At 39.9% G+C, this 144,179-nt stretch overlaps 3 protein-coding genes across 14 annotated transcripts; 2 read left to right on the top strand and 1 right to left on the bottom strand.

The window, feature by feature from the left end:
* The first annotated feature begins 67,082 nt into the window (after positions 1-67,082).
* LOC114317463 (Tetratricopeptide repeat (TPR)-like superfamily protein) lies at positions 67,083-86,045 on the top strand. 11 transcript variants are annotated; one of them, XM_082893602.1, is made up of 7 exons: positions 67,175-68,929; positions 69,738-69,817; positions 70,366-70,493; positions 70,615-70,689; positions 71,048-71,131; positions 73,225-73,316; positions 85,554-86,045. In XM_082893602.1, exon 1 carries the CDS (start codon positions 67,495-67,497, stop codon positions 68,710-68,712), a length of 1,218 nt encoding a protein of 405 aa, XP_082749728.1. In that variant the 5' UTR covers positions 67,175-67,494; the 3' UTR covers positions 68,713-68,929; positions 69,738-69,817; positions 70,366-70,493; positions 70,615-70,689; positions 71,048-71,131; positions 73,225-73,316; positions 85,554-86,045. The 11 variants fall into 11 exon arrangements, 9 of the variants coding, with proteins under 9 accessions (XP_082749730.1, XP_028119994.2, XP_028119992.2 ...); XR_014343578.1 differs by lacking the exon at positions 73,225-73,316 and having other exon boundaries at positions 67,198-67,816; positions 67,926-68,929; XR_014343579.1 differs by lacking the exon at positions 73,225-73,316 and having other exon boundaries at positions 67,201-67,816; positions 67,926-68,929; positions 70,374-70,493.
* A 735-nt stretch (positions 86,046-86,780) lies between these two features.
* EMB2458 (FtsH extracellular protease family) lies at positions 86,781-121,080 on the bottom strand. Of its 2 annotated transcripts, none has more exons than XM_028264190.2 (19): positions 119,856-121,080; positions 116,831-117,302; positions 115,176-115,376; positions 114,797-115,090; positions 114,365-114,637; positions 112,588-112,677; positions 112,358-112,489; positions 102,448-102,621; positions 101,614-101,735; positions 98,611-98,812; positions 98,196-98,324; positions 96,310-96,492; positions 92,511-92,630; positions 90,858-91,043; positions 90,666-90,740; positions 89,831-89,890; positions 89,338-89,445; positions 88,523-88,600; positions 86,781-87,574 (listed from the first exon to the last, which is right to left on the bottom strand). In XM_028264190.2, the coding sequence occupies exons 1-19, from the start codon at positions 120,824-120,826 to the stop codon at positions 87,506-87,508; spliced, it is 3,939 nt and encodes a 1,312-aa protein (XP_028119991.2). In that variant the 5' UTR covers positions 120,827-121,080; the 3' UTR covers positions 86,781-87,505. The 2 variants fall into 2 exon arrangements, with proteins under 2 accessions (XP_028119991.2, XP_028119989.2); XM_028264188.2 differs by having other exon boundaries at positions 86,800-87,574; positions 88,523-88,603.
* Positions 121,081-141,030: 19,950 nt separating this feature from the next.
* LOC114301927 (uncharacterized) lies at positions 141,031-143,123 on the top strand. Its single transcript, XM_082894821.1, has 3 exons — positions 141,031-141,563; positions 141,643-142,861; positions 142,947-143,123. Exons 1-3 carry the CDS (start codon positions 141,031-141,033, stop codon positions 143,121-143,123), a joined length of 1,929 nt encoding a protein of 642 aa, XP_082750947.1.
* Positions 143,124-144,179: the final 1,056 nt, after the last annotated feature.

Raw genomic sequence — 144,179 nt, 5'->3', positions numbered from 1 at the left:
CCATCTTTTCTGGCAAGCCGGCCATTTCCTTTTTCAAAAACTAGCCGGTGATCTCCCCTCATCAATAAATCTGGTCGGCCGGCTCCCAAAAGTAGCCGGCCATGCTCCAATGTGTGTCTTTAGCCCTGTTTTATCCTCTAAGAGAAAGTTTCAAGCATTTTCATGCAACGGGAGTGTTGAAGGCCATCATTTCCCCCTGTTTTGGATGCGTTCTATTGCCCAGATCGTCCGGAGTACACTTTGTGTTGTTGAGTTTTGTTTATCAAGTTGTTGTTTTGTTTATCGAGTTGTCGTTTTGCTTATCGAGTTGTTTGTCGAGCTGTCGTGTTTCGTGTTATTGCTCTCTGTTTAAGCAATTTTTGTTTAAGTCTTGTTTATTTGAGTTGTCAACACTATTGTATTTTTGCTTATCGAGTTGTAAACTTGCTAAGGTTTTGTTATATCTTAGGAAGTTAGGTTGTTGCGTCGGTTCACTACCTGACTGGGCAAAATGCACAATGCACATTTCCATTCAATCTCATTTTGGTGCAAAATGATGCGATGATGCTAAAAGTTTAAAATACAACACTTTTTTCAAAAGCTGTTTCACTCCATCATGCCTCGTTTGTTACAACATTTTACAGACTAAGGCACAAGTTTTACAAAAATAAAACTGCCCGATAATGTACAAATGTGCTACAACTACTAGCAAAAAGATAAATAAAACAGGAAACAGCTGCATCTGTGCTGTCAAGAGCAGTAATAAGAGGCCCTCTTCGTCCTCTTCTGCGGAATAGACTCTCCGCCACCATCGCCATCGCCATCATCTGAATCGGAGCCGTCATCCTCAGGATCCCCCTCAGCCTCGCCTCCACTCCCGGAACCAAGGCCGGAGCCGTTCTCTCCATTAGCAGATGTCTCTGACTGACGATCTGCAGCCTCCTCCTCCTCATCCTCATCGGGCTCCTCCTCTATAATGTGTGCCCTGCGCCTACGAGACGGCCTCCCTCCAGCTCCTCGAAAAGGCCTGGATGGCCCAGCTCCCCGAGAAGGCCCAGGTGGCCTGGCCTGCGGCTGAGCATATACCAGGGGCATCTGAAAATGAAGAGTTCAATTCAAATACATCAGTCCAAATATGTACATCAGATGCAAATACAAGCAAAAACTACATGAAATGGGTGCATGTAAACACAGTGTACGAGTGGGGTGTGTGTCAGATGTGCTTTACACAAGTAGCCTATCAATGCAGTAGAAATCAGCATGTCATCAGAAGTATGATAAATGCCAGAAAACTAAAGGGTACCTGGAAGCCCATGATAGACAACTGTGCCTCCCTCGGCAGGACCATCCCCTCAAGAGAGGCCACCAATCCGATCACCCCCTCTATGTACTCTCTGGGTGGCTACAAATACGAGCTCATAATCATCAGTGAATAAAGGAATGTCTAAGTGTTTGAATGATAGATGAAAAACAGTGGGGCATACCGGCGGTGAGTCGGGATCAATGACGTATCGATGACCGGGCATCGGAGGCTCTATCGGGATCGGAATTGGAGAGGTAGTCCCATACTGCCACCCCATCAGCTCAGTCAGCATGTCCGGCCACCCAGGATGAGGAAAAGTCGGAGGAATCGGGGGAACCGATCCACCCCCACCTCTAGATGTACCAGCCCTGCTGGTGGAAGGGGCGTCTGCAGCTCGAGCCCGGGCCTGGCTCGAAGATGGCATACCAGCAGACCTCATCATCGGAGTGCGAACTCCCGTCAATGGAGGCATCAGATATGTGTGACGGTAAGTGGCGTAGTCCCCCTCCTCAAGATATAGCAAAGCATCAGTACCCAGCATAGCATTAACAACATCTCGGGAAATGAGCACATCAGCAATCCACATATCGACTGGGGGTGCTGAGGGAGGGTCCTGAGAAGTGTACCCCCAGACCTGACGCAAGAAACGCTCCCCCAAAAAAAAGGCCCTACCAACCGGCCCTTCGAACAGGAGCCTGTACCGGGAGGCACCCCATCCTCCGGCAAATTGGAATCGGAGACCCTCGCCTAAGGGCGCCCAGGGCTGCCATGTAATCTGCAGATAACAGGTGCATAAACCAAACAGAAATCGAAGATGTACAGGACAAATCAAAGATGAAAACAGAAAGAACTGCGAGTTCTGAAGTACCTCCGATGAGCGCACCGTGTCGAAATACTGTCGCAGGAAAAGGAGAGACTCCCGGGGTCTTGGCCGATGCCTGCCCTCAAACACAAGTGAGTACGGGGTCATGAAAGGTCCCGCTACCATCAACTCCGGGGCCAATGTCGGGAAATATACATAGACCCACAACTGTAGAAAACAAAGCAGAATGTGAAATGCTGAGGGCAAAATGCATGATACAGAATATAAAGTGCACCGTGTGTGCAATGTACAAGTAATGAGGAGTGGAAATGTAAATCAAGAGGGCAGAAAATACCTCCCAGGCTCTCCAGTAGCCGCCAAGTAAGTCCCCCCGTCCGCGGGAAGTCGCACTCATATAGCAATAAAGGGTGGCCAAGCCGGCACCACCCCAGTCATACCGCCTGACCTATGACAGGTCCACCAAGGCACTCAGCAGATAAAGCCCAACGGTGTTCCCTCTATCAGCAAACAGAGTGGTCCCGAAGAGGAACATCAGGAAGCCGCGGGCATACTGTGCCGCCTCATCAGGAGTCCCGGGCTCCATCTCTGCTCGCCGGAAGTGGGAAGAGAACCAGGTATATCGGACTCTCCCCGAAGCTCTGTCAACAGGCGGGCGAGTCCCCAACAGATATATCCAAGCGGCCTCCCACTCGCCCATGTCCTCATCATATGGGATCACCCAGCCTCCCACATCAAGGCCGGTCAATACAGCGAAGTCAAAAGGGGTCATAGTCATGTCCCCAGTGGCAGAGAAATGGAAAGAGTTGGTGGTGTCCCACCATCTCTCCACCAGGGCGGCCATCAGCGTCCTTCTGGCAGGACAACGAGATAGCCCAGCACAGAAGGGCCCAAACCCCGTCAAGTCGACCAAGTCCCGAACGGCCTCTGGGAGCTCAGCATACCAGTCTCTGGCCGCAGTAGAGCCATACCCCCGCACATTGCGGGAAGTCACCTGCATTCAGGATGAATAGGTGTTTCAGAATTAAGAATAAGTTGTGTGCAAATGAAATGTGTGAGCTGTGTGTTCAAAGTGTGATGTATAAGCTGCGTGCAAATGAAATGAATAAGCCGCGTGCAAATAAAATGAATAGGCTGCGTGCAAAGTAAAATAAGTGGGCTGCGTGTTCACCTTCAATTTGGGTTGTGTGCTCAGAAAATCAGTGTGGGCTGCGTGTTCACCTTCAATTTGGACTGTGTGTTCAATAAATCAGTGTTTGGGTTGTGTGCTCTAAAGATCAGTGTTTGGGCTGCGTGTTCAACTCTGAAAATTAGTGTGTGGGCTGCGTGTTCACCTTCAATTTGGACTGTGTGTTCAGAAAATTAGTGTTTGGACTGCGTGTTCAACTCTCAATCAGTGTGGGCTGCGTGTTCACCTTCAATTTGGGCTGTGTGCTCTGAAAATCAGTGTTTGGACTGTGTGTTCAACTCTCAATTAGTGTGGGCTGCATGTTCACCTTCAATTTGGACTGTGTGTTCAGAAAATCAGTGTTTGGACTGCGTGTTCAACTCTCAATCAGTATGGGCTGCGTGTTCACCTTCAATTTGGGTTGTGTGCTCTAAAAATCAGTGTTTGGACTGCGTGTTCAACTCTCAATCAGTGTGGGCTGCGTGTTCACCTTCAATTTGGACTGTGTGTTCAGTAAATCAGTGTTTGGGCTGTGTGCTCTAAAGATCAGTGTTTGGGCTGCGTGTTCAACTCTGAAAATCAGTGTGTGGGCTGCGTGTTCACCTTCAATTTGGACTGTGTGTTCAGAAAATCAGTGTTTGGACTGCGTGTTCAACTCTCAATCAGTGTGGGCTGCGTGTTCACCTTCAATTTGGGCTGTGTGCTCTGAAAATCAGTGTTTGGACTGCGTGTTCAACTCTCAATCAGTGTGGGCTGCGTGTTCACCTTCAATTTGGACTGTGTGTTCAGAAAATCAGTGTTTGGACTGCGTGTTCAACTCTCAATCAGTATGGGCTGCGTGTTCACCTTCAATTTGGGCTGTGTGCTCTGAAAATCAGTGTTTGGACTGCGTGTTCAACTCTCAATCAGTGTGGGCTGCGTGTTCACCTTTAATTTGGACTGTGTGTTCAGTAAATCAGTGTTTGGGCTGTGTGCTCTAAAGATCAGTGTTTGGGCTGCGTGTTCAACTCTGAAAATCAGTGTGTGGGCTGCGTGCTCACCTTCAATTTGGACTGTGTGTTCAGAAAATCAGTGTTTGGACTGCGTGTTCAACTCTCAATCAGTGTGGGCTGCGTGTTCACCTTCAATTTGGGCTGTGTGCTCTGAAAATCAGTGTTTGGACTGCGTGTTCAACTCTCAATCAGTGTGGGCTGCGTGTTCACCTTCAATTTGGATTGTGTGTTCAGAAAATCAGTGTTTGGACTGCGTGTTCAACTCTCAATCAGTGTGGGTTGCGTGTTCACCTTCAATTTGGACTGTGTGTTCAGAAAATCAGTGTTTGGACTGCGTGTTCAACTCTCAATCAGTGTGGGCTGCGTGTTCACCTTCAATTTGGACTGTGTGTTCAGTAGTTCAGTGTTTGGGCTGCGTGTTCAACTCTGAAAATCAGTGTGTGGGCTGCGTGTTCACCTTCAATTCGGACTGTGTGTTCAGAAAATCAGTGTGTGAGCTGCGTGTTCAACCCTCAACCGGTGTGTGCTGTGTGTTCACAATCAATTTATGGGCTGAGTGTTTAGAAATTCAAGTGATTGAACTGTGTGTTCAGAGTGCAAACAGGATACAAGAAAAAATTCATAATACGTTACAGAAAAGGTAAAAACGAAGTAAATACCTCTCGTGCCTCATGGGAGAGATGATACTCAGGCTCCCGCAGGAGGAGATCTTCGGGTGCTCGCTCATCGAACTCGGTGAAATGATGAAAAACAGCCCGCAGGAGAACGTGTACTGGTGGGTCATACCTCTCGGGTATGAAGGGACGAACCCTCGGAGGCAGAGACATGATGTTAGGCTCGCCTTCGGCACCTAGAGAACCTCCGCCATGGGAAAATTGACCCGCCATTTCGAGAAATCTGCAAAAAGGGGCAAAAATGAGCGAAAATGAGCCAAAATTGGAAAAAGTCAACAAAAGTCAACTCTCGGGAAATGAAAAAGTCAACAAAAGTCAACTCCTGAGAAAATCTTCCAAATATTGAGACAAACTCACCTCAAGTGGCGAAAATGAGAAAAGAAGCCCCGAAACCAAAATTTAATCGGTTCAAAGTGCTTGAAACTGAAAGATTTCGCGAAAACAACTTGCGTAGGACGTTGGAAAACGCGTATAGGGCACAGATCTGAGGGAGAAAATGGTTTGGGAAGCTAGGGAGGAAGATTTCGGAACTACACTTATGAGCCCGAAGTGTTTGGGTGGATGTATTTAAAGAAAAGAGGCCGAAAAGACAAAACTGCCCCCGGATTAGGCAAAGTGGCCGGCCGGCCACTTTTTCTGGCTGGCCGGCCATTTACTTTTCAAGAACTAGCCGGCCACCTCCCTCTCCCCATAAAACTGGCCGGTGGTGTTCCCCACATGCCCCCCAAGGTCCCTGCAAATTTTGAGGAGGATTGGAGTCCCCGAGACCTGAAAAAGTACAAGAGAAGTTTACTTCCTGTCGCGAAATCGCTCCGCCGGGACCTCAGCTTCAACTTCCGATGTGTGTCTCATCATTACTCATCAGAATTGAGATGTATCCTTTTTGAACATGTTGTAACCTCTCCGGGAGGTGAACCGGAGGCCGCGATCGAGTCGCCCTCGCCGAAATGCGCATTTCCTTGCCCATTGTTTTGTGACGAACATGCATCCTGGTTTACGCTTGTTCTGCATTACCATGCGCATAACTTGAATTCTCATGCATATACTTGCATTGTTATGCACGCCTCTTTGACATCACCGAGCCTCCGTGCTTGAACCCGCGTTGTCACGCGAGTTTCTTCCCGCATTGCGATGCACTTTTCCATCGACACCGCGATTGTCTGCATTCGATGTCACATTGAACATGTGTTGTTAGATATGTTGTGCTTGTTGAGTTTCTTTATTTTGTAGGCACGATATTGTATGTACGGTTCATTTGAAGCTGGTGTGACCAGAAGAATCGCGCAGGTATCGTATCTTCTCCGTGTGAGACGCGATGAGAATTGAATAATTCTCTGCATTCTTAACTGCATGAAATGTAGTTGTTGCTTTGCATTCTTCCTTAAAACTGTTGCATCTATTTGCGAAATACTTGCTTCATTACAGCTTGCTGCATTTGCATGACCATTAAGTTACCTTCGGCTTCTTGCATTTTCGGTTGCATTTTGCCCCTGCCTGCGGGCATGCCTGCGGGCACATCTGTGATATTTTGTATGTTTGTCTAAGTCTTCGGCCTTGTCAAAAATGGGTCGTCTCTGGGCTTTGACATTCACTCCCGTTACTTATGACTTCCGAGTTCTGTCAAAGAGGGGCAACTGTAGACACCCCATTTTTGACCGACCTTGAGACTCAGACGTCACCAGTTGAGCACTCGATGATATTGCATATTGTGCTTGCTCAGAAGTTTCAGAGTCTTGGCTGCGAGCCTTGCCTTCGGACTTTCGGGCTCTTTTGCGCTTTGCCTCGATTTGCGAACCAAGCTCTGTTTTCTCTGTTTTCTCTTACCAAAGGGAAGGAGATGTCTCGTAGATCATCTCTCAGTGGCCGTAGGCTACGTTTCGTGGTCGTAGGCCATTTTGCCCGTTTGGAGCCCGGTTTCCCATTTTTTGGAGCCGTTGGCCGTATGCCTCGGTTCGGGACCGCTTAACCATCTCCGTTTGCTCCGGTTTCTGGCATACATCCTATTTGCTCCCTTTTGAGGGACACTGTGGTCCGAGAGACCAACTTCGTGGTCGAACACCACTCCCGGTGCCTGACGGTCAGTTTTTAGGGCCTCGAACTGCGCGTTTCGGCCCCCGAACCTTCATTTTGCATCGGTTTTGGTTCATTTTTGGCAGGGACCTCTGTTTCATTGCTAGGAAGGCCGTAGAAGGGTGGGAGGCCAGTAATTGTTCTGTCAGCCAACTTTATCCCTTCATCGCCCTCCGTCGCCCGTTTTTCCTCACTTCAAAGCCAATGTTGACCACCCTTGGGCCATTTTCTTGAACCCTAAACCCCATATTTGTGATGTACACATCTGGGAGGCCACCAATATTTGGTGGCCGGCTAGTAATTGTTGTTGAACCTTTTGAAACCCTTTGAAAAGTGGGTTGTTCTCTCTCCTGGTTCACTTTTTCCAGTTTTTAACTACAGGGTTGTGTTGTGCACACATCAGAGGCTCTCTTTCTGTGGTGGCTGGCCAGTAATTCTCATTGACCCTTTTGACCCCTAGCCGGCCGGCCATAGGAGGTAGCTGGCCGGCCACCTACAACCTAGATAACTGGCCGGCCAGAATCCTTACATCAGCTACAGTGTAGATACAACCTCTTTTTCTCCCTAGCTTCTGTATCCGGGGGGCTGCATTTTGGAGGGAAACTTGGTTGGTTTTCCCTCCATTTTTCCCCCCATTTTTGCCTATATAACAGAAGCTCCAGCTCTGATATTAGGGTTGGAAAATTCCCCCTCAAGCCCTTTGCATGATATCTCTCTCCCTCTCTATTCAAAGCACAAAAACTCCCAAGTCCTACACCCCTTTCTTCATCAACCCATAGCCCCACCCTTCCATCCTCCATTCCAGCAGTTTGAGGGTGTTCTCCAGAGCCTAAGAGTGCTGCAACTCAAGCCAAAGGGGTGCCAAAGATTGGTCTACAAGGGTAAGCTCCATTTCCCCCTTTTTGCTCCATATTTTGCATGCTATTCTAGCTCCTTATGCTTGTTGTTTTGGGCTCCAACCCTAACTGGAGTTAGGATTATTTTGAGCTTATTTTCACTTTTGTTTAAGGGCTTCTCACTGTTTGAGGCCTCCTTGTTGCACTTGCTTCATTACCCCTCTTGTATGCCATTTTCTTGTGTAGTATTTTTGGCCTATGTATAAATTGTTTTGAGGCATGTCATAAACTGTAAAAGGGCTTATTTGGAGTCCTTCTTCAACATTTTTGAAGGGCTCATTGCTGTTTGAGGCTTCTATCTCCCACTTGCCTTTATATCCCTTTTTGGGCTCCATTTTTGCATGATTTATTAGCCTCTTGTGATTCTGTTTTTGGACTCTGTTCCGAACTTGAAATGGTCTTATTTTGACCCCCTATTCATGTTTAATTAAGGGTATTTCATTGTTTGAGGCATCCTTTTTATACTTTGTGTTATAACTCTCTTTTTGGCCTTACTTTGCATAGCATTTTGAGCATTCTTGTGCACTGTTTTTGGCTCGGCCATAAACTGTAAAAGGTCATATTTTGGGCTCTTCTTCAACATTGTTGAAGGGCTCCTTTGTTTTTAAGGCCAGAAACCACCACTTGCTTCTTTGTCCCTCTTTTGGCCCATTTCTTGCATGAGAGCTTAGCCATACCTGTGTTGGTTTTTGTGGTTTGTTGTAAATTGTAAAAGGTCATATTTTGGGCCCCTCTTCAACATTGGTGAAGGGTCCTCAGCTGTTTGGGGCCAGAAGCTGTGACTTGCTTCATTATCTCACATTTAGGGCCATTTTTGCATGCTAGTTTAGCCTCATTTATGTTTGCTGTTTGGCCATGCTTAAAACTGGAAACATGCTTTTTTTGGGGCTTCCTTGAATCTGTCTTCACATGTCATGATCAAATAATGCATGCTTGATGTAGCTACAAGTCATTTCATGTGCTTAATCTTGCATTTCGGGACCATTTCATGCATCGAGTGCTATGTTGTCATGATTCGCGGCTGTTTCGGGTCATATTTTAGCGCTGAAATTTTCATGTTTGCATATCATATTTCATGCCTTGCCATGTCTCGTTAGAGTGGCATTCGGTGCCTTAGGGTCGGTCCTCGGTTTGCGTGCATGCGTGCACGTACTTTAAGAGTCTCATTTTCATCTGATGGCCTCTTATGTGAGTGTGGCTGAGGTCCACTCATGTTGGTGTAAGTCCATTATGCATTGTGTATGCCATTTCATTCCATAGCATTGCGTATGCTAGGTTGTATGTTAGCGCATTGTGTATGCCATGTTACCTTATGCATTGTGTATGCCATTTCATTCCATAGCATTGCGTATGCTAGGTTGTATGTTAGCGCATTGTGTATGCCATGTTACCTTATGCATTGTGTATGCCATTTCATTCCATAGCATTGCGTATGCTAGGTTGTATGTTAGCGCATTGTGTATGCCATGTTACCTTATGCATTGTGTATGCCATTTCATTCCATAGCATTGCGTATGCTAGGTTGTATGTTAGCGCATTGTGCATGCCATGTTACATTATGCATTGTGTATGCCATTTCATTCCATAGCATTGCGTATGCTAGGTTGTATGTTAGCGCATTGTGTATGCCATGTTACCTTATGCATTGTGTATGCCATTTCATTCCATAGCATTGCATATGCTAGGTTGTATGTTAGCGCATTGTGTATGCCATGTTACATTATGTATTGTGTATGCCATTTCATTCCATAGCATTGCGTATGCTAGGTTGTATGTTAGCGCATTGTGTATGCCATGTTACCTTATACATTGTGTATGCCATTTCATTCCATAGCATTGCGTATGCTAGGTTGTATGTTAGCGCATTGTGTATGCCATGTTACCTTATGCATTGTGTATACCATTTCATTCCATAGCATTGCGTATGCTAGGTTGTATGTTAGCGCATTATGTATGCCATGTTACATTATGCATTGTGTATGCCATTTCATTCCATAGCATTGCGTATGCTAGGTTGTATGTTAGCGCATTGTGTATGCCATGTTACCTTATGCATTGTGTATGCCATTTCATTCCATAGCATTGCGTATGCTAGGTTGTATGTTAGCGCATTGTGTATGCCATTTTACCTTATGCATTGTGTATGCCATTTCATTCCATAGCATTGCGTATGCTAGGTTGTATGTTAGCGCATTGTGTATGCCATGTTACCTTATGCATTGTGTATGCCATTTCATTCCATAGCATTGCGTATGCTAGGTTGTATGTTAGCGCATTGTGTATGCCATGTTACCTCGTGCATCATGTATGCCATTTCATAGCATTGTGTATGTTAGGTTGTAACTTAGTTGCATTTCATGCATATCATGCATATTGCATCATGCTTGGGATAGGAGTTAGCCCGAGCACGGGAAACGAGGTACGTTTCGTACTGCGAGTGACAAAACGTGTCTCAATTCCCTATCACCGATACTCCGGATTACCCATGATGGAGTCTAGGTTTTGTTGTGTTTTCATTTGCATTCATTCTATATTGAGTTGCACAATTCGACTCCTCGGCCATCATGCATCGAGATGCGTGATATGTGGCACGAGGATCGAGGCGTGCATACATCTGTGAAAATACATTGCTATGCCCCTTTCCTGCTCTCTGTTGCAGCAAATTAAGAATCGGCGGTCTTCCGGAGCTTGGCGCGCTTTCCAAGAATAATTGTAAAACATAGGCTAATTGGGGCATCCCAGTGGATTTCCGTGCAAGGCAGCCCAAACATACATCATTCATCAGAGTCAAGGCAGTCCCTGGCTTGCATGCCAGTTTATAGCTTTCCTAGATTAATTTGTAAATTAATTAGGATTTTAGTATTTATTCGGGACTGTAATTATTTATTTGGGACTGTATAGTTATTCGGACCCTCTGTGCGAGGGCATAATTGTAATAAGTGTGCGTGTGTGTGATGTATGTCTTCCAACCCCACGTCTTTCTCCCTTTTATTTACCCGCTTATGATGGTTAGATTAGGGCATGTTTCAATTAGCATACAGTAAGACAGCATGTTTGCATCATTCATCTGTTTTGCATGCACCGGGCTCGGCGCATCATACTAACTGCATTTGTATTTCAATTTCAAAATTGAATATTTGTTAGCTGTTGCATCTCATATGCCATGTTTAGAATAGCCGAGCCTGCCCTAGTTGCATTTTTGCATGTGTTGCATTAGGCATTTCTGTATAATTAGGATCATGCATGAATTTCTAATTAGCTTCTGTTTTGGCTTGGAGTACTCGGTGAGTTTTATGATTTAGCATCCTTGCATGTGTGTGAGTGACTGCCATGATAGCATGCTTACCATGAGGCTATTTGCTTATGTGATATAACTGCCTGAATGCCTGTGGGTGAAGGTTGGGTTATTTGGATTGGAACAAATCATCAACTGTGAGTTTTAAGCCCACTAGATAGTGGCAAAACCATCTTTTCTAAGCCCACCCGAGGGTGGCAAAATCTGCATTTTAAGCCTACTTGCGGGTAGCACCATCAAACCATTTTCAAACAAACAAACATAAAATGTTTTGTTCCAATTCAGGCGATCCAGTCTATACTTGTATGCTGTGCGCATCACATAGTAATCTAGGCTAATAACCGGAATAAGAACGCATAATGTTTTTAAAAATAGATATCATGGTTAGTAGAGGCCGATCTTTGATCGGGCGAGCGGGGTGCTCACGAAGTGACCTTCCCCAATCGTACCCAAGTTCCCGAGCCGAGGCAACTTTGGTGATGACGGACACGTGGCCTTAGGCAACGAGTCGGGGTTTCGTAAATTTCCCAGAATAAAATATTTAGGTGGCGACTCTGTATCTGGCAAAGCAGTCCATGTTTGGCACTTCTTTCAAAAATCTATTTTCTCAAAACGATTTTCCGGATTTCGACTCTTTGGTTCAGATTTAGAACCGTAACAATTTGAGAGTCCTGAGCTGTAGTGACCCCAAATGAACAGAACGGGACTCACCCTCCCGGGGCGTTCGAGGACGTCTACAGGCTCCAAATGGGAAAAATGGCCTACGACCACGAAACGTAGCCTACGGCCATTGAGAGATGATCTACGGGACCTCTCCCTCCATTCGGGAAGAGAAAACAGAGAAAATAGGACCTGGTTCGCAAACCGAGGCAAAGCACAAAAGAGCCCCGAAGTCCGGAGGCAAGGCTCGCTGCCGAGACTCTGAGACCTCAGAACGAGCACAAAATGCAACATCACCGAGCGCTCAACTGGTGACGTCTGAGTCTTAAGGTCGGTCAAAAATGGGGTGTCTACAGGTATATTCACAAAATATTTTTGAACAAAACATAAAATTAAATATTCCAACTCCTGCAAATTAGTCTATACTTGTGTGTATCGCATAGTAAAAATAGCTAATAAAGCCGGAACAAGAGCATAAAATGTAAATAAGAATCACATCATGATTAGTAGAGGCCGATCTTTGATCGGGCAAGTGGGGTTTTTGTAGACGTGCCCGAACGTCCCGGGAAAATCCCATTTTGTTCATTAGCATACTACAGTTCAGACTCAAATGTCACGGTTCTGAATCTAATCCCGCAAAGTGCAATGCAAGACTGATAAATCACCAAAGAGTCCAAATCCGGAAAATCGTTTTGGAAAACTGATTTTTGTAAAGAAATGCCAAACATGGACTGCTTTGCCAGATACAGAATCACCACCTAAATATTTTATTTTGGAGAAATTTAGAAAACCCTGACTCATGTCTAAGGCCATGTGTCTGTCATCACCAAAGTTGCCTCGGCTCAAGAACTTGGGTACGAGAGGGGAAGGTCATGCAATGAGCACCCCCGCTCACCCGATCAAAGATCGGCCTGTACTAAGCATGATATCTTTTTTTTGAAAACACATGTGTTCTCATTCCGGTTTATTAGCTAGAATTACTATGTGATGCGCACAGCATACAAGTATAGACTAGATCGCCTAAGTTAGAACAAAACATCTCATGTTTGTTTGTTTGAAAATGGTTTGAAGGTGCTACTCGCAAGCAGGCTAAGACGTGGATTTGTCACCCCCAAGTGGGCTTTAAAACTCACATTTCAATGAATTGTTCCAATTCAAGTAATCCAACCTTCACCCACAGGCATTTAGGCAGTTATATCAGTTAAGCAAATAGCCTCATGGCAAGCATGCTATCATGGCAACACTCACACTCATGCAAGATGCTAAAGCGTAAAAGCTTACCTAGTACTCCGAGCCAAAACAATAGCTAGTTAGTAATCAATGCATGATCCTAGCTATGTTAAGATGGCTAATGCAACACATGCAAAATACAATTAGAAATAGGCTCGGCTATTCTAAAATGGCATATGAGATGCAACTTGATAACATGTATTTGTAGACACCCCATTTTTGACCGACCTTAAGACTCAGACGTCACCGATTGAGCGCTTGGTGATGTTGCATAATGTACTCGTTCAGAAGTTTCAGAGTCGCGGCCGTGAGCCCTGCCTCCAGACTTCCGAACCCTCTTTTGTGCCTTGCCTCGGTTTGCGAACCAGACTCGGTTTTCTCTGTTTCTTTTCCTGAGGGGAGGGAGAGGTCCCGTAGACCATCTCTCAGTGGCCGTGGGCTACATTTTGTGGCTGTAGGCCATTTTGCCCATTTCGGAGCCCGGTTTCCGGTTTTTTCGGGACCGTTGGCCGTGTGCCTCGGTTCGGGACCGCCTAACCATCTCCGTTTGCTCTGATTTTTGGCATACTTCTTATTTACTCCCTTTTGAGGGACACTGAGGTCTGAGAGACCCACTTTGTGGTCGAATGCCACTTTCGGTGCTTAATAGGCAGTTTTCGGGGCCCCGAACTGCGCGTTTTGGCCCCCGAGCATTCGTTTTGCATCGGTTTTCGTTCATTTTTGGTAGGTAGCTCTGTTTCATCACCAGGATGGCCATAGAAGGGTGGGAGGCCAGCAATTGTTTCAGCAACCAGTTATATTCATCCGGCGCCCGTTTTTTCTCACTTCCGAGCCAATGTTGAACAACCTTAGGCCATTTTCTTGAACTTTTAACCACATATTTGTGTTGTACACACATGGGAGGACACTAAAAGTCGGTGGCCGGCCAGTAATTCCACCTGACCCTTTTGAACCCTTCCTAAAAATGGCTTGTTTTCTCTCCTGTTTCACTGTTGCCAATTTTGAACCACAGAGTTGTGTTGAGGACATTTGGGAGGACACCTATTTGTGGTAGCCGGCCACTAAATCTTCTTGACCTTTTTGACCCTTGGCCGGCCGGCCATGGGAGGTAGCCGGCCGGCCACCTGCAGCTCCAAAACCTGGCCGGCCATAATCCTTACACTGTGTACTTTACAGCTGTTTTTCCCAAAAAATATCTGTATCCGGGGGACAGCTTTTGGGGAAAAACTTGGCTCCTTTTCCCCCACCTTTTCCCCTCCTTTTCTCCCTCTCCTTGGTCCATATAACCAGCCTCCAAGATTGGTCTTAAGGGTTAGAAGAAATTGCCTTCAAGCTTGCATCCAAATCTCCCTCTATCTCTCTCTTTCAAGCAAGAACAACCAAGTTCTACCACCTTTTCTTCATCACCACCTAGCATCACCACCACTACTCCATTTCCAGCAGCTTGGGGAGCTTTCCAGCAGCTAGGAAGCATCACTTCTCAAGCCAAGAAGCAACCAAAGACTTGTCTTCAAGGCAAATCAAGAATCAGCGGTCTTCCGAGGCTTGGCACGCATTTCAAGAACAGGTGCAAACAGAGACTAATTGGGGCATCGCCATGGATTTCCGCGCAAGGTAGCCTAAATATACATCATTCATCAGAAGCAAGGCAGTCCCTGGCTTGCACGCTAGTTTTACAGCTTTCTTAGTTAATTTGTTAATTAATTAGGAATTTGTATATTATTTGGACTGTAATATTTGGACTGTACTATTCTTTTATTCGGGACTGTAATTATTTACCCGGGACTGTATATTTATTCAGACCCTCTGCGCGAGGGCATAACTGTAATAAGTGTACGTGTGTGTGTTGTATGTCTTCCAACCCCACGTCTCTCTCCCTTTTATTTATCCGCTTTTGATGGTTAGATTAGGGCATATTTCAATTAGCATACAGTATGACAGCATGTTTTGCATCATTCATCTGTTTTGCATGCACCGGGCTCGGCGCACCATACTAACTGCATTGTATTTTCAATTCCAAATTGAATACATGTTAGTTGTTGCATTCCATATGCCATGTTTAGAATAGCCGAGCCTACTATAGTTCGCATTTTTGCGTGTGTTGCATTAGGCATTCCTGTATACTTAAGATCATGCATGATTTCTAAAGTAGTTTCTGTTTTGGCTTGGAGTACCCGGTGAGTTTTATGCTTTAGCATCCTTGCATGCGTGTGAGTGCTGCCATGAATAGCATGCTTACCATGAGGCTATTTGCTTATGTGATATAATTGCCTGAATGCCTGTGGGTGAAGGTTGGGTTATTTGAATTGGAACAATTCATTAATTGTGAGTTTTAAGCCCACCCGAGGGTGGCAAAATCTGCATTTTAAGCCTACTTGCGAGTAGCAAACCATTTTCAAATAAACAAATATGAAATGTTTTGTTCCAATTCAGGCGATCTAGTTTATACTTGTATGCTGTGCACATCACATAGTAACCTAGGCTAATAACCGGAATGAGAACACACAATGTTTTCAAAAATAGATATCATGGTTAGTAGAGGCCGATCTTTGATCGGGCGAGCGGGGGTGCTCACGAAGTGACCTTCCCCAATCGTACCCAAGTTCCCGAGCCAAAGCAACTTTGGTGATGACGGACACGTGGCCTTAGGCAACGAGTCAGGGTTTCCTAAATTTCCCAAAATAAAATATTTAGGTGGCGACTCTGTATCTGGAAAAGCAGTCCATGTTTGGCACTTCTTTCAAAAATCTGTTTTCTCAAAACGATTTGCTGGATTTGGACTATTTGGTTCAGATTTAGAACTGTGACAAATTTGAGAGTCCTGAGCTGTAGTGACCCCAAATGAACGGAACGGGAGCTCACCCTCCCGGGAGCGTTCGGGGACGTCTACAGTATTCAATTTGGAATTGAAACACAATACAGTTAGCCGTGACATTACCCGATAGGTTCAGGATGCCGTAAATTGACCGCTTTGACGGGTCCGGGGACCCTATGGTTCATCTTCGGCTATTCTCAAACATCCTCCGGCCAATGGGCCTAACTAGACCTCAGAAGCTTTCACTATTTGGCCGAACCCTGTCAGGTGTGGCCGCCACCTGGTATGCAAAATTGGAGGATGATATTAAACGGAGCTGGGATGAAATGGCTGAGGCCTTTGTCGCACAATATTCGTACAACACTCAGATTGAGATTACAACTCGTGATCTCGAGACGACAAGGCAGGAGCCCAAGGAAACTTTCTCAGATTTTGTAACCCGGTGGAGGGCAAAGGCGTCGATGATGACCTTGAGGCCCACCGATAAAGATCAAATCCGGATGATTGTGCGCAATCTCCAACCAAAGTTGATGCAGAGAATGATTGTACGCCCCTTTCCCACTTTCTCAAATTTACACGAGATGGGGGTGCAAATTGAGGATGCAATAAAACAAGGTCTGATTGACCAAGACCGGGAGCAACCCCGGAGAACATTCAACCGTAACAACAATGCAGGCCCGAGTGGCGCTGCGACTGCAAGAGCTTCAGAGGTGAGCATGGTCACCACCATTCCCCCTCCCCTTCCAAGGCCCATGGCGGCCACACCTTTCTCTGGCGCGTCCGGAAGCAACACACAAACCACCAGATTCCAACCTCGAGGCCAAAGAACCTTCACACCCTTATACATGCCCCTATCCAAAGCTCTGGGGGTATTGATTAGGAAAAAGCATTTGAAACCCCTGGAGCCGAAGCCACTACCGAATCCACTCCCTCCCTCTCATGACCCAGCAAAATACTGCGCGTATCACCAACAACACGGTCACGACACCGACCGTTGTTACAGATTGCGTCACGAGATCCAGGATCTTATTGACAAGCAGGTGATTGCGCCTCCCGACAAACCCAATGTCACAACCAATCCTCTCCCACCGCACAACCAAGCTCCCCCTCCCAATAGAATCAACTTTATCCAAACTGGGGTCGCATCTTACGATCCTAGTATCTATATCACCCCATCCCACCTACCCAAGCCGAAGGTGCTCCTTCCCGACTGCACCGACTTCTTATGCATGTTGGGCATCTCCACGACCCAACCAGAGCCAACGGTGGTGACCATCAAAGATGGGGCGGGGCAGACTTCAGGAGAGAATGGGATTGTTGAGGCCAAGATTGAACAGAGTTTTGCTGGGGGAGCCTACAATCCAAGCGAATACATCTTGTCAACAAGCCAGATTGGGCTGGGTATAGAATTGCCAGAGACGGGAGAGCTGTGTGTAATCCAGGGAGATGGATTCAGGAAAGGGGCAGATGATTTGACAGCTATAGAGGAAGACTTTGCCAACCTGCAATTTTTCGATGACCAGGAACCGGGGGATTCAGCAATCAACTGGTTTGACTATGAGGAATCAGCAGAGGCCACTGGATGGCTCGAGGATCAACCAGATGTAGTGGGGGAATCCCAACCAGAACAGGGCCCGGCAGGGGCAGGAGTATCAGCTGTGGCCGAAAGGGCCGGAAGTCAAGTTATATCGCCGGAGAGCGCCGGTGCTAAGAATTTCGCTCGAGACTTGGGCATTTTGAATACGGGAATTGTTGAACAACCAACTGTACTGATGCAGCTGGAACGAGAAAGGTTTGAGGCTGCCGAGAGAATTAGGAAAGCTAAGGGCCCTGAGGGGACTGAGAGTGCTGTGTGCACGAAGATAGAGAATGCTGCGAGCATGTGGACGGAGAGTACTGCGAGTGCAACTGAACCGGAGCCAGACAGGTGTCTGTTGGCTGCCGATGGAATGTGGTGGGAAGACGACGACTTATGTCTTGCCCACACGGACGAAGACTGGGGAAGTAACCAACCGGATGACACTTGGTATCTTGATGAGGTGGATCACATGACGAGAAGTGGGCGGTACTTCAAGCCCCCACACCTAGACCAACCCGAGGCATCCGGGAAGGATAAAGAAGCGGAGAAGCAGAAAGAGAAACAGATTGAGGAGGAAGCTGTGCTGAGACAGCTAAAGAAGATACAAGCAGACATCTCCATCTGGGGATTGCTTATGGCTTCGCGAGTACATAGGCAAGCTGTCCTATCTGCAATGGACAAGTCCAAACTCTCCATCGATACTACACCAGAGCAGCTGGTTGGGGTGGTTTTCCCGGGAGGAGGTTCCCCGGCATTGACCTTTTTAGACAAGGAACTACCGCCTGAGGGCATAAATCACAACAAACCCCTCTACATTTCCGTGGAATGTAGAGACAAGTGGATACCGGTGGTACTTGTTGATACCGGGTCTGCCATTAATGTCTGCCCAGCCAGAACAGCATATGCAATCGGGTTGAAACCCGCGGACATTGTGCCAACTACGCAGGTAATCAGAGCCTACGACAACACTAGCAGGGAAGTGATGGGGACTGTCAAAATCCAGACCCAGGTTGGTCCAGGACAACACAACATCGAATTTCATGTCTTGGACGTTCCCGCAACCTTTAACCTACTCTTGGGGGGACCGTGGTTGCACCAGGTCAAGGCAGTCTCTTCCACTTTGCATCAGATGCTGAAGTACCCTCACGGGAAGGGGGTAGCAATTGTTTTTGGGAACTCATCAATCCATCCACCACCGGAAGTGTCCACACCAGTATTAGAAATCGAGCACGGCACTGAGGATGTGTTCTTATCCGGGTTCACTTTGGCTGAGGCTCGAGTGGTGCAAAATATTATGGCTGTGAATGAGGGGATGTACGTCAGTGCTCAATCCGTCTACCTCATGAACAAGCTATAACACATCCCCGGAATGGGATTGGGAAGGAGCGGCCGGAAGGGCGTCTCAGCGTTGGCCGAAGTGCCACACAACCCTCACACCTTTGGACTGGGTTATCTGCCCACCAAAGAGGACTGGGTGAGGAAAGGAAAAGAAATGGCCGAAAGAGCCAGAGCAAAACAGGCTGGGAAGCCTTTTGAATTAATGCATAGGTCCATCTGGGGTACCCTGAATGGACGCTTCGTTCGGGAAAGGGAAGACTTTCCATTTTGCGGCTTCCCAGAACCATGGCTGAACGCGGAGAGGAAGCGCGTGCCTGGTTTCGAGATTTTCTTCGATCTGCAACTACCCGGGATGATGTTGCCGAAGAGCAGACAGACCCATCAGCTGAGTTTGAACAGAGCAAGAAAGTGCAGTCTGAGGGCACCGAACTTGAAATGGGGGTAGCGCTGGCAAGTCTACTCTCAGATCCTTCGATCGACCAAATGTGCTTGGGGGATAACTCCTCGGTTTCCATGATTGGGGACGAAACGGCTGCGGGCCTTCCAGCGACTATTTTGGATGCATCTATCGCACCCTCTCTCACTTGGCATTACGAAGAGGGATTCTTATCCAGCAACACCGGGTCAGGTAGTGAGCCGGAATCCGATTCTACCGAGTCCTGTGAGTCGGAATCAGGTTCCAACTCGACTGAGTCTGAGTCTGGTAATCCTGGGGATGATAACCCGGATACCACAGTTATGTCCAGGTCGTCTTTCTCTTTTTCATTTGAGTCTAATGTAACCAAAATTCCAAACGATTTGGATGAGCTTAATGAGAATCAATTGACTGTGGTTTCTGAGTACTTCTCTGTGCCCTTAATTTATTGCATAAACTCAGACTTTCAAAATTTTGATAAAAACGACGAGGAAGAAATTCCTCCGGTTTTGCAACGCTTAATTGAGCAGGAGCAGGAGAGGTTTGTTAAACCCTTAACTGATGAAATCATTACCATGAACATTGGTACTGAGCAGGACCCGCGGCTGGTCCAGATCGGGTCCACGCTGTCTTCGGAGGAACGCGAGCGCTTAGTCGCTTTACTAAAAGATTTCAAAGATGTTTTCGCGTGGTCCTACGAAGACATGCCTGGGATCGATCCTGAGATTGTACAGCACCGGATCCCCCTTGACCCCGAAGCCCGACCTGTTAAGCAAAAACTCAGAAGGATCCGCCCTGACTGGGCTCTCAAGATTAAGGAAGAGGTCACCAAGCAGATCGACGCAGGCTTCCTGCAGGTATCCGAATACCCGACTTGGTTGGCCAACATCGTTCCAGTGCCGAAGAAGGATGGCAGGATCCGGGTATGCGTGGATTTCAGGGATTGGAACAGAGCTAGTCCGAAGGACGACTTTCCCTTACCGCATATTGATGAGTTAGTGGATTTTACGGCAGGGCATGCTTTACTTTCATTCATGGATGGCTTCTTAGGGTACAATCAGATAGTGATGGCACCAGAAGACAGAGAAAAGACTGCATTCACCACCCCGTGGGGAACATACTGCTACAGGGTAATGCCGTTTGGGTTGAAGAATGCCGGAGCTACTTATCAACGGGCCGCGACCACAATATTGCACGACATGATCCACAAAGAGGTTGAGGTGTACGTGGACGACATGATTGTCAAGTCCAAGGAAAGAGAGGGCCACTACACCGCCTTACAAAAGTTTTTCCAAAGGATCAGAGAATTTCGGTTGCGGCTAAATCCTCAGAAATGTACTTTCGGTGTCACAGCAGGAAAAATGCTGGGGTTTCTGATTACGCAAAGGGGCGTCGAGGTCGACCCTTCAAAGATTAAGGCCATCTTAGAAATGCCACCACCAAGGACTGAAAAGGAGGTGCGAGGCTTTCTGGGTAAAGTGCAATTCATAAGTCGGTTTATCTCAAAATTAACCTTGACTTGTGAACCACTTTTTGGTCTCTTGAAGAAAGGCAAGAAATTCCAATGGGACGGCCGATGCCAAGCTGCTTTTGAACAGATCAAAGAATACTTGCAGAATCCGCCTGTGTTGTCGCCGCCAGAGCCGGGGAAACCGTTGATATTTTACCTCTCAGTGACTGAGACCACAATGGGCTGCATGCTCGCACAAGAATCGGAGGATAAGGTGGAGAGGGCCATCTACTATCTGAGCAAGAAGATGATGGATTATGAGACTCGTTACACTCTGCTTGAGAAGGCTTGCTTAGCTTTGGTATGGGCTACCAGGAAGCTGCGACACTACCTGTTAGCTCACTCCGTAATGTTGGTTTCGCGACTAGATCCCATCAAATACCTTTTCGAGAAACCAGTACTTACGGGTAGGCTAGCTCGTTGGCTGCTGTTGCTCTCCGAATTTGATCTGAAATATGTGACACGCAAGTTAGTTAAAGGAAGAGCAGTGGCAGAGTTCTTGGCCGACCATCCAGTGGAAGGAGGTGAAGCAGTCGAGTATTCATTCCCAGATGAAGCCATTTTGCATATCGATGACGAATATTGGAAGATGTACTTTGATGGAGCGTCAAATCAGTACGGGTATGGGATATGGGTGTTGCTGATAGCACCCGACAATTCCCGTATCCCTCTAGCCTTCAAACTCCGGTTCAAAATCTCGAACAACGAAGCTGAATATGAGGCATGTATTGCCAGTCTAGAAGCAGCCTTGGAACTAAGGGCAAGACGGTTGGATGTCATCGGGGATTTGAACCTTGTTGTGTCTCAAGCAAACGGAGACTGGAAAGTCAAGGAAGAAAAGATGATGATGTACCACCAGACCTTGGATTTGCTAATCCCTCGGTTTGAGAAGCTAAACTTCGCTCATCTTCCAAGAGAGAACAACAGGTTCGCAGATTCTTTAGCAACTCTATCTTCCATGATAGACATCCCATTTGGAATCCGGATGCGTCCAGTCGTCATTGACCAGAAATTTGCGCCAGCCTATGAGTCGATCGCCGCTATAGATGAGGTTCAGGACGAAAACCCCTGGTATTATGACATTTGGAATTTCTTGGAAAAGAAAGTATACCCACCAGGGGTAAATGCCAAGGATAAAAGGGCAATTAGAAGAATGGCCGTTCAGTTCATCATCTGTGAGGGTAAGCTGTATAAGAGAGGCCATCTGGGAATGCACAAGCTGTGTGTTGAAGCTGAAGAATCGAAGCGCCTAATGGAGGCCATCCATGGAGGAGAATGTGGTGCACACATGAATGGGGTAATGCTGGCACGGAAGATCCTCAAACAGGGTTACTACTGGTCCACCATGGAGGAGGATTGTATTAGTTTTGTTCGGCGATGCCACAAGTGTCAGATTCATGCAAACCGCATGAACATCCCGCCGTCGAAGCTGTACAACATGACTTCGCCATGGCCATTTTCAGTTTGGGGAATCGATGTGATCGGGGCTATTACCCCGAAGGGGTCAAATGAGCATGAGTTTATCCTCGTTGCGATAGATATTTCACGAAGTGGGTCGAGGCCCAATCATATGCGGTGTTTAAAGCGTCACACATCGCAAAGTTTATCAGAAACAACATCATCTGTCGCTACGGGGTCCCAAACGAGGTCATCTCAGACAATGGTTCCCACTTCAAAAAGGAAGTGATAGACTTGTTAGAGAAATACAACGTGGCTTTTCATAAGTCATCTACATACCGGCCGCAGACCAATGGAGCGGTCGAGGCCGCCAACAAGAATATCAAACACATACTGCAGAAGATGGCGGAAACCTACCGGGATTGGCCAGATAAGCTGCCATTTGCTCTGTGGGGCTACAGGACTTCAATCAGAACTTCTACCGGAGCGACTCCGTATTCATTGGTTTATGGGATGGAGGCCGTTCTACCTATCGAGATTGAGGTTCCATCGTTACGAGTATTGGCTGAGTGCCAAATAGCCGAAGCAGATTGGCAGCAAAGCAGATTTGAGAAACTCATGCTCTTTGATGAAAGAAGACTGAAAGCACTGTACCATGTTCAAGGCTATCAGCGCAGAAGTGCCCGGGCTTTCAACAAGAAAGTTAAGTCCAAGAATCTAAAGGAAGGAGACCTAGTGCTCAAGGACAACCGAGCTCCCATCCACGACCCAAGGGGCAAGTTCAAACCCAATTGGACTGGTCCCTACATCATCAAAGCTATCTGGTCGGGTGGAGCTGTGGTTCTGATGGATCTAGATGGCTTGGAGTTCTCACAACCGATCAATATGGACAAGTTGAAGAAATATTACCCTTGAGAGGCTCGCTAGGCCGAAAACCCGAAAGGGCGACCTAAGCAAAAGTTAGAGCACAAAAAATTGGAAAATATAAAAACTGAGCTCGTAAGGTTGAAAACCCGCAAAGGGCGACCTTAGCAAAAGTTAGAGCGTAAAAGGAGAGTGAAAATACCCGAGTGAACCTAAGCCTGAACTACGTAAGGCTTGATTCCCATCTTTGGGATACGTAGGCAACTTCATCCTGAAGTTCAGCCATAAACTCTTCCCCGATCAACTTTGTCCATTTTGACCGTCTCAGTCATCTTTATCCATCAGCATTTATCGCTATCTCCGGTACAGTGCTATTCAGACTAGGGGCAACTTTCCGTTTCCATGCAGTGTCGCGGCACTCTTCAAACTAGGGGCAACTTTCTAGTTGCAGGGATCTGGGGTTGTGCATCTCAGTGACAGATCTTAGGCGTGTCCGGTTCTGATCCATATCGAAAATGGTTTTGAAAAGTTTTAGTAAAAGTTGACTTTGTTCAAATTAATCTCTTTACAACTAAGACCATTTTTGGACCAAAAGCGGAAAATTTTCAGTACCATAACCTTCAATTTCATTGATTTCAAAACAGAGTTCTCCTGCTCTTGCATATAATCGAAGCTGCTTTTTTATTACATTCATAAAGAAAACTTGAAAGTACTAGTAAAGCAATAAATCTGGGGCATAGTCGAGTCAAGTATCCCTGCGCCCCCTCCCAGAGCTGGTCGAAGCCTGTGACGCCAAGCTAGGCCCAACCTGTGCCTCCTCGTTGAGCCAATCCAAGCACTCGTCAGACAAAGTGCAACTGAAAGATGGAGCAGGGGCCAGGAGCTCTCTAGTCCTCCATGCTGTGGCATATCGGGCAAGCTGTGCACCTCGGACCGGGAAAGCAGCCGGGTACTCAATCCCCTCTGGTGGGCAAATCTGATCATGACCGAACTGGCGCAGGAACCGGAACGGGAAGTAGAATACATAGTGGGTGAGACCAACCAACTGGATCCCGATCAGCCGGGACATGCTATAGCTCATTGCCGGGAGATTAAGCCAAGGACAACGCCAAGCAATGCGATCTGCAGACAAATTGCACATCCAGTCAAACCACCACCTTTCATCAAGGGCATTGACTAGGTGCTGTCGAAAGAAATAGCCTCTAGCTGAGTAGGCCGGGCAAGAGTCCACGACCTGTAATTTGTCCATTAACCATACCTGGGGAAGGATGAAAAATGAGAGAATAAAGAACAGAGAGATGTACGATGAGAGAAAAGTAAGACAAGGGCTTTGTGAGAAAAATCGAGCCTGAGGGCCGAGTGGTGTGAGCGAATACATATGTAAGACGGGGTGGGAAACATTACCTGCAGCAGCAGTGGACTCCCAGCAAATCTAGTCGTCTCCCGACGATGAAAAGCATCCAAGCCCATCAAAGTCTCGGCCAGGGTCATGGCAATGCAACTCTTCCCTTCCCTCAAGCCTTGGGTAACTTCGACCAGGCGAATGCTAGCTCCGCCGAAGCTCGAGGAAAGCAGAAAGTGAGACAACAAGCATAAGCAAAGAGCGTGTTGCCGGAAACCTTGCCAATAATGCGGTCACCAGCGTCAGAAAAGCGATGGATCAAACCAAGGACATCCAGCTCCCCATTACAGATCAGAGATCGAGCATCATGAGCGGTGAGTCCACACATCTGCCCCAAGACCTGGGCGTGACCGAAGCGAAACTGGGGCAAGATCTCTTCTTGGCTTTCAGATTCCATCAAAACTTGAAAATCTTCAAGAGTCGGACATACCTCTTGCCCGCCAAAGCTGAAGACATGCGTCATCGGGTTCCAAAACCTCGCCGCGGCATGGAGGAAAAGAAGGTGCAACGGAGTGCGACTCAGCGTGAACAGTGCATTCAAGCCGAAACCCCAGAAGTTCAGCTTTTCGGAGCCATCTAGAGAAGCGATCCAAGCCGTGAGGTTTTCAACAAGAAATGCCTCCATTTCTGATGCAAAACTGAGGTGAATTGAATGAACCATGGAGCTGGGGCTTTTAAAGGGGGAGAAACACTATTCAGGAGGACACGTGTCAAAAATTGGGCGGCTGTAGGGATAAGTGGCCGGCCGGCCACCTTTTCTGGCAGGCCGGCCATTTCTTTTTTACAAAACTGGCCGGCCACCTCCCCCTCTCAATGAAACTGGCCGGCCGGCTCCCAAAGGTGGCCGGCCATGCTCCAATGTATGTCCTTGGCCCTGTTTTACCCTCCGAGGGAAAGTTTCAAGCATTTCCATGCAACGAGATGTCAAAAGCCTTCATTTCCCTCTGTTTCGGATGCGTTCCGTTGCCCAGATCGTCTGGAGTACACTTTGTGTTGTTCAATTTTGTTTATCGAGTTGTTTTTTTGATTATCGAGTTGTCGTTTTGCTTATCGAGTTGTTTGTCGAGCTGTCGTGTGTCGTGTTTTGAGTCGTTGCTCTCTGTTTAAGCAATCTTTGTTTAAGTCTTGTTTATTTGCATTGTCTACGCTATTGTATTTTGCTTATTGAGTTGTAAACTTGCTAAGGTTCCATTATATCTTAGAAAGTTAGGTTGTTGCGTCGGTTCACTACCTGACTGGACAAAATGCACAATACACACTTCCATTCAATCTCATTTTGGTGCAAAATGATGCGATATGATGCTAAGTGTTTAAAATACAATACTTTTTTCAAAAGCTGTTTCATCCCATCATGCCTCGCTTGTTACAACATTTTACAGACTAAGGCACAAGTTTTACAGAAAATAAACTGCCTGATAATGTACAAATGTGCTACAACTACTAGCAAAAAGATAAATAAAACAGGAAACAGCTGCGTCTGTGCTCTCAGGAGCGGGAATAAGAGGCCCTCCTCGTCCTCTTCTGCGGGACAACCTCTGCATCACCATCATCATCCGGGTCGGAGCTGTCGTCCTCAGGATCCCCCTCAGCCTCGCCTCCACTCCCGGAACCAAGACCGGAGTCCCCCTCCTCAGCAGATGTCTCTGACTGACGGTCTGTAACCTCCTCATCCTCCTCCTCATTGGGCTCCGCCTCTATAACATGTGCCCTACGTCTGCGGGAGGACCCTCCTCGAGCTCCTCGGAAAGGCCTGGACGGCCCAGCTCCCTAGAAAGGCCTGGATGGCCCAGCTCCCTAAAAAGGCCTGGATGGCCCAGCTCCGTGAAAGGGCCCAGATGGCCTAGCTCCCCAAGGAGGCCCAGGTGGCCTGGCCTGCGGCTGAGCGTATACCGGGGCATCTGAAAATAAGGAGTTCAATTCAAATACATCAGTCCAAATATGTACATCAGATCCAGATACAAGCAAAAATTACATGAAATGAGTGCATGTAAACACAGTGCACAAGTGGGGTGTGTGTCAGATGTGCTCTACACAAGTAGCCTATCAATGCAGTAGAAATCAGCATGTCATCAGAAGTATGATAAATGCCAGAAAACTAAAGGGTACCTAGAAGCCCATGATAAACAACTGTGCCTCCCTCCGCAGGACCATCCCCTCAAGCGAGGCCACCAATCCGACCACCTCCTCCACGTACTCTCGGGGTGGCTGCAAATACGAGCTCATAATCATCAGTGAATAAAGGAATGTCTAAATGTTTGAATGATAGATGAAAAACAATGGGGCATACCAGTGGTGAGTCAGGATCAATGGCGTATCGATCATCGGGCATCGGAGGCTCTAGCAGGATCGGAGTCGGAGAGGTAGTCCCATACTGCCACCCCATCAGCTCAGTCGGCATATCCGGCCATCCAGGATGAGGATAAGTCGGGGGAATCGGAGGAACCGATCTATCTCCACCTCCAGATGTACCAGCCCTGCTGGTAGAAGGGGCGTCTGCAGCCCGAGCCCGGGCCTGGCTCGAGGATGGCGTACCAGCAGACCTCGTCATCGGGGTGCGAACTCCCGTCAATGGAGGTATCAGATATGTATGACGGTAAGTGGCGTAATCCCCCTCCTCGAGATGTAGCAAAGCATCACTACCCAGCATAGCATCGACTACATCCTGGGAAGAGAGCCTATCAGCAGTCCGCATACTGGCTGGGGGTGCTGCGGGAGGGTCCTGAGAAGTGTACCCCCATATCTGACGCAGAAAGCGCTCCCCCAGAAACCATGCTCTACCAACCGGTCCTTCGAGCAGGACCCTGTACTGGGAGGTGCCCGATCCTCCGGCATACTAAAATCGGAGACCATCACCCAAGGGCGCCCAGGGCTACCATGTAATCTGCGGATAACAAGTCCATAAACCAATCAGAAATTGGGAATATGCGGGGCAAATCAAAGATGAAAATGGAAGGGACCGAGAGTTTTGAAATACCTCTGACGGTCGCACAGAGTCGAAATACTGCCGTAGATAAAAAAGAGTCTCTCGGGGTCTCGGCCGGTGCTAGCCCTCGAACACCAGTGAGTACGGGGTCATGAGGGGCCCTACCACCTCCAACTCTGGGGCTAACGTCGGGAAATATACGTAGACCCATAACTGAGAAAAGCAGTGCAGAATGTAAGTACAAAGTACTGAGGGCAAAATACAGACTGTAAAGTGCGCTGTGTGTGCAATGTACAAGTAATGAGGAGCAGACATGTAAATCAAGAGGACAGAAAGTACCTCCCAGGCTCTCCAATAACCGCCAAGTAAGTCTCCCTGCCCGCGGGAGGTCGCGCTCATGTAACAGTAAAGGGTAGCCAGGCCGGCGCCACCCCAGTCGTACCGACTGACCTGTGATAGGTCAACCAGAGCGCTCAATAGATATAGCCCAACCGTGTTCCCTCTATCGGCGAACAGAGTAGTCCCGAAGAGGAACATAAGAAAACCACGGGCATACTGCTCTGTCTCCTCAGGAGTCCCGGGCTCCATCTCCGCCCGCCGGAAGTGGGAAGAGAACCAAGTGTATCGAACTCTCCCGGAGGCTCTGTCAACAGGCGGGCGGGCCCCCAGCAGATGTATCCAAGCGGCCTCCCATTCGCCCATGTCCTCGTCATAAGGAATGGACCAACCTCCTATGTCCAGGCCGGTCAACACAGCAAAATCCAGAGGGGTCATAGTCATGTCCCCAGTGGCAGAGAAATGAAAGGAGTTGGTGGTGTCCCACAATCTCTCCACCAAAGCCGCCATCAGTGTCCTCTTGGCAGGACAACGCGATAACCCCATGCAGAAGGCCCCGAACCCTGCCAGATCTACTAAATCCCGAACAGCCTCCGGGAGCTCAACATACCAATCCCTCGCGGCGGTGGAGCCATATCCCCGTACACCGCGAGAACCAACCTGCATTCAGAATGAATACATGTTTCAGTATAAAAATGAACGAGCTGTGTGCCAATAAAATGAATGAGCTGTGCGCTAGTGAAATGAATAAGCTGTGTGCAAGTAAATAGGCTGCGTGCAGATGAAATTAACAAGCTGCGTGTTCTGAAGAGAAATGTGTGGGCTGCGTGTTTACAATCAAGTTTGGGCTGCGTGTTCAACTTTCAATCAATGTGGGCTGCGTGTTCACAATCAAATTTGGGCTGCGTGTTCAGATTTCAGAAAATTAAAGTTTGGGCTGCGTGTTCAACTTTCAATCAATGTGGGCTGCGTGTTCACAATCAAATTTAGGCTGCGTGTTCAGATTTCAGAAGATTAAAGTTTGGGCTGCGTGTTTAACTTTCAATCAGTGTGGCTGCGTGTTCACCTTCAAATTTGGGCTGCGTGTTCAGATTTCAGAAAATTAGAGTTTGGGCTGCGTGTTCAACTCTCAATCAGTGTGGGCTGCGTGTTCACCTTCAAATTTGGGCTGCGTGTTCAGATTTCAGAAAATTAAAGTTTGGGCTGCGTGTTCAACTTTCAATCAATGTGGGCTGCGTGTTCACAATCAAATTTGGGCTGCGTGTTCAGATTTCAGAAAATTAAAGTTTGGGCTGCATGTTCAACTTTCAATCAGTGTGGGCTGCGTGTTCACCTTCAAATTTGGGTTGCGTGTTCAGATTTCAGAAAATTAAAGTTTGGGCTGCGTGTTCAACTTTCAATCAATGTGGGCTGCGTGTTCACCTTCAAATTTGGCTGCGTGTTCAGATTTCAGAAAATTAGAGTTTGGGCTGCGTGTTCAACTCTCAATCAGTGTGGGCTGCGTGTTCAGATTTCAGAAAATTAAAGTTTGGGCTGCGTGTTCAACTTTCAATCAGTGTGGGCTGCGTGTTCACCTTCAAATTTGGGCTGCGTGTTCAGATTCAGAAAATTAAAGTTTGGGCTGCGTGTTCAACTTTCAATCAATGTGGGATGCGTGTTCACAATCAAACTTGGACTGCGTGTTCAGAAAATCGGAGTTTGGGCTGCGTGTTCTACTCCTAATCAATGTGTGCTGTGTGTTCACCTTAAAATTCGGGCTGTGTGTTCGATAAATCAGTGTTTGAGCCGTGTGTCCACTTCTTAACTAATGTGTGTCGTGCGTTCGCAATCAATTAATGAGCCGAGTGTTCAGAAATTCAAGTGTTTAAGCTACATGTTCAGGATGCAAACAAAGTACTATGTCATAAGCTAAACTGTGTGTTCAAGCGTGGCAAAGGCACGAAATAGACGAAAAATGCAGAAAATGAAGTAAATACCTCTCGTGCCTCATAGGAGAGGTGATGCTCTGGCTCTCGCAGAAGTAGATCCCCAGGTGCTCGCTCATCAAAATCGATAAAATGACGAAAAATGGCCCGGGGAAGGACATGTGCTGGCGGAGCATACCTCCCGGGAATAAAGGGGCGAACTCTCGGGGGCAAAGTCATGACATCAAAATCATCCCCGGCACCCGAAAAACCTCCACCATGAGGAGAATTACCCGCCATTTTCAGAAAATCTGCAAAAGGAGCAAAAATGAGCGAAAATGAGCCAAAATTGGAAAAAGTCAACAAAAGTCAACTCTCGGGAAATGAAAAAGTCAACAAAAGTCAACTCCCGAGAAAATCTTCCAAATATTGAGACAAACTCACCTCAAGTGGCGAAAATGAGAAAAGAAGCCCCGAAACCAAAATTTAATCAGTTCAAAGTGCTTGAAACTGAATGTTTTCGCGAAAACAACTTGCGTGGGGCGTTGGAAAACGCGTATAGAGCCCGGATCTGAGGGAGAAAATGGTTTGGGAAGCAAGAGGAGAAGATTTCGTGGCTGAATTTATAGGCTCAAAGTGTTTGGGTGAGAGCATAAAGAAAAAAAGGTGAAAAGACCGAATTGCCCACGGATTTGGGCAGGTGGTCGGCCGGCCACCTTTTCTGGCTGGCCGGCCATTCTCTTTTTTGAAAACTAGCCGGCCACCTCCCCCTCTCCATAAAACTAGCCGGCCATGTTCCCCACATGTTCACCTAGCTCCCAGCAAATTTTGAGGAAGATTGGAGTTCCCGGGACCTGAAAAAGTTCAAGGAAAGTGCACTTTCTGTTGCGAAATTGATCCGCCGGAACTTCAGCTTCAAGTTCTGACATGTGTCTCATCATTATTCATCAAAATCAAAGTGTATCCTTTTTGAATATGTTGTAGCCTTTCCAGGAAGTGGATCGGAGGCCATGATCGAGTCGCCTTCACCGAAACACGCGTTTCCGTGCTCGTTATTTCGTAACAAACGGGCACCTTGATTTATGCTCTTTTTGCACTATCATGCACATAACTTGCATTCTCATGAGCATACTTGAATTATTATGCACATTTCTTGATATTGCCATACCTTTGTGCTTGAGCATGCATTGTCACACACGTTCCTTTCTCGCACCGCGATGCATCCACTCACCGGCACTGCGTGTGTCAAATTTTCGGAATCACATTGAATATATGTTTCTAGCATATTGTGCTTGTTGAATTTCTCTCTTTTGCAGGCACGATATTGTATGTACGGTTCATTTGAGGCTGGTGCGACCAGACGAATCGCGCAGGTATCGTATCTTCTCCGTGTGAGACGTGGCGAGGATTGAATAATTCTCCGCATTCTTAACTGCATGAAATGTAGTTGTTGCTTTGCATTCTTGCTTAAAAATGTTGCATCTATTTGCAAATACTTGCTTCATTACAGCTTGCTGCATTTGCATGATCATTGAGTTACTTCCGGCTCTGTGCATATCGCTTTGCATCTTGCCCCCTGCCTGCGGGCATGCCTGCGGGCACATCTCTGTTTATCTTGTACGTTTGTCTAAGTCTTCGGCCTTGTCAAAAATGGGTCATCTCTGGGCTTTGACATTCACTCCCGTCACTTATGACTTCCGAGTTCTGTCAAAGAGGGGCAACTGTAGATACCCCATTTTTGACCGACCTTAAGACTCAGACGTCACCGATTGAGCGCTTGGTGATGTTGCATAATGTGCTCGTTCAGAAGTTTCAGAGTCGCGGCCGTGAGCCCTGCCTCCAGGCTTCCGAACCCTCTTTTGTGCCTTGCCTCGGTTTGCGAACCAGACTAGATTTTCTCTATTTCTTTTCCTGAGGGGAGGGAGAGGTCCCGTAGACCATCTCTCAGTGGCCGTGGGCTACATTTTGTGGCTGTAGGCCATTTTGCCCATTTCGGAGCCCGGTTTCCGGTTTTTTCGGGACCGTTGGCCGTATGCCTCGGTTCGGGACCGCCTAACCATCTCCGTTTGCTCTGATTTTTGGCATACTTCTTATTTTACTCCCTTTTGAGGGACACTGAGGTCTGAGAGACCCACTTCGTGGTCGAATGCCACTTTCGGTGCTTAACAGGCAGTTTTCGGGGCCCCGAACTGCGCGTTTTGGCCCCCGAGCATTCGTTTTGAATCAATTTTCGTTCATTTTTGGCAGGTACCTCTGTTTCATCACTAGGAAGGCCGTAGAAGGGTGGGAGGCCAGCAATTGTTTCAGCAACCAGTTATATTCCTCCGGCGCCCTCCAACGCCCGTTTTTTCTCACTTCCGAGCCAATGTTGAACAACCTTGGGCCATTTTCTTGAACTTTTAACCACATATTTGTGTTGTACACACATGGGAGGACACTAAAAGTTGGTGGCCGGCCAGTAATTCCACCTGACCCTTTTGAACCCTTCCTAAAAATGGCTTGTTTTCTCTCCTGTTTCACTGTTGCCAATTTTGAACCACAGAGTTGTGTTGAGGACATCTGGGAGGACACCTATCTGTGGTGGCCGGCCACTAAATCTTCTTGACCTTTTTGACCCTTGGCCGGCCGGCCATGGGAGGTAGCCGGCCGGCCACCTGCAGCTCCAAAACCTGGCCGGTCATAATCCTTACACTGTGTACTTTACAGTTGTTTTCCCCCAAAAATATCTGTATCCGGGGGACAGCTTTTGGGGAAAAACTTGGCTCCTTTTCCCCCACCTTTTCCCCTCATTTTCTCCCTCTCCTTGGTCCATATAACCTGCCTCCAAGATTAGTCTTAAGGGTTAGAAGAAATTGCCTTCAAGATTGCATCCAAATCTCCCTCTATCTCTCTCTTTCAAGCAAGAACAACCAAGTTCTACCACATTTTCTTCATCACCACCTAGCATCACCACCACTACTCCATTTCCAGCAGCTTGGGGAGCTTTCCAGCAGCTAGGAAGCCTCACTTCTCAAGCCAAGAAGCAACCAAAGACTTGTCTTCAAGGCAAATCAAGAATCAGCGGTCTTCCGAGGCTTGGCACGCATTTCAAGAACAGGTGCAAACAGAGACTAATTGGGGCATTGTCATGGATTTCCGCGCAAGGCAGCCTAAATATACATCATTCATCAGAAGCAAGGCAGTCCCTGGCTTGCACGCCAGTTTTACAGCTTTCTTAGTTAATTTGTTAATTAATTAGGAATTTGTATATTATTTGGACTATAATATTTGGACTGTACTATTCTTTTATTCGGGACTGTAATTATTTACCCGGGACTGTATATTTATTCAGACCCTCTGTGCGAGGGCATAACTGTAATAAGTGTGCGTGTGTGTGTTGTATGTCTTCCAACCCCACGTCTCTCTCCTTTTTATTTATCCGCTTTTGATGGTTAGATTAGGGCATATTTCAATTAGCATACAGTATGACAGCATGTTTTGCATCATTCATCTGTTTTGCATGCACCGGGCTCGGCGCACCATACTAGCTGCATTGTATTTTCAATTCCAAATTGAATACATGTTAGTTGTTGCATTCCATATGCCATGTTTAGAATAGCCGAGCCTACTATAGTTCGCATTTTTCCGTGTGTTGCATTAGGCATTCCTGTATACTTAAGATCATGCATGATTTCTAAAGTAGTTTCTGTTTTGGCTTGGAGTACCCGGTGAGTTTTATGCTTTAGCATCCTTGCATGCGTGTGAGTGCTGCCATGAATAGCATGCTTACCATGAGGCTATTTGCTTATGTGATATAATTGCCTGAATGCCTGTGGGTGAAGGTTGGGTTATTTGAATTGGAACAATTCATTAATTGTGAGTTTTAAGCCCACCCGAGGGTGGCAAAATCTGCATTTTAAGCCTACTTGCGAGTAGCAAACCATTTTCAAATAAATAAATATGAAATGTTTTGTTCCAATTCAGGCGATCCAGTCTATACTTGTATGCTGTGCACATCACATAGTAACCTAGGCTAATAACCGGAATGAGAACACACAATGTTTTCAAAAATAGATATCATGGTTAGTAGAGGCCGATCTTTGATCGGGCGAGCGGGGGTGCTCACGAAGTGACCTTCCCCAATCGTACCCAAGTTCCCGAGCCAAGACAACTTTGGTGATGACGGACACGTGGCCTTAGGCAACGAGTCAGGGTTTCCTAAATTTCCCAAAATAAAATATTTAGGTGGCGACTCTGTATCTGGCAAAGCAGTCCATGTTTGGCACTTCTTTCAAAAATGTGTTTTCTCAAAACGATTTGCCGGATTTGGACTCTTTGGTTCAGATTTAGAACCGTGACAAATTTGAGAGTCTTGAGCTGTAGTGACCCCAAATGAACGGAACGGGAGCTCACCCTCCCAGGAGCGTTCGGGGACGTCTACAGTATTCAATTTGGAATTGAAACACAATACAGTTAGTATGATGCGCCGAGCCCGGTGTATGCAAGACAAATGAATAAATGCAAACATGCATAACATAAGGATGCTAATTGAAATATGTCCTAAAACTAAACACTGAAAGCAGATAAGTAAAAGGGAGAAAGATGTGAGGTTGGAAGACATTCACACACTCACGCACACTTATTACAAAATTCGCCCTCTCGACGGAGGGTCCGAATAAATAATACAGGCCAAATAATTAATTAACTACCTGTAGACGTCCCCGAACGCCCCCGGGAGGAACGAGTCCCCCGTTCCGTTCGATATTGGGCTCCCTACAGTTCGGGACTCTAAAATTGTCATGGTTCTAAGTCTGAACCAAAGAGTCCAAATCCGGCAAAATCGTTTTGAGAAAACACATTTTTGAAAGAAGTGCCAAACATGGACTGCTTTGCCAGATACAGAGTCGCCACCTAAATATTTTATTTTGGGGAAATTTAGGAAACCCTGACTCGTTTGCCTAAGGCCACGTGTCCGTCATTACCAAAGTTACCTCGGCTCGGGAACTTGGGTAGGATTGGGGAAGGTCACTTCGTGAGCACCCCCGCTCGCCCGATCAAAGATCGGCCTCTACTAACCATGATATCTATTTTTGAAAACATTATGTGTTCTTATTCCGGTTATTAGCTTAGATTTACTATGTGATGCTCACAGCATACAAGTATAGACTGGATCGCCTGAATTGGAACAAAACATTTCATGTTTGTTTCTTTGAAAATGGTTTGATGGTGCTACTCGCAAGTAGGCTAAGACGTGGATTTGCCACCCTCGGGTGGGCTTTAGAAAACATGATTTTGCCACTATCTAGTGGGCTTAAAACTCGCATTTAATGAATTATTCCAATCCAAATAACCCAACCTTCACCCACAGGCATTCAGGCAGTTATATCACATAAGCATATAGCCTCATGGTAAGCATGCTATTCATGGCAGTTACTCACACACATGCAAGGATGCTAAAGCATAAAACTTACCGAGTACTCCAAGCCAAAACAGAAGCTTATTAGAAATCCATGCATGATCCTAACTATACAGAAATGCCTAATGCAACACATGCAAAATGCAACACATGCAAAATGCAACTAAGATAGGCTCAGCTATTTTAAACATGGCATATGAAATGCTACAGCTAACATGTATTCAACTTGAAATTGAAAATACAATGCAGTTAGTATGATGCGCCGAGCCCGGTGCATGCAAAACAGATGAATGAATACAAACATGCTATCATACTGTATGCTAATTGAAACATGCCCTAATCTAACCATCATAAGCGGGTAAATAAAAGGGAGAAAGACGTGGGGTTGGAAGACATACATCACACACACGCACACTTATTACAGTTGTGCCCTCGCTCGGAGGGTCCGAATAAATAATATACAGTCCCGAATGAATATTACAATCCAAATATGTACAAAACCCTAATTAATTAACAAATTAAATTAGGAAAGCAATAAATTGGCATGCAAGCCAGGGACTGCCTCAACTCTGCTCCGGATGATGGATGATGCATGCTTGAGTTGCCTTGTGCGGAAATCCACTGCGATGCCCTAATTAGCCTCTGTTTGCAATTATTCTCGGGATGCGTGCCAAGCTTCGGAAGGCTGCTGATTTCTGATTTGCTGCAACAGAGAGCAACAAAGGGGCATGGCAAAGTATTTTCACATATGTATGCATGACTACTCTTCAGGGAGTGTAGTCCTCGATCCTCGTGCCACCAATCACGCATCTCGATGCATGATGGCCGAGGAGTCGATTTGCACGACTCAATATGAAATGAATGCACATATGGACACAACAAGGCCTAGTCTCCATCATGGATAATCCGGAGTGCCAACGACCAGGAATTGAGACACGTTCCGTCACTCGGAGTATGAAACGTACCTCATTTCCCGTGCTTGGGCTAATTCCTATCCCAAGCACAATGCAATATGCATGACATGCATGAATGCAACTAATATACAACCTAGCATGCACAATGCTATGAAATGGCATACACAATGCACGATGTAACATGACATACACGATGCTCTAACATACAACCTAGCATACGCAATGCTATGAATTAAAATGGCATACACAATGCACAATGGACTTACACCAACATGAGTGGACCTCAGCCACACTCACATCGGTAGCCATTAGATGAAAATGAGACACTCGAGATGCGTGTACGCATGCACGCAAACCGAGGACCGATCCTAAGGCACAAATGCTACTCTAACAAGGCATGGCAGGGCATGGAACATGGTATGCAAACATGCAAATTCCAGCACTAAAATATGATGCTAAACAGTCCTGAAACATGGCAATATGGCACCCGATGCACGAGATGAAACCCGAAACTCTAAACTAGGCATACGCAATGACCTATAGGCTAGCTATACAAATCATGCATTATTTGATCATGAAGCATGAATACAGATGCAAGACAGTCCCAAAACATGCATATTTCCAGTTTATAACAAGTCCCAAAAACGAATGCAAATAGGGCTAATCTATCATGCAAGGAAAGGCCTAAAATAGAGATTAAACACAAAGGGACAGCAGCTGGCTCCAAACAATGAAGAGCCCTTCAACAAAGTTGAAGAGGGGCTCAAAACAATGTATTTTACAGTTTACATCAAGCCACGAAAATAATCACAAATAAGGCCAAACTATCATGCAAGAAAAGGCCTAAAAGAGGGGTAAAGAGACAAGTAGCAGCTGCTGTTCTCAAACAGAGGAGAACCCTTCAACAAAGTTGAAGAGGGGCTTAAAACAAGACATTTCACAGTTTATGGAAGAGTCTAAAACATCTTAAAAATGAGCCTAAACTACCATGCAAAAATTGGCCCAAAAGAGAGATAAAGAGGCAAGTGGCAGTAGGGGACCTCAAACAGAGAAGAGCCCTTCAACAATGTTGAATAGGGGCTCAAAATAAGACTATTTATAGTTTGGCTTGGAGTCCAGAAATGATCAAAAACAAGGCTAATATATCATGCAAGATTAGGCCCTAAGAGAGAGATAAAGAAGCAAGTGGTAGTAGGAGACCTCAAACAGTAGGAGGTCCTTAATAAAACATGAAAATAGGATCAAAATATGACTATTTACAGTTAGGGTCAGAGCCAAAAGTGTAAGCAAGTATGGCTTAGATATGGAACAAAGCAAGGCAAGAAAGAGGGAAAATGGGACTCGCCCTTGTAGAACCAAGCTTCAACGAATTTTGGACCAAGTTTAGAAGCTCTTCACCTCTGGAAATCAGCTTCAAAGGTCTGGAATGGAGTATGAAGGCTTTGTGCTATGAGGTAGTGTAGAAATGGTGTAGGAAACTTGGGGTTTTGGAGCTTGGAATAGAGAGAGAGAGAGAGGGGTATAATGCAAGAGCCTTAAAGAAAATTTTGTAACCTCCCAAAACACCACTGGGGGTGCTGGTTATATAGGCAAAGGACTGGAGGAAAATGGGGGAAAATGAAATTCAAATTTCCCCCAAAAAATAGGCCTAAAAGAGAGATAAAGAGGCAAGTGGTAGCTGCCGGCTTCAAACTGAAGAGAGCCCTTCAACAAAGTTGAAGAGGGGCTCAAAACAAGACATTTTACAGTTCATGAATAAGTCCGAAACAGCTCACAAATAAGCCTAAAATACCATGCAAAAATAGGCCTAAAAGAGGGTTAAAGAGGCAAGTGATAGTAGGAGACCTCAAACAGTAAAAGGTCCTTAATCAAACATGAAAAGGAGCTCAAAATATGACTATTTATAGTTTGGATCGGAGCCCAAAAATGCTTTCAAGCAAGGCTTAGATATAGAGCAAGATAGGAACAAAAAAGAGGGAAAAGAAGCTTACCCTTGAAGACCAATGGACCAGCAGCTCCTAGTCTGAGAAATGGTGCTCCTAAGCTCTGAAAAACAGCTCCAAGTTGTTAGAATGGATGGTGGTGGGGTGTATACCAAAAAATGGAGCAAACGGAGGTGGTTAAGTGGTCCCGAACCGAGGCACACGGCCGTCGGCTCCAAAAAATCAAAAACCAGGCTCCAAACGGGAAAAATGGCCTACGACCACGAAACGTAGCCTACGGCCACTGAGAGATGATCTACAAGACCTCTCCCTCCCTTCGAGAAGAGAAAACAAAGAAAATGGAGCCTGATTCGCAAACCGAGGCAAGACATGAAAGAGCCCGGAAGTCCGGAGGCAAGGCTCGCAGTCGAGACTCTGAAACTTCTGAACGAACACAATATGCACCATCACCGAGCGCTCAATCGGTGACGTCTGAGTCTTAAGGTCGGTCAAAAATGGGGTGTCTACACTACCCTAGCTAATTAATTATTACAAAACTCTTAACTAATTAAACAAATTAATTAAGTTACAAAACAAACTAAGTATGAAATTAAAGAGGCTGCCACAGCTCCGCCTCGGAATGATTGAATGATGCATGCTCGATTGTCTCGCTTGGAAATCCGTTGACATGTCTCATGTTGCCTCTGTTTGTACACTTACACTCCTCTGAATACTATGAAAATATATGTGATGCTTCTAAACCACTTCATGGCTATGCTGAGAGGTCATCGGCCAAAATATAAGGCCATCGGCCAGAGAACAATGGCCATCGGCCAATTTTGATGATATCGACCAAAAATTTCTAGCCGATCGGCACTGAAGATAGCCGATCGGCCATCTTTTCCTGCAGATTACTCCTTTTGCTGCAGCAGAGAACAAACAAGGGCATGGCAATACATTTGTAAGAAAATGTTGTGCACCTACACCCCTTATCATGTTTGAGACTCAAAGGAGTATAGTGTTCGACCCTCAAGCCATCAATCACACATTTCGATGCATAATGGCCAAAGAGGCCGAATTGCACAAATCAATATGGAATGAATGCACAAAACACATGAATGCTCCACACTCTATCATGTTGGATCAAGAGTGTCGGTGACTGAGGATTGAGGCACGTTTCGTCACTTCAAGTACGAAACGTCCATCGGTCCTCGTGTTTGGTTTGACACTCCAAACCAAACACAATGCAATGCATGCAACATGGAGATGCGATACAATGCAACATAAGCATGCCAAATGCAATATGACTCAAGCATGCACACAAGGCTAAGGTAATAAGCATGCCAAATGCAATGCAACCTAAACATGAAAACATATAATGTAATAGGCATGCAACAACATGCAATGTGATAAGCATGCAACAACACACAAACAGCATGATCTATGGACTTATACTGAAAATGGATAGACCTCAGCCATACCAAAAACAGTGGCCAAAATGCTAAGAAATGATGGAATGAAATGCAAAATAAGCATGCATGTCAATTGGCTTATCACTTAGGCATAGGGACACAACTCTCAAACATGAGCAAGGAGTGACAAGCATGATAATGTGGCAATGAAGTAAGCTCTGAAATGATATTAGGAATGATGCCAAATCAACCAATCAATGCAAGTATAGCATGAAATAAAGTTCAAGGCTTAAGGCTAGCGAAGGGGTTAAACCATGGCCGTGCAAAGCAAGCCCCAAAGGGCACCCAAAATAGTCCCAAGGCAGGTCAATACAAGACCAAAAACATGTTCGAACCTAGCCAACACAAGCTAGAACAAAAGTCCAAAAGGCATGAGGCATACAAGGCCAAAAAAAAGAGTATTACACTACACCTATTACAACCAAAGATGACATGACTTAACCAATAAAATTAGAGTTATGGCATGTCAAAATGAGCCCAAAAACCCACTTAGATGGCATCCCAAAGACCTAAACATAGAGGCATGAACAATGATCCATTCATGAGGCATAAAACACCAACTCTTCAAAGCATTAAAGGAGTGACAAGTGCAAGTGTATGACCCCCCTATATGGACTGAAATAACATTTCAAATGATGCCAAATCATGGAGATAGTCCAAGTAATGCATGCTAATGGCTTGGACACTCAAAGCTAACAAGCAAGATTGAACCAAGGCTATACGAAGCAATGCATGCATGGCCAAAACAACATGAATCAGACCTAGAGCATGGTAAATCATGACTAAAAGTTCATTTGAGTTGAGCCAAAATATGCAAGCATGATAGTCCAAATGCATGATGCATGTTAAGGCAAATAAGAGGATTGCAAGGCAAGTGCATGACGCATGCAAGATGCTATTAAACCAACTTAAAACAGAGGCATAACATGGCCAAATAACACCAAATACTTGCTGAAATGAAGCCAAAACAAGCTAGGCAAACATGTTACCCTTGTGAGCCATATATGCAAGCAAATGAGAGACAATGAGAGAGGGTTGTCCCTCTCCTATTCAAGACTCTAAAACCACCTTTCCACCACTGAAAATCCTCTAAATTTCAGTGGTAGAAAGGTCATGCAAAGGCAAGAATAAGGGCCAAAAGAGATGGCTCAAAACAAGGTCAAACAAGGCCTAAGAGGGGGTAGACAACCCCCAACCAAAAAGTGACCTTAAACAATCATCTCAAGCACACAAAAATAGAACTTTTTACAATTTAAAGTCAAGCTTAAAACAATATGCAAATAGGTCTAAAAGCTTAAGCAAGAATGGGGGATCAAAAGGTAATTTACTCACCCTTGAAGAACACCTTCAAAAACACCACTCCAGCAACCTTTCTGAGTTCAAGCCAACCCAAGAACACCAAAACTAACTCCTAAGGACCTCAGCAACCAAAGGATGGTGTTCTACTAGGTGCTCTAGTGCTAAAGTATGAAAAAAAAATACACTCTAAGGCACAAACACACACACAAATATAGAGAGAGGGGGAGATATAGAGAGATATATATATATATATAACTTCTATATCAATTTGCTGAACCTCTGGAAAGGAAAGGGAGGCTCCCTTCTTATAGAATCTCAGTTCTCAAGCTCGTTCAACAAGCTTGAGTCTTGAAACAAATCCCTCCATACCAGCTGTCACAGCTAGCAGAAAATATCTATAAAAAGCAGATAGAAAGGTCTCGGCTCAAAAATATGGCCGATCGACCAAAAAAAGTGTCGATCAGCCACCACTTTTGGCCGATGGCAAGAAAACAAGGCCGATGGCATGATGCCTTGGCCGATGGGTTGAGGGGATGGCCAACAAGCCACCCTCTTCCCTCAGAAGCAAAACCACAAGTCCTTGGTCCACAACCAAGCACAAAATAGACAAGTTGAGAGATCCTAAGGCAAGGCGCGCAGTCGAGACCTTCGGGAGCTCAAAACGAACACAAGCATGGATGATCATCGAGTGTTCAAACGATGACGTCCAAGTCTTGAGGACGGTCAAAAATGGGGTGTCTATAGTTTTCAATTTATGACCTTCCCCTCTCGTACTTAAGTTCCCGAGCCAAGACACTTTGGTGATGATGGACTAATGGTCTTTGGTACGAGTCTTGGATTTCCTAAATTTCTCAAAAATATTTAGGTAGCGACTCTGAAATCTGTCAAAGCAATCCATTTTTAGCATTTGACAAATATTAATTTTCCAAAAGAATTGTCGGATTTGGACTCTTTTGTATTTTCACTATTTCACATTGCACTTTGTGAAATCAGATTCAAAACCACAAGCGAAGTCCGAACTGTAGGGCTATTCGCCTTCTAAAAAGAGTGCGGAAAGTCGAGCTACACCGGTTTGTGGCGGACATTGCTTGGCGTTGCCCCTGGCTTGACTTAACTGAGATGAGCTACAACATGTCCCAACAGCCGGGTTTACAGTTAATTGGCCTTATGCACTGCATGTTCTATTTTCCTTTTCGGTTCAGACGCCAATTTGGACATGATCAGACTTGTCCAGAAAAAGGGGTGGAATACCCGGCTTTATTTCCCACCCGTGGTTCACACTTGACTCGGTAGCTCATTGCTTAGAGGACGAGAGAGCTTCTGGCCCCTACCCCTAGCTTCAATTACGCCCTTTCTGGTGAGTGCTTGGCTTGGTTCGGCTCGAGGACGAAGAACAAGTTGGGCCATCTTTAGCTACAAAAGCTTCCACGAGTGCAGGCAGAAGACATAGAACTACCTGACTTAGCTATGCCCCTAGTTTTACTGCTTTGATTTTTTTTTCAAGTTTTTTTATGATGTAAAAACGACTTTGATTTAATTAGAGAGTTGGAGAATGTACTTGCGTTGAAATCAATAAAATTAAACTTGTGAGCATTAAAAACTTTCCTTTTTGGTCCCAAAATGATCTAAGGTGTAAAAGGTAAAATTTTGAGAAAATCAATTCATTAATACTTTTCAAAACAATTTTCGCGAATGATCACTGCCTGACACGCACGAAATCAGCCCTCAAGATGTACAGCCCCAAATCCACAGACCACAACTGCCCGTAATTGCATTCACCACACCGGCCCTTCTGCCAAAATGAAGATCACACAACCGAGTGAACTGATCATAGAGAAAGATTGCCTGATCAAAATAAATGAATAGGACAGTTGAGTTGGAGATAATTACGGCCGAACTTTAGGATGAAGTTGCCTACGTATCCCAAAGATGGGAATCAGGCCTTACGTAGTTCGATTCGGGTTCACTCGAGTATTAACTCTCTCCTTTTGCGCTCTAACTTTTACCAAGGTGGCCTTTTAGGGTTTTCGACCTTGCGAGCTTAGTTTTTTTTTTATTTCTAATTTTTCATGCTCTAACTTTTGCCTAGGTTGCCCTTTCAGGTTTTCAGCCTAGCAAGCCTCTCAAGGATAATATTTCTTTAACTTGTCCATATTGATCAGTTGTGAAAACTCCAGGCCATCTAAATCCATGAGAATAATCGCCCCTCCTGACCAGATTGACTTGATGATATAAGGATCAGTCCAATTGGCTTTAAACTTAACCCTAGGGTCATAGATGGGAGCTCGGTTGTCTTTCAATACCATGTCTCCTTCCTTGAGATTCTTGGACCTAACTTTCTTGTTAAAATCTTTAGCAATTCGGTGTTGGTAGCCCTAAATGTGATACAGTGCCCTCAACCTCCTCTCATCAAATAATATCAATTCTTCAAATCTATTTTGTTGCCAATCTGCCTCTGCTATCTGACACTCGGCCATAACTCGTAGCAATGGTACTTCAATTTCAATTGGCAAAATAGCTTCCATCCCGTACACCAAAGAATAAGGGGTTACCCCTGTAGATGTTCGAATCGACGTTCGATAGCCTTAGAGAGCGAACGACAATTTATTCGGCCAGCCTTTGTAAGTCTCAACCATTTTCTGCAGGATGTTGTTAACGTTCTTATTGGTGGCCTCAATAGCTCCATTGGTCTGTGGTCTATATGTTGACGACTTATGAAACACCACGTTATACTTCTCAAGCAGATCCACCACTTCTTTCTTGAAATGCGAGCCATTGTCAGAGACGATCTCGTTCGGTACCCCATACCGGCAGATGATGTTATTCTTGATGAACTTGGCCACATGCAATGCCTTCAATATAGAGTAGGACTGAGCTTCCACCCACTTCGTGAAGTAGTCGATCGCCATCAAGATGAACTCATGTCCATTTGACATCTTTGGCGAGACTGCACCGATAATGTCGATCTCCTAAACTAAGAAAGGCCATGGCAAAGTCATATTGTAAAGCGTAGACGGCGGTATGTTCATGCGACTGGCATGGATCTGGCATTTGTGGCATCGTCATACAAAACTAATACAATCCTCCTCTATAGTTGACCAATAATAGCCTTGTCTGAGGATTTTTCGGGCTAGCATCGCACCATTTATGTGTGCTCCACACTCCCCTCCGTGGATGGCCTCCATGAGGTGCTTCAATTCCTCTTCTTCAAAACACAGCTTGTGCATTCCTAGATGACCTCTCTTGTACAGCTTACCCCCACAAATGATGAATTGGACGGCCAGACGCCATATTCTCCGTTTGTCTTTGGCATTTGTCCATGGTCAGTACGTCTCTTTTTCCAGAAAATTCTAAATGTCGTAATTCTAGGGGTTCTTATCTTGAACGTCATCTATCTCGGCGATGGTCTAATAAACAGGCGTATACTTCTGTTCAATGATGATTAGACACATCTTCACTCCAAGTGGGATGTCTACCATGGAAGATAGAGTTGCTAATGCATCAGCGAACCAGTTGCTCTCTCTTAACAAATGTGTAAATGTCAATTTTTCAAACCTATGAATCAGAATTTCTAGGGCCTGATAATACATCTTCATGTTCTCTTCCTTGACCTTCCAATCCCCATTAGCTTGAGAGACAACCAAATTTGAATCCCTAATAACGTCCAACCTTATTGCCCCTAGTTCTAGGGTAGCTTCCAAACTAGCAATACATGCCTCATATTCTGTGTCGTTGTTGGACACTCTGAACTGGAGCTTGAAAGCTAAAGGTATGTGGGAATCATCGGGTGCTATGAGCAACACACCTATCCCATAACCATATTGATTAGATGCTCCGTCAAAGTATATCATCCATATTTCCTCTTCTACGTGCAGAATGTCTTTATCTGGGAATAAGTACTCTACTGTTTCATCTCCTTCTACCGGGTGGTCTGCTAGGAATTTCGCTACCGCTCTCCCTTTAACGGATTTACGAATGACATACTTGAGATCAAATTTAGAGAGGATAAGCAACCAACGAGCTAGCTTAACCGTAAGCACTAGTTTGTCGAAGAGATATTTGATGGGGTCTAATCTCGAAACCAAAATTACAGAGTGAGCTAACAAGTAGTGCCTCAACTTCCTGGTAGCGCATACCAAGGCTAAGCAAGCTTTCTCAAGGGAAGTGTAACGAGTCTCATAGTCTAGCATCTTCTTGCTCAAGTAGTAGATGGCCTTCTCCGCCTTGGATTCTGACTCTTGAGCTAGCATACACCCCATGGTCGAATTTGTCACTAACAGGTACAAGATCAACAAATTTCCCGATTCTGGCGGCGATAACACAAGTAAATTCTACAAATACCACTTGACCTGTTCAAAAGCAAACTAACAACAATCGTCCCATTAAAACTTTTTTTCTTTTTTCAGAAGACCAAATAGTGGTTCACAAGTCAAGGTTAATTTGGAAATAAATCGTTTTACGAATTACATTTTACCCAGAAAGCCATGCACCTCCTTTCAGTCTTTATTGATGGCATTTCTAGGATGGCCTTGATTTTGGACAGATCCACTTCGATTCCCCTCTGGGTGATCAGAAATCCCAACATTTTCCCCGTCGTCACCCCAAAGGTACACTTCTGTGGGTTCAACCTCAGTCTATATTCCCTGATCCATTGAAAGAATTTTTCCAGTACAGTGTAGTGGCCTTCTCGCTCCTTGGACTTAACAATCATGTCATCCACATATATCTCAACTTCTTTATGGATCATGTCGTGCAGGATCGTGGTCGCAACCCTCTAATAGGTAGCCCCTGCATTTTTTAGTCCAAAAGGCATGACTTGGTATTAGTAGGTACCCCACAGTGTAGTGAATATTGTCTTCTCTCTGTCCTCGGGTGCCATCAGAATCTGCTTGTACCCAGAAAATCCATCCATAAATGAAAGTAATGTATGGCCCATGGTGAAGTCTACCAACTCATCAATATTTGGCAAGGGGAAGTCATCCTTCAGACTAGCCTTATTCAAATCCTTGAAGTCGACACAAACTCTGATTCTGCCATCCTTCTTTGGAACCAAAACAATATTGGCCAACCACGTCAGGTACTTAGATACAACCAAGAGCCCTGCCTCAATCTATTTGGTGACCTCCTCTTTGATCTTCAAAGCCCAATCTGGGCGAACTCTACGCAACTTTTGTTTAACTAGTCAGGTCTCAAGGTCAAGAGAGATCTGGTGCTGTACAATCTCAAGGTCGATTTCAGGCATGTCATCGTAGAACCACGCAAAAACATATTTAAAATCTTTTAACAAAGTGATTAAACACTCGCGTTCCTCCGAAGACAACGCGAACCCGATGTGGACCAAGCGAGGATCTTCCTCAGTACCCACTTTAATTGATACGATTTCATCTGTATAGGTTTAACATGCCTCTCCTCCTTATGAACAACCAAATTTTTCAAAACTCGAGAAATTTCTTCCTCTTCATTTAAGTCAAAATTTTGAAAATCAAGATCATTGCAACAAACTAAAGGCAAAGAAAAGTAAGTGAAGTTTATAACGTTCTCATTCAAAAAGTCTGGATCTTCGGTTATAGTGGACTCAAAAGAAAAGTTAAAAAACAACCTGGACAGGACTTTGTCATCCGGGTTACCACTCCCGGAAGTACCAGACTCACAGGAACTAGAATCTAACTCCGACTCCACAGACTCAGTGGAATCATATTCGGACTCTCTATCCGATTCAAAACTACTGATGGTGCCCTTTTCAAACTTCCAGACCAGGGGTGGAGCCTCAGATGCATCCACAATGAAACCAGTAAAATCTATTACCTATGTATCCCTAATCATTGAGATAGTAAAACTATCTCCCAAGTTGATAGGCTCAACCCCAGCATGAGAACTTGTTAATAGATCATCCAATGCTTTCCCTAATAGCTCCTCTTCGTCAATATCTAGGCTTGTAGTCTTGCTTTGATCTGTATGGGTGCTCAGGTTCATCTGCTCATCCTCTTCTTCTAATAGCTAGTGCCTGATGAAGATCTCGAGCCCCAGGTACCTAGTCTTCATTTCCTGGTCAAACCAAGGCTCTAGAAATCCACAAAATGGGAAATCTTCCCCTTAGCGAACAAAGCGTCCATTCAGGGTTCCCCGTATTGGCTTGTAAACTAACTCATACTGCCTTCCAGTCTTCTTTTCTTTAATTCTTCCTCTCAACTCAGTCCCCTTCCGTTTTCACTCTTCAATGGTAGGTTTGTACCCCACCCCAAAAATATGGGGGTTATGACTTATCTCTTTGGCAGTTGTACCCCCATGCCTGCCACTCTTACCCAGTCTTGATCCAGGAATATGCCTTTGTTTGCTCATCATGTAGATGGACTGGACACTCACGTAGTTCTCGTCGTCCTCTGCTATAATAGATTGGACCAACCGGGCCTCCGCCAAGGAGAAGCCAGAGAGGAATACATCATCTTCCCCGTGTATGGTTTCCAACAATGGCGTGATAGTCCCCTGGGAAGGGTGAATTACAGAATTTCCATACACAGTAGTGATCCCACCATTGAAGGGGTATTTACCAGCTGGTGGACCGCTGATGGTACAGTCTTCATCTAGTGTAGCCAAGGCCTGCCCAGGAGTAGATTAAAAACTACTGGTACATCCATGACATGGAATTCCACCTCATGCTCAAACTGGCCGATGAGTATGTGGATCTTGAACATTCTAACCACATCCCGGCTAATGTTGTCATAAGCCCGAATGACCTAGGTTGTGGGTGTAAAGTCAACCGGTTGCAAACCTATAGCATAGGCGGTCCTCGTCGGACATACATTAATAGCCAAACCGATGTCTACCAGCACCACCGAAATCCACTTTTTTTGACTTTCCAAGGTTACATACAGGGATCGGTTATGGTTGGCACCCTCAAGTGGCAACTCTTTATTTGTGAAAGATATCACTGGCATAACAACTCCAGATGTGACTAACGACACCAATTGGTCAACGATGATGTCGATAGGCAGTTTGGTCCAATTCATTGCCTCTAGCAATGCTTGTCTATACTCCCGGGAAACCATTATCAGCCCCCAAATTGATATGTGTGCCTGAATCTTCCTGAGCTGTTTCAAGACTAGGTTTTCTTCAACATCCTTCTCTTTTGATTTCTTAACCTCTTTACAGGGGGATTCTGACTGATCTAAAGTCAAGGGTTTCAAATACCGACCACTGCGAGTCATGTGATTAATCTCGTCGGTATACCACGTATCATCAAGGGTATCAGCTTTCCACCCCATGTCAATGTACACATGGCTTAAATCACTATCTTCCCACCACTCCCCTACAATTATAGCTGGGCTATTCTCAGGTTCTATCTAAAGTATGTTCATATCATGCCCCCGTCATTATATCACTCCTCCTCTACCACAGTCTTGGTGTCTGCATTCCAATACTTCCTTAGCTTTCTTGGCATTCTCTTCCTATCACTAGGCTCCCACTCAAGATTTCCCATATTTTGGACATTTATCATTGTTGGCTCAGTCTCTGCTTTTCCTTTCACTCTTTCCTGCTCTAGAGTTATCTTCCTTTATATCTCTTCTATTCTCTCCCACTGGAATTGCTCTAACACCTTTTATTTCTCAATCAGAGGTGCAACCTCAGTCTTACTACTACCATCAACTTCTCATTCTTTTTCAATCTCTCCTATCTATTCCACTACATCTGACTCCTCTTCACTTGACCATTCGTTGCTTGTTTCTAGCTGGCTTGGATCCCACCACCCCAGCTATACACGGTTTGTGTCATCTTCTTAAAAAAAGTAGAGGTTGTCCAGATCCTTTTCCAGCTCGGCCAGGTCTTCTTCCAGTTAGGCCAAGTCATTAAGGCCTTGTTCAAGCCAATCATTCTGATGTTTCCCTAGCTCATCCTCCTCAATAGCATTAATGTTGAGGAAATCTGGCAGTATGACTACTGGCTTTGGTTAATCAATGGCCACGATGTACAAGCTAGGATCATACTCCTTTGCAAGTGAGGTCCCCTTCTCTATGACTTGGGTGTCAGGTAACCCCTTTTCTGGTACATTCTCCTTCTTCTCCACTTCTGCTGCCACAGGCCTTGGTTGGGTTAGTGGTGCTGTGACGATCAAGAATTTTTCCCTCTACTCAAGCAGAAGAGTGGACGCTCGAGCGAACTTGTAAGGCTCCCAGTATTTTTGAAGTCTGTCCGAGATTCTGAGAGTTGTGAATTCCCGCTCGAGCGTATGAGTGGTCGCTCGAGCGGACGGCTTTGTTGGTCTGTACGCTCGAGCGCAAGATTGGGTGCTCGAGCGGGTTACCTGGTTGAGTTTGAATTTCTAAGACTAGTGGGTTTGTTTTTGATCTTTTATTATTGTGTTTGGAGCCTCCCTATTTTATTTTGGGAGATTGATTGAGGTGGTAACATGATGGTAAAGTAAAATTGGACCAAAAACTTTAATTCGAATAATTTGCCTACGATCAGCCATCACTCTTTTGCCTTTTTCTTTTCTCACACTTTGAATTTGGGTGTGAGGCTAGAACCATTGGAAAGCTTGTTTTTTGGGGCTTCAATTTGGACACAAGAACGATCTAAAACGGAGTCTGGATGAGAAAGTTACGCCTGTTTGAAGCTTTGGAATCTGTGTGAGAAACAGGTATGCTCGAGCGTGAAAAGAGAAGCTCGAGCAGACTGCGTGAATTCAACAACTTAAAAAGTGGGTTTCCAGATCATTCTTTACACTTTCTTTTTCCCTCTTCCTTCCTCTCACCCTAGGTCCGAAAACCCTAGAGATTTCGACCCAATACCTCTAATTTCCCAAAGATTTGGCCAAGATCCCTTGCAAAAATGTGAAGAAGGTTTGAAGATCTCACTTTTCAACCGATTGGAATTCAGATTTGGGAAAGAATCTCATCAAAGCTTTGCTCCTTTGCTTGATTCTTGAGGTAGGGGTCCTAGTTCTTTTTCAATACTTCCATAAATAGATAGATTTGTGGTATTTTGATTGTATACATACAAAACCTACATTTTTGAGCATATAGTGTACATCATGAAATTTGGGGGTTTAGGATTTGAAGTGTTGGGGGTTCAATTGTTGGGTTAACATGGTGGATTATGAACCTTAGGTGTATAATCAATGGGAAAATTGGAATAAAAAGTAATGGTTTAAGAAGTTTGAATTTTTCTTGAAATTCTTGATTTTCTTAAAAACCTTAAGTTGATCCATGATGATAAATAATGATTTTGCCCAAATTGAAAGTAGAATCATGAAATTGGTAGGTTGAATTATATATGTACAAGTTTAATTGGATTTTGGAGGTGTTTGAAAATCATGTTAAAAATTAGCGATTGAACTTTTATTATGGACATTGTAAATCACGCTATAATGTGAAAGGAAGATTGGGGAAATGATTATTGATGATATGGATGATATAAAGTTGATTATGGAATGTTGAAGTGGGATTCAAGAATTTATCTTGAATTATGTGGAATTGCAAATAGTGTTGTTGAATTAAGTTGTGTTGACTTATGTTGAGTTATGAGTTAAGTTGTATTGAGTAATGTTGATTTGAATCATGTTGAACTATGATGAATTGTGTTTGAAGCAAGTTGAATTGTGTTGAGTTGAGTTGTGTTGTGTTGGGTGTGTTGAGTTTGAGTTGAGTTGAGTTGAGTTGGGTTGGGTCGTGTTGAGTTCGGGTTGAGTTATGTTGGGTGGTGTTGTGTTGGTACCCGCACGGAGAGTTGAAAAATGGTTTTTCGGTGCCCACAACCGTCCGTATGATGGCCGGTAAATGTGGGGGATGGTTTTAAAAATTGAAGAAAAAGGGTTTTTAGGGGCCCATGTCCCGCCGTATAGTAGCCGGCAAATGTGGGGGTGGTTTGAATTAAAGGTGCCCAATTGCCCTGCCTAGGCTTATCGCTAGACGAATGTAGGAAAATATTTTTGGGTGTCCACACAGTCCCATCGTATAGTAGCCGACGAAAGTGGAAAATGATTTTTGGGTGTCCACACAGTCCTGCCGTATAGTAGCCAGCAAAAGTGGAAAAACGAATGGTTTTCGAAAAATGTTTTGGGTGCCCACATCCCGCCGTATAGTAGCCGGCAAATGTGGGGGATGGTTTTTAAAGGTTGAAAAATGGTTTTTGGAACAAAATCGTTTTTGGAAGAAAATGGCATTGAGAAAATGGTTTTTGGGAGTTTACTTCCCGTCGTATAGTAGCCGGCAAAAGGTGGATTGTGTTGAGATATGTGTTGACAAGTGTGTTGAATTGATAATGTTATTTGTGACTTGTGATGAATTGGTGAAATTACAAATTGATGTGTAATTTAGTATAAAGAAGAAATGTACATAGACATTAATTGTAAAGAATGGGATTAGGGATTGATGATGGTGAACTTAATGAATTAGTTGTGGCAATGATAGTAATTTATGAGTGTTGTTCTGTAAATAAATTAGGGAACGTGAACTTGAAGTTAAGGAGTTCTAAAAAAATAATGAGTAGAAAAGAAGAATGAAAGACAAAGAGAGATATTAAAAATGGAAATTAAATAAGAAATAATTTGGGAATTGGTTAATAACTTTTAAATGATGTTGTTTATAAAATATGATTGTTTCACAAGGATTCATGATTTTCTAAAGTTAAGGGATGATTTTAATGGCTGAAAGTTTTTCTTATAAAGTGTTTAAATAGTTTTTGGAGAAAAAGGTACTTATGGTATTTTGAAATTTTAAAATGTCACCTTACTATATGGTATCACCCTGCATGCATGATCATTTCTATCTGTGTGTTAGTTATTGATTGAGAACTATGAGATTCCTACTGGGCATTAGTGCTCACCCCATTGTTGTTTTATCTTTTTACAGGAAGAAAGTTTGGATTATTTGATTGAAGATTTATGGAGTTCTTGAGTCTTTTTGTATAACTTCATAGTAAATGTAAAGGAAGTGGATTTTGTATTTGTATTTATTTATTTGTAGCACGGTAGGAGATTGGCATGTATTGTTATCATTGTAATATTCATGGAGAGAGAGAACATGTATTATTGTATTTCTATTACTCAAGTGTAGTAGATACTTGTATTTATATAATAAAAAAAATGGACCTAATTTAAAGGCTTTGGTAATGTTTCCGAGTAATTAAAATTTGGGGTGTGACAGGTGCTATGTCCATCATGCACGTATCTGTGCTTTCCGGAATAATTACCTCAGGCTTTGGTAGATGGGATGAAGTGATATATGTGCTAGGGTTAAAGGAAGGTGGTAGTGTATGGGTTTGGTTAATGTTTCTGGGTAAAGGGACTTTGTTATAAGCGGGAAGTGGGTTGGTAATTATGTTTGGTTTGGCGGGTGGAACGATGATTTTATTTAGAGCTGTTCAAAAATCTGTTCAAACTGGTAATCCGAATCGAACCAAACCAAACTGTATGGTTTGGTTCAGTTCTATTTGAAACCAGTTCGATTTCGGTTTAAGAAATATAAGAACCATAAAAACGATTCATTTAATAGATTTTATTAAAAAATCACGGTTCAAACCGAACCAAACCGAATTTTAAAAGATATATATATATAATATCAAGTTTTATTTTTTATTAATTGGTTTTTTGTAATTTTAATGATATTAGGATGATATAGATATGTAATGTTGAGTAATGCCTTAATATTATTAGTTTTTATCATGAGTTAAATGTAATTAGTTTGAATAATTATTTTGCTAATATTAACAATTTATTCTTGTAAATAGAAATTTTTGGAACCGTGAACCAAACTGAATTCGAACCGTTATTTCGATTTGGTTCTGGTCCGATTTTATAAGTGTAATGGTCTAGTCTGGTTCTTAAAATCACAAAACCATTAGGATCGGTTTGGTTCTTGGATATTCTTAGAACCGAACCAATCTAGACCGTGTACACCCCTCATTTTATTGTCAATGAGATCCTAGATCTCATGATGTAGGCGGTAGCACAGGTTTGTGGGGTGACCATCCTATTGGTGAAAGAGACAGTACTGTGTGGGGTCATGTCTAGGTGGCGGTGGGTCCGGGAGGGGTCAAGGATCGAGGGGCTTGAGATGCCCCTTTTCCATTAACAATTTGAGGGCGCAGGCTGGGCTCATATGGAGAGAGGTAAAAGTTCTTCGATTTCGGGATGGACAGGCGTTTTGCTAGGGTTGTGAGGTTGTTGCGGCAAAGAGATCGGCCATCTTGGCTGTTGTGACGATAGTACTGACATCTACAGGCTGTGGAATAGTGCTATTACTAGCATTAGTACTCCGGGAGAATGGCCTTCTGCCAGGTTCACTAGTTCTGTAGATGATGCCTTTCTTGAATGCACTCTCGATCTGGACCCCTAACTCGTGTAGGGAAGCAAATGTGGATAACGATGCCACTATCATTCTCTGCAGCATATCTGGCTCAAGGTTCTGGACCACCAGCTGGACTTGCTCTCTTTCAGATAGCCTATTTGTCATTCTTGCTGCCTTGGCCCTTCACCTGGCTACAAAGTCAATAAATGGTTCTTTGGGGGTTCTGGGTAGTAGCCTCAAACTCAATGATGGTTACCTCTATTTGGGTGTTATATAGGTACTAGTTAACAAACGCCTCAGATAGCTCCTTCTAATTCTGCTTTGTAAAAACGTCTAGTTTAGCGTACCAGATAGCCGTGACATTAGACGGAGTTCTCCTGAACAGCGATAGTTTTTGAGCCCGAGACAAGCCCATCGGTCTTAGCACATCTGAAAACAGGCAGACTTATACAATCGGATCCCTACTCCCATCGAACCTATCGATGTGGGGCATCTTAAATTTTTTTGGTAATCTAACCGAAGCCTCAGTGTACCCATCTTCAATGTTGGGAATGGAGTTGATGCCAGCGCTTTCTCTATCCTGGTAATCTTGATTAGGGCCAGATTAATCTCGTTGATGTCAAAGGGAAGAATTCCCCCAGGAGGTTGCGCTAGAGGCCCATAAGCCGAAACCAGTGGAAATATTTCCTGAGGATCTGGAACCCGGGGATTTTCCACTAGCGAAGGTGGATCAGTGTTCGGTTGAACAGTCGGGATTGGATGTATCGTTGATACGGATGCCCCAAATGTGCGTCGTAGATCAATGATGATTTCATCTTGTGCAGCCATCCTTTGGTTCATGGTATCCATGGTTCTCTGAAAAGTTGTCATCATGGCAACAAATTCTTCTGTGTTCTGTGCCATTACTGATCTAGGTAAATTAAATGCTGGTGAACTGATTGGGTGAGATTGAACAGGTGTTTGTTGAGTGCTTTGTATTGGTGGTGCTGACTGTCTGTTCCGTCTTTGTCGAACAATTAGCAGAAGTGAGACTAACACTAGCTAACCACCAACAAGGTCTTGAGTTTTACAAAGCCTACCAGAACGAGTCCACACAACTTGGGGAATATTGGGTCTTTCTGAAGCTATAATGGTAAACTACCTAGCAAAAGAGAAATAATCAATCAAAATCGGACGGCACTTTGGCCTAATTTATAACAGATAAAAAGAACATTGCTGAAGAACTGCAATCCCTACTGAACTCTATTCTCAAACTGATATTCATTTGTACCACTAATATGAACCATTACAGTGTCACTGTAAAAGCACATACCAAGTAAAAGAAGCAAAACACCTCTATGATGAGGGGAAAGTTATCCTGTCTTAGATTTTTTACATGATCTACGCTACACTGCTTCAATCAAAAGATTTCACAACATCCTGCAAATTGGTGGCATCATGTCCTAATTTGGGATAGTCGCTATGGCTTTACTATATGAAGCTAGGCCAAATGGTCAAAAGGGTATCTTCGCAAGATTACCTTATATACCTCTCACACCTAACACCGAGAAGTGAAAGGAGGATTAAACGGTACAACGATAATCTAGATCCAATGGTTGTGTTTCTAACATGGCAGAGCCTATGACAGGCCAACCTTTTGGCAAACTTTTAGGCAAGCTTCCGACAAGCCGTCCAAGAATAGTAGATGGAGAACACAGTGTCTTAGAGTAATAATGCAAATGCAATGTAAAGAACATATATACGTAGATAAAATTTCACATCATGAAGTTCAAGTCAAGTTCTCTAGGTCCCCAGTAGAGTCGCTAGAACTGTAGCTTGTTTTTTATGCTCTCTTCGGATACGAGTAGCCTTACAGTTCGGACTCCCGTGGTTCTGAATCTGATTTCACAAGTGCAAAGCAAAATAGATAAACACAAATGAGTCCAAGTCTGGCAATCTTTTGGAAAATCGATATTTGAATCAAATGCCAAAAATTGACTGTTTTGCCAGATTTCAAAGTCGCTACCTAAATATTTTGGGGAAATTTAGAAAACCCGTGACGCGTGCCAAATGCCACTTATCTGTTATCACCAAAGTGTCTTGGCTCAGGAAGTTAGGTATGAGAGAGGGAGGTCATTAATTGAACACCTCACTTACCCAATCAAAGATCGGCCTCTACTAATCATGATGTGATTTTTATTTACATCATATGCTCTTATTCCGATTATTATTTTATTTTTACTAGGTAATTGTAATAACCCCGACCTCCGATTAATGCTAAACCATGATTAGTTATGTCTAACATAATTTAGGGGGACTCTGGAATTAAATTGCAGATGTATTACATTATCTTGGTGTTTCTATCTGTTTGCCATAAAATGATCTGTTCATGTTTTATGTTTTAAACTGCAAATTGAAAGCCTTATCGGCTCCCGAGTCTGAAATTTATTAGTGTTTGAGACTAGTTAGAATATATGTGATTTTATGGTATGTTTAATTAGAATTTAGTTGGTATGATTAAATTAGATTAAATAATGTTAAATCACATTAGTTGAGTATTTACATGTTTGCCACTTAGTGGGCCACCTTTACAAACTTGTGTGGGACTTAATTTACACCCTTGAGGCATCATTTCTTCATCCATATCTCAGACCAAACTGTGAGAGTGAGAGAAGAGTAGAAGAAAATTGATTTAACAAGAATTTTGCTTGATCTTTGGAGATTTGAAGGAAACTTGGAAGATTTGAGCTTCTACACTTAGAATTCAAGACCTAAGGTAGGTATTTCACCTTCTCCTTTGTGAATTTAAGATTAATTCTTGCATGGTTCATGGAAGATTAGAGTTTAAAGTCAAGAATTGGTTGAAAATGTTGAATTGAGGCTTAAATCATGCATGCATGTTCATATCTTAGCATTTTGTAGTGTCTTCATGGAAGTTCTTGCATGCAAGCCCATATTCTAGCCTTAGTCCATGAATTCATCATGATTTTGAGCTTAATCTCACATTTGGTCATGTTTTAGAGCATTGGATTTAAAATGAACACTTGTATGTTAAACTCTAGTTATGTTCTTGAAGTTTTATTTGAAATTGTATTTAATTGACTCACCCTTGGGCTTTGATTTTACAAATTGATCTTTGAAACATCTTATACTATGAGTTTACAAGTGTTTTCCAGAAAATGGGCCCAAGAGGTCAAGTTTTGAGGTGTTGAATGCTTGGTTTGAGCTTGGAAGGCAAATTTGGAAATTCCAGAATTTGGCTTCCTCGCTCGAGCGAAGGAATGGTGGCTCGAGCGTAAATTGCAAGCTCTCAGGTTTTTGGTGCACGCAAACGCACGCTCGAGCGACGAGACCTACGCTCGAACGAAGAGCTGTGTCTCACGCTTGAGCGAGCATCGAGTGGGTATCGAGCGTAAAATTTTAACAACCAGTACTTTTGCATTTTTACAGACTGCTCGAGCGAAGGAGTCTACGCTCGAGCAACCCCTCTGGTTTGACAAGCTCGCTCGAGCGAAGAAAGCTACGCTCGAGCGAGACCCCTATTTTCAGCAAGTTTTGAAAAATATTTTCCAAGGAATCTTTGCATCCTCATTCCATCCTAGGCATTCCTAGGCCATGTTTAAGACTCTATAGTGAGGATTTAAGGTTAGAAACACACTAAGAACCAACGACGTAATTTTTGTGCAATTTGAATGTGTGTTTCAAGTGTGTGTCCGTTATGTGTTATGTAGGTCACGTGCCGCGTGTCGTGTGATCAATCTGCTCCGTCTGTCTGTTTCAACGCCAACTATGAGTAATAATTTAGTAAAGTTATGTTCAAACTGTATCTACTTTTTGTGTGATAAAACAAGATCTATTTTTCGAAATGATATGTTCTGTACAATGAATGATTGTTCAATTTCTGATATGTATTCGTGACATCCTTAGCATCATGTGATATATGTTAGCTGTTACCCGGTATCGGAGGTTCCTTTACGGAACTTATTTCTGTCTGCACTCTGTTACCCGTACCAGAGGCCTTGTCACGGGGGCTCAGCTTCTGTTATGTTCTGTTACCCGGATCTGAAGGTTCCTTTATGGAACTGGTTATTCGTAACCTCACGTGTATACGTTCTGTTCTGTTCTGTTCTGTTCTGTTTATGCTAATGGATGTATCACGTAAACTTAATCATGACTTATGATTTCTGTCTGTATATGATCTGGATAAACTATGATTTTGATATGAACTGAATTATGATTTCTGAATCTGTACGAACTCATTCATTGAAACCCTTTACTCTCTTATTATTCACTGAGCTTTCGCTCTCAGTTTATATTATGTATGTAGGTAAGCCGGCACATGACCAGGGCCAGAGTTGACGGCCTTCTATTTCGTTTTTGTCAACCAAGTGTTGTGCCTCCCGAGGAGGTTCCGAACGAAGCCTGGAGCCATGGCTGATTGTTTTTGTGTTCATGCTAGTCTTGTAAAGTCAGGTCTTGGGAAGTACATTCTGTAAATACCTTGTAAATATTGTGTATCTGGACTGGCATGTTTATATATATAAATAAGTTTTGAAATGTTCTGTCCCATGTACGTTATCACAGCTCATTAGACCTTGTCTATTTTGTATTATTGCTTCCGCAGCCCCTTATTATTTGCTAATTTGTTCAGAGGCCTTTGGTAATCTACGGATTACTGGCCGGTTACGGTGCTAAACCCATAAGGGCGGGTTTGGGTCGTGACAGTAATGCACACAAGTATAGACCAATTCGCAAAATTTAGAGCGCATTGATTTTATATTTGTTTTGGAAAAGTGTTTTGAATATATGTCACTTGGAAAAAGCGAGCTCGTATTTTACATTTAATCAATTTATTCCAACTTACGTAAAATGGCCTTCATCCACCGGCATTCAAACATGTATATCACTTAAGCACTTAGCCTCATGGAAAATATGCTTGATATGGAAACAATCACACGCATGCAATATGCTAAAGCGAGAAATACTCACTTAGTATTCCAAGGCAAGCCAAATAAAAGAAAATAATTAGAAGAAATGCATGCTCATAGACAATACAATATGAATAATGCAACACACACATTATGTAAATAATGAGTTCGACTACTAGCATGGCATATGAATCAATTCAAAGCATGCAATAGAGCATGTATTCGAGTAATGAACTTGAAATTGGCATTTGATTAGTATGATGAGCCGAACCTTATGCATGCAAAATGAGTGGATGCAAATCATGGAAAATGCTAAGTAAATATGATGTTACCATTATAAGCGGGTAAATAAAAGAGAGAAAGAAGTGGAAGTTGGAAGACATACACCATTATTACATATTTGCTCTCATGCAAGAGGGTTCGAATGAGTGTCCAAATGAGTGTCCAAATATTCGGATTTAAGCTAACTATTACAAATTTAAATGAAGGCTAATTAGCTTAATGAACTAACTACTTACTACATATTCAAATGAACCAGCTATCTAATTTTATTATAACAAGGATATTATAACAATACTAATTACAACAATGAAATTGCAACAATACTTATTTACAACAATAATAATTACAATTATAACATTAATACAAGCAACAATGAGGCACAACGATCGCATTCACAGTGTCCAGAAACTACTCTGTCTGTCCAGACTTGCTCTGTTTCACCCTCAACCACTGCTTTCTATTTCTGTCAGAATTCACTGTTCACTAAACATTGGTGGTCGGCCGACCCCAAATGAGACCCAACCGAGTCCAAAAACAGTCGGTCGTGCCCTAATTTCATGCCAAAAATATTTTTGTGCTCTGAGGTGAAAACAGTGCAGACAAAGCCTTCATATGCCCTGTTTGTCCTTTCTGCTTTTCTCTGTCATAAGAAACTCAAAGGAAGAACAAATTCGAGTCTGAAACCATCAACGATAGCAAGTTGATTGCTTGATGATTTCGAACATGTTTGAACAAAAATTGATGAATGTAATGAAAGACAACCACCCCTTCCTCCTATCATAAAGGCTCAAAGAGGGAGGTAGACACAGCTCAAGTCTCATCAAAATATCATGGATTGATAATCAACAATTCTCAAAGCTATGGACTTGGCATAACGTCTGGCCGAATCCAACTATTCTAATCCCTTTTCTTTATGTCGGTTTCATAGATTTTAAACCAATTTTATTAGTCATTTCCATTCTTTAACCAATTTGTCCAAGGTGATAATTAAGTCCACTCCATGAGAAGAAATGTCAAACAAGAAATGATCCTTGGCATGAAAGAGAGACTACACCTTGACGATGAACCTTCGTAAAGGTTAAGCCATTGAGCATAGGTCTCTTTCTCATGCCTCGAATAACCATCAATCTTTTGAAATAGCTCTCAAACAAAAGAAAAAAAAGAAAAGAGGGAGGTTGCAGAAATGATTATGTGATATTGATTATTAGAATAAGACTCCTAATATGAAAACCAAGCAAAGAAAAGTTATCAACTCGAATGACTCAGTGTCTAAGGCCTAAACAACCGAAGTTATGAGGACATACAATACAACAACCAAAGTATTCAAGGCATAAGCTACTTAAATGAATTTAAACAACCCTAAACAACCCCTAAGCATGAAAAAACAGTGGCTGAAAATTATGTAAAAGAACACAAAAAGATAGGAAACAACAAGGAATCACAAAGTTAGTAAACAAAAGCAAGAACAGGTGGCTAACCCCTCTATTTTTTAGACTTCAAACCATGTTTTTTCAGCCTTTTTAAGCTCTGAAAATCAGTTTGAAAGCCAAAAAAAAAAAGTGACAAAACAAAGGGGATGAGCTATGAAATAAGGTGCAAGAAAGGGTGTCAACCCTCTCTACCTTTGGTATCTATTCAAACCCAAGTTCTAACACTTGAAATGGTTTCAAACAATACCAAAAACACAAGAAATTGATAGAAAGAGACAGAAATGAAAGCAAAGATAAATGTGGTAGGCTTATACCCCTTGAATGGAATAAGCTCTTGTTGTCAAACAAACTCAATCCAAAGGCCCTCTCAAGTTTGAGTTATAATTCACAAGTCTCAACCAAGGCTCTAAGACTTTGCTCTAAGGTTGTATGTGGTGTATAGATATGGTGTAAGGATAATAAGCTTGCTCAAAGATAGCTTGCACAAGAAGAAAGAGCTCTCAAGGGTTATTTTGCTTCTTTGAAATTTTTCTAACCCTCTACACAGTGGGATCAGCTCATATTTATAGTATTTGAGCAAAATAGGTCAAAAATATCTTCAAAAATAGACAGTTGGCAGGCTCCCGCCCAAAACAGTGTTTATCGCCAAGGAGGCACGGCCGGCTCCTAATAAGGCACGGCCGGGCCCTAATGTGCTCCCCTGTTCCTCTGTTTCAAGCTCAGTGTAAGGTGGCACAATGTTAAAAAATAAACCTCTGAGGAAAGAATAGTGTAAAAATGAAGGGTCTGGGATTGTTTTAGAGCTTGAACTTAAATTCCTTCATTGAGAATTCAAACCACACACAACACAACTTTTATCATCGAGTGCTCAAGACAAAGCGCCCATATCTTGCGGGCGGTCAAAAATAAGGTGTCTACAAGGTGGAATAAATAGAGTTGGGTAAGGAATTTGAAAATTTTACAATTTGAACTGGTTCAATTTAATTTGGTAGGTTTGAACTAATTTTTTAAATTTGTGATTTGGTTTTGAATTGAAAAATTAGGAATCCATTCTCTGCAGATCGATTCCAGATTGGAGTTCACAGTTCCAGATTAGAATCAATTCGGACCATATGTAACTTAAACCATATAAAGAAGGGAGTAAAACTATTGCACGTGTTAAACGCAACCACTGTAAAGCTTCTTATGCTTGGATTAATGCAAATGGAACTAGTACATTGAGAAAACATATTGCAAAATGTCCTAAGTCTCCTCAAAATCAAGAGAAGAAAAAACAAAATGTTTGTTTGATAGAAGTTTTATGCTTGCTACATGTTAAACAATATATTTATGCACTAGAAGTTATGTTTGTTTACGTTAATTGTGAAATAATATGCATGTTCATATTTCGAAAAATCATGAGCAGATTAATATTGAAATGAAAATGTTATATGATTTTTCTTTGTGAATAGATTATGTGAAATCGTGATTTCAAACTGAGTTGAATTGTGTTTAAATGGTTTCATTCGGATTGGTTCAATGATTTAAATGGATTGGTTTGGTTTTAATTTTTAAGGAACCATAAATAACAAATTGGTTTTGATTTTATCCGAACCATACTTATCCCTAGGAATAAATGTGATATATTTTCTTAACCTGAGTTCTATCTAACAATTCAAACAGTGAAAAGGGAAATTAATGATATTAATCGACCTGGGGTGCTCGCGAATAGGGTTGGATTGTGTGGCCTCTCATCCGTTATCTATCTAAACTTAGTGAATTAAGAAAAATCAATCCGCATGGGTTGCGAATAGATGCAAATCAGTTTGGCTTTGGACTTTATTGTTTTGAGCCTTTTTCAAATATTTTTTTATTATTATTTTGGGCCTAAAATTTGTTATTCTTCATTTTTAATAATAAAAATAAGAGTAAAAGGTCTACCATTTGTGAAATAATTTGATGAAAAGTCCTTTTGTTTGTTTTGAAAGACATTTCGTTTCCAATTTTACCTCTTAATTTATTTGTTGACTTTGTTTTGTCTGTTGACTTTCGTTGACTATCTGTTCAAATTTTTTTCCTATCTGTTCAAATTATTTTTTATCTGTTGAAATTCTTATCTGTCAAAATTTTTATCTATTTAATTTTTGTACAAACAAAATATATCTATTGAAATTTATCTTTTTAAAAATTCTATATGTTCAAATTATCTGTTAAAATGCTATCATTTTGTTATGATTTGAACAAATTTGTTCAACAAATAATAAATTTTCTTTTTATCTGTTTAAATCCAACATCTGCCTATGAACAACAGCATCAGATAGAGAGGGATTCAGAGGGATAGACGACGACAACAACAATAACAACCAAATCATAATTTAAAAAGAGCTAGCGATAACATACAACTGGACAAAACTATTATATGTATTTAAAAAGGCCCATTGTTTCCAAAACCACCAAACACATCCTTATTCCAGAAAGTTACAACTAGACCAACAAAGAAGGAACTAGAAACTGCAATAGATTTTATTTTTTTAACTTTAAGCCTATTATTTTCATCTTTTATCTTTATAAATGCAAGTGTTCTACTATAGTGTATATAAAGGGATTGGCTTCCCTCTAGTCCATGATCGAATTGGAGGATACTGTTGGGCCCGTAGGGCCCACCACGGGTCACATTTTGATAATCTAAACCGTTCAATGTGTAGAACTCATCGAGTACTATATGCCAATAAAAAATTACATTGATCGGCTATAAATAACTACGGATCAAATCAGTTTTGTATAAAAAAAAAATGGATGGTGAAAAAATAAACAGTTGATAGAAATCTAATCCGATGAGATAGCTATCAATATTCGATCAATGTGAATTTTTACAAGCATATAGTACTCAACGATTTTTATACATTGAACGGCTCGGATTATCTAAGTGAGACCCGTAATGGGTGCCTACGAGCCCAATAGTACCCTCCAGTCCGATCACAGATTGAAGGGAAACCCAGCCCATATATAAATACTCATTTTCAATAGGTGTTCTCATAAAACAAATCATCTTCATAAAACGTGTATATATATATATATATATTAAAAGTCAAAGACATCCTCCTTTTCATTTTCAACAGTATACACATCAACAACAAACAAATCATCTTCATTTTCAACTATTTACACCTAAACAACAACCAAATCATCTTCATAAAACATATATATATACAAATCTGGAAAATCAAAAACCAAATCCACGAAACATATATATATATATATATATATAGAAAAAGAGAAGAGGAGAAGATCAGTACTCAGATCTATGAAGATCGGTGAAGATCAACGGCGAAGGGTGAAAAGAAAAAAAGAAGAAAGAGAGAGAGAGAGAGAGAGAGAGAGATGAGAGTGATTTGCTTTTCAACCGTTCACAGGTTATAAAATATATATATATATATAGATCAATGGATAGTTTGGTCATTTTGTTGGAGCTTGCTCTTATGAACAATGTATTTTAAAGTGTGGATCTTTGGGTAATAAAAATTTAAAATTGGATTTATGGACGGAGTGCTTTAAAAATAAAGGTCAAACTTTTATATTTCATAAATGGAAAATATAATTATTAAATATAAGGTCATTTTTTAACACAAAACATAAAAAACATAACATCAGTTTTTAAAGGTATTGCTAGATTAGATTAGGTCGAGTAGCCATCCATCTGCTATCCATCTTAACTTAGGCAGATTTGAAAAAATGCATCTGTATCTATTCGCTTGGACCATTGCAAATGTCTATTCTATGACATATTGGCTTGGGCCATTTGATTTTGACAGGTCGAATGGATGCTTGTCCAACTCTAATCAACCACATGTTCAAAAAAACGACTCACATCTCAACGGGTCGAATTGAGTTGGATTAGTTTAGTCTATGGGTTCTATGAGGTTATCATGGGTCTCTGATGGGCCATATAACTTGACCAACTCGGTCTGATATTTCTAAGGTTTGAAAAAATATTTAGCCCATAAAATCGAGCTAGACTGAAATTTTCAACCCATTTGATTTTTGGACTGGATTTGGGATAAAGAGTTTTAACCCAATCTAGCTATTTATAAAATATAATTTAATTTTTATATTATTTAGTTACAAAATAAACTAAAAAATAAAAAAAGATAAAAAAAATACATATATATGCTTCTTTCTAGAGTTTAAATTAAAACACTTCATAAAAGATCATATTTATTTTATAATTGAATTTTGAAATTTGTTAAGTTTTAAATTCAAATAATTATTAAAAGTGCCTAAAGAGTTTAACAACTTTTCACGACGAAAGATAATAAATAAAATTTATAGTTCATATGGTGGATTTAGGATTTAAGCATTTTTTATGACCAGGTTTGAAATGAATAGGTTAAGCCCTATGTCAAGTAGGATTGAACTTAAAATGACACATATATTATTACTGTATAATGCTGGCTCGGCCCATTCCCGACCGAGCCCAATATTTATCCACTTGAACAGCCTTAATCAATAGAAGTATGGATAATCACGAGTCGGTTTGGAGAATTTTTATAGTAATTCGTCCTCGCCCCATTACATATTGATGGCAGGAGACAAGTTAATTTTGTAAATTGAAGAATGAGATATTAATAAGAAATTATAGAAAATATAATATATTATGGATAATGATTTATATTTAATAAAAATTATAAGATATACGATAAAAAATTAATGAGTAAAAATTAATTTTATTATAATGAAAAAAACTAAAATTGTATATTAAATATATAAATATATTTTAAAAATATATTAGAGTCGGATAGAATAGCACGAAGGAAACAAAAACTGTTCCAATCCCATTTCTTCATCGAAGTGAAGAAAATTCATGCGAAGCGAGACAAGGAATATAAGAACGAAGCGTGCAAGGAAAAGGAAAAATATTAGAGACCCCAAGAACATTACCAAATTCTTGGAGCCCCTAGTATTGCTCGGGAAAAAATGACCATACCTAAATAGAAGTGAATGAGGTGGATGTGATTTGCCCATTAACCATAAAGAGGCAAAAAGTAAAATAAGGGAAATTTTAACATACACACCTTGAAAAGAGTGTACAATATGCACTCCTAATTATGTCATTTTCTTATTTAGTTAAAACATCTCAAATGATTTGCCATTAGAGCTGCCAAAGCCAAATTATAGCAGGTGCGCACAAAATTTGCTCTCCAATGATCTACTATAACTTTTGCCAAATTATAGCAATGCCATCTCTAATGCCAAATTTAACAATAGCTTTGGCAATTGCCAAACTTGTCAGCTCAACAACCAACTGATTGTGGATTTCCCACCAACAACAAACAACCAACCAACAACAAAAGAATACCAACAAAAATTTAAATTCCCTTCAAATTTCTACAACAAATTTTTACACATATTTTCAAAAATAATTGATACAACAAATATTTTTGGGGAAAAATAGATCAGAAAATGAGGGAAACTGTAGAAAAAAAAATATTGAGAATAAATAAAGAAAAAAAAATTGGAAGGATCGTCAAATACCAAGAAGTGAGAGATGCTTAGATTGTGAGAGAGAGATAGACTGATCAGTAAAGGGTTTCGTCTGATCTTAATCTTCGTTGGACTAATCTTTGTCAGAATGATAGATCCAATGAAGGGATAGAGAGCCATGGATGATTTAGGGTTTGTTTGTGCCTCATCATCTTCGTCTTCATCTTTGATTTTATGGACTTCGGGTTTCTCAAACGATTTAGGGTTTAGGATTTGAAGGGACATATAGGCATGGGTGATCAATGAAGGTGGGCTTCTCTGATTTTGTGGCTTTCAAGTTTCAATTGAATATTTAGGGTTGAGATTTGCCAAAATGACATGTGACTATTGGAGTACTATTGCTATAATTTGACAATTAGCTATTATTCATTGTCAAATTATAGCTTTGACAATGCTATTATAGCATTTGCTATTGAAGATGCTCTTATGACTATTTGTTTTTTTTTAGTTATAACTCATAAATTCTTTAATTATGTCTTATATTATATTTAAGAGTGGTATTATTAGCATCCCATCATTTCTTTAGGCCCCCACTTATAAATTTTGAAACCCTCAAAATTTCTTCCCCCCAAATAATACCAAAATTATCCTTGCGAAAACATTTCACCCATTGAATGCACACCCCCTACACTCCAAAAAAAACCACACCTCCAAAAAACCCTAACAAAACCCACCAAGAAAAAGAAGAGCCAATGTGATTGTTGTCTCTGTTGCCTTATCCACCATTGTCATAGTTAGTTTGCTCTCTCTCTCTCTCTCTTTATATATATACATAATTTCTTAATTTTGTCGTAATAATTTCTTCTTTTGCAAGAAAAAAGTTTATTATAATTGGTTTGATTGGTTTTGTTGGTAGATATTATAAAATTGTGAGTTCAGTAGAGAACTACACAACAATATTACCAAAGCTACACGATGAAAGAAGAACCTGATAATGGATTTGGGCTACTTCCGATAACTTCAGCGAGTGTTAAAATTTTTGACCATTTAATGTGTTAAGAAATTTTCATATTCAGACTAGTATTCCCGAACATTACTTATTTGTTTGGGAATACCTTCCTAAACAAATACGTAATGTTTGGGCCTATATTCCTGAACTTGGAAGCATGAAAACTTCTATAACCGTTAACAATTTTGACCGTTCAATGTGTTAAGAAATTTTCATGTTCAAACCTGTATTCCCGAACATTAAAATGTAAACTTCTGCAAGTATTAACAATTTTGACTATTCAATGTATTAAGAAATTTTCATGTTCGAACTTGTATTTCTGAACATTACTTATTTGTTCAGGAACGCCATCCAAAACAAATAAGTAATGTTCGGGCCTGTATTCCTCCAAAGGGTTGTTATTGTTACCGTCGGAATATTGCAATTGTTGGAGAAGTGTAGGTAGTCAAATGGTTGCTACTGTTATTGCGGAATATTGTCGTCAAGGAATTTTTAAGATTTTGAGGGTGGATGGGTTTTGAAAGTGGAATAGGTTTTGAAGGTGTGATTTGGAGAAGATGGATGGGTGGTAATGAAGGCGGGTGCTTTGCTTCCATAAACCTTAATTCATGATGTAGTAGTGGGGGTAATTGTAAGATGAAATGTCCCAAAATTAATAATGTCATTTTTAATAATTTTTTTTGAGATTATTATTGTAATAAAAAAAAGTTAAAAACTAATAAGTTCAAAATAATTGATGAGGGGCTCATAATAACACTCATAACACTTTTTATTTTTCTAATTATGATTTAAAAAAACATAAAACTATATCATTTTTTATAAACCAAGGTACATCTAATGCCGGGTATGTTTGGTTTGAGTTTGAGAGATGAGTTTTAGAGATAAAAAGTACGAAAAGTTGTTTGGTTTGGTTTTTTTTAACAGATGTTTTGAAAAATTATTTTGAGAGAGAGTTTTGAAAAAAGTGATTGATTTGATGTGTATGAGAGAGAGATTTGTTTGGAAAACTTGTAAACCAAACAAGTTTTGAGAAATTTTTTTGGGAAAATTTGTTTGGTTTGATTACTTTTGAAAACTTATTTGTAGAAAATTTTTTTCAAAAATTTTTGGGAAACACAAACCAAACAAGGCCTTCCCGTTAACCATTTATCTGATTGAACCGGTTAACCACAGATGGACAGTGATTACCGGTTCGGTTCTGATAACTCTCCTCTGTGAAGCCTATAACCAAACAAGCGTGACTGCCTTAACCGTTGGATCCGAAACCCTAGGGTTTATGCTCTGGGTTTTCCTGCTCTCTCTCTCTCCTCCGCATTCGAATTTCACAGCCGCGGCATTTCGATTCTTTGGCCGCCTCACAATCGCCTCGACTCTTCAACGATCCAACTTCTTCCACGACTCTCAAATCTCAACTTCTTTTGCTTCCTTTCAAACAATACCAAATCAAACTCTTATCAATCTGAAATGCTGTTGATTCTTTCATGTTTCTACAACATTGATTCGATTAGGGCTGGTGGGTAGTTTCTCAATCTTAGAGAAATCCCAGAACATGCTCGCTCTGCGCCAAATTCGCAAATTTGGTACCGCAACCCATGCTATAGCTACTTCCATTGTATCTACTGACACCACCACCAATACTATTGTTCCGAATCGTATTCAAAAGCCCATTACTTTGGATGAACCAGCACTAGTCAAGTTAAAGGCTGAGAGAAACCCAGAAAAGCTATTCCATTTGTTCCAATCCAATGCCCACAATCGTCTTGTGATCGAAAACCGGTTTGCTTTTGAGGATACGGTTTCGCGGTTAGCTGGGGCTGGCAGATTGGATTACATTGAGAAATTACTTGAGCAACAGAAGGCTCTGCCACAAGGTCGGCGCGAAGGTTTTATTGTTAGGATTATAATGTTGTATGGAAAAGCTGGAATGATTAAGCATGCTGTTGATACTTTCTATAATATGCATTTGTATGATTGTCGCAGGACGGTTAAATCTTTTAATGCTGCATTGAAGGTTTTGACACAAACCCGCGATTTAGCAGCGATTGAATCGTTTCTCATGGAGATTCCGTTAAAGTTTGGCATTGAGATAGATATATTTTCTGTTAATATTGTTATTAAGGCATTTTGTGAAATGGGTATATTGAATAAAGCTTATTTGATTATGGTAGAGATGGAAAAGTTGGGAATAAGACCTGATGTGTATACTTACACTACGCTTTTATCAGCATTTTATAAGAATGGTCAGTCTGAGATTGGCAATGGATTGTGGAATCTTATGGTGCTTAAGGGTTGTTTACCTAACCTTGCAACCTTCAATGTAAGGATTCAATTCTTGGTCAGCAGGGGTCGATCGTGGCAAGCTAACAGTTTGATGGGTATGATGAGGTATCTTAGGATAGCTCCTGATGTGGTTACATATAATTTGGTGATCAAAGGCTTTTGCCAAGCTGGATATCTTGAAATGGCCCAAAGGGTTTACTCTGCTTTACATCATGAGGGTCACAAACCCAATTTGAAAATTTACCAGACGTTGATTCATTATCTGTGTAAAGGAGGCGAGTTTGACTTGGCATACACGATGTGTAAAGATAGCATGAGAAATAATTGGTTTCCGAATGTGGATACCATCTGTAAGCTAATTGAAGGCCTGCGGAAGAATGGGGAGCTTGGAAATGCTAGATTTATCATGACATTGGCTAAAAAAAGGGTACCCCCTTTGACTGCAGACCAGTTGGGTGCCTTGAAATCTATACTGTCAAGGGGTTGAATTGGAATGGACTGAAAGGATTAAGGATTTTACAGGAGCTGGTGTTCGTCTTACTAATTCGTTTGTAGATTTGTGGAACTAATTGGATATGCATTTTTTGATGGAGAACCATCCAAATGAAGACATAAATATTTTGCTCCAATAAATTTGACTGCAGTCAGTTAACTCCTCTTCATTAGTTGAGAGTACTAAATGAACATTAGTCGTGAATGTTCTTGTAAGTTATTCTCCAGTCTCTCTCTCTACCCACCCATCGAACATACGCACGCACATGCTCTTGCACATCTGTTTTTTCATATGGATATCTATTAATTAACCTAAGTGGCATGGATGATTCTGTGGAAGAGCCATGTTTGTATCTTGTAAACACTTCTTGGACACTCTTGCACACTTTTGGCACTTTCTGATTGTGTCCATAGTAAGATGAATCCTAGATACTTTACAGACTTTGTACACTTGGCACTTTATAGAACTGTCCCAAATTCTTTGAGATAGGATAATCACACCGTAGCATGTGCAATTATGTTTATGAAAGACCAAAGACATCTGACATTAGTACATATGACCGCTCAAAATTCAAACATAGATTGAGCATTTTTCAAAAGGAAAAGAATATAATTGTCATGAAAAAAATTTGACAAGACATGAGGACAAATTTACATGATGTCATTAGCTACTGTGTCTTTTGTATTTACCGTATTATGTAGTTCCTGTTTAAATTTTTCAAAAATTAATCAAAACTATACGTGCCCTATGAACTTAGCGAAAGGATATATATACACATATGTATGTATCATATAAAAAAAACATGTTTAGATGTTGTTGTATCCTTGCCATGCCAATGCCGTGCTATTTAGAATTTAGTGTCGTTTGTGTGTAGTTGTCATGTACATGTTTTCTGTTCTTCTTTGAAACTTACTTTGCATCCTCAGACTTCTTGGACATGATTTCATATTCTGAATTTAGTTAGATGGGAATGTGTTTCTGAGATTTTTCATTTCTCCTCCCCCCCCCCCCCTTCCCAGTTGCGGCGGTGAAGAACAGAATGGTGAAAGGGAAAGTAGCCAATTCCTCACTTCTGGATATCACTGAACTGTTGCATTTGGTAATATTTTCTTACTGTTTGATCGTTGTTATTTAGGTTAGTGCGTAACTAATTTTGTCTATACATATATCTGTGGTTGCGAAATGAAGTTTTAAACTTGGCTTGCAGATTTGTCGTAGATAAATTCAATAAGGATGACCCGATTTCTGTTCCCAAACTGGCATTTGAGAATGGGAGTTCATAAATGTGATTCATTGATGTTATTGACTTTTATTTTTTATTTTTTTTCTCTTTGGAGGACTCCTTGTTGTCCCATTTATCATGTACTTTTCTTCTTCTGTAATAAAATTTATTTTGTTGGCAATCAAAAAAAAATTATTTTGATTCATTGATGTTTAATACATACCCGCCATAAGATCAAACATAATGTGTCATGAGTATATTCTCATGAACATCAAGGTAGTGCATGAGTCTACTGGACCATTTATATATATTCAATTCAATTTTTAGGTTAGCTTGGTATAGCTGAATTAAGGTGAGGCTTGGTGCTATGTTTCTTCATTCTCCATTCTGTCTGTACTTATTGTCTCTTGACTACATTTCTGTAGTTCTTCAGCTTGCACATTTGATATTCAGAAGTGGGCACCAAATTTTTGTTCAGCTGAATAGATGTTAATTGCTACTTCCTTTTGGAGAAGAAAATATTATTTCTTCAGGGTTGAAGCAGGCACAGGAGGTAGTATCACCCTTCTACTTTCTGCTTTTGAAAAATGTTCCGTTTATCTGATATTTTTTCTACATTTACTGCCAAAGTGTGTAGCTTTTTGAATATGATTGCTCCATCTTGTTTGCAACAGATAGCTACATGGATGATGATTCAATATGGGTGGGGGCCTGATAACAGTCCAACAATTTACCACCATGGTAATGCGGTATGTACCTTGCTCTAAATCCTGTAGTTGTCTTTGTTGCTATTCTAGTTCATGTTGTTGTTCTTGCGTCAAAAAACATGGATTTTGCACCTGGATTAGTGCATCAAAACAGTATATGTATATGGTATGGTGCTGTTAGACTTCTATCAGTGGAAAATTTTCTGTATCTAAGGATTTGATGCACAGATTGGGATAAGTTTTGGTCTAAGGGTGAGTATTACCTTATCACAAAGTTGGACCACAATGATTTTAACAAGCATTTAAGTTTCCTTAGGGTATTCTTTTGATGTGATTGATTTGCTTCATGGATCTATTGTTATTTGCTGGACAAGTTAAATGTTTTTGTTCACTGGCACAGGTGACAGCTTTGAGTATGGGGAACAACGAGTATTGTGGAGATTGCTTGAGTTTGAATCTTGACAGAAATGGTACAGCCGTATAGGTTAGTTGTACATGTATGTTCATTTGAGCTATTAGCAGATTTCTGCTTGAATGATATTGTTATTCTACATATCTCCCAGTTTCTTTTGGAGTAACCCTTTATTGAATTGAAAATTAGACAAACGGATTTTTATTGTGAAAGGGACAAGTCACCCAGTCTTGGTTTTACCATGGCAGTTTTCAAGATTGTTAGGATATTGTGAAATGTGATTTGACAAGTGTTTTTGTTAAATATTTGGGAAATTGTTTTGTAAATTCATGTACAAATGTTACTTTCATTTGTTTGATCCCTAAAAAGGAAAATCCATTAAAAATTATTAGTCAGGTTACTTAATTGTATAATATTTTGGCCAAAGTTTTGTCAAGGAGATTGAGACTAGTTTTGGGTGATACTATGTCCATGATGCAGTGGGCTTTTATTGGGGGCTGACAGATCTTAGATGTGGTATTAGTAGCAAATCAAGTTGTGGACTATAGATTTCAAAGCTTATGGTCATGTGGAGTGGGGTTTCTTTTTGTTTTGGACAAGAAAGGTTTTGGGGAGAAATGAAGGAGATGGATAATGGGTTGACTTTTAAATTGTCAATGGTAAGATTGGGAAGATTTTTAGAGCATCAAGGATTCTTAGGCAAAGATATCCTTTGTTCCCCTTTCTTTTCACATTAGTGGTTAATGTTTTGGGTAGGATGGTGGATAGGGTTAAGCTATGAAGCACGGATACAGACACAAATACGACGATTTCAAAAAAATAGGGACACGAACACGGCGGGGGATACATAATTTTTTTATTTTTTTAAAAATATATCTGTTACATATTTGCTATGTAGATTAATTTTATATTACCAAACAATCAAAATTAATATTAATTTGTATAAAGATCGTTACATTTAAACATTATGAACATATTTTCAATTTATTATAAACATTATATAAAGAAAAAATTAAATTAAAATGTACAATATATATCTAATCATAAAATAAATAAAGAAGAAAGAAGACAAAGAGAATAGATATAATATATTTTAACTAAAATATACAATATCTATATATATAAATATAAATATTTGATCAACTTAGTAGAGAGGAGAGAGAAATGAGATAGACTAGAGAGAGAGAAGACAGAGACCAAAGAGAGGCGAGAGGCAAAACAGAGAGACGAGAGCAGAGAGAGAGACGAGAGAGAAGAGAGACAGAGACGAGAGCTTTACTACTTACTAGGTTGTTCAGTGATGGAGATCGACATCGACTGAGATGGAGTTCAATGGAGATTGAGATGGAGATCAACGGAGGACTTCACTTGATGAACAGGATCCCTTTTCTCTTCTCTCTTTCTTTTCTTCTGATTCTGGATCTTTTCTTCTCTTTCTTCTTCCCGCCATGTCCCGCCGTGTCCCATACCCAAAAAAAAAAAAAAATGGGACACGCCAAATGGCGTGTCCCATACGTGTCCATGCTTCATAGGAGTTAAGGGTGGGGGTTTAGGGGATGGTTTGTTATTTGCAGGGAAGATGTTTGTGTCCTAGGTGTTTTGAAAAGCACACCTAAGCTCTAGCGTAGACAAAAAGTGAGGCAAGGCGAAGCCTTAGCGCCTCATGAAGCCTGGGGTGAAGTGACATGGCAAGGAAAGGCTGAGGCACTTGAGGGGGCTTGTTTCAATCTTAAGTGTGAGGTGTTTGAGGCAGTGGCTTTTTCCTTTAACCAATGATTTGATTTCAACCATTTTTTTTTTTTTTTTGGTAATTAACTTCAGGCGCCTCATTAGTATTCTAAATACCCAAAGACCCAAAAAAAAAAGGCCGATTCATTTCATAACAGAACCCCAAAATCGTAGACCAAGAACTAAACCCCAAAATCGACATCTGGGTCTCCAACGAAAACCAGTTGATGTCAACCCAAGCCAAGTTAACATCTGGCTCTCTCTCTCTCTCCATTGCAAGCAAATTGTGGTAATTATCCTGATCCTTAATAACACACGCTAGAACGAAATAACAAATGATTGCGCAGTTCAAGAAAAAACATTTTGGATTTCTCATTGTTTTGGCTGCAGTTCATATTTCTGAGATATGTCTGGTAATATCCACCTTTAAATTTCAGTAATTGATGCAACTTCTTGCTTGGAAAATTGATATCTCTATCATTGTGGATTCATCAATGCTTTCCAAAGCATGGGAATTTGGTCCACAGAAGTACGTTTTTGGTACTGTCAGTTCCTTTATACACTGCTGCTTTGCTTCCTGGGTGGCTGTGCTTTTTTTCTTTATCTTACCTCTTATTTAGAAGTTGTGTTGGACAATTCTTTGTTCAAATAGCGAGCTAATATCACTAGATTAATCTAGGTATCCTTTTTTATATTATGTGTTTGATACCTCTACATCCCTGGAAAATCAGCAGTGTCTATCATTACAGATGTGTTCGTGCTCCTCAAGATCACATCTGCTCCATTTCGGCACTAAATCAAAGATTTATCTTTTTATGTAGACAAATTGATGATTACTGTTAGATTTGCATAAAAGAAAGAAAAGAAAGAGAAAAAAAAAAGAAGAGAGCACTACTGCTGTATATTATTTCTCAATTCTAAACATATTAGGGTTACACATACATATAATAAAAGACTAAATGAACAAATGACATAACTACCCTTACACACTAATACTTAACACTCCCCTCAAGTTGGTGCAAAGATATCTCTCATGCCCAACTTGCAGTAAATAGGATGGAAAACCTTACTACTAAGACCCTTACTAAAGCCATCAGCCAATTGATCTGCAGACTTCACAAAAGGCATTCATATGAAACTCTTATTCAATTTCTCCTTGATGAAATGTCTGTCGATCTCAATAGGCTTTGTTCTATCATGCATAACAAGATTGTGAGCAATACTAATGGCAGCTTTGTCGTCACAGTACAGTGCCAATGGTTCACTACAAACAAACCCAATATCATTCAACAAGGATTGGAGCCACATCAATTCACATGTACCATGCGCCATAGCCCTGTATTATGCCTCTGCACTAGATCTGGACACCACTGTTTGTTTCTTACTACGCCATGTGACTGAATTCTCCCCCCTTCCCCTAATGCACAGTAACTGGAAGTAGATCACCTGTCATCTATAGAACCAGCCCAATCAGCATCTGTGAATGCCTCCAACCTCAAGTGACCATGATTGGAAAATAAAATCTCTTTTCTTGGAGCAGATTTAAGATACCTCAAAATACGATACACTGCATCCAAATGAGGGGCACGAGGCTTATGCATAAATTGATTCACTTTCCCAACCGCATAGGTAATATCTGGACAAGTGTGGGATAAATATATAAGTCTTCCCACAAGTCGCTGATACCTTTCCTTCTCCACAAGATCACCAACACCACTATAAAGATGGTGATTAGCCTCAATTGGCGAATTAACAGGTCAGTAGCCTAACATGCCAGTTTCCTCAAGAAGATCTAAGACATACTTCCACTGAGAAATAAAGATTCCTTTGTCAGATCTAACAACTTCAATCCCAAGAAAATACCTCAATGAACCAAGGTCTTTAATCTCAAATTCCTTGGCCAACAGCATCTTAAGATGTGTCACTTCTTCCTCATCGTTACCTGTCACAACTATGTCATCCACATATACTATAAGCACAGTTACCTTTTTTGCAGGACGTTTGACAAACATTGTGTGGTCTGCATTGCTTTGCTTATACCCGAACCTCAACATAGCCTTCAGGAATCTATCAAACCAAGCTCGAGGAGACTATTTCAAACCATATAACGCCTTTTTCAACCTACAAACTTTCCCAACTATAAACTGAGATGAGAATCCTGGTGGTATATCCATATATACCTCAACAAATCACCATAGAGAAATGCATTCTTCACATCTCACTGCTGTAAAGGCCATCCCAAATTAGTTGTACATGAGAGAATAGCTCGAATGGAGTTCATCTTTGCCACAAGAGCAAAGGTTTCTTGGTAATCAATTCCATATTTCTAAGTAAATCCCCTGGCCACTAATCGTACTTTGTACCGTTCAATTGTTCTATCTACTTTCTGCTTGATGGTGAACACCCACTTACACCCTACAAGCTTTTTTCTACTAGGAAGAGAAACTAACTCCCCCCAAGTGTTATTCTTGCTTAGAGCTTGCATCTCTTCTACCATTGCTCATTTCCACTTAGGATCATTGATAGCTTCTGTCCAACCCTAGGGAATACATGCAAAAGACAAAGACGAAACAAAAGCACGATATGTAGAAGACAATGAATCATATGACACAAATTTAGAAATAGGGTGTTGAGTACAAGCCCTAACCCCCTTTCTAAGAGATAGGAAGACTCGAATCATTGACAACAGGACTCTTAACTACAGGTAGAGGAATAAACTGAGATGCATTACCTGGAACTGGCATGAGGGATGATGATGGGTTTGGTGGCACAAGGGAAGCTTGCTCTTTCGGACGCCGAGAATAAGTCTTAAGATCAACCATGTCCAAACGACCACTAATGTTAGGCTCCACATCAAGAGAACTATTAGGCTCCCCCTCACCACAAATAATAGTCCGCTGATTAGGAAGGAAAAAAGACAACTCGTGTTGATAGGCCATCTCTTCATCCGCAATCTCATCCATACCACTACTACTCTCCCCCCAGAGGAGATGGCGGAGAAGGAAAGAAGGACACAAATTCACGGAAAGTGACATCCATACTAATATACACTTTGCGAGTGTGAGGATCATAGCATTTGTAACCCTTCCGAGTAGCAGAATAACCAATAAAGACACAACGCACAGCCTTAGGATCGAGTTTTCCACGAGTACAAGGTTGCAAATGAACAAAACAGACACACCCAAACACCCGAGGAGAAAGAGAAGAGGTGGGAACAGGAAGCAGTTGAAGAGGAATCTGGAATTGGAGGACGCTGGAAGGCATACGGTTGATAAGGTAAGTAGCGGTAAGGACAACATAACCCCAAAATAACTTAGGAGCATTCATGGTAAACAAGAGAGAGCGAGCAACTTCAAGAAGGTGGCCATTCTTGCATTCGGCAACCCCATTCTGCTGAGGAGTACCAACACAATTAGTCTAATAAAGGATGCCATGCTCCTCTAGGTATGCTCGAAAAACACCATCAACATACTCAGTCCCATTATTACTACGAAGAATTTTGATTTGAGCATTAAAAATATTGGTCACCATTTTATGAAAAGTTTGGAAACAAGAAAAAACTTCACTCTTAGTTCGAAGCAAGCAAATCCAAGTCACACAGGAAAAACAATCAATAAATATAACAAACCATCGATACCCAGAAGTAGAAACCACAAGGGAAGGGCCCCACACATCGGTATGAATAAGCATAAAAGGAAAAGTACTTTTATTAATTGAAGGGTAACAAGTGCGTTTATGCTTTGCAAGTTCACAAGCATCACAACCAAAAATACTCCTAGGACAATCACAAACTAAAGAAGGAAAAAGTTTCTCTAAAATACTAGAGGAAGGATGACCCAAACGGCGATGCCGCTGATGAAGGAGAGAAAGAGAAGAGCCAGTAGTGCACTTGAGAGCTTGAGATGGGACGATAGGAGGAATGGCATCTAGAAAGTACAGCCCACCTTGTGCGCTACCATTGCCAATCGTTTTCTCCGTAGCCAGGTCCTGAAAGACATAATGAGTAGGAAAAAAATGTCACTGAGCAATTTAGAAAAGTAAGACTACTAACAGAAAGGAGGTTGGTGGAAAAAGTAGGAACATGAAGCACAAATTAAAGGGAAAGGAAAGATGAACAATGAACCGAACCCTTGCCAGAGACAGAGGATAAAGTGCCATCAGCCACTCGAACCTTGTCTCGACTAGAATAAGGAGAATAAGAATAGAAAAGACTAGAGGCACCTATCATGTGGTCGGTAGCACCGGAATCAATAATCCAAGAAGGCAATGATAAGGTACTAAGAGCACTAGCAGGAATACCTGTGTTGGCAAAATTGGAAGAAGTAGAAGTGGAAGAAGCTGTGGTAAGAAAGTCAAGTCGAGCCATCAAACGCTTGAGAGTGTGTAACTCATCCTGGGAAAGAGTGCTAGGCTTAGAAGGACTCACGGCAATCTCAGACACGTGCTTGGGGTCGAGTTGTACTACCACGACCTCGACCCTGAGAAGGGCGACCATTCAGTTTCCAACAATGCTCTTGATCATGTCTGTCTTTCCCACTATATCACACTTCAAGCGATCTCGATCAACCAGTGTACCCTGACTCCCAGACTGAATCGGACTAGGCTAAGGAGCCCGAGTAGGAGGCTCAACGGATAAAGCAGAACGATCCTGAATAGAGGAATGCACCATAGCACTATGGCGACTCTCTTCTTGTTGCACAAAGGCATAAGCCTCGTGTAGGGTAGGAAAAGAAGAACGACCTAACACCTGAACGCACATTTGATTATACTCCAAGTTCAAGCCAGCAAGAAAGTCATATGCATGCTCTTTCTCCACGGTTTGCTGAAACAATGTGGCATCCCAAGAGCAGACAGCCTGGAAGCTTTGGTAATAGTCTAGTTCTTGCCACAAACTACTCAACTCAAGCATAGTACACTGCGAGTGATCTATTTTTCTGATTTAAGCTTTGAAGCTTCTTTGTCAACTCATATGCCTGCGCATCATTACCTTGTTGGGAGTACATTTGTGCTGCAGCTGTCCAAATCTTATGAGCAGTATCTAATCAGAGGAAACTCCAACTAGTAGTGGGCTGCATAGAGTTGATTGGCCAAGTCATAACAAGAGCATTTTCAGAAATCCATTGAGTATGGAGTGAGTCATCACCATCCGGTAGGAGAAGAGAACCTGTAATGTAGCCAGTCAAACAATGAGCAGCAATAGCAAGATTACAAGAGCATGACCAAATCAAATAGTTGGAACCATCCAATTTATCGAGACTAATTTGAAGAGAGGGATTGTCGGTAAGAGTCATAACACGATGGAGGCCACCCTCATCACTAATTGTATCCTTAGTCTCACCCTCAGCCATTGAAGATTAAATTCGCACAATAGAAAAACAAATACCAACCCAAAACAGCAAAAACAAATAGAGGCAAATCCACAAACTCAACTTAGGGACAAAAGTTACCTCTAGAGACAAAAACAAAGCCGAAACAGGGGCTGGAGATTCCAAAACCAGTCAGAAACTGAGAGAAAACGTGCTAAAATTGAGAAAAATCGACAAAAATAGAGTGGAACCTTGCCAAATCATCAAAACCAGGTCTCCCAACCCTAAGACAGTCCCAGTCGGCTCCCAAGGTAGGAGGAAGGAAAAAATCAGCCAAAAACAAGCCCCAGCAGAGACTTCCAAAAAACCAATCAGTTTTTTCAAAAATCAACAAAAATTGAAAAAACACTCAAAAACTCATCAAAAAATTAAAATAAAAATTTAGGGTGAAAACCCATCAAATTTCGACCACGAAGGAATTTTTTTTTTTTTTTTTTTTTTTTGTGTACAAGGAAGAACGAAAGAAACAAGAAACAAGAGAAGAATCTTCAAGGAGGAAGATGAAGCTCTGATACCATGTTAGAGTTGCATAAAAGAAAGAAAAGAAATAGAGGAAGAAAAGAGAGAGCACTACTGCTGTATATTATTTCTCAATTCTAAACATATTAGGGTTACACATACTTATAATAAAAGACTAAAGGAACAAATGATATACCTACCCTTACACACTAATACTTAACAATTACTTAAGTTAATTACTCCCTCTGGCCCTTCCCCATTCTTTCTATATTGAGAATATGCTATGCATAGTGATGCGTTTGAAATCCAATGCGAAAACTTAGGTTGTGTTTGGTTTAGTTTTGAAATTAGTTTTCAAGAATAGTTTTTAACTTAGTTTTCAAAAGAGTTTTTAAAATTCAAAACTTGTTTGGTTATGAGTTTTCAAAAGAATTTTAGAAAATTGAATTCAAAATTTGTTTGGTTAAAAGTTTTCAAAACTCAATTTTGAGTTTTTTGGGTCTTGCGTTTTTTTGTCTTGTAGTCAAAAAATTTGTTCAAAACCCAATGTCACATTTGTTTACTTCTTTCATATACATAATCTAACTATACTTTTTAGATGTATCTAATCTAATTTATACGGCGGAGTTTCACTCTAGATTTACTATTTTTTATGAACGTTTTAGAAATTTTAACATATATTTTCTAGTTTTATAGCTACTCAAGCTATATACATTTAAATCGCTTCACTAATTTTTATGAACGTTTTAGAAATTTTAACATATCTTTTCTAGTTTTATATATACTCAAGCTACATACATTTAAGTCGTTTCACATTTATGAAAAACTTTTATAGAATTATTGAATGATGACAAATATACAAAAAAAAAAAAAAAAATCACCCAGTTTAAAAACTAATACAAGTTTAATGTGTTATGTATTAATTAAATTTGTTTTGATTTCTTCACATTTTGTTTACTATTTAAATATATGTGCATACATCTAAAACATAAAAAATTATTTGACTAATACCTGAAAACCAGACAAAATATATTTGAATTATATTGCGTGAAAAAGAGTTTTGGGTTTCAAAAAGAGTTTTCAAAACCCAAAACTTGTTTGGTTTTGGGTTTTGAGTTTTGGGTTTTGAAAAATAGATTTGAATTATATTGTGTGAAAATCCAAAACCAACCAAGTTTTGGTTTTTGGGTTTTGAAATATAGTTTCAAAAATGCAACCAAACAGTACCTTAGGTTTTAAAACCTTTTAGGATCATTAGTTTATGTGGCTGGTACTTTTTTCCTTTATCTTTCCTCTTATTTAGAAGAGTCGTGTTCAATAATCCTTTGTTCAAATGGCAAGCTAATATCACCAGACTAATCTAGGTATCCTCCATTATATTCTGTGGTTGATACCTCTACATGTCTGGAAAATCAACAGTGTCTATCGTTACAGATGTGTTCATGCTCCTCAAGATCACATCTGCTCCATTTAGGCACCAAATATTAAAGATTTATCTGGACAGATTGATGATTACTTAAGTTAATCACTCCCTCTGGCCCTCACCCTTTCTTTCTATATAGAGAATACGCTATACATAGTTATGCCTTCGAAATCCAACGAGAAAGCTTAGGTTTTAAAACCTTTTAGGATCATTTATATGTTTTTATGTCTTTCTAGCAAGAAAGATGAGAAACACAACTTTGTGGCTCTTGTTGGTAGCCATTTGAGGAGACTCTCAATCTTGGATTCAAAAATCCAAAACTTGAATGCTTCTTTGTAGAATATTGTTCTTGGATCTTCACCTTCAAGAGCTAAACTTGGATCTTTGATGAACACCTTGAAGTCTTCATTCCAATATGTTGTGACAGCATGTTCGTGTCATGTCACTTGTTTGTGTCCATGTTTCTTTGCTTATCTAGATTTTGATCAAAGCAAACGATTTAAAAACCTGATCTAATTGCTTGAGTCTACAAATAGACCTGCACAACTTGTAAACTTTGTGATCTTGACCTTTAGCTAAAAAACATGGCATGTGGACCTTTCATTTGGATAACCAAACTAAGCCTTGTCGGGTGGAATATTTTTTCACCTAGATGTGGAGAAACGCCTGACGGGTGGAGAAGAAGTGTTCTAATTCTCATGTACAAAAGGATTTTGTTAACGTAAGCCTTTAGTGCACATGTTAAGTAGCTTAAAAAGAATGTACGTTTTGCATAAAAGTGAATGCAATAAAGAATGTACAATCTTTATAAGCTTTCTTAGCATGTGTCCTAAGGGCATATGTTAACAAGACCTATAAAAATAAACAAATATCTAAAATTGAAACAACTGTAAAAGCGTTTAGTTGATGAGTTATACAATGAACTTGTGAGTGACTGACGATCACCTAAGAGTTACAACAACAATGTCAAAGAATGAATTTGGATTTATACTTGGTAACTATGCAGGCAATTTATTTATTAAGAGTATTAGTAGAAAAGTAAGGAGATATAATAAGAGAGATCTTCATATGGTTTTTTTATCACCAGACTAATCCAGGTATCCTCCTTTATATTCTGTGGTTGATACCTCTACATGTCTGGAAAATCAACAGTGTCTATTGTTACAGATGTGTTCATGCTCCTCAAGATCACATCTGCTCCATTTAGGCACTAAATGTTAAAAGATTGATCTTTTTATGTAGGCAAATTGATGATTAACTTATGTTAATCACTCCCTCCAGCCCTGCCCCTTTATTTCTATAACTGATAACATGTTATATATAGTGTTGCATTCGAAGTCCAATGTGAAAGCTAGGTTTTAAAACATTTTAGGATCATTAGCTTATGTGTTCATGTTGTTCTAGCAAGAAAGATGAGAAACACAACTTTGTGGCTCTTGTTGGTAGCCATTTGATGAGACTGTCTCAATCCTGGTTTCAAGAATCAAAATCTTGAATGCTTCTTTGTAGAATCTTGTTCTTGGATCTTCAACTTCAAGAACTAGACTTGGCTCTTGATGAAGAACTCCTGAAGTCTTCATTCCAAAATGTCAATGCCCTACATTTTATGAAAGTTGCTGGTGACGGCATGTTTGTGTCCATGTTTCTTAGCTCATCCAGATTTTGATAAAGCCAAACGATTTAAAAACCTTATTTAATTGCTTAAGTCTACAAATGGACCTGAACAACTTGTAAACTTTGTGATCTTGACCTTAAGCTAAAAATCATGGCATGTGGACATTTCATTTGGATAACCAAACTAAGCCTTGTAGGGTGGAATATTTTTTCACCTAGATGTGGAGAAACGCCTGACGGGTGGAGAAGAAGTGTTTTAATTCTCATGTATAAAAATAGGATTTTGTTAACATGTGCCCTTAGTGCACATGTTAAGTAACTTAAAAAGAATATACGTTTTGCATAAAAGTGAATGCAATAAAGAATGTACAATCTTTTTAAGCTTTCTTAACATGTGCCCAAAGGGCACATGTTAACAAAACCTATAAAAATAAAACAAATATCTAAAATTGATACAACTGTAAAAACATTAAGTTGATGAGTTATACAATGAACTTGTGAGTGACTGACGATCGCCTAAGAGTTACAACAACATGGTCAAAAAATTAATTTGGATTTATACTTGGTAACCATGCAAGCAATTTATTTATTAAGAGTATTAGTAGAAAAGTACAAAGATATAATAAGGCCTCGTTTGGGATGCTACCTTTTTAGTCAATTAGCCAAAAAGTTATTAAATTAGCCAATTAGCCAATTAGTCATACTAAAAAGTAAACAATTACGGCTTCTCTCTACTTTTTGCACAGCTTTTCGTAATTAGTCAAAAAGTCATCCCAAACATACAAGTTTTTTTACCTACCTTTTTAGCCAATTAGCCAAAAAGTTACTAAATTAGCTTGTTCCCAAACGAGGCCTAAGAGAGATCTTCATATGATTTTTTATCACCAGACTAATCCAAGTATCGTCCTTTATATTCTGTGGTTGATACCTCTACATGTCTGGAAAATCAACAGTGTCTATCGTTACAGATGTGTTCATGCTCCTCAAGATCACATCTGCTCCATTTAGGCACTAAATGTTAAAAGATTGATCTTTTTATGTAGGCATATTGATGATTAACTTTTGTTAATCACTCCCTCCAGCCCTGCCCCTTTCTTTCTGTATCTGATAATATGTTATATTTAGTGTTGCGTTCGAAATCCAATGTGAAAGCTAGGTTTTAAAACATTCTAGGATCACCAGCTTATGTGTTCATGTTGTTCTAGCAAGAAAGATGAGAAACAGAACTTTGTGGCTCTTGTTGGTAGCCATTTGATGAGACTGTCTCAATCTTGAATTCAAGAATCAAAATCTTGAATGCTTCTTTGTAGAATCTTGTTCTTGGATCTTCAACTTCAAGAACTAGACTTGGCTCTTGATGAAGAACTCCTGAAGTCTTCATTCCAAAATGTCAATGCCCTACATTTTATGAAAGTTGTTGGTGACGGCATGTTTGTGTCCATGTTTCTTAGCTCATCCAGATTTTGATAAAACCAAACGATTTAAAAACCTTACTTAATTGTTTAAGTCTACAAATGGACCTGCACAACTTGTTAACTTTGTGCTCTTGGCCTTTAGCTATAAAATCATGGCATGTGGACCTTTCATCTAGATAACCAAAACTAAGCCTTGTCGGGTGGAATATTTTTTCACCTAGATGTGGAGAAATGCCTGACGGGTGGAGAAGTGTTCTAATTCTCATGTATAAAAATAGGATTTTGTTAATGTGTGCCCTTAAGGCACATGTTAAGTAGCTTAAAAAGAATGTGCGTTTTGCATAAAAGAGAGTGCAATAAAGAATGTACAATCTTTTTAAGTTTTCTTAACATGTGCCTTAAGGGTAGACGTTAACAAAACACACAAAAATAACACATATATCTAAAATTGAAACTATTATAAAAGTATTAAGTTGATGAGTTATACAATTGTGAGTGTGACTAACCGTCGCCTAAGAGTTACAATAACAATGTCAAAGAATCAATTTGGATCATATGGATGCAATTTATTTATTAAGAATATTAATAGAAAAGTAGAGAGAAAATGAGAGAGATCTTTGTAAGGTTTTTATAGACATAGAAGTTAGAACAAGATCACGATAGAGTGCATAGAGATATAATATGGTTAGTGTGACCAAAGGGTGTATTGATGCAATAAGGGACATGCATGATGGGGTCATGACTATGATTAGATCATCTATTGGGGATTTCAATTACCCTATGATTACATCAAGGATCAACTTAATGTTCTTAATTATTTACCTCAATTATGGATAAATTAACTAAACACATTCAGGACATCCCATGGTGCATATTGTTCGCAAATGATATTATTTTAGTGGATGAAACTAGGCGACCAATTAACACTAATGTAGAGATCTAGAGAGAAACACTCAAGGGTTTTAAAATTAGTAGGACTAAAACTGAATATATGGAATGTAACTTTTGTAACAAATAATGGAGAATAAATATTGAAAGCCAAAAGATAACAAAAAATGACACCTAAGTGGTACCCATTATTAATTAAGCCTGAGCATAAAAATAAAAAATCGCAAACCAATCTAATCCTGACCAAACCACATGGTTTGGTTTTCTCAATGCACGGTTTGGTCCCGATTCTTAAAATAGGTGAACCGCACTTTATAGTTTGGCCCGTGATTTTATTGTTACAGATCCAATTTGGAACCAAACAGTACCATTTAGATATATATATATATATATATATAATTTGTTACCTATCAAAAAACTCAAATATCTAATTAATATTATATATGTGTGTGTGTGTGTAGGTTGTAACCCTCTACCCTTATAAGCGTTTTCTTGTATAGTAGTGGAACTATTTCTAAACAATTATTTAAACAATTCTTAGGTCGTGAATAATATTTTGTGATCATGTTGTGAATGATGACAAAGTTTCGAAAAAATTGTGGTTCCAAACTAAACCGAACTGTACCAGAATTTACTGGTTCAATTTCATTTGGTTCCAAGATTTTCATGTTTTGGTTTGGCTTGGTTCTAAATTTTATGAAACCGTAAGTAATGGTTTGATCCTCGATTTGCTCCTAAACCAAACCAAACCAATCCGAACTATGCTCACCCCATCATTAATGGGTGTCTGAGGGAGGGGGGGGGGGGTTTAGGTTTGATTATTATTAAAGATGGAGAGATTGGAGATGATTTGATCCATACAATTAAAGTAGGTTGGCTTAAAGTAGTGGCGAAGGAGTTATTCTAGCATATTATGTGATCGATGAACTCTAACAAAGTTTTCTTTAAATAGGATTGTAGCCCTTGATAGAGCAAAATTGTATAGAAGGATTTATGTAGCCGACTCCACTTGATTGTGAGACAAAGCTTTGTTTGGTTTGGTAATTAAACATCCAATGATATAGTATATATTTTTTTAAATTGATAATGTCAAAATACATTTCAAAGAGCATTATGACCCATTTTTTAACATTTTGCCTTTCCAAAACTCCAACTCTCCTTTTCTCTTAAGGAAACTTGTAAGGAAATACATGGGGAAAAAATGGTAAAGCTTTGGATTGCTAAATTCACCGTTTGGAATGAAGGTGAAACATATTTTGGAACATGCATTTCAAAACGTAAATCACTAAGGTATTACCGTTTTCTGGTAACACTAGTTTGACCAAATAGGAACTCAGGTTTGTGTCAGTCATGCTGATTACAATATAATTCATATTTTTGGAAACTATTGGTTCCAACAAAAAATATTTTTGAGTGCACAATTCTTTGCATGTTCTTTGGAGCATTTGGTGACATATTTTTGGAAATTATATTTTGTTATAATTTGTATTGGACAGTTGTACATGAATGAAAATGGCTTGAAAATCTAACCCTTTTCGTTCACGTGTTTTGGAAAATATGGTTGTACATGTATCTAACTACTTGCTTCATAGCGATTTCAGGGTCTGCTATTAGTGGTCCTATTCGGGAGGAGTATGCTGATTTGTGGCCAAGGATTGCTGGTGCCACTGATTCTACTGAAAGTTTAAGTCACAACTGAAATTGAATGAACTAGTAATTCAATTGATTTGACTTCTTTCACTGAAAGTTTCCTATTAGAAGGGATTCACACCTACCATAAACTCCCAGTCGCAAACTTCCTTTACATTTTATTTAAAACCAAGCAGTCAATAGCCCTTCTGGCAAGCTAGTCTTACCTACCTCATCTATCAATATGCATTTCTATCCACCCTGTAGCGAATGATATTGTCTAAGTTTTCATTGCTTGGTGTGGAGGCCCTATGGATGTAAGTTTGATATTTATTGTCACTATATTTGTTGTTTTAGATTGGGATGTAGAAAATACATTATTGAACTTGAAAGGTGTTGAGATGTAGGTCTCAGTGGCCTTATTTTTTAGTTTGCATCAAGAAGTTATTGTTCATTTTTGGCAATGATCTGCTTGTTGGATGTTCAAAGTTTGAAGTATTTAGAATTGTTTTTAGTTTGTCATCGGTTTATTGTTGGCAAATCTTGGTTTGCAAAGAGTTCTAGGATGACATTCTTATCTTTTAATCTTATTCATGTTCTGAAAATGTGTTCGAAAAAAAAAAAAAGAAAAAAAAAGAAGATATCTGCTGATTTTATTAGTCTTGGCAATAAATAGATATATTTGTTGTCTTATGTTTCCCTTCAACTATAGGGCTGTTCGAAAGACCTGCCCAAGCCTGATTGGCAGCCTGAACTTGTGCTTGAGTCTAACTCTAGCATAATTTATCAATTTGAGTGATGCCTTCCCCAAATTAAATTTGAGCTTCAGATTTTTGTTTGAGCTTTCACCAAATTCAAAAATATAATATTGATTGAAGTTCTTAAAAAAATTGAACTAGGCTAACATATTGTTAATTTTAAACTATATATGTTTCCTGGTAAATTATAAATACATTCTACAAGATTTGATTAAAATATAAATTGATTTTATAATTTTAAAAATTACATCTTGTTCTTTCAAATTTTTAATTACATAACAAATGCCCCTTTCATTAATAAATTAACAATTCTAATAATTTGATTATTGTATAAGAAAGGAGTTAGATTTTTTTTTTTTTTAGTAAATTATGTTAAATATAAAATTTTGACAATAAAATATTTATAATTTTCATAATCACAAGAAACAATTCGTATTTTAAGTAAATTTTAACAATTGTATTTGTAAATTACCCTTTTTTTTCTAAAAAAAATGCACGGGAACAACACCATTATATTAGCCAATATGAGCACAATAACAAGCCCATATTTATACATACACATTCTTAATTCCATTGGAAATTCCAGGACAACCCTATATTCTTTTATATGATTCCATGCTCGAATTCAAATACCAAAACTTCGAGTCCCTCTATACCATGGATTGTGTACAAACTATAATGAAACTTCTGAAATGTGAGGGGGAATCTCAGGTAAAAAATACAAAAAGACGAAGGTAGAGAAGGTGAAACAACACCACCACACTATAGAAGGTATGGCTGGCTCAAAACCAGGGCTTCGCAAAAGTGATTGTCGGATCAAATTCTCAAGAGGTTTTGAAACTGATTTACCAAGGAGATGCAATGCATCTGGTCTTCAGTGCTTCAAACTCTTTATCTTGCTGGACCGGGCTTGTTAATGCTGCATAATCACGGTGGATTCAGGATGCAGATGGTGGCTCAGGCTCTCCTTGGATGCTTTGCAACAGAGTCTCTGTCTCTCAACCCTGTAAAGATAATCTCTCCTTGCTCAATAATGTCGATGTAATGACTTGAATGTCTCAACAACTGAAGCGTTCAACTAATCTATCTGTTCAAAAATGTCGATGTAATGACTTGAATATGTCTCAACAACTAAAGCTTTCGGCCTACATTTCAACCCTGAAATCTTAGTTTGCTGCATTTAAAAGAGCAGCTCCCGGCACACTCCCATTTTCAAGAATGCTGCTAAACACAGGCTGCACGTAGTCAAAATACACAAATTTTCTGATGAGAAACTGTAAACATCAATTGTGAAGACAATATAACTAGAGTTCTTATTAAAAATTACAAGCAAATAGCAAGTTTTTCCACATATATCAGTATTTCCAAACTGTTGCCAAATTTTCAGTCTAATCAATTACAATTGTAGAATGTACAATATGCTTCTTCATTTTGCTCTCAAATGGGTGTAAGCATTTCTTAATTGTAGAATTTTTTAAACGAGCATATTAATTGTCTTCTTTATTTTGCCCCTCTACATATAAGGTCTGCATTCCTAGAAAGCCTATGAGATAGAGGTCAGCCTTTCAAATGCCCCCTTACCATTTCTAAGAAGCCCTTTATGGGCAGGGGGCTGGACCAACATATGATCAAACAATAGTGAACGAAGTCATGAACATATGATCGAACAATAGTGAATGAAGCCCTTTCAAAAGGTTACAAACACTTTCAATGAATTTTTTTTTAATAAAAAAAGAATCTAATACTTCAGTATAATTGAAGACTTGGCTCCAAAACTCATTCAAAAAAAACCAATTGTCAGTCTGCAATTATTTTTTTGTTTTTTTGTTTTTTTTTTTAAACTTTTCGAGATAACTATTTAGATCAGAGAAAACTTGAGCTTCATCTTTATGCTTATGATTGTCTTGTGTTTTCCTTTATCTGACCAGTACAGATTATAATCAATTGTTTTCTTTATTTTTCGTTACTTTTTCCCCCCTTTTCAGGATACTCTGATATAAGCTTTTCTAATGAGTCAAATCAAAGGTACAAATACTCGAGAGAGAATGCTCAGCATTAACATTATAGCACTATCACAAATTAAAATTTTAAATCCAATAGTTTCAACTAATGACCATTTCATATCACCTTATGCCATAATGATTTAGTAATTAGACTAGTCATAAACATTTGACAAACAGTACCTCTTCATGAACATTTGAAAGGAAAAATGGTTCTTTCTCCGGAATCCCACTATTTGCTGCAAAAATTCTTTCTAAATCCTGCTAGACAACGAAAAGTAAATTTTGAAGAAATGCAAGTGTGTCAAAGAGTATCAAATGAGACTAATAGTAATGACACTTTTAACTTATCAAAGAAATCATGTCTTCCACATTGCATGGCACTAAAAGTGAAATAACAAAGTACAAACAATTCCTTGATTCCTTGGCTTGTAGCCATAGTTGTCAAATCAACAATTATATCATGAATTGCATTCCTAATTTTGCAATTCGAATTGAATAGGGAATGGTAAATTCAACACAAACTATTAAAAATAAATAAATAAATAAATAAATAAAATAAAATCTATTAATCAATCATATATATGAAAAAATAAAATAAATTGATTTTGGCACATGATATACAATAGGTCATATATAAGGATGTGATTACACTGTCTAATTGGAAAGGCATTGCCTTTATAGCAAGAAATGTAGCCTCAAATCCCACCAACCATAAAATTATTTTAAAAACATAATTTATTCCATCTTGAGATTCCCAAAAATGGAACTAGAAACTCTACATAGAGTATAATAAGATGAAAGAATAAGAATTACACTTACTTTACAACCTAAAACATTTAAAATGTGTGTATGTTTACCATTAAAAAAAGAGTTATAAGGAACTAATTGTGGAATCAATGGGTCTTATTGACCTGACCTATGCCATATTACACTACATTTATTTTCACCAAAATTGCAATAGATAATTCACGAGTGCAAGTCACTTTAGCTTGTACCTTTCCTGTCAAGATTTCAAACTCAAGCAATTCCTCCACAATCTTCTCAAGCACTTGACGGTTATTCTGAAGCATCTTTTTCGCTTTATCATACGCTAAATCAAATATCTGCGCAGGACAGGAAGCATGCACCGATATAATTTCCCAATTTAATATGTACACATATTTATATAAATGCATATGTACACATATATAAAGTGACTTTCACTTCAGGATCATACAAACATAACAATCTCTTTTATTCTTCTTTTTGCAAGTATAAACAAATCATCTAACACTCAAAAGTACCAGCCTGAAAAACAGAAGGATATTGCAGTTACTTCTCCGAACAGATCTTATGTTTCCATTTACTAAAATCTCTTTGTATGAAGTGCGTGTGAGAAAAGCATTTATCTTCAATATAATAGCAAACTTGTATGCAATACCCCCATATTCATCGCTAGTGTGAGATTCATTACTTAGAGCTTAAGAATAATTTGATTAAAGAGCAAACCTTTTCGACTTTAGCCGCCATCTCATGCTCATGGTTGTTCCCCATACACAAAACTGTCTCCTAAGCCAATGAACAAAAACATTTTACTTTTCCAGCACCATAACAATATATCCATGAATCAAATCAATCACATCAAAAGTGTCCCTCAAGGAAACTCAATGCTTTCAAATGATTCTAAAGCAAACTATTCTCAAATGTATGTTAAAATCATAGTGGCCCTGGCCCAACTTTGTGTTAGAGCAACTCAAATGGCAAAGCTACAAGGCTTGCCAGAGGCCATTTTTTGGCTAGACATTTGAAAAAACCTTCTCCAATAGTAAGCCAAATGTCTTGCCAAAAAATGGCAAGGTCTTATATCTTGAGACAAATTTGGCTTTAAGTTTGGCAAAGCCATTCTTACCACATCAACAAAACTAAATCCACACAAGACTTTTTGAAGAATAATTCCAATGATCAAAAATTGATATGAAAATTGGTTGTGTCAAAATAGCATGTGAACCATTGGAGTGGTATAGCCAAAAATTTTCTTTTTTGCACTGTTGCAAGCCAAAAAAATAGCTTTAGCAGAGCCACTTTAGCCTTTACCATTGGAGTTTCTCTCAAGGTAGTATCCGCCCTGATTTACCCTTAGAGCAAAATTAATCCCAATTGGTGCATCTAATCCGTAGATACTGCTTACAGGTTATTTCTGCTGAGAGAAGTCTAGCACACATTATACCATGTACTCTTTTAGTGCACCGATCCAGGTGCAAAATCCATGTTCTTGACACAAGAACAACAATATGAACTCAAATAACAACAAAGACAACTACTGGATTTAAAGCATAGTGCAGACCGCATTTCCATGGTGATAAATTGTTGGACTGTCATCAGGCCCCCACCCATATTGAATCACCATACGTGTAGCTATCTGTTGCAAATTAGATAGACCAATCAGATTGGGAAATCTACACACTTTGCAGCAAATATATCATCATCAGATCAATGTAACACATGTTAAAAGCATGAAGTAGAAGTATGATACTACCTCCTGTGCCTGCTTCAAATCTGAATAGGAAAGAATATTTTCTTCTCCAAAAGGAAGTAGCAATTGAGCTGAAATATATGAACCGAAACAAAACACAAGTTTCTTTTCAAGGTAAGATCTTGATTCAACATTTCCATTTATGGAACCTTCACTTTTAGCCTTAGTAACCTTCATGCATCCAATTCCCTGCAAGGACAAGGCTCAAAATTTAAGTGCCCCATGCATGGTATTTGCCCTGTATACTTCGGGTTTGATTGACATCTATTTCAGCTGAACAGATATCTGGGGCCAAGCTAAGACGCTCACCTTGTTCAGAGTAACAAGTGTGGAACTTGAAGATACAGAATATAGTCAACAGACGACAACAACAAAAAAATAAAAGGATGGAGATATCAAAAATAAAAGATAATTAATAAATTCAGAAAATTTCCAACATGGTCAACTATAGTGCCACAGTCTTCTAGTAATTTTTTAGGTGAAATTTAAGTTTATTTGAAGCATTTTTCCTATTTTAGAGAGATTGTAAGGTTCCAGTTTATCAGATTAATTAACTGATAGATTTACTAAATGTTATTGTGTCTAAAAAATGTCATATTTTACTCACAAATATGAGCTCAAAATACTTGCAAGTATTAAAACGGAAATATAGGTACCAAGAACCTTGAGTTGGTTTAATTCTTTCTGAAATGAATTCTGCACTCTCATTGGTTCAAGCCTCAGTAAATTAACAATGCAAAACTAAAGGATTGAAACCTACAAATTTCTAAGAAAGATTGACTACACATTTATGCATTTTCTCTTTTGGCCTTATATTTCTTTTTCTATTTATTATATTCAGCATGTATATTCTTTATTCCTTCATCCAAAAGCTCTAGTTTGACAACCTTTCGCCTTTCTCATCTTCTAACCTTCAATTTAAAATTTCAAAACTGATAATTAGTTGCTGCCTAGGATTTCTAGAAAATACTCATCAGCAATTCCAGCAACATATTACAAATTAATTTAACTTCATCTTTTTTGCTTCCAAAATGCCCAATACGTCCTTACCGCCAATATGAACCTAATTTGTAGCTGCATGATTTTATGTTTTCCGGCATTGTCTATGCAAGGGTTCTCCCTCTCTCTCAGTGCTTCTAAAGAATTCCACTGAGATTCTTTGATCTAGGAGCACTTAAAGGTCCTTTTAGGTTTAGGCGTTAATTTGGAAAAGCTTCTCCTCTTATCTTTTTGGTCTATCAAGATTGAACTAATAGCTTGCATTTGAAGGAAAGGTATTCCTCCATTTTAAGCTTTGATAAATTTTACTATGTTCAGGTCTTGAGCTAACGACTATGCTAGTCACGCCTTTCATTAATTTTGTTTGGTGAGATCTTCGGTGGACAACAGCTCTACAAGGCGGGACTCTTGGGTCTTGCATACATCATATGTGCTACACCTCTGCTACCCTCCAGGCGCTTAAGAGCAATATTCATCAGAAAAGAGTAAACACAAATCCATCTCTAAGTTGTCACTGACATAGAAGCAAGTCATAGCGTATCATACGATGTAGACTTTTCTTCTGCTGAATGTGGCATGGAAATATTAAATGATTAATTTGGAAATGTATACAGATATACTAAGTATATAACCAAAAGAGGGAACACAATTCGCTACCTCCCAAGAAAAAGGCTCAAGCCATAGATTGTCAACGACATCAAAGTTCGGTAGCAAAAGAGTAATGAGCCCACGACCAGCAGCCCAGACAGCATGTGGAAATTTGGTCTCCCTCGTCCACTTGCAAATCAATAAGATCAATGTTAATTCAAAACCATAGATCCATGAAAAAAAAATATTCAAAATTATACAATATCATAAGACAATGCACAATTCCATAGGTGCTTAGTCATTTCAATTGGTATCAGTTTGTCGGTTACTCGTTGTAGTTTAACAACTAGAGTAGATCCTCGTTTTGGATATTTTGGATGGTCTAATAATTACCCATATTGGAAGGCAAAAATGATGCAAAATAGTATATAGAAGCCATAGAGATCTACCCCAGCTATCAAGCCGACATTCTAAGACTTGGATTTAATATGCTACAGAGGTCAAGAGCTAATTTCACAATTAAAACATACTTCCCACTACGTGGATCACCCAAGAAGCAAGGACACAGGACACAGTAATTTCAAAAAAATGGGGACACCGACACCGCGGGGACATGGCAATAAAACATTTTTTCATATATTTTTATTTGCTATGTAGATCAATATTACATCCACAAACGATCAAAATTAACAAAAACTACCACTAATTTGATATTATAAAATAAAAAATAAAAAAATCACTTTTAAATTAATATTTATTGTTTATATCTTTCTATAAATTATCTATTTAGTACTTAAATCTCAGCAAAAAGTAATAAATATTCAACATCCAACATCCAACATCCAACATCCATCAAAAGCACTAAAGAGAGATTTGCGTCTGCTAGCTCTGGCGCACCATAACCACCGAACCCATGTTCACAAAAATGCACCTCTCCCGAGCTTCCTCTCCGAGCCTCATCCTTCAAACCAAGACCCCCAAACACGGCCTCCCATACGATCTCTACTTGGCCGAACCCACTACTTGCCACTCAAACAACGCCGACAGCCGTGTTCTGTCCCGGTATATGCGATCCGAGTGCATCAATTACAGCTACACTTACGAGTCTCCTCTCCCCGTTGGCCGCCTCGTCGTTCAGCTCGCTGACAAAGCCCAGGTTTGTACCCAGCGCTCATGGAAACGGCCGTATGGGGTTGGTTTGCTGGTCGCTGGCTTGGATGAATCTGGGGCTCACCTCTACTACAATTGCCCAAGTGGAAACTATTTCGAATACCAAGCTTTTGCCATTGGGTCCCACTCACAAGCAGCTAAGACATACTTGGAACGCAGGTTTGAAAGCTTCATAAGCTCTACACGGGAAGATCTACTCAAGGATGCACTCTTTGCATTGAGGGAGACTTTACAGGGAGAAAAGCTCAAGAGCTCCATATGCACGGTTTCTGTGGTAGGAGTGCACACAGAACTCACAACCAGACCCAGCTTTTCTTTTTTTTATCACCCACCAACCCCACTCAACTTTCTTTTATTATAGCTACCCAATCCACCGCCCACAGTAAGTAGGTCTGCATAGATCCACACCACCCAACTTTCTTTTTTTATTTTATCACAAAAACTCTCTCTCTCTCGTCCCTTTTTTTTTTCCACTAGCCCCACTTTACTATTTCCCTTACTTTAAAACCAAACTTTATTTTTTATTATAAAAGCCATTAGATAATTCATATGTACATCTGCAACTTCTAGATACACAACAAAAACAAAAAAAACAAAAAACAACAAGCGCTCTTTCACGGATACAAAAAAAAAAAAAAAAAAAAAAACCATCCACCGCCCAAACTTTATTTTTTTTTCATTGGTGCTCTTGATTCGCCCTGTTCCCTACCCCCACCTTTATTCTTTTTATTCATCCTTCTATATTCATCATCACCATGTTCAAAAAAAAAAAAAAAAAAAAAAAAAAAAAAAAAAACCAACACAATTTACAAATTTGCACAACAACCCATATTTTATTCATCTCAGGGATCAACCCCGATCACAATTTTACACACAAAAAAAAAAAAAACAAAAAACAACGACCACACAAAACACAACAAACCAAACAACCACATCCACAGGCGGGATTTTTCTTCTCTACTCTACCGCCGGTCTCTTCTTCTTACCTCCGTCCTGGGCGGCCCTTGACGGTGTTGCCTCCGTATTTCCCACTCCACTGGGCACGATCACTCCACCCTGCTCCTCCACTGCAGCATATGGCGGACCTCCAAATCGAAACATCACGGTGGCCTTCCGCTTCAGCTCCTTGTTTTCTGCCTTTAGCACACTTATCTCTGCTCGCGCATCCTTATACATGCGTTGGAGCAGAGCCAGTTGGGCGTTTAACTGTTGCACCTCATTTGTCCTACTCTGCAGCCGGTGCGACAAGTTTGTGACCGCAGTCATGGTTTCCACACATGACTTCAATGTATACTGATTGGCTTCAATATCTGTTTGTACTGCCATTTTTTGCTCTACCGACCGCATCGGAAAGTTCAACGGAGCAAAACCAGAGATGTTTGGTTGAGGTTCACGGACCGCCACACCAGTTCTCTCTCTTGTTGACTCGTTGAGGTCTGGAAAGAGAGTGAGCAGACCACGGGAAGAAGAGGCCATTTTCTGGGCAACAGTTGTTACAGAGTATTACAGAGTTTCTCTCTCAGACAACGAAGAAGTTTTTTCAGAGTTTTTTAGCAGGTTTTCTGCCTCAGCCTCAGCCTCCGCTTCGGTTTATAAAGACCATGACGAAGAGGCAGACACGCGCATCATGCGCCACTTGACGCCAGACGACAAAACGGGCGCGCAAGCCAATGTGGTGATGCGCCTCGCCATCATGTCTGGCACATCTTTTTATGACTTGGGCTCGCCTTTTGATGGCACGCCTTTTGAAAGATTGGGCACACCTTTTGAGGGTGCGACTTTTTAGGGGTCCGACAAGACTCTGTAAACTGTCCCGACATTGATTCCGGTTAGCTCCTTCATGGGTCCGACAAGACTCAGTAAACTGTCCCGACATTGATTCCGGTTAGTTTCTACAAGGGTCCAGCAAGACTCCGTAAACTGTCACAACAACTGTCACAACATTGTCTGCTACAACGGTCCGACATGACCCCATAAACTGTCTTCTACATCGGTCTGACACCGCCATCCAGTGTCCTCTACAACGTTATGACACCACCATCCAGTGTCTTCACCAATGGTCTGACACGACCATACAGTGTCTCCTATCCTTTTTTATTTTTATGTATTTTCTTGTTTTGTTACTCTCTCCAAACTCAAGTTGGTTAGTTCCTATCCTCCTTGAGTTTGCGGGGGGCTGTTAAAATTCACCTACTACACACCTACCACTACCACCTACTCCTCACCTACTACACACCTACCACTACCACCTACTACACACTCACCTACTTCACCTACTCTCCACCTACTCCTCACCTACTCCATACCTACTACACACTCACCTATTCTCTTCCCACATACTCTCTCCTATATATAAGAATCATTGTAATATATACAATAAAACAATCAATCAATAATACAATTCTCTATTTCTTTATACATCAATTTTAACAGATTTTTTTTTTTTTTTTTTTTTGGGGGGGGGGGGGTTGGTCTAGTTGGTGTGTCCCCAGCGTGTCCCATTAAAACAAATTAAATAAATAAAGGGACACGCCATGCAGCATGTCCCATATGTGTCCTCACTGTGGCCCCATGTCCAACACAGCTATGGCGCTTAACTCAAAGCCTTAAATCAAGCTGTTACGATGCTTAAATACATATGTGACATCAACCAAAGCAGTGTTTTATTCTAAAATTAAGGATTAGGATTGATACTTACTTCAAGAGGAGGATTTAGTAGTTCTACTCCATTGCTTATTTGTCCATATGGTTCCATCAGATCAACCACATTCTGCAAATCCTGTTTCGTCAATGTCAATCCGAGATGATTGACAAGCATTCTGGTTATCGTCTTCACTATGTTCGTTTTCCGCACCCATTTGGGGACAACACAACTGAAAGTCTACACAAAAGCAACATTAAGTTAATACCAATTGAGGAAGATTCTTATAATGAATACAACTGAAGACTTAATTTATGCAAAAGCCAACAATTATTGACTAACAAAAGCAATAAAATATAGTATTCATATACAAATATATGATACTACTATAACTCCAATCCAGAATAAGTAAGAGACAACTAAACAAAGCACGTGCCCTTTTAGATGACATGGTTATATATGTAGTAAGTATTCAGTCATTTCATGTGAGTATACAAATAATTTTAACTCGAGTCACTAGACAGAACCTCAAGTCCCAATTGCTTTAAAAACTGCAGATCAAGGCACCATATTGCGCATAACAAAATATAAAAAACAACATCTACTAATACAAGACACAAAAATCATAAAAAGAACATTCACTGATCAAAACTATCAGCAACAGTATGGCATGGCACTACTGATGGGTAATGAAATCATGCAAAGTCAAATTGATTTAGAACACTAAATGGAAGAGCTTATGCACACCAAATCTATCCCCCCAAAAAAATCATAAATCTACCACTGCATAGTATATGGTAGATCATTTCTTTATAAGGTAAGGGAAAAGGGAAAAAAATAAAGAATTAAGAACACGATGAACAAAAATTTATCAAAAAAAAAAAAAGAAAAAAAAAAAAGAGAACACAATCAACAAAAGATTTATGGTATTCGGGACCTTTGCAAAGCAAGACCACGATTTCAACAGAGACTAGTCACTTTCTTCCCATAGCACAAGAAGGAAGTGGGATATTATAAGCAGGGTTGAAAGTAATAATAAAGAAACATTTTTTTATCATCAGATCCTGACAGTCTCGCCTCCATGCACTACATAATTAGAAGTTACATTTTTGTGTGAAACTACACCTTTTTATTTCCTTTTAAATTTTTAATCATTATACATGTGAACTCCTAAGAAGCACTGGCACTTCTAAGAAAGTGGCTTGGTCTTGCTAGAGACCAACACTCGTCAAACTCTTCCTAACACATGTCCAAACATGTCCTATTTTTTTTTTTTTATTTTGAAAATATGTCCAAACATTTCCTATTACTTTTTTATTTTTTTTACATAGGCACATATGAAACAAATTATAAGTTTGAACAAAAAACTTGGAATCCAATGAGAAAAGAAAAACTATGTAAATTTATATCTAATTACCTATTAATCCCTCATCTTTCAAATTTTACAAATTAGTGTTATGTCATATTTTATTTTTTACTATATTTGAACGAAATATTCATACATATGACAAATAATAAATTGAGGACCATTGTAACATATAAGTAGAAAAAGGGCCACGTTCGGATAAACGAAGCCTCCTTCATTAGACCAAAATGCAAAAAGCGAGGCTTTGCCTTATCCTGTACCGCAACTGATGATAAGTCCAAGATCATCCCATGGAACGGTGATTTCTCACCCTGCACATAATGATATAAAACTATATATTTTACATGATTAACGCATTTCATATCCTGCACTTCTAAAAAAATTGCCATGTTAGCATGTCCGTGTCCATGCTTCTTAGACTAATTTGATTCCTTTTTCTAGTCAATGTTCCTATGCTTCATATTCCTAAGCATATCTTTGCTAAACCTGGTAGTATTGAGCAACACCTAAAAAGTTTATGAAAAGAAGAAGCACATAAAGCAATAACAGGACTATTGTTTGAGTATTTATCTCTTACCGCAAACCAGCTTACATAGCTCATAAGCTCGTCCGTGTCGAGAAATTTGCTTCTAAAGGCACTACCTTCCAAGGCCACAGGAACGAGCTTGAGTTCTATCGGACGTAGAAGAGCTGTTTTCTCAGCAACCTGAAGGAAGGGAGTGGTGATGTGTCAAGAAACTATTAATCTATTAAAAGACAGAACAATAATATATGATATATGATATTCACAATACCATCTAGGGGAATTAAAATTACAGTCAAAATTAATTGAACCTACTAACATAAAATGCGCAGGAGATAAGCGCATCAGTGATTAAGTCAAAACTTTCACACTAGTTTGTTCTCCAATTATTATCAAACCAATGCAACTAACTAAACAGCACTTTATATAAATCCAAGAATAAGCACCAATACAGAATTACCATAATTACCTTTCTCCAATCTACAAAATCAATGAGTTCCTCATCCATAGTTTCTTTTGCAGCATTCCGCAATATCTTCTCCCTTTCTGTTTGAGTTGGCCGTTGAAGTTGAAATACTCTATCCATTCGACCAGGACGCTGTAAGGCCTCATCAATTTGCTTGAGATTTCGAGTGGTAGCCATTAAAACCACCCCATCTTGTTTCTCAAACCTGCAAAGAGGATTTTGATTTCACAACAAGATGTGTTAGTCACTACTCACTACACCAGTACACCCTGACAAGACCATAGTTAAAAGTCCATTACAAAACACCAATGCATTAACCAGAGGCATGTAAAATTGTTACCATGCTAGCCCCTGATCAAACAGGCTCTGCATAGTGCTCTGAGGACTTTCTGGGTAACTTGGACAGAAAATTGATGAGGTTGGTTTATCCGTGTATAATAATATTTAACTTAGTTGTTAGTAAGCAAAACAATGCCCTGTTGGTCAAGTGGTATGAGCTTGGCCCAAGAATACCTCACAGATAGAGGCCAAGGGTTAAATGTACAAAAGAGATCCACGGGATTAGAGAATCTTCTATCTTGGCAAAGGAGTATGGATTCAGGAATATACTTTAGAAATGTTTTTGTTAGGTCAGAACTAGGCTAGTTACATGGGATATACTTGTAACAGCTCCATTTGCATTTATTAGTGCAAGTAATTTTGGGTGATTTTTATTGAGGGAGTTTTTTTTTTTTTTTTTTTTGATGAGTAATTTAGCGGTGTATAAGCAACCAACAGAAATCTCCATAACCATATATGCAAATGCCCACCAACCACCTCAACCATTGCCCCAAAGAAACATCGCATTTGCGTAACTTAATTCAGCACAATAACTTAAAAACAAATAAAATAAAATAGGGTAAAATACAAATACACCCCCTAAAGTTTGCTTAAAATACAGATTGCCCCCTCTGATTTAGATAATTACAAATATCCCCTTGTCAGAATTTTTTATTTAACAAAATTAACAGAAAAAATGAAAGGGGCTATTAAAAATTATCTGAATTGTTAATTGAAATATATTTCTGATATCATTAAAAACTATTAACTGACTTGATGATATATTAATAAAATGGACTATTTGTTATGCAATTACAAACTTGAGGGGTGGGATGTAATTTCCAAAATCACATAGGGCAATTTGTATTTTAAACAAATCTCAGGAGTATATTTGTAATTTACCCAATAAAATAAGAGTGCTGCTATTAGCACCCCATGAATCATTTTGGACCCCTCAATTTTTAGCTTTTTTTTATTACAATAATAACATCAAATAAAATTACTAAAAAGGACATCATTAATTTTGGGACACCCCATCTCACAATTAAACCCACACACCCACTACATCATGAATTAGGGTTTATAAGAGCACCCACCTCCATTACCACACATCCATCTTTCCCAAATCCCACCTTTAAAACTTACCCACCCTCAAAACCTTGAAAACCCTCTGGCAGTAGTATTCCGGAAGTAACAGTAGCAATCATTTGATTACTTACACTTCTCTGGCAATGACAATGAATGAAAACTTTTTCGGCAACCACAACTCCATGAGATAAAATGAATACAACAATAAAAGTTCAGAGGAGGTTCATAGCTTTGATTAGGGATGTAAGAAAAACCGAAAAAATCGACCAAACCGATTGAATCGAACCAAACCGGCTATATTTGGTCTGTTTTTTTAGCAAGAATTGAACTGTGCGGTTTTTAAATTTGATTTTTTTGGATTTTCGGTTCGATATTGGTTTAAACACCTTATGCACCGATCTAAACCAAAACCGACCGTTTAAACATATATTGTATTTATTATATATATAATATAATAATATAATGATATTAATAAGTACAATAAATTATTAACCTTAATTAATTAATCCTATCATCTTTATAACCTAAGTTTGTAAACTCTTATTATATATAATCTTAACTCTAACTCATTATTCTTGAAACCTTAATATTTTTAAACTTTTTTTTGTTTTTATTTTTGTTAATTTAGGAATTGAAATGTATGTATTAAATGGATGGATTGGATATGTTTGAAATAGTAGACGAATAACTAATTTAATATTTTTATATAGATTAATGATTATATTTAAAAGTTGGTCAAATTTGAAAATTCCTAAACCGATTAAACCACATCAAACTGAACCATTTCAATCGGTTTGGTTCGGTACGGTTTGATGGGAGAAGCGGTCTGTACCGGTGTTCAAAATAATAAAACCGACATTATCGATTCGGTGTAATTTTTTACCTAAATACCAACCGTACCGAACCGATTACATCCCTAGCTTTGATGGTATTCTTAGCTAAGAGGAGATTGGTCTTGTAAGGGTAAATTTCTTTAAAAAAAATGGCAAAAATAATAAAATTTGTTCGTCATTTTTTCGAGACTGAACTCCTGAACATATGACCGAAATTCGTGAACACATGCCTGAACATTGTTTATTGTTCGGGAACCGGTAACCGAACATTTATTATTTGTTCGGAAATAGGTTACCGAACATTAATCACCGAAAAAAAAGGCTGAGGTGGCACAGAGAGAGAGAGAGAATACCAACTGTGACAATAGTTCAACCAAAGAAAAGAATGAGACGGTAGAGACAGTAATCACACTTGGCTGCTCTTTTTCTTCTTCGTGGGTTTTGTTAAGGGTTTTGGAAGAGAGGTTTTTTTGGGGTGTGGGGGGTGTGCATTCAATTGAATGAGTGGAATGTTTTTACAACGATAATTTTGGTATTATTTGGGAAGAGAAAAGAAATTTTAAAGGTTTCAAAATTTATAAATGGGGATCCAAAGAAATAGGGCGTCCAAAATAATAAATGGGGTGTTAATAGAACCACTCTAAAATAAATATACCAGACAATAATATATAATTATAAATCATGGCATAAATTCCAATTACCACAGCGTAGGAAGAATCTTACTTGAAAGACACCCAATGTAAGAAAAAAGGAAATTATGATTTACCCGTCAAGTTCTACAAGAAGTTGATTGATAAAAGCCTCATGGTCCTGCTTTTTGGTGTGAATAAACTTGCCACGAACCCCAGCAAAGAGGTCAAAATCCTCCACAAATATGATTACAGGTGCCTATAAATGGCATCATACAAAAACTAAGTGCTAGATATATCAGAAAATTGTTTATTTCTTGGAAGGATAATGAACTTGAGAATGATGAAACTATTTCATTTAAATTAAAAATTAAAAATAAAACCATCCAAAACTCACCAATGAAGTTGAAAAAAAATTGCATGATGAACTTATAAAATTTCGATGTTTACCTAATGAAATTGAAACTCTAACAACTATATATATATATATAGAGAGAGAGAGAGAGAGAGGGAGAGTAGAGGCTTCATGAGGGAAATTAGCTAGCTAAGAAACAGATCTTGTCTTTTTTACTTTTTGAGTTTAGAAACAAATGTAATCAGGTACTGGACTTCCTTTTTTTTTTCATTTTGTTCAAGACAGGTTCCAGTGTCGAATAGGTTCAGGTAGTAGTATCAGTATTATCATAAAAAGTTTTTCTCGACAACAAATTTACATTTAGAATATCATGCAAGATTTTAACAGCTTTAAAAATATACTCCTATTTCAATAATCCATCATAACAGCAGAAAATCTAATCCATCAGAAAATCTGACCGACATAACTGCTACATTTTCTCCAGAAAAGGAAAGGAAAAAAAATAAGTTGAAAAATATGTTAATTTGTGAAACACCAGAGATCCTTTATCTCTCCCTATTGACAGGAATTCAACCAATATTATGGGAAATAAACAAGTAGGCTCAACAAGAAATACCAGATCCCTAGCTGTTTGAAACAATTCCCTAATATTCGATGCACTTTGGCCAACCCATAGCCCAGCTTCCAGCTGTTGGGCTTCAACTTTAACAACAGGAACTTTTGCTTCTGCAGCAATAGCCAGTGCCAGGGACGTCTTCCCAGTCCCCCTCTCACCTACAATAAGAACTCCCTGCAATATGGTACAAACAGCATCAAAGGAAAGGCCAGATTACATACACTTGTTTGGCAAATAGACAATCAAAACTATACGGTGTAAGTCAAAGTAAATGTTGAAAAAACATCAAAATAAAGGTTCAAATGCAAAAGAAAGTCTTCATATAAATGTTTAACCCTGCTTTTTCCAATTGACAAACATGGACTAAGGTAACAAGAGAGAGGTTAAAAAATATATTTATCAGCCTAAAGAATACAAAATATTTTTACGGATTGCTTTTGTGTTCATGACAGCCTTCCCAGTTAAATTTTCTACTATCCAAATATTATTTTTACATATCAACACGTAAACTCTGCCGGGGTTGTTAACAACTCCGCCGGTCCCAAGCCCGGGTTAAGGAGGAGGGTTGTGTGTTAGGTAGCCGACAGCCAACACGTAAAAAAGCCGCTCGGATCCCTTATGAAAATGAATCCTACTTTGAATCGTTTAAATGCTAGGTCGTTCCCCTCAAGTGACGCGTTGCGCCTGCCTCCGGGTGTTTCGAAAAGTGAGCAAGGGGCGCCACATCGACGCCTGGGTGCGGTGAAAAATGGGCAAAGGTTTTCCCATTTTTCTGGACGAGCGCGGGTAAAGAAGCTAGTCCAAGACTATAGGTTTAGGATAGCCACTTGGATCATAGGAACCTTAACTGGTAGGACGATGGAATTGGTAGATGTTATGATTAGAAGGAGAGTTAGTATAGCTTGCATACAAGAAACTAAGTGAACGGGAAAGAAAGCTAGGGAAATTGAGGATACTGGTTTTAAACTTTATTATAGTGGTAAGGATAGACGCAGGAATGGGGTAGGAATCATAATTGCCAAGGGTCTTGTGGAAAGTGTGGTGGCGGTCACTAGGAAAGGAGATAGGATTATGCTAATTAAACAAGTTATTGGAGGAAATATAGTGAATATTATTAGCGCTTACGCCCCACAAGTAGGGTTAGATGATCAGACTAAGAGGGATTTTTGGGAGCAAATGGATGAGATCTTACAGGAGATACCCGTAGGAGAGAACCTGATTATAGGTGGAGATTTTAATGGCCATGTGGGCATAGATAAAATAGGTTATGAAAGGGTGCATGGTGGATACGGTTTTGGTGACAGAAACGAGGCTGGAGAGAGAATCTTAGATTTTGCGTTGGCTTCTGACCTAGTGGTGTCCAATACTATGTATAAGAAGAGGGATAAGCATTTGATAACCTTTAAGAGCGAATTAGTTAAGAGCCAAATAGATTATTTCTTAGTGAGAAAAGTGGACTGCCTAAAATGCAATGATTGTAAGGTGATTCCTGGTGAGAGTCTGGTCTCTCAACATAGGATTTTGGTACTAGATTTATGTTTTAGAGGGCAATACCAAGTTAGGAAGGATGGTGGGCGTCGTAGGACAAGATGGTGGGATTTAAAAGGGGATAAACTAGAAATATTTAAGAATCGAATGGCTAAGGAAGGTACTTAGGACTTAGAAGGTGATGCTAACACTATGTGGAATTCGATGGCCAATTGTATGAGGAGAATCTCAAGGGAAGTGCTTGGAGAGTCGAAAGGAACGGGACCCAGCTCTAGGGAAACTTGGTGGTGGAGGGAAGAGGTCCAAGCGGTAGTTAAGGCAAAAAAAGAGTGCTTTAAAAAGTGGCAGAAGGATAGAACTGAGGAAAACCTTAAGAGCTATAGATTGGCTAATAAGGAGGTCAAGAAAGTAGTGAGAGAGACTAAGTTGAAAGTTTATGATGACCTATACACTAGACTAGATAGTAAGGAGGGAGAGAAGAGGGTATACAAACTTGCTAAAATACGGGAGAGGAAAACAAGAGATTTTAATCAAATAAAGTGCATCAAGTGTGAGGATTCTAAGGTATTGGTGAAGGATGATGAGATTAGGGAAAGATGGAAGAATTATTTTGAGAAATTGTTAAATGAGGAACATGGAAGTTGTAAAAATTGATGTATTATTGATTGATATATTGATATATTACAATAATTCCTATATATAGAAGAGAGGATGTGGGAAGAGAATAGGTGAGTGTGCAGTAGGTATGGAGTAGGTGGAGAGTAGGTGAGTGTGTAGTAGGTGGTAGTGGTAGGTGTGTAGTAGGCGAATTTTAACAGCCCCCCGCAAACTCAAGGGGGATAGGAACTAACCAACTTGAGTTTGGAGAGAGTAACAAAACAAGAAAATACATAAAAATAAAAGAGGATAGGAGACACTGTATGGTCGTGTCAGACCATTGGTGAAGACACTGGATGGTGGTGTCATAACGTTGTAGAGGACACTGCATGGTGGTGTCATAACGGTGTAGAGGACACTGGATGGCGGTGTCAGACCGATGTAGAAGACAATTTATGGGGTCATGTCGGACCGTTGTAGCAGACAATGTTGTGACAGTTGTTGTGACAGTTTACGGAGTCTTGCTGGACCCTTGTAGAAACTAACCGGAATCAATGTCGGGACAGTTTACAGAGTCTTGTCGGACCCATGAAGGAGCTAACCGAAATCAATGTCGGGACAGTTTACAGAGTCTTGTCAGACCCTTAAAAAGTCGCACCCTCAAAAGGTGTGCCCAATCTTTCAAAAGGCGTGCCATCAAAAGGCGTGCCCAATCCATAAAAAGGCGTGCCATCAAAAGGCGAGCCCAAGTCATAAAAAGATGTGCCGGACATGATGGCGAGGCGCGTCACCACATTGGCTTGCGCGCCCGTTTTGTCGTCTGGCGTCAAGTGGCGCGCGATGCGCGGATCGGCCCTGGCTATTTAAACCAAGGTTGAGGCGGAGGCTGTGCAAACCAGTCTGAAACCGCTGAACATTTTCATTCTGAAATATCTGAATATTTGCATTCTGAAACATCTGAACAATGGCCTCTTCTTCCCGTTCAGCTACCCAGAACATGGCCTCATCTTCCCGTGGTCTGCTCACTCTCTTTCCCGACCTCAACGAGTCAACAGGAGAGATAACTGGTGCGGTGGCCCGTGAACCTCAACCAAACACCTCTGGTTTTGCTCCGTTGAACTTTCCGATACGGTCGGTGGAGCAAAAAATGGCAGTGCAAACGGATATTGAAGCCAATCAGTATACTTTGAAGTCATGTGTGGAAACCATGACTGCGGTCACAAACTTGTCGCACCGGCTGCAGAGTAGGACAAATGAGGTGCAGCATTTAAACGCCCAACTGGCTCTGCTCCAGCGCATGTATAAGGATGCGCGAGCAGAGATAAGTGTGCTAAAGGCGGAAAATAAGGAGCTGAAGCGGAAGGCCACCGTTATGTTCCGATTTGGAGGTCCGCCATATGCTGCAGTGGAGGAGCAGGGAGTAGTGATCGTGCCCAGTGGAGTGGAAAACACGGAGGCAACACCGTCAAGGGCCGCTCAGGACGGAGGCAAAAAGAAGAGACCTGCAGTAGAGTAGAGAAGGGTAAAGAAAAATCCCTCCTGGGGAGGGAGGGTGTTGTGTGTGTGGTTGTTGTTGGTTTTGTTGTTGTTGTTGTTGTTGTTGTTGTTGGTTTTTTTTTTTTTTTTTTTTTTTGTGTAAAATTGGGATTGGGGAAAACGAGTGGGGTGTGAATGGATTGTTGGTGTTTTTTTTTTTTTTTTTTTTTTTTGGTGGAATGAAATAAAAGAAAATGGTGAAAAATCAAAAGTGGTTGGAATGGACATAGATATAGATAGAGATAGAAAAGAAAAGAAAATATATATATATATATAATAATAATAAAATAAAAATAAAAATAAATAAATAAATAAATAAAAAGAAAAGAAAAAGAAAGAAAAGAAGAGATGATGGATATTTACGTGAAAGATGTTTTGGTGGAAGAGATGATTATAGTTTCAAAAAAGGAGATAAAAAAATAAATAAATAAATAAAAGGAAAAGGAAAAGAAGATTGTTGTCTGGGCAGCAAAAGTGGAGCATCTCTGTGCCTCTTTGAAACTATATGCTGGTTTTGAGCAAAACCGTGGGCTAAATTACCACCCACGTGAGTCCACTTCCCCATGTACCAACATCAAACTTGTTTCGTTGAACCAGCAGAGGAGGGAAGGTTTCGTTGAACCCATTGTTGGAGAGGTTCAGGTTGAGGAGGCCGGAGATGAGAGAGAGAGAGAGATTGAGAGATCTGTAATGGGTGCTTTGGTTAAGCTTGTAGACCCAATACTCTTCCTCGTATTCACTGTGATCGCTCTTGCTGCGCCACTCATTGACGGACAGACTTGCCTTTCTGTAGATCTCTTCCCTAAGGTTCTCGGCGATCTCAAGCTCTGGTACACCAGCGAATATGGCGATTACTTGTTCACCGATAAGCCCAATTTTTTTTTTTTTTTGTGGGTCTTGTTTGGCTCGAGCTGCTTTTCCAGTGGCCCCTCTGTCTCGCCAATCTTTACGCCATTTTGGCTGGCAAGTCTTGGTTTCCCACCACTTGCTTGATCTATGGCGCCTCCGCTTTCACTTCCATGGCTGCGATATTATCAGAATTGATGAGGTCCAACAAGGCATCAGATAAGCTGCTGGTGATGTACTCCCCTTTCATGGGTTTTGCTGTTTTAGCAATTTTGCAAGAGCTCCACCCTCACTCCTCCATCTATAAACAGATTGCGAATGCTGTGAACCAAGGGAAGCTTGTTCCAGAAGATATAATTTTTTGGTCTGTGGTCAAAGAGGTTGGAAGAAGGTTACTCCAGGGCAAGAAATTCTCATGGGCAAGTCCGGCGGCAGCGGAGGAGCACTGAATTTTCAGTCCTCACCTAAAAAGCGACGACCCGGGACACCATCGATGAATTCAGAAGAATCTGTGACGACTACTTGTGTCCAGAGCGGTGGTTTTCGAGACGCTTTTGCACAACGAGGAGGAGGGAGACGAGATCGCTGATGATGTGGAGGACGGTGTAGCTGGTGGCGGAAGGAGGAGCATCGGTGTAGAAAAAATTGAAAGTGGTGGACTCGAAGAAATTTCAAGGTATGTGTAGACAATTTTAGCGGACTAGGTTGAGTCCCGGCGGGCGGCTAAGGTGAGGTTGCCGCCCGCCGGGGAAGCGAAAATATTAGGTTCTAAACCTGCTCTAATACCATGTAAAAATTGATGTATTATTGATTGATATATTGATTTATTACAATAATTCCTATATATAGAAGAGAGGATGTGGGAAGAGAATAGGTGAGTGTGTAGTAGGTATGGAGTAGGTGAGGAGTAGGTTGAGAGTAGGTGAAGTAGGTGAGTGTGTAGTAGGTGGTAGTGGTAGGTGTGTAGTAGGTGAATTTTAACAGAAGTACGACAATAAGGGAAGAAATAATCAGTAATACGATAAACCAAGACTATAGGTTCTATCGCAGGATTAGGAACTTTGAAGTAGAGATTGCACTTAAGAAGATGAAATCAAATAAGGCTTTAGGACCTGATGATATCCCTATTGAAGCTTGGAAGTGTTTGGGTAAAAAGGGAGTTGCTTGGTTGACTAGGTTGTTTAGCAAAATTTTGTTGACTAGGAACATGCCAGATGAGTGGAAGAAGAGTATTTTAGTGCCAATCTATAAGAATAAAGGTGATGTCCAGAATTGTAACAACTATAGAGGAATTAAGCTAATGTGTCATATAATGAAAGTGTGGGAGAGGGTGATGGAACGCCGATTGCGAGACATAACAGAGGTGTCAGAGAATCAATTTGGGTTTATGCCTGGTAGGTCAACAATGGAAGCGATCTATCTTTTGAGGAGAGTTATAGAAAAGTATAAAGAAAAGAAAAGAGACATTCATATGGTGTTTATCGACCTTGAGAAAGTATATGACAGAGTGCCCCGAGATAAAATATGGTGGGCGTTAGAGAAGAAAGGGGTGACGAAAGGCTACATTGACGTGATTAGGGACATGTATGAAGGAGTGGTGACCACTATTAAATTGCCAGCTGGAGAAACAAATGAATTTCCTATCACTGTAGGGTTACACCAAGGATCTACCTTAAGTCCTTATCTTTTTGCTTTAGTTATGGACGAGTTGACGATAAATATTCAGGATGACGTGCCATGGTATATGCTTTTGCAGACGATATTGTGTTAGTGGATGAGACTAGAGAAGGAGTTAACACAAAGTTGGAGATTTGGAGAAAAGCTCTTGAATCTAAAGGATTTCGGATAAGCAGAACTAAGACAAAGTACATGGAGTGTAAATTTAGTAACAGTAACAATGAAAGCAGAGGAGAAGTGAAGATTGAGAACCAAGAACTGTCTAAAAGTGAACATTTTCGTTATTTAGGGTCGATTATCACAACAGCGGGAGAGATTGATGCAGATGTGGCCCATAGGATTAAGGCGGGATGGTGTAAGTGGAAAAGTGCATCTGGGGTATTGTGCGATAAACGAATACCCACTAGACTAAAAGGTAAGTTCTATAGAACGGCTATTAAACCAGCTATGTTGTATGGGACGGAGTGTTGGGCAACCAAGAAACAACATGTAGATAAGATGAGTATGGCTGAGATGAGGATGCTAAGGTGGATGTGTGGTAAGACTAGACAGGACAGGATTAGGAATGAGTGTATTCGGGAATGGGTAGGAGTAACACCGATAGAAGATAAGTCGAGAGAGAATCGTTTGAGATGGTTTGGTCATATTCAACGGAGATCAACAGAGGCAGTAGTGAAGAGATGCGATGCTGTAACGATAGATGGAAGTGTTAGGGGACGGGATAAGCCTAGATTAACGTTGACTAGCGTTATAAATAGAGATATGAATCTACTTAATTTGACTAATGAAATGGCCTTTGATAAGGCTGCGTGGAGAAGAATGATTTATGTAGCCGACCCCATTTGATGGGACTTAAGGCTTGGTTTGGTTTGATTTGGTTATCAAAAACTCATTGAAAACAAAAAATAAAATAAAATGCACAGGTTACATGCAATACATATTGTTGTGGGGAAGCCCATTAATGCAAAGTGAGTGCTATTGATACAAAAGAATTCCACCTTGAGCTAGTCTTCATATTGTTCAACATTAGAGACATCTACAGAAACAAAACATAAATGTAGAAAAAAATAATAACCACAATCACAAGAAATTAAGTTATTCTCCCAAAATATGGAAACATCCACAAGTAAATCTGTGAAATAAATCTTACTAACTAATAGAGAAACCACAAGGAGATTGACATGGGAAGTTGCCTCCCAAAGCAAAATGAAAACCTCTCCTACAACTTCAAAACCAAACACCATTACTCTACTAGCAAGTTCACTTTGCAGAAAGTAGATAAAATAAACACAATCACAAGAAATTTACGTTATTCACACAATATGTGGATACATCCACAAGTAAATCTGCAAAATAAATTTTACTAATGGATACGGTAGAAATCACAAGGATATCGACATGAGAAGTTACCTCCCAAGCACAAGGAAAACCTCTCTAGCATTTGGACAATGTAATAATAGATTATTCATGCTTCTGTATCCCTCTTGCACATGCAACACCAATCTAACAAGACTTTGTCTCTCCTTAAATTATCCGTAATCAAAATAGCTTCTCAAGTTGCCGTCAAAGCAAACAAAGCCACCTTGGAAGGCACCTTCAAACACCAAATCCCCTTCCACGAGTAGGCTGCTTCCCCCACCCCAACTAGCTTCCGATAAAAGGAAACCGGCAAAAATATACCATTCCTAGACCCTGTCCAAACTAAAGCATCGTCCACCCCACCTGAAGCAGCCCAAAAAGTGCCTCAGCTAGCTCTACCTCCCAATCTTGCAAAGGTATTTGGAAGATAGGTGTCCAAACCACCCTAGTGGGACATGACATCCAACGATCAGACACCAACGCCTCTGAATTGACCACAATTCCATAAAGATCCGGAAAAAGCCCCCTCAAAGGGCTCTGACCACACCAAGAATCCTTGTAGAACTACACTCTGTGTCCATCCCCCTCTTTAAAACACATAGAATTAAGGGTAAATTAAAATACACCCTCTGAAATTTGCTGAAAATACAAATGCCCCCCTATGGTTTTAGAAACTACAAATACCCCCTTCTTAGAATTTGTCATTTAACAGAGTTGATAGAAAAAATTAAATTTCTAACTATCCTCCAATGCAACAATGAAATTACCAAAACTGTTAATTGAAATATATTGCTGACATCATTAAAAACTGTTAATTGACTTAGGGCTAGTTTGGCATGTACTAAATAAGTCAAAAAGTCAAAAAGTCACTATCTTATTTAAGTCACATCATCTTATTTAAATCACATAACCTCTCTAACACATCACATCAAACCCAACTCAAACCCAACCCAAACCCACCAATAAGTCAAAAAGTACACTTTTTTAGGACATCCCAAACCAACCCTTAATGGTTGATTAATGAAAGGAATTATTTGTTATGCGGTTAGAAATTTTAAGGAGCGGCATGTAAATTTTAGAATCACGTGGAGCAATTAGTATTTTAAGCAAACCTCAAGGGGTATATTTGTAATTTACTCTAAAATTAAAGAAACCATATTTTACACCCTTATAATGCTTTTCCATATACCCATGCCATGTGGCCCCCTTATGTCATTGACAGACCATTCCTACAATCATGATCATAGTTCCCATCTATCATCCCCTCCACAAACTCTCCCACTCACAAGCAAACTCCACAATCACTTGCCTACCCTAAAAAGGCCTTGTTGAACATCTCTAACTTACAAATTCCCAAGCCTCGCCATTTGAAGGGTAAAAGAAACCTGTATCCCAATCAACAAGATGGTACTTAAACTCCTCCTCAAAAGAAGTCCCTTGCAAATTTCTCAAGACTTCGTACTACCAAGATAGTTATAGTGAAATAAGAAATACATAGACAAACTAAGATAATACTCCTGATGAGACTAAGTCTACCACCCTTAGATGGATAATGTCTTCCCAAGTATTTCCACCACCAAGTCCAAAGTAGACCCAGCGGAAGCCCATCCAACCATACACCCCAACTTAACTGCCAAAAAGTCTCCACGTTAACCACCTCCCCTACTGGAATGATTTCAAGTTATTACTCCTAGCAAATGAGATCAAGAGCAATCTAGTCCATCAAATGGCTAAAAGTGATCAAAAAATACCTAAAATGGATTTAACAATTTAAATGAAATATTCATATATCTGTAACAGAAATACTTAAATAATTTATGAGTTTGAGTTAATCTGAAGTGATCAATAATAGCAAGGATATGTTGTATTACAGAATAGTACTGTAGGTGTAATTAACCATATACTTTTTTCCTTTCAAACATAGAAGTACAATTGATTCTCTGGTCAGTAGTCAGATATTTGAGGACATGAGTATTTTTTAATAAATACTACAGTTATCATGAAAACTAAATCGTTCATAAGAGGAGAAAAACGAAAACAATAACAATAATAAAACACAAAGATATCCCCGTTCAAATTTAACGAATAATATGAAACTTAAAACCATGCATAGATACATACAGGGCGGAACAGAACCATTGAGAATCACAAGGGGCCTTCATTCATTGTAATACTGAATGCCACAGAACATTCAGAGTGTGAAAACATACAATCAACCCTCTCAGATTATCTTTCAAAAAAATTTATAAAAATAAATAAATAAATAAATAAATAAATAAACCTCGGATTAGAATCACTACTTCGTGACGCAATTGCTTCCAAGAGTGTAGATGAAAATATACAACTACACACAATCAAATTCACAAGAAGAATGACACAACTATTCGTTATCCTGGTAAGAACATACCCGAGGGGCACGGGCTCCCATTTCTTGAAATGCTCTAGGATTTTGCAAAAATGCCACAACTTCATTAATTTCTTCCCTCATGGACTCTACACTTGCAAAGTCTTTCAACCGTATAGGGGGGTTCTTCACCCTCTGCAAATATGAAAAAAGCAATGGACCTTGCAAATTTTTTCATCAAAAAACTTCATGATCATAATACATGGGGAAACTTTTAAGCATCAAGTATGAACCTTCATTTGGTCAAAAGCAGTACTTATAGGATCGACACCAGCCTTCCTCTTACGTTTTATTCTCTTCACTCTATATTTAAAATAAGCTTTCTGCAAGATAGAATATATAATTAATGGAGCCATCAGTTGTCCACAAGACGTCCAACACAATAAAGATGAATCAATCAGCTGCACATGCATCAGTTTTTAAACAATAAAAGATGTCCTATGGTGCAAATGATCTCCCAAAAAAACAACATCAGATCTAGTTAAAAGACAACATAACAACTTTATCTAATTAAGAGGTAGCATGGTCCAAGCAGAAAGGAGATATGCTGATAGCATGTAAAGATTAGGAATACTGGCTCAACCCCACCAACTTTCTTTTCAAAACCCAAAATTAGTTCAAGTTCTAATAGGTAAACTAGAATGAGAAGTAGAATTCAAAGGTCACAAGTATCACTCCAGCCTCCATAGCTGAAAATTGAAAACCCAAAATACAAATCTGCAATGAAAGTTTGAAATGGTTACAACTTGCTAACTTAGTCTGACCACTAAATGATAATGAAACAACCACATGATTAGTATATTAGGTTTAGAACAAGAATAACAGTTCGTGATAGAAAAGGCTATGCACCTCTGCCGGTTGTGTCTACAAAGAAACATTTGACTATCAAAAACTTATAAAGAAAGAGATTACAAAAAGCAGAACCATCCACTGAATAACAAAATACCAGATCAGAAGCCCTAATATATATAACCAAAGTCCTAATCTAATTAGGAAACTATCCTACTATTAATTGGAAAACAAAATCAAATCTCCTGCCAAATATTACACTAGTGAATCTAAATAATAATAATAAGCTACCAATTACAATTAGCGGACCAAAAAGACTTCAGGCCCATGGGCTTCACCCTTGGCTTCCAAATCCGATAATTTTTTTTTTTTTTTTTTTTGGATAAATGACCAAACTTTATTAAAAAACATCAAGATGATGCAAAGAATACAAAAATGAAAGCCACAAAGGCTCAACAAAACTAACAAATCAAATCCTCCACAAAGTCTTCAAAAGCCAAAGCATCGGGATCAACCGAACTTGTCACCCAACTATATACATAAGAAGCCGTCTTTCTAACCAAGGAATCGAATGAGACAACCCTTGAAAAACATGCCTATCACGCTGGTTAAAGGATTTCAATTTTTATGATTTAAACTTTATTAAATCCGATAATTGGCCTCTATTCAATCAAGAGCTGCTCCATCACACTGGTTAAAGGATTTCAAGCAAGTCTAGTATAATGAAATTTATATGTTTAGATCTTTTATTAAATATTAAACCAAATAAATGAGATTAGGAAAAGAGGCTTTCATTGTTTCAATGGAGTTGCATGTGGAAAAGGCCATTAAATGGAAATGATTCATTATGATATCATTAGAATCAGACATATTTATCTTATAAATTTAATTTGGGACTTCGCAGTTTGGAAAGATGTTTTGAGGCATCAATTATGTAAAAACCAAACCATTTCATACTTACCTAGGGTAATACTTCACAAGGGATTAACAGGTTTTCAGGCTCTAAAGCCACTCTACAATTCAATAGGAGTCTTAGTCTAAGAATGGGTGGTAAGCATCAGAATTATAGCAGAATTCTCCAGCAGGTTGTCAAGATAACAATGGAAATGGCACGGAGAAAAACAATGTTCCCTTGAGCCTAGGAACACATTTACGTTTTATAAAAGCAACTAAACAGAATAGTTGAACATAAAAATTGAAATAATAAAAACACAAGTATACCACTCTCCGCAGCTTCCGCACGTTCGGATTTCTACGTAAAGGTCCATAACCAAGAAGCCTTGGAACTTTTCTTTTCACAAATCGAAATAAATGAAACAAAACATATCCATATATAAAGCTTCTAATTAAAAACCACAGAAACCATCGAATGTCATCATCTGTTTGCCTGGATTTAAAACTCATTTCTGCCTCAGACTGCCATTTCAAGTACCATGTTGAGCCCACAGACTGATCTGTAAACTCAGGCCAAGCCATTCCTAACTGCATCCTCACCTGTAATAGGACAAGAACAAAAATGAGCTTCGAGACAGACCAGCAACTGTAAAGAACCAAAAAACATAACATAGTTAACAGAAGTGGAACTTCAAAATTAAGAAAAGATTATAGATCCAATGTTCAAAGTGCCAAGCTATGAGCTTTTCAAGGAATTACTGGGAAAGGGATAATGAACTCCACAAGGGGAAAAACAATCATCATCATTATGTCATCATTTATATTTCTGATTTTCTCCAAAAGCCACTCTCTTGCATATGATACAATTCTAGTATTCCACAAGCCAGTCAAGGATTGTTGAGAAAGCCTCATTATCAAGAGAAACTGTTGTTGAAAATCCAAATCTGAGAAAGGGATCCACATGAGCTGAACAGCAGTTGGAATACCAGAGGCAAGCATTCTCAAATACAACCCATCAAACCCTCCAAAGTCTTCAAATAACATTTCGAACTCCTGGAAAGAATGCTGAAGTTAGAACATGAAACTAAAGCTCAGCATGAGAAATGAAACACAAATTAAATATCTGTAATGCTGTGACCTTAATATCAACAAAGTATTCCTTGTTATCTCCCTTCAGTGCAACATACATGGCTGCCCAATCATGCCTGATTCGGGCATTCTCTACAAGCTTCCTGGACACAGCATAAGGAACAGCCATTGGATCCATTTCCCACCTATTCTTTTCTTCATTATACCAAGTTTTTGCTTCCACTCTATCTCGATCCAGAAGAATACGTTCCTACAATGAAACCTTACCAACAGTACTTAATATAAATGCACCAAACATATTGCATAAATTGTCAAGTGTAAACAAGCAACAGTTAAGTTCAAACCATAAATATATAACCTTTGAGCTGTCTTTATTGAAAAAATGTTTTGTTTTGAATGTATACCATAGATACACACAAACTGAAGTCCTTTGATTAGAACATATCATATGCTAAAATCACATATTCACAACGAAATACAACATCCTTTTCTTTCAAAAATATTAAAATAAACCCTTGTGGCCATTCTATATACTCTTTCAATCAAGATTTATATTAACAATTAACCCCTAATGTAAAAGTTCTCTCTCCATTTCACCAAGCGGAATGGTTTCAAAGATCATTCATCCATTTTTTTGAACTTCTACTTTCAAATCAAATCAGCGCACCTCATATCAGTTATTTCAAAGAAGATTTCTCCAACACACCTCCCCGCCCCCCTCAAAATTTTACTATGACTGCTGATATAATTAGCTGGGGCTTCTTCTTTGAGCTCTATTGATTACACACTGGACAAAAAGATTTTACAAATGTGTTACCTTCTTCAGTCACCCCATGATTCTCTATGATAGAGACGATAATAAAATGAAAACTTGCAAACCTAGGTTCCCGCCCCCAAGTTCCAATAATTCACAACCCCCTAACCTCTTTCCAAAATGCAGTCAATTTCCATTGATCAATAAAATTAAATGCAGCGGTAGCTCCAACCAGGAGGGCACAAGATACCCAATGTATTGGTTTAAAGCCAAACTAATTGGGGGTCTATTTACAATAATTTCAGAAGAAAGCAAATCTTTAAAGTGGTGAAAACTTGCAGAACTGAATGTATTTTCACCCCAGGTTTGATCAGAAGAAGCAAATTTTTTTCCAGTTACATGATATTGTTTGCATATAAGAAATCCAATTGAACACAAAAATGAGTGGTAGTTTTCAACATTTGGAAAATTTTGTAAGAAGACTCTGTGTGGGAGTGCAATTCAATCGTCACCAGTGCCATCACTATTAGAGTGCTATTTTCATATTATGGATATTTTTGTAATCTCATATTACTTTATATAAATTGATGCTAAGGTGATGAGATACATAAGCCCAAATCAAAACCTATTTGAATTTTGAACTTTTTGACAAACAAAAATAAAAAGGGATACCAAAAAGTGGAAAGTACGACTCAAAATTGGATGGAGTACTGATTATAAAATAATAAAAACATTAATTATACACAATGAAACAAAGTTGGTTTCTTAAAAAGTTACTAATTAATAGGGATTAAGATAGAGTATTAATTATGAGAAGGTCAACTCTACATCCCAAGAAATTGATACGACTGGAAGTCCTTGACAAAGCTCTCTCATAGTGCAGAAAATAGTGCATTCAAAAGCCAAATTTACTAGAACTCCTACTCCGATATAGGTAGGGTGAAACTTACCTGTCTTTCTGCCACATACTTTTTACCAAAGTCAACATTTTCCAACAAGTTTCGTTTGAGTTCTGCCTTAGATTCTTCTCGCCACTTCTTCCAACCATGAAACAAGTGGAGGCTAACAGCTTTAGGAACCACAACCTCCTTACTCCCAAACATCCACTTCAATTCAACTTCTGGAAAGCCCTTCAAAACCTCATCCACAGGTGTGTTTACAACAAAAGCCTTTTCATCACCAGACCTCTTCATATTCTTTCTTATTCCAGCCCCCATATTGCTTTGCAGCTCTCTTGAATATGTAAGAGCTTGTTTTATTCGTTGAGCAAATTCCATTGAATTTTGATCAAATGGATATCCAATGTCCTCAGCTTCCAAAACACTTGGCAGAATCATCTGCTCCCAGAATTGTCTCGTTGCACTTTGCAGTTCTTTCTGAATGTCAGATCTAGAGAGTTTAGTCAGAGGGCTTTTTGGCACACTGCAACAGCATAACAGGCCAAGCCACTATGAATTCCGAAATATAAAAAGTTTTTAATAGGTAATCGATATATATATCATAACAGATATAATGCTCGAAATCTTGAATGAAAATATTGTATTTTATTGACACCATGAACAAAATAACTTTCATTGAACTCAGAGAGGTTGCACGCAAAGAAAGTTAATTATGGAGTAAAACATGTAATGTGATTCATAATTGCAAACATCAACTCATGATCTCAAAAAAAATGCTGTGAACATCAAAAATCATAGCAAAAATGATGGTAGTTTAACAGGGATTTAATAACAGCGAAAGCTAATACAGCAAGATTAACCAACCAAGGAGTCAGAAGAAGACAACTGTAAATTTATACAGTCAGTTTTGTACGTCATGAGTCAATTCTCATTAAGTTAAATAACATTGAGCTGCAATGCAGTAGTAGACTGATGCATTTATCCATGCGCACACTTGAAAATTTTCTAAAGAGTTGCAAGAACTGATGGTCTAAAAAGTATGTCAGGAACTCAGGAACAAAATTATTTCGAGTAAGAACTGCAAACCAAAGGTAAGCAGACATGTCTATTTTCAGGTAGAAGCAGATTTGGGGAGCAGGCTGCACAATACCTTTCAACTTCTAAATACATCTTGCAATCTTTCTCCTCCCCACTCCTCCCAACAAGGGAAGTAAATATCAACATCTCACAATAACAATCATGCAGAATCCTATTATAGTTTATAACTCATTTTTCAACCACATTGTAAATCCTTCTTTTCGTTTTTCACCCTTTCATAATTCATTCTTCTCCTCTTCGCTATGTGCGAACAGTAACTCTGATGATGAAATAACAAGCTTCTTAGTAACAATCTTGGAAATCCCAACCAGATCTGAATGAGCAGATTGAAGTTGTATAACACTTTTTTTAATCTCTTTCTTATTTATGACTTTCATTTCCATGACGATGAGTACCAATTAAGGGACGAGCTTGTTACCCATCAGCACTGCAACACATATAGGTGTGCAAGTATATCAAATTACTAACAGGACACCAAAAGTGAGAGTATTCCACTTTTTAACACAATGTCTTAACAGTGCTTTGAGTGTCACCAATTAAGGGATAAGCTTGCTACCCCTCAGCACTGCAGCACATATTACTCTTGGTATCCTTACACCAACTTCCCACGTGTCTCAACCATATTGAATAAGATCAGAATCTGAATTATGATGGATAAATCATACCAATAAAAACATTTTTTTTATGCTCTACACAAAGATGTTCAACATAGTAGCCCATATGGTCATCCAAATCTGAGTGGTTTGTCAATTTTCATACCATATCTTAAGTGATTAAAAAAGCTGGATGGATGAAGGATAAATTAAGATGAAACAACATGCAATGCAGAGTGCCGTGGACATAGGTGAAGCACTGTTAATAAGCTTCCACCCACATGTTACAAGTATATAGTATCAGATGACCAAATCACCGCATGCAGACTAGAGAACATCATATTTAGTAATCAAAAAAGAAAAATGACCAATAGATTAATAGGGTGGATTAAGATTTAAGACACTGAGTCCATCTGCAACATGCAGATTTTCATGTCCGAAAACAAAAGAACAAGTTGTGACTTGTGGAAGATAGTAACATCTGTCAAAGTCAGGTATCATTATAATAGTTCGACTACATTAAAGTCATGGTCAATAACTAGCTACTTTAGGCTCAAATAGGGCTGCAAATGAACCCCGTTGTTTGCAAGCTCGACTCGGCTTGGCTTGTTAAGGGCTCAGTTTGGTTCGGTTCGTTAAATAAATAAACAAGCTCAAGCCAAACTTTTAGGCTCGGTTAGTAAATGAGCCAAGCTAGAGCTTGCTTAAGCTCAGCTTGTAAAGCTCAACTCGTTTGTATTTATTTAAATTATAGAATAAATATATTATTTATATATTAAATAATAAAAATATGTATAAATAATAGCATAACTATATGATTTATATATTAAATAATATAAATAATATTTTTATTTAAATAATGTAAATAATAGCAAAAAAATTATTATTAAGCTTCGAGCCAAGCTCGAGCTTGATTAATATTAACGAACTTAACCAAGCCAAGCTCAAGCTCAGTTAGTTATCGAGCCGACCTCGAGCTAGATAACCGAGCTCGATAAATAAACGAGCCAAGCTCAAGCCATACACAACTTGGCTCAATTCGTTTGCAACCCTAGGCGCAAAAAACTCAGCCCCTTGGAAGTAAAACCAATCTCGTCATATTATATCAGAACTTTTTCAATCCTTGCACATTAACAAGAACAATAAAATAAAATAAGCCAACCATCCACTCAATTTTTGCCCACAATACAAAACTCCCAATTACAAAGATAAAGCCATAAGATGAAATCAAACAAATATCAATAGCTGCAGTAATCAACTAATAAAATAAATATAAAAATTTAAGATAGATGCAAGTTTTCCATTCAACAATGTTTCCAAACAGAAAGTATGTAAAATTCTCCCATAAAAAGATTGATACAGCCATGTATTGCAATTTTGTTTACCTCTCTTTGCTTTGCCGCCTCATCTCCCGCTTAAAGCTCTCCACCAAGAGTACACTTTCTCTCTCAATAAATGAAAGCTCCCTTACACCAATGCTTAGAGCCATGGTCTCTCTCCTCAAAATCCGATCCTCAATCTCACCAACTTTCTCCCATATCCCATTGTACTCCTTCTCACCACTTTCCATTTCCTCCTCCAATTTAGCTATCCGTTCCTTCGCCTCCTCCCCATCATCACCACCACTCCTCAACAAACTCTCTTGTTCCCTCTTCGCCTTCGACACCAAATCAAGAATTTCCTCGGACTGCTTAACCAACTTCTCTTTCTCACCTTTCAATTCCCTCAACTCTGCATAAAGTCCATTCATAATCTCCTCTTGCAACTCCCTCTTTTTCGACTTAACCTCCCTCAACGCCACCTCAACAGCCTTTAAATCCCCATTACCTAACCTAACCTCCTCTATATTCCTAATTAACCCCGCCAGCGTACCCAATAACCTTCGAGTAAAATCCGAGTACTCGTGATCCTTATTTTTCAACACTACTTTTTCTTTACTCTTCGCCCTCTTTGACACTACTTCGCCCGCCAAAGGGGCAGCGATTGCAGGCAATTGTAATTGAAACCCAGTTCGAAATGGGCAAAACCCAATTGCCAAACAAAACAATGTGAACACAATTGGCTTAGCAATGTACGTGATGAGTGTGTTAGTGTTGATTCTATTGTCATCTTGGTTTTGGTGGTTTGAGGTTATGGGAGAGTCTGGGCGTTTGGTAGCGGTGGGTGGTGGTGGTGGGAGGGGTTTGGGGGGTTTATGTGAAGAAGATTTGAATGAAATTCTTCGAATTTGTTGACGACGGCGATGGTGTTTGGGGGGGAAGGAATGGAAATTGAAGATGGGGTTTTGGTGGGAAAGAGAGAGGAGAGGGATGAGGGATGTGGTGGAAGAAAAAGTGGGAGTGAGAGTGAAATACATGAATGTTGAGAGAGAGAGAGAGAGAGAGAGAGAGTCTACTGAGTTGGAAAATAAGTAGCAATGGTAATTGGTGCTTCAATGTTGCGCATCATAAAGAGAGAGAGAGAGAGAGAGAGAGAGAGAGAGAGAGAGATTTGAGCAACAGTTGAGTTCGAGGTTTCTCTCGCCTAAACCCAGAAGAGAGAGGCGGATGCCACCTTGAAGGATTGACGGGCGTTTCTGGAAGAGTACTGGAAAGAGGATCAATTTGGCACAATGAAATTATTTTTTGTTTTTTTTTTTTAATTACTTTTTCCTTTATAATTTAATTAAATTTTTATATGCACCAAATCTTGTTGTACTCGAAAAATAAAATTTAGCAAAAAAAAAAAAAACTAAAATCAAACCAATAAAAAAAAAATTACCCATAAATCTCATTTGAGAAAATATTAGTTCATTTAGTCTTAAGGGTTTTCTTTCAACCCATTTAATCCTTTTTTTTATTTTTTGTATATCATATTTAATGAGTGATTTTACTTATACCACTATTTAACCTCTTTACACCCTCCATTTCATTACACTAATAAAAAAATGTAATTCTCATTACACCCCCAATATATTACCAAAACTAACCCTAAATTAACTATTTCATCACTTTACACCGCTAATTTTGTAACACGGTACTAAACAATTTACATTATTCTGATGTAATAATACTGGAAAAAATAGATCTCTCCAACATTTTATTGCTATACATTTACAAAGACACTTTCTTCCAAACAATGATTTTTTAATTTGTGCTGGGCTTGTTCAGTAATACAATACTAATTAATTTGAATTACTCCAGTGCCATCTTACTGAACAATATTTTTTCCCTAGCATTATGTTGCCGTCCAATTAGATGATATCAAAAAATTAATTTGGGTCACTCGTGAAGTGCATGTTCAGTGATACATTGTTATACAAATGGGATTACTCTAGTGTTATGTTGCCAAACTACAATAGAGTTGTCTAGGCCATCGTCGTTGTACATTGAAAGATTTACTTTTTCATTGAAGCATCCATAAAAAAATTCATAAATCAAACACGCTGTAGACGCACCCGAACGTCCCAGGAGAATCCTGTTTTGTTCATTGGGCTTACTACTACATTTCGAACTCAAATGTCACGGTTCTGAATCTAATCTCGCAAAGTGCAATGCAAGACCGATAAATCACCAAAGAGTCCAAATCCGACAAATTGTTTTGGAAAACTGATTTTTATAAAGAAGTGCCAAACATGGACTGCTTTGCCAGATACAGAATCGTCACTTAAATATTTTATTTTGGGAAATTTAGGACCTTGACTCGTGTCTAAGGCCACGTGTCCGTCATTACCAAAGTTGCCTCAGCTCGGGAACTTGGGTACGAGAGGGGAAGGTCATGCAATGAGCACCCCCGCTCGCCCGATCAAAGATCGATCTTTACTAACATGATATCTTGTTTTTGAAAACACATGCGTTCTTATTCCGGTTTATTAGCCTAGAATTACTATGTGACGCGCATAGCATACAAGTATAGACTAGATCGCCTAAATTGGAACGAAACATCTCATGTTTGTTTGTTTGAAAATGGTTTGAAGGTGCTACTCGCAAGTAGACTAAGACGTGGATTTGCCACCCTCAGGTGGGCTTAGAAAACATGATTTTGCCACTCTCAAGTGGGCTTAAAACTCGCATTTCAATGAATTGTCGCATTTCAATAAATTGTTTCAATTCAAGCAATCCAACCTTCACCCACAGGCATTAAGACAGTTATATCACATAAGCAATTAGCCTCATGGCAAACATGCTATCATGGCAGTCACTCACACACATGCAAGGATGCTAAAACATAAACACTCACCGAGTACTCTGAGCCAAAACAGAAAACTAGTTAGCAATCAATATATGATCCTAGTTTATGTTAAGATGGCTAATGCAACACATGCAAAATGTAACTAGAAATAGGCTCGGCTATTCTAAGATGTCATGTGAAATGCAACTTGATAATCATGTATTCAAATCGGTATTGAAATACAATGCAGTTAGTATGATGCGCCGAATCCGGTGCATGCAAGACAGATGAATGGATGCAAACATGCGAGCACAAGGATGCTAATTGAAACATGCCCTAAAACTAACCATCGTAAGCTGGTAAATAAAAGGGAGAAAGAAATGGGGGTTGGAAGACATGCATCACACACACGCACACTTATTACAACATTTGCCTTCTCGACGGAGGGTCCGAATGAATAATACAGAACCAACTAGCTAATCTAATTAAACTAATTATTACACAACGGAATGAATAACAAGCTACAGCTAATTATTACACAACTCTAACTAATTAACAAATTAACTAAGTTAGGAATTAAATAAGCATATAAACTATATGATGTAGGCTGCCTCAGCTCTTGTTTTGGATGACAAAGGACGCATGCATGCTCGAGTCGCCTTGTTTGGAAATCCCTCGCGACACCCCGACTTGCCTCTGTTTGCAATTGACCTCAGAACATTGCACAAAGCTCCAGAAGGCTGAAACTCTACCAAGGGAAACTGTGGGAAGGCTGCCGAGCAGATATTGGCCTTGGAGACCACCGGCTGACCACCTTTTGTGGTGAAAACCAGAAAAAGTGGTCGGCTTGCCATTTTATCTGGTCGGCTTGCCACTTTATCTGGTCGGCCGACCAGTTTTTGCCCCTGGTTTCTGGTTTTCTGCAACAGAAGGCAAGAGAAAAAGATAGCAAAGTATTCGCAACACATGTGTGCACGACCACTCTCCCCATCATTGCATAAGCTCAATGGAGTGTAGTCCTTGACCCTCGGACCACTAATCACGCATCTCGATGCATGATGGATGAGGATTCGAATTGCACGACTCAATGTGAAATGAATGCACATACAAGCACCTAAAGCCAACAACTCCGTCATGGGTAGTTAAGAGTGTCGGCGATAGGGAATCGAGGTACGTTTCATCATTTCAAGCATGAAACGTCCCTCATTCCCCGTGTTTGGACTAACCCCTATTCCAAACACATGCAACAAACAAGGCATGCACCAATGCAACTCTAGCATGCAATCTCAATACAATACAACTAAGTCATGCAAACATGCAAGGGATAACATGCAAATATGCAACTAACATACACAATGCTATGAACTAACAATGACGCACTCAATGCACATGACACTTAGCATACACAATGCACATAGAAACTAGCATACACAATGAGATGAACAAGGCATGCACAATGCAATGATCAATTATGCGACAACATAGCATACTCAATGCTATGGACTACAATGGCATACTTAACGCAAAATGGACTTAAACAAAAATGGATGGGCCTCAGCCACACCCAAATCAGTGGCCCATAGATGATGGAAATAAGGCATCAAAACACATACGATCATGCACAATGCAACGGCCCCAAGTCTAAGGCACAAAACACAACTTTCCAAACGCATTGAAATGATGAAATATGGAGTGCAATGACACATGTTTCAGCTCTGAAATGGCATACAAAATGACTTCGAATTATGCAAACAACTCATGTAATGCACATTGAATGGCTCAAGCATCGAAACTAGTGAAGTGTATTACACTATAGACATGCAAGCCATTGCTCAAATAGCCAAACCAACTCCAAATAGACCCTATGCAGGCCCAAAACAGTAGCAAATGAGTTGGGATGATGGCTTGAAAGGCACAAAAATGAAGCTCATGCAATGGCTCAATAAATAGGGTATAAATGCACAACTCTCAAGGGCACTTAAAGAGTGAAAAACATGGAAGTATGAAAGCCCTATATGCTCTGAAATATCATGCTCAACGATGCCAAAACATGAAAATACCTCAAGTTAAGCATGCAAGGGACTTCAAAACTCGAAGCTAGTCAAGGCTATTACACTACAAGCATGCATGGCAAGTATCTTTCGACTAAGAGGACTCAAAACAGAGCTAAGGCAGCCCAAAATATGAACAAAATCAGATTGGATCATGGCCAAAATATGCTAGAATAGAGGGCCAAAACATCATGCATTCTAAGCCAGTAAACATGATTTACACTACAAGCATATGAAGCATGTGAGAGGCTACCAAACCAGCTGAAAACAAAGTCATGGCATGCCAAATGATGACCAAAAATCCACTGAAATATGACCAATACATGCAAGAATGACATGCTACTTTGATAAACCATTAAAGGGATTACTCTACACATGCAAGAGGCAAACCCAAGGTGACTAAACCAGCCATAGAAAGAGTCTAGGCAGGCCCTAAAAGTCACCAAAAAGGGCCTGAACCGAGCCTTGAAAGTATGAAAACATATGCTCATTTGATAGGCCAAAAATGCAAGCAAACAAGACCAAAAGAGAGAGGGCCACCCCTCTCTGATTTAGGGCCTCTGATTTAGGGCCTCAAAACCACATGCCAACCACTGAAAATCCACTGGATTTCAGTGGCTAAAAGGTCGTGCAAGGATTAACTCAAAGGCCTTATGGCATGGCACAAAACAAGGCCAAATAGGGCATGCAAGAGGGAAGATGACCCTCAGCACCAAAACGACCTTAAAAAAACATGAAAAACACTTAAATATGGAGCTTTTTTCAGTTGACAACAAAGCTCAAATAAGCATGCAAGTATGGTTAAGAGTGTGATCAAGACAAAGCTTAAAAAGAGAGAAAAGAGATTACTCTTGAAGCTCAGCAAAACCAGCAAGTTCCTCAGCCAAAAACCACCATTTTAACCTCCAAAAATAACCTCTTGGAACCTCAGTTCAATGGTAAGGATGTATGGCTAAGAGTTGGGGTGTTAAAGGTCAAGAACAATACACATTTTTGGCTCAAAATATAGAGATATAGAGAGAGATATGTGTTTGTGCCTCGGGAAATTTTCAGAACCTGGTTCAATGAGAGGGAGAGCCTCTCTTATAGAAGAAGCAAAGGGTTCAAGCTTCTTGGAGAAGCTAAACATGGATGCAATCCCTCCATACAGTCTGTGCCCTCCAGCTGGCACAGTTGGCATTCATATAGTCTGACAAAACAGGGGGAAAGGGGCCGATCAGAAAATGTGGTCAGCCTGCTACTTTAAGTGGTCGGCCGACCACCCAAAGTGGTTTCCCGGGAAAAAAAGTGGTCGTCCAAGGGAAATGGTGGTCTCCACACTGAAAGCAAGCCAATGGTGGGGTGGGAAACCAAAAAATGTGACCCAAAGACCAAGAAAACCAGTTTCCCGACCAGAAATCGGCTGGCGGGGAGAAAAGTGATCTCCAAGGAAAAAAGCTAGTTTCCCACCCTTGTACCACTTCCAAACAAGCAAAACAAGGTTCGTGGCAAGAATGAACCAACACGGATGCAAAACTAGAGTTCGGGAGGCAAGACACGCGGCCGGGGGCCTAAAAAACTGGCTGTTGAGCACAAAAAGTGGCGTATGACCGCAAAAGTGGTCTCCCGGACCACAGTGTCCCTCTAGACAGAGGAAACAAGGTGTGTTCCAAAAAACGTGTCAAATGGAGAATGTTAAGTGGTCCCGAACCGAGGCGCACGGCCGACGGCTCCGAAAATCGGAAACTAGCCTCCAAACGGGAACAGTGGCCTACAACCACGAAAAGTAGTCTACGACCACTGAGAGATGGTCTACAAGACCTCTCCCTCCCTCCGGGAAGAGAAAACAAAACTCGGTCCGCGGATCGAGTTAAAGTACAAAGGGTCCCGAGGTCCAGAGGTGAGGCTCTCAGCCAAGAACTCCGAAACCTCGAAACGAGCACAACATACGTGATCACCGAGCGCTCAATCGATGACGTCTGAGTCTTAAGGTCGGTCAAAAACGGGGTGTTTACACACGCATCCATAAAATCATACATAAAAAGTATCCATAAAATTATTCATAAAAGCATGAAGTGTACGAATATCCATAAAGTATCCATAAAATCTGACATTGTTTGTATCCATCAATCAAACATGCCATCACAATTCATCTTGGTAATTTGTAAATAATTTGTCCCCCTTAATAAAAATAAACATCCACACTTTTTAGAACCTGTCAATCTCAATCGTTCTCCCTTGATCTTTCTGTTGTCTCTATAGTAACCACTTCTTTTATAAGCAAGTGTAAGTCTTGGTTTTCTACCACCATTGCCTCCTGTATTTGATGTTTTTATAATAATGGCAAATCTAGTCTTCTTCCCAACTTCAGAAGCCCATTTAAATACTGTTTCCTGACTACTAAAAATCTAAAGATAATAAATACATTTATACATCAAATTATTAATAAAACTCAATACAAATTGAAAATAAGAAAAAATCGTATTCATAAAAATAAAAAAAAATAAAAAAATAAAACTTAACAAGCCTCGTTTATAATGAATTCATGATTAGAGTCCACTAATATTGCAGTACTTACGTTGTTGCAATGAGTATAAGTATAAGTATAATCCTTCTAGGCAAATATATATATATATATATATAAATGAAACTGAAAATACATGGTAATGAGAAGTCGAACAAATTAAAAAAATTCGGTTTGAGGTTACCGGAAATGTATCTTTTATTTGGTAGTTGGTTACCAGACTTATATTTTTTGTTCGGTAATGTGATACCGGACTATTTTATTTTGTTCGATTTCAAACCACTGAATGAAAGTTGAACACCAGTCCAGAAAAATGAAATAAAAACCTACCAAATAAATAAATAAATAAATAATCACCATTTCACTTTTTTGATGGTTCTTCACCATCGTTTTTTCATCCATTGCTTTCTTTAATGATCAAAATACTATGATTCTCACTTTTTGAAAAGAAATATGTAAGAGAAAATAAAAATTAAGAAAAGAAAAAATTGAGTAGGCATTGAAGACCAAGGAGTGTAAGGAGATAACAAAATATATTTAATTTTAGTGTTTTGTCCTTAAAGGTAATTTCACACATGGATAAAATTAGGGGGGAGGGGAAAAAAAACTCATATGGAGAATGTAAAGAGGTAAAATTGTGGTGTAAATAGAATCATCATATTTAATTTGATTTGAAGTTTGTGGTATGACTTGTGTACGAGCACAGAATAATCTTCTCGTATAATCCTATTGATCAAGTTTGCACTCCTCCAAACGTCGTCGCTTTGCCACCTGAAAACACAAATGTGAGCCAGTCGACAAGTATGTGCCGAAAACCTCTCCGATGCCTAAGTCAGTTAATAGACAATAGACACAAAAGCTCTTGGTAATTGAGAGTCAGAATTGCAATACCTATGCATAGGTCCTATCATGAGCTTTTATAGATTCTGCCTGGCACAATTCTAGTAGGACTCTAACTCTCCTTAAAAGAGTCCTCCTAAGAATCACACTCCTAAGGATAATGTCTATCCTGATAACACCCTACTCATTACCAGCCAAGTGAGATAGCTTAGACCTTTTACCTTGACTGACACTACATTCAACCGAGCTTCATTGGCTTTGTGCTATTTTGGGTAGAGTCATGGTAATCATCACTGCAAAAGGGCCCAATGCCGAGCTATACTCATCTCGGCCCTCTTACTTGTTATCGCCTTGATCCGCCTTAGGACTTAGCTCTAGATAGCGCGGTCAAGGCTCTGGAGACACTTCTAACTGGCTTGGTGCCTGGATGGCCCATGACCGAGCTATCATAGCTCCTACCTCGGTCCATAGCTCGGTTCAAATGCTTAAGAATAGACTTAACTTGGCCCAATTTACTCACATAAATTACCCTCTTAATTGCCCCTTAATTACGTCTGCGCAGCATGATCGGGATTATTTGTCTTCCAGCCATGCTAAAACACTCAAACCAACCAAACCAAAATGTGCATACCAACTAACCTATGACACGCTTGGTTTCCAGAAGCTGCGCCAATCGTACAGCCTGTCTTCCCATGTTTCTGACATTGCGTCCTTACTGGGACACGTGTTGATTGCCCCTCTTCACTAGAACAGTTGTCACACACTACCTAAAAATTTGAAAAGTCCCGGCGTTTTACCTCCATTATATACACTACTTATATACACAAACAGTCCCTACTGTTCATCTTCTTTGTTGCGAGACCTCATACTCAAAGCTTCAAGCCTTCACTCCCTACGTTTAAGCCTGGATCCATGCATCACTTGTTCACACTTGTCATTGTTGCTGTTGCTCGTTCTTCATATTGGATTCTGATTTTACGCCCAAATTAGTAAGTTCTTCATGCCATTGTCATTCTTGTGCTGATATACTTCTATTTATTTCTAAAGAATAGCATTTTAACACCAGATATGCATGTTATACTCACTAAAGGCTAAACCAATATCAAAAAACCTCAAAACTCCATGCTCAAACCTGGAAACACATAGACTATAACTTTAATCGGTCTAGAACTGTGTTTTTGATCCAAAATTGTATTGCGACCGAAATAAGAACCTGTTTACAACCTTAGGTTTGCTTTTGACCGGACTAGAAATCCCTTATCCAACAGCCGGGCTACAATCTTGTCCCTTCTTCTAAACCAAACTGATATGACCTTGGTTTAGAACCAGTCTAAAACCAACCAAAAAATTCTAACAGTTCCTTGGCTGAACTAAGCATGGCACGTGTCCCCCCTTACTACAAAGATAGGATTGGTTAGTCTTGACTATTACATAGCTCGGTTTATCAATAAGGCATAATGCCTTTTTTATTTCCATTTTGCAAACTTGACTAGGTTGGCCAGGCACACCTTCCCCATATCACCTAGCGATGCTGCTCAATCGAGCTATATCGGCCTTGCTAGTTCAACCGAACTATGCCCTTTAAGTTATTTTTGAAAGACCGAATCTCATGGGCAAATACCGTTTCTTGGTGAGTTCGCCCGGTGCCATAGCCGAGTTCAAAGGGGCTATAACATCCCTGATGATGTACAATTCGAGCTGGCCGAGCTAGTCACCACGTTTGGGGCATACCAGGGCTTTGTCCCATTTGCACTACTATCTATTGTAGAGGGTGGACTCCGGTTCCCAATTCAGCCTATTATCTGTGAATTTCTTAGGCAAACTAAACTGTGTTCCACCCAATTATCCACCAATATGTACCGAATAATAAATGGCATCACGGAACTCAATCGCCGCCTTGGCTTCAACCTCGGTCTGGCCGAGCTATTCCACCAATATTCGCTCAGCCAGAATGACGACGGCTGGAATTATTACCTTAAAATCAAAAAAGGCAGAGAGAAAATTGTCAAGAAAACACTGGACAAAGACTTAAATGACGACGACTTTCTTTGGATGTTTGGAAATTTTGAAGACCAAGAAGCCCAAATACTGGGCTATAACATCAACTGGAATAAAGGAATAGCTTGTAAGGATAGTCCAATTTTCCCTTCTTTATTAGTTCAACTCCTGCCGCACTAACCCTTGTATTTTTCCTTCTTTGGCATATTTGAATTGACTTAAATCAACATATGCCTACGCCGATCAAAACGCCATTCGAGCCGCGCTCCTCTACCGCAACTGAGATTAGACCGAGCTCCTCAATTTCGAGCCAACCTATCGTTATATTGGTAAGAGGAAGACTAAGGTCACAGACTTCCTCCTTGAGTCACCGCCTGAGCCAGATCCAAATCTCTCACAGATCAACCTTATTCCACTTACTGAAGAGCAAAAAATGGCCAAAAAGCGAGCCGTTCGTGCCCTGATCACCGAACACACTTTCGCGCGAGAGTTTGAGGGGTGATCTTCTTCCTAATGTATGAAAGTCGGGTGGTCGGTGCTCAGTGGGTGTGTGGATCCGCAGTGTGAGTTAGAAGAAGTTCCGTTGGTTTCCTATCAGCCTCAGCCGAGGCAATGCAACTGGTCGGTGAGGAGTTCGTCGGAGAGGAGCTCGGGAACTTCCACCACCAACACCGGAGATGTTTTCTGCATTGCAGCTAATGTTGGAGCTGCTTTGTCAAGATCAGTAAGGGTGGGTTTTGGGTGTGGCAGCAGCATAGGCGTTGGCTATGGAGTTTCTCTCGGTCGGAATAGCAGCACAGGGGTGGGTTTCGGGTGTAGCAGCAGCATAGGCGTAGGCTGCAGAGGTGTGGGCTACAGCAGGTGTGGTCAGAGGTGTGGGTACATCAGAGGTGTGGTGTGGGTTCATCAGAGGTGTGGTGTGGGCTGTAGAAGAGGAGTGGGCTACAGCAGGTGTGGTCAGAGGTGTGGGCTACAGCAGCATAGGCGTGATATGATCAGAGGTGTGGTGAGAGCTACAACAGCATAGGTATGGGCTTGGGGAGTTTGTAGCAGCATAGATGAGGGATTCTTGGTAATTGGGTTGATCAGAGGTGTTTGGTGGGTTGATTTTGTGGGGACTTTGGTATTTTAATGTTTAGTTAAGTCCTTCTTAGCTTTTTTGTTTTCAAAAAAAAAAAAACGTGAGGTCAAGGGGTTGGTTGTATGAATGCGAGTAGCAGTAGTAGGGGTATTTTTATACTTTCGAATCTCTCTCAAAGCATGTCGTCTTCCTGTACCTTTAATTTCATGCTGTTAGTGAAATTTTTCTTTGCCGATCAAAAAAAAAGGTGATGACAGGTAGGTAGGTGGGTTGAATTTGTAAAAATAAAATTCTATGTATTTAATATTTAGTAAATATTTCTATATTAGATATTTTGAATTAAATGTTGACGAAATTCTATGTATTTAATATTTTTGTTGAATTGTTTTTGAATCAGTAAACATCAAATTCTATGTAAAATTAAACAAATAATTTTGCATTATATTTGAATTTTTTTTGCATTCATTTTTTTAAAATATTTAATTCTAGTTATCTTATTTGTGAACAACAAAATTTTTATTTTACATGTTTATGTATTTATTGTAATAGGTAGCACTGTCGCTTATAAAATTTGTTTACATATTTTATATGCTAACATTTGTTACACTTAAAAGCTTGTTGTTAATATTACCAAGAAAGTTTAACAAGATCTGTGTACAATCTGTCTAATATGGCAAATGGCTTGAGTCTCTGTTCAAGAACTGACTTTGTTCAATTTTTGCATTAGGAACACTTAAAAAAATGGAGAACTATATTTGAAAAAAAAAAAATGGTTAGCGACTCAAATTACAATTGCATTTCACACATTACAAATAAAATAAATAAGAATTGTACATACAATACTAATAAAAAAATATTCTTCACATGATTTCTTGACATCAGAAATGTACCCATGACCAACATGATTTTCCCACATAGCATTAGCAATTGCATCCCTCAAGTTTGATTGGTATGTCAACCTACGTTGTAACAAGTCCAAATACTCAGCTTGGCCTCCACTAAACCCCTCTACTGCCGCTTTAACCGCCATTTTCATTATCAACTTCCATGAAGATTGAGTCCATAGTTGCATGCAAACGGATCCAATTGTGCACTACACAACATGCAATCACGATGGGTCCTTACCGTGTTGACTTGTAATTAGACATAGACCGTAATATTGGAAAGCGTTTCTTTAGTACCCCAAATGTTCTTTCTATGACATTTTGTAATGACGAATGTCGATAGTTAAACAATTCATTGGGTCCAAAATAATGACGGCCATGGAACTCTTGAAGGTGATAGCGTTGTGAACGAAAGGGGACAAGAAATCCTGGCATGTTCGTGAACCCAGCATCTACTAAATAATACTTGCCTACATGTAAATAATGTTTGTAACGCTCCGTTAAATACATGTACACAAATATCATATTTCAAAAAGTACAGTATGTTATTTTGTAATACTGACCATGGGATGGGTGTAAGAAATGTACATCATTTCTTGTAATTGAACCAACTAAAATTGCGTTGTGGTGGGCACTTCCTTCTTATCCAGAATTGATAAATGTGAACAACATGTCAAAGTCGCAAGCTGCAAATACATTTTGCGATACCATGGCTTTGTTACTACGGAATGTGTTCTGTCTTGAGGTAGAGACCCACGCATCCACCAATGTGCCATCGATAACACCAACACAATATTACATCATATTAGCAGTTTTACATCAAACGCGTCACAAACATAGATTTCACTTTGAAAAAATAACAAAAAAGAATGTCTTCGTTGTCGTTATTGCAAATTTACAGGTCGAACATATAGTCATTACCTTTAACCAAGGGAAAAGCCTCCTATCATTTAAAATTTTTGCCCGTATTTCCAATTGGTTCCATGGTTTAATAACCGTTGTTGCAAGCTTGCATGCATAATGATTTTAATGTGTCAACAAATAGTTTCAGTGGAGTGCTGAAATCTATCGGCCAATAGCCTATGCTGGTCATTTTGTGCGCATGTATATAAGAAAATGCCAAGCGATTCCTCGATACTGATATGCATTTTTTCAATATTCACAAGGCCATTTTGAAGTAGGGCATCTTTCAATGAAATAAAGATTGGGGCATCCATTCGCATGATGTCCATCATTATTTCAGGATGGCCATTTAATAAACTAAAGATGTAATAATCACCTTCGAATGGACAAGTTCACTGCGGTCATCTTGTGGTTGACGCATTCATATGTTCATTGACAGAAACAATCATCAAGACATCCATAAAATCTTCCATAACCTTATCCTCCTCTGATGAGCTTACCATTGCATTGTTTTATGTATCAGATGACATAGTGTTTCAGCTACACAACGATAAAAGCACAATTATTCTGACTAATTACAAAGAGGATAACTGTTGTCGTTATTGATGAACATGAAATTAGCCTCTGTAATTAATTGGTTGGCCTTAGTCATTTATTGAAGTAAATTGAAACATGCAGTCAATGTATACAGATTAATATTTGTTCATCTTGTTTGACATACTAAGAAGGGAAAAAAAACACAAAAGACATGAAAAAAAAGAAAAACTCAGAAAAACATGTTTCACAACCATTGCAAAAACCGCAAACTCCATCAAAGACACAGCTTCACAGTTGGCTACAAAGCTAGGATCATTGATAAGCGCATATGTGCAAGAGTGCACATAAAAAACCTCCGCCAATCCTTATCTTTGAATAGTGTCAATGCCTTAACATACTGCATCGGTGGTACGTGTCCCAGCTGAAGTAGGGCATCTTGACATGCGTCAAGGAAATAGTCATCACCATTTGCACTTACAGCATCGTGCACATGACTGTTCCATCTTTGCCGACACATAGGCAGTGAAAGCTGTGCAAACATCATCAAAGCCACTTGACTGTGACTTTTTGGAACGACCACTGTCACTCTGGCTATGGCCCCTCCTCTGACTTTTGCCCTTACCTGTTTCCATGTACTCATCTCCACACAAATCAACAGGAATAACATTAGCTGCATTACAACCTCTAGCTCCAGATGACCAAAATTTGTTAAGCTTATCATTCTCTTCATCGGAGTCAGGGGCCCCCTGTGTGGATGCACGAGCCAAGGCCCCTGTGGCATAGCAGTGTTCTATAATTTTGGCCATTTCGTGAAAATACTCAAATCCTTTAGTCCTGAATTTCTTTACATTTTTTTATGCCTACCTCCAATTTCAAAATATGAATATAAGCTCATGGTACGTATGACAAAATTTTACAAATAAATCTACAAAAAAAGGAGCAGGTTAATATAATACCTTATCCCAAAAGTCATCAGGTGCAATAACCATTCCTATAATCGAATTCCATCCAAGACCAGTCTGTGCCTGAAGCCGCTTGAAAGTAATTAGCTTTGAGTCACTGATATTTTTGTCTCATCTGTTTTGGTGTGTATCGGAACCCATATGCATTTCCAATGCCTAGGCGTCCACACAGTACTACGATCTCTTGATTGGTTTTTTTGCACCTCTTCTCTTAACATGTTAATTAGCCTTAATTCAATTCTAGAGCTCTATATTTTTGTGTCTTGATTATCATATGAATTGTTTGTATCCATTTAACACATAATTCATATATAAACTAAGCTTATGTGGAAATTGAAAAATAAGAACACCTTCTATAACTTGTGCATAAGTCCTAAGAAACTTTTTTCCATCGAACCTCGGCCACAGTAAAAAGGCAAGAAAATCATATGAATCAATTATGTGTCAGTTCAAATATGATCTGAGAGGGAGATTTATGAGCTGAATTGGGCCGTGGTAATGGCCGGGCAAATTATGGGCCGAACACAATTGGGCCGTGGTAGCTTGGGCCTGTCCGCAAGGGTTTTGCTTGGTTAAGGCACAGGGCATGTGGGACCGAGCTACTTGACTTGTTGGTGCGGAAGCCGGTCTACTGGAAGTTCGGCCGAGATGTCTGCCTGTCTCCATGGGTTCCACGGTTCATGCGTTAGCTCTGCAGGAAGACCGACGGCTAACCGGCTGGACCTACCTCGAGCTCGGCTTGCTAGAATGCAGCCGAGTTCGATTGTATAGGAGCTCGGCGAATGGTTCATTAAGGTATGCCGCGCAGCGCGGTTAGGAAAAACCGAGGAGGTTCCGTCGATCTGCCGAGCTCCGCCGAGGTATCCTAACAGTTTGGTTAGGTGGTGATTGCTGGATTTGTGTTGACAGATGGGATAGCAGCACCACATGTCGAGAGACTAATGAGAGTAGATTTGGGGCGCATAAGGTATATAAGGGAGTCTGCGCCCCCTATGCCTTGACAGATGAACATTTGGTGAGACATACACTAAACACTCAACACTCTCCCTTCTCTCTATCTATCCCCTGCGTGTGTGTTCTAACTTGATCGTCGGAGGGGTTTTCCGGCCACACACCGCCGGGTAGCTCACCGCCGTTGTGCTTGCAAGTCGATTGGACAGACAGGAGTTTGGAAGAAAGGAGTGCGGGCTTGCCTGAATATTTGCTCCCCGCACATGATCAATGAAGATTAATCACAACAAAACTAAAAGAGTGCTGCGAAATCAAAATTAAACATTCTTATAAGAAAGTAGAAGAAGAACAGAAGAAGAAACAACAAGCAGAACAAGAAACAGAAATCAGAAGCAGCTGAACCACCTAGTTGGCGGTCGACCGGCTAGAAGTCTGGGTGGACGATCGGCCAGATGTCCTGGTGGACGACCGGCTCAACCACTTTTGCCTAGATCAGAGATAACCCATTACACTTCTCAACTATTCCATAACAGATCGATTGAAGGACATACATACTAGAGGAGCAGGAGTTGAATAATTGTCACTGGTGACGGAGTGGGTATAGTGGCTGGATTTGCATTGCTTCGGACACCCTCTGATTTGAGAAAAGGCTTCACAAATTTGACCTATGACAAACAAATTTCGGAATTAAGCACAGAATCAATCAGTTGCATACAGAACCCATATATATATTTGGACACAAATTTATGAACACTGTACCTCTTTGTTGTCGTTGCTTTGTTGCCCGGAGGGTGAATCGACCACAACGCACAAACTGACAGTCACTTGATTTGTGGGAGCTCGTCGATGCCAATTTATGGATGAGAAGGAATCAGTTTACAAGTATGGTTTGGATTTGAAGGTCAGAAAACTATTCAAAGAGAGGAGGAAGTGATTGAAGAGCTGCAGGTCACCCGTGAAACATCTTCAGCTTTGATCTTCTTTGGCACGTAAACCTTTTTCGTAATGGAGAAGACGAATCAGAGGTTATGTACGAAAATGTGAGAGCTCTTGCTTGGAAGCAGTTCTGCCAAATGTGAAACAGAAGTGTGTTTTGAAATGTGTGGTGGAATCAATTTTTGAACACGCCATCCAAACAGACAATTCAAGTGAAGGGGTGGAATTATGATTACAAAGCTGCACCAAACACAGTCTATTTTTTTTCCAAAAATCCCCAAATCACTAGCCTATTTCAAAGAGCAAAAAATTAAGCAAAAAGTCATAAAAAGGGTCAAATAAATCCCTACCTCAAAGTAAAGGACAAATAAGAGCAAGAGTTAGAACTTGGTGGTGTTGAAAACAATAACTTCACCGATTAAAACGAAGCGCTTAGCATGCTCATCATTTTTCTCCAAAGGACTAGGGTAAGGAAACCAATGAAGTGAGAGTATATGGGACTAAAAGTAAGAGCTAGAAAAAGAGTGTAAAGGTTTTTAGGGTTCTGAAATGTTTAGAGAGAGAAAGAGATGAAAATGTGACTCAAAATGGCCCTCTCTCAGTCTGATATATGCATAGACTGCTCGAACGCAAGAATGGTCACTCGAGCGAAAAACACAGAAAAGTGACACTGCTCGAGCGACCAAAACCACCGCTCAAGCGAACAATGACCCCCTTTCAGAAGTTCAGATCTGCAAAAGACCGCTCGAGTGAAGATTCATAACTTCCAACAATTTTACATACTACAAAATACCGCTAAAGCGCAAGAATTGTCGCTCAAACGAACAAGCAAAATTTTGGGTAACAACTCATTGAAAAACTAAATTCCCAACCTATTCTAAACATAACCAAAACTCCCAATAGCCAAACTCAACAAGTAACTAGATGGAAATAATATGAACAACAGTTAAGTACATGAGTTCTCAGATTCAAAAGTAAGAAATGGGTTGGGTCTAAAACCGGAATCGTTATAAGGTAACTCAATAAACCTATTTAATACAGTCAATAGATATTTCTCATAATGGCCGATTTGACTTGATCGTTGGAGCGTCCTCCTGACCTATCCAAGTCGAGAGTAATTACTATGTTTAGTTTCTCTTTACAAAGATCAAGAAGGGAACATGCATCTCACTTCTCCAATGAAGATAATTTCACATTTTACATATACTAAATTGATGGTTGGCTAGGTGCCAACTTTGTAACTTTGTTAGTGTGGCAATGGTGGAATGACATATTCATCATTGAATTTATTGGTGAAATCACAAATTTAACATATAAGATTATACTTAACATAAATTAATTATGAGACCGAGTATAGAATAAAATAATTCAATTGTTTTATATCAAGGAGTAAACTATTTATGTTAAATATTAGTAAATCTCATGTTGAATAATTACAATTTAATATTTGAATTGGATTGGGCTATTCGTTTAATGGTTATCCAAACTGGTGCAATTCTAAATTTGTCATCGAACCCTGACATTATAAGCTAAAATAAATAAAAACCATTCTAAACGCGAGATGGACTAATACAATTCATTTTAAAAAAAAAACAATTAAAATTGTGTGTTGGATTGGTCGTTGGACAAATCGTTAGGCCGCAAAAATATAAAATCTCAACTCTTGACAAATTTGAGTTGGATTGGGCAAGCTATTGGCTTGGACCAAGCTAATACATGATATTTGTAAATTATTCATTAGTGACTCTATTGCATCACGAAACAACTCATTAGTCTATAAATTTTGTATTACAATACGATTTACAAATAAAACTATCAAGAAAATTTTAATCCTAAAATTTTAAAAGGGTTTATTATATTTCATACTTTTAAACTATCATTAAATTGTCTATTTAATTTATGAATTATAAATTGTGTCTAATAGGTCCTTAAAGTATATAAATTAAAGTCTATTTAGTCCCTAACCTATCAATTGAATCTATTCAGTTCCTAAAATATTTAATTTAAACTTATTTAGTACCTAAAAGGATTATAAAAAAAAATATAAGTCCATAAATATTATAAATTAGCAAAAGACCCTATCCAGTTAAAATTTTATTTCAAAAAAATCTTAAATTTTGATTCTATCTTTGAAAATGGACGTCAAGTTGAATTTCTTTGAATTTCCTTTATAAGGATAATGGTAATTATCTATTATATTTTCTTACTTATCTTCTACAATGAATATGTGATGCCTTTATCTAGTATTTTGCCAGATTTTGTTTATAATTTATAATTAATTGTTTTTTTTTAGTTTTTCGCTAAGGCAATATTGGAAAATCATACTCTAATATTAATTTAAACACACAACGAAATAAAATATCTTTTAAAGACATTACAAATTTAAAAGATTTTCCTGTAATAAAATCTTAATTGGGAAGGGTCCTTTAATAATTTGTAATATGTATGGGCATGTATTTTATTTTTGTAATCCTTTTAATGACTAAATAAGTCTAAATTAAATATTTTACAAATTTAGTAGATTCAATCGATAGTTTATAAACTAAATAGACTTTTATTTATATACTTTAGGAACTAAATAGATTTCATCGATAGTTTAGGAACTAAATAGATAATTTGACGATAATTTAGAGATAGAAAGCGTAATAAACCCGTTTTAATAAGCATAAGCTCCTTTTATGCATACTCTCCCACTTCTTTGCCCCCACCTTTGATCACCCCTTATTTTAATTTTCTTCCAATTATAATTTTAAAAATCTATTAATTTTTGTGGCATTTGCATGCGTAGAATGATGGGAAATGAGGAAGCCATAATGGGGAGGGTTGCAAAAATAAGGGGTTATAGGTTGGTTTCACCAAGATAGGGGGTTGTAAGGGCTTGTCATATGGATGGTGAATAACTAAGAGTAGTGGCCAGAAATGGAAATGTGGTGGTCATAGCAGTACAATGTAATGAGGGTTGTAAGTGGTTCTTGTCAGGGTTGAGGGTTGCAAAGGGGTAGCGTAGGGATGTAGAAGGGCTTCGAGTGGTAGTGAAAAGTAGAGAGGTGGTGGTTGTGATGGTACCACGAAGTAAAGGTAATGAAAGGCTAAGAGTGGTGTGGTCAAAAGTTGAGAGATGGTGGTTGTGGTGGTACAACGAAGTGAAGGTGGGGAATAACAAATATTGGTGATCAAAAGTGGAGAGGGGGAGCTTCTATATACACACACCTAATCCCCTCAATACACACACTTAATGATATTTAATTTTATTACAATTTTATCCCTAAGTGAAATTACTATTTTAGACACCATTGTTAATTGAAAACATCTCAATGCACACCTCAGAGTTCACATCTGTTGTATCGTGTGTGTAGCTTGTGGATGCAGTGGCATTCATAGCTTCTTCCAAGTTCATTGAGCTAGAAGTGAAACCAAAGGGCTTTGGCATTTCCGTATTGCACATGTATTGCAGCTTCTCAATTCACTCATTCATCAACCTTCGTCATTCGTAGGGAAAACATCATTGTTATGGAGGATTTGCCTTCTGAAAATCAGCAAATAAGTGTTCATGTGAAGCAGAGCGAAGGAAATGTGAGTTTAATTTTTTTTTTCCCAGTGTCGTTCGGATAACCAGAGCCGAATTGTGTTATTTGGTTCGGAAATCTACTACCGAAATAATTATTTTTTTTCGGAAGTTGATGTCCGAACAAAGTAATAAATTTCGAAAGTTGTTGTCCAAACAATGTATTTAAATTCGGAAGTTGTTGTCCGAACAAATTTAACTTTTACAACATTCAACTTCCAAAATTTGAAAAAAAAATTCGAACAACTACTTCCGAATGAAGTAAAAAATTTTTTTCCATTTTATATTCCAAATTTGCAAACTGCATACCAAATTTACAATTTCAAATTGCAAATTAATCTTTATAATGCCATTAAAAATTTGTAATGTTATACAAAACATGCAGGAATATGTGTCAACTCAAGGAAGTCAGGTTTGCGCGGATTTTGTGTTAGATTACACCACTCAATTCACAACTAAACAAGTTCAGTCTACGAAATTATAACGATTATGTTTCGAATTGCTCACGAAATGTAAATGTTTGATAATATTTATTTAACTTTGTAGGTATTCAAAAGTAATGATAAATTGCTAAACTGGGTACGTGAAGTTGGAAAGAGAAATGGTTTAGTCATTGTAATCAAAACATCAGACTATGGTGGAGGGAAAAAAAGACCCAGGATGTATCTTGCTTGTGAGAGGAGTGGCCAATATAGAGCAACAAAAAAGTTAAAACATGATGGCAACAATACATTAAGAATAACCGGTACAAAGAAGTGTGGTTGTCCTTTTGATATGAGGGCTCACAGGTTTACCACACATGATGAATGGACATTGACCGTAGTATGCAGATTGCATAATCATCCATTTGCCGAGCACCTCGAGAGACATTCATATGCGGGGAGGCTATCAAAGGATGAGAAACCATTGTTAATGGATATGTCAAAGAGCATGGTTCGGCCAAAAAAAATCCTAGTAACCTTGAAATAGCGAGATGCCCTCAATGTAAGCACACTTAAAACCATTTACAATGTACGCCATCGAAACAGGGTGGTACAGAGAGCTGGAAGATCACAGATGCAACACTTATTGGGTGAATTGGCCAAGTATAATTACATTGAGCGCCATCGGTCTGAAGAGTCCACGATGACTGTGACAGACTTGTTTTGGGCACATCCTACCAGTTTGGACTTATTTCGGTCTTTCCTACGTATATTAATTATGGATTGCATATATAAAACCAGCAAATATCGGCTTCCTCTTCTTGAAATTGTGGGAGTGACATCAACTGAAATGACATTCTCTGTAGCTTTCGCATACTTACAGTATGAGAGGGTCGATAACTATGCGTGGGTGTTAGCTACATTGCATGATGTCATGGATGGGTTTGTTGTGCCAACAGTTATTGTTACTGACAGAGAGCTAGCCTTGATGAATGCCATACAGAAGATATTCCCGAGTGCCAGACATTTATTATGTCATTGGCATATCAGTAAGAATGCGTTGACCAAATGCAAGAAAATGTTTGAGATACAGCAAAAATGGGAGAAGTTCAACCATGAGTGGAACTCTGTAGTGTATTCATCTTCTAAAATTCAATACGAGGAGAGTCTTAAATCATTACTTAAGGAATTCAGTAGTTATCCTGATGCAGTCAACTACGTCATGGATACTTGGTTGGTTCCTTACAAGGACAAATTTGTGGCGGCATGGACAGACACGTGTATGCATTGTGGCAATGTTACAACAAACCGGTAAGATTACTTTTCTTCAATATGTTATTAATAAGTGTCATGTACTTGATTTTAACTTGACTTACATTGAATTGAACAGGGCTGAGAGTGCACATGCAAAACTTAAAAGACAATTGGGTTCATGTCAAGTCTCATTTCAGGCATCATTTGAGAAAATACACAGTTTGCTTGAGTTGCAACACACTGATATCAAGGCTTCATTTAAGAAAAGTCTAACTGTTGTGCAACATCAATTTAAACCTTCTCAATTCAGGGAGCTACGGAGTAATGTGTCTATCTCTGCATTGGAGTATTTGCTTATCGAGAGTAAGAGAACCAATTCCATTGGTATTGATGTTGAAGCTTGTGGATACGTCCTTCGCCACACTCATGGTTTACCTTGCGTCTATGAGATTGCTGACTACATCAGACAAGATCGTCCTATACCACTTGCTACCATACACTTACAGTGGAGGCAACTTTATATCTCCATATGCAAGAAAGAAGAGGAAACGGAGGTGACTTGTCATGCAAAAGTAGAGTTGTTTGTGAACAAGTTTAATGAAAGTGATAGAACCATGCGGTTGGAGCTTTTGAAGAAGTTGAAAGAGATTGTATATCCGGTAAGCACTTTTCTTGTTGAGCCAGAGGTGAAGCCCAAAACACGTCCTCGGGATCATAAGAAGATCAATGTTTCTACCCGTCGTGACCCGTGTGCATTTGAGTTAGTGCAATCTGGACATGATTCCTTCTCACCTAGGGACACTCAAATCACTACATTAGCTTCTACTCTGCAAACCAAGAAGAAGCGACCTGTTAAGGGAAAGGAGAAGGTGAATCCGAAAGGAAAGGCATACATTACTAGAACAGTGAAACCTGGTGCATATGTTGATGCTTTTCCTGCTGGGTTGAAACCATACATTAAGTTTGTCAAGAATGTAACTGCAGATGTGAATTGTGGTTTTAGGGCTATAGCTGCTTCAATTGGTCATACAGAAGATGATTGGGCTCAGGTTAGGCGTGACCTATTGGGTGAGCTGCACACACACAAAGAGGAATACATTACACTTTATGGGTCCTATGAAAGGTTTGAAGAATTGACAAGCATATTGTCATACTTTGAAGACAGTCCTGGATACTCACATTGGATGACTATGCCAGACATGGGACATCTTGTTGCATCGTGCTACAATCTTGTGTTATATCACTTGTCTTTACAGCAATGTCTCACCTTTTTACTTCTTAGAACAGTGCCAGTACCTCAACTTGATAGACGTGAGATTGCCATTGGGTTTGTCAACGGAAATCATTTCGTCCATGTATAACAGAAACTTATCAATTGGGTTTGTGCATGTACAAGAAGTTATGAGGTATGACCACTACATCAATTGATATTTGGTGCAGGTTTTGTTGCAGCCAGGCCATCCAGTTCCTCCCATTGCCACTAATTGGAGAAAATACCGTTACCCTTGCGCTGTCGACTGGGATGATGCATATGTGCGTCGCATTCAACATTTCAAGGACATTATTCATGATAATGTAGCTACTCGAGAGACTTTTGATGTTGTTGATGTCGCATGACACATGTATACATTTGACAATGTTAGAATTATGGAAGAAATTAATGGATGTGTTTTTGATGTTGATGTGTTATGTTTTGCAATGTAGATTGAATGTTATCGACCATTGTTACCATTCCATTGTAATAAGAAAATATCATTTAGAAAATCAACGACCATTGTTACCATTCCATTCTAATAATAAAATGTCATTACAATGTCATTACAATACCATTGTTGCCATTCCATTCTAATAAGAAAATATTAACCACTATTACCATTAAAACAATGTCATCTTACAAAAAACACCAAAAAAAATTCATCAACTAACAAAATAACATGTAACAAAATAACATGTCACGAATCAGCTGTATGCCTACGCCTAGGCCTGCAATTGTATGTCAATGTCGAAGATGGAAAGCGACCTCCAGCAGAACTAGGTCCAGCAGAACTAGGTCCAACTTCGTCAATGTGCTGACCTTTAAGGACATGCGTCATACTCTCGATAGCCTGGTAAAGTCGATAAGGATGTCGAATCCCCTCCTGATAACCAGCGTCAATAATAGGATGTGAAACCTGCAGTGCATGTGCAATACGCTGCATTTGAAAAGAATATCACATTTTAGGGAACATATCAGAAAAAAAGTAAGTTATATATGCATAAGAGAGGATAATAGATTACATCCGCATGTTCGCTGAAATCCTGATGGTCGTGGACACGTGGTTCATCAGTGTGCTCGACATATAGGTGCGTGATATTCTTATACCAATCCATGTAACCCGGTACATATTGCCAAGGCTGACGAACTGGTGTGCTCCTCCGTGACTGAATTGCTACCAGCAGAAGAAACCTCTTCATGAGCTGCACGTTCAGTAATCCCCAAGCCATAAACAAGTAATGTAACTCCATGATGATCTGTCACATCTGGTATGCTGACTGATTTGCCTACAATGGGAAGGCCAAGAATAGTGCCAACATCATCCAGGGTCAAGGTCATCTCACCAACTGTCATGTGAAATGTGTTCGTCTCAGGTTGCCATCTCTCAACAAAACTGGAGATTAGAAGCTTGTTGACGA

This window comes from Camellia sinensis, chromosome 11 (assembly GCF_055761805.1).
Source record: "Camellia sinensis isolate YWXY chromosome 11, ASM5576180v1, whole genome shotgun sequence".
In the NCBI taxonomy this organism is placed as follows: domain Eukaryota; kingdom Viridiplantae; phylum Streptophyta; class Magnoliopsida; order Ericales; family Theaceae; genus Camellia; species Camellia sinensis.
The sequence above is the reverse complement of the archived record's forward strand: the minus strand, read 5'-3'. Positions and strand labels throughout refer to the sequence as shown.

Excerpts from the sequence above, each read along its gene's own strand:
- EMB2458 (XM_028264188.2), bottom strand. The coding sequence starts at position 120,826 with ATGTATTTCACTCTCACTCCCACTTTTTCTTCCACCACATCCCTCATC. Across the intron at positions 98,325-98,610 it reads ATTTTGTAGATTGGAGAAAG|GTTGCTGAGAAAACAGCTCT; the intron begins GTAATTATGGTA and ends CCCTTCCTTCAG. Across the intron at positions 89,446-89,830 it reads TGGCGGCTAAAGTCGAAAAG|ATATTTGATTTAGCGTATGA; the intron begins GTTTGCTCTTTA and ends TGTCCTGCGCAG.
- LOC114301927 (XM_082894821.1), top strand. The coding sequence starts at position 141,031 with ATGGATTGCATATATAAAACCAGCAAATATCGGCTTCCTCTTCTTGAA. Across the intron at positions 141,564-141,642 it reads GGCAATGTTACAACAAACCG|GGCTGAGAGTGCACATGCAA; the intron begins GTAAGATTACTT and ends TGAATTGAACAG. Across the intron at positions 142,862-142,946 it reads ACGGAAATCATTTCGTCCAT|GTTTTGTTGCAGCCAGGCCA; the intron begins GTATAACAGAAA and ends TATTTGGTGCAG.
- LOC114317463 (XM_082893604.1), top strand. The coding sequence starts at position 67,495 with ATGCTCGCTCTGCGCCAAATTCGCAAATTTGGTACCGCAACCCATGCT.